At 35.2% G+C, this 141,060-nt stretch overlaps 12 protein-coding genes, 1 long non-coding RNA gene, 6 other non-coding genes and 1 pseudogene across 33 annotated transcripts; 12 read left to right on the top strand and 8 right to left on the bottom strand.

The window, feature by feature from the left end:
* The first annotated feature begins 8,694 nt into the window (after positions 1-8,694).
* LOC121237064 (tobamovirus multiplication protein 2B) lies at positions 8,695-14,713 on the top strand. Of its 4 annotated transcripts, XM_041133626.1 has the most exons (6): positions 8,697-9,010; positions 10,682-10,747; positions 10,882-10,946; positions 11,659-11,749; positions 12,604-12,754; positions 14,581-14,713. In XM_041133626.1, the coding sequence occupies exons 1-5, from the start codon at positions 8,879-8,881 to the stop codon at positions 12,634-12,636; spliced, it is 387 nt and encodes a 128-aa protein (XP_040989560.1). In that variant the 5' UTR covers positions 8,697-8,878; the 3' UTR covers positions 12,637-12,754; positions 14,581-14,713. The 4 variants fall into 4 exon arrangements, with proteins under 4 accessions (XP_040989561.1, XP_040989560.1, XP_040989559.1 ...); XM_041133625.1 differs by lacking the exons at positions 12,604-12,754; positions 14,581-14,713 and adding an exon at positions 11,860-12,137; XM_041133624.1 differs by lacking the exons at positions 12,604-12,754; positions 14,581-14,713 and adding an exon at positions 11,901-12,137 and having other exon boundaries at positions 8,700-9,010.
* Positions 13,472-19,297, top strand: LOC121237063 (annotated as a pseudogene).
* Positions 19,298-20,269: 972 nt separating this feature from the next.
* Positions 20,270-27,763, top strand: LOC121237062. 4 transcript variants are annotated; one of them, XR_005934867.1, is made up of 4 exons: positions 20,313-21,138; positions 21,506-22,453; positions 26,065-26,194; positions 26,562-26,740. It is a non-coding gene; the product is annotated as an uncharacterized LOC121237062 (long non-coding RNA). The 4 variants fall into 4 exon arrangements; XR_005934866.1 differs by lacking the exon at positions 26,562-26,740 and having other exon boundaries at positions 26,065-26,341; XR_005934868.1 differs by lacking the exons at positions 26,065-26,194; positions 26,562-26,740 and adding an exon at positions 27,643-27,763 and having other exon boundaries at positions 20,314-21,138; positions 21,506-21,817.
* On the top strand, positions 20,411-20,502 carry LOC121238026. The gene has a single exon (XR_005935071.1). It is a non-coding gene; the product is annotated as a small nucleolar RNA U61 (small nucleolar RNA).
* LOC121237977 lies at positions 20,607-20,695 on the top strand. Its single transcript, XR_005935025.1, has one exon. It is a non-coding gene; the product is annotated as a small nucleolar RNA snoR14 (small nucleolar RNA).
* Positions 20,865-20,960, top strand: LOC121238020. Its single transcript, XR_005935065.1, has one exon. It is a non-coding gene; the product is annotated as a small nucleolar RNA Z101 (small nucleolar RNA).
* On the top strand, positions 21,674-21,766 carry LOC121238021. The gene has a single exon (XR_005935066.1). It is a non-coding gene; the product is annotated as a small nucleolar RNA Z101 (small nucleolar RNA).
* On the top strand, positions 23,780-23,875 carry LOC121238012. Its single transcript, XR_005935058.1, has one exon. It is a non-coding gene; the product is annotated as a small nucleolar RNA Z103 (small nucleolar RNA).
* LOC121238022 lies at positions 25,949-26,011 on the top strand. Its single transcript, XR_005935067.1, has one exon. It is a non-coding gene; the product is annotated as a small nucleolar RNA Z101 (small nucleolar RNA).
* A 9,028-nt stretch (positions 27,764-36,791) lies between the features above and the next one.
* On the bottom strand, positions 36,792-45,572 carry LOC121237060 (type I inositol polyphosphate 5-phosphatase 2-like). 6 transcript variants are annotated; one of them, XM_041133618.1, is made up of 14 exons: positions 45,558-45,572; positions 45,207-45,274; positions 44,958-45,053; positions 44,562-44,706; positions 44,330-44,429; positions 44,163-44,255; positions 43,549-43,621; positions 43,361-43,465; positions 41,833-42,652; positions 40,995-41,179; positions 40,744-40,852; positions 40,157-40,305; positions 37,624-37,872; positions 36,792-36,873 (listed from the first exon to the last, which is right to left on the bottom strand). In XM_041133618.1, the coding sequence occupies exons 4-13, from the start codon at positions 44,589-44,591 to the stop codon at positions 37,698-37,700; spliced, it is 1,839 nt and encodes a 612-aa protein (XP_040989552.1). In that variant the 5' UTR covers positions 44,592-44,706; positions 44,958-45,053; positions 45,207-45,274; positions 45,558-45,572; the 3' UTR covers positions 36,792-36,873; positions 37,624-37,697. The 6 variants fall into 6 exon arrangements, with proteins under 6 accessions (XP_040989552.1, XP_040989551.1, XP_040989555.1 ...); XM_041133617.1 differs by lacking the exon at positions 45,558-45,572 and having other exon boundaries at positions 45,207-45,487; XM_041133621.1 differs by lacking the exons at positions 44,562-44,706; positions 45,558-45,572 and having other exon boundaries at positions 45,207-45,488.
* A 9,404-nt stretch (positions 45,573-54,976) lies between these two features.
* On the bottom strand, positions 54,977-70,763 carry LOC121237058 (tobamovirus multiplication protein 2A-like). 2 transcript variants are annotated; one of them, XM_041133615.1, is made up of 8 exons: positions 70,736-70,763; positions 61,535-61,783; positions 59,911-60,010; positions 59,579-59,659; positions 59,398-59,502; positions 58,468-58,677; positions 55,115-55,280; positions 54,977-55,066 (listed from the first exon to the last, which is right to left on the bottom strand). In XM_041133615.1, the coding sequence occupies exons 2-7, from the start codon at positions 61,771-61,773 to the stop codon at positions 55,173-55,175; spliced, it is 843 nt and encodes a 280-aa protein (XP_040989549.1). In that variant the 5' UTR covers positions 61,774-61,783; positions 70,736-70,763; the 3' UTR covers positions 54,977-55,066; positions 55,115-55,172. The 2 variants fall into 2 exon arrangements, with proteins under 2 accessions (XP_040989549.1, XP_040989548.1); XM_041133614.1 differs by lacking the exon at positions 70,736-70,763 and adding an exon at positions 62,395-62,546 and having other exon boundaries at positions 61,535-61,898.
* On the bottom strand, positions 65,884-70,736 carry LOC121237059 (tobamovirus multiplication protein 2A-like). 2 transcript variants are annotated; one of them, XR_005934864.1, is made up of 7 exons: positions 70,487-70,736; positions 68,786-68,885; positions 68,454-68,534; positions 68,272-68,376; positions 67,033-67,242; positions 65,996-66,159; positions 65,884-65,944 (listed from the first exon to the last, which is right to left on the bottom strand). XR_005934864.1 is itself a non-coding variant. In XM_041133616.1 (6 exons), the coding sequence occupies exons 1-6, from the start codon at positions 70,723-70,725 to the stop codon at positions 66,052-66,054; spliced, it is 843 nt and encodes a 280-aa protein (XP_040989550.1). In that variant the 5' UTR covers positions 70,726-70,736; the 3' UTR covers positions 65,884-66,051. The 2 variants fall into 2 exon arrangements, 1 of the variants encoding a protein (XP_040989550.1); XM_041133616.1 differs by having other exon boundaries at positions 65,884-66,159.
* A 9,657-nt stretch (positions 70,764-80,420) lies between the features above and the next one.
* LOC121236650 (thioredoxin-like protein Clot) lies at positions 80,421-81,284 on the bottom strand. Its single transcript, XM_041133087.1, has 2 exons — positions 81,132-81,284; positions 80,421-80,845 (listed from the first exon to the last, which is right to left on the bottom strand). Exons 1-2 carry the CDS (start codon positions 81,274-81,276, stop codon positions 80,421-80,423), a joined length of 570 nt encoding a protein of 189 aa, XP_040989021.1. The 5' UTR covers positions 81,277-81,284.
* Positions 81,285-88,170: 6,886 nt separating this feature from the next.
* Positions 88,171-89,344, bottom strand: LOC121237057 (thioredoxin-like protein Clot). The gene is made up of 2 exons (XM_041133612.1): positions 89,200-89,344; positions 88,171-88,593 (listed from the first exon to the last, which is right to left on the bottom strand). Exons 1-2 carry the CDS (start codon positions 89,342-89,344, stop codon positions 88,340-88,342), a joined length of 399 nt encoding a protein of 132 aa, XP_040989546.1. The 3' UTR covers positions 88,171-88,339.
* A 74-nt stretch (positions 89,345-89,418) lies between these two features.
* On the top strand, positions 89,419-98,152 carry LOC121237055 (phosphoacetylglucosamine mutase-like). Of its 2 annotated transcripts, none has more exons than XM_041133609.1 (11): positions 89,419-89,557; positions 90,947-91,034; positions 92,804-92,980; positions 93,085-93,350; positions 93,802-93,921; positions 94,029-94,171; positions 94,259-94,507; positions 95,083-95,504; positions 95,600-95,775; positions 97,342-97,438; positions 97,830-98,152. In XM_041133609.1, exons 3-11 carry the CDS (start codon positions 92,920-92,922, stop codon positions 97,982-97,984), a joined length of 1,689 nt encoding a protein of 562 aa, XP_040989543.1. In that variant the 5' UTR covers positions 89,419-89,557; positions 90,947-91,034; positions 92,804-92,919; the 3' UTR covers positions 97,985-98,152. The 2 variants fall into 2 exon arrangements, with proteins under 2 accessions (XP_040989543.1, XP_040989544.1); XM_041133610.1 differs by having other exon boundaries at positions 90,947-91,035; positions 92,811-92,980.
* A 1,940-nt stretch (positions 98,153-100,092) lies between these two features.
* LOC121237056 (transcription factor MAMYB) lies at positions 100,093-103,773 on the bottom strand. Its single transcript, XM_041133611.1, is given in 3 exon segments — positions 100,093-100,333; positions 102,747-103,704; positions 103,707-103,773. Coding segments are annotated over 2 exon segments (963 nt in total). The 5' UTR covers positions 103,759-103,773; the 3' UTR covers positions 100,093-100,333; positions 102,747-102,793.
* Positions 103,774-116,302: 12,529 nt separating this feature from the next.
* Positions 116,303-118,678, top strand: LOC121237054 (pentatricopeptide repeat-containing protein At3g29230-like). Its single transcript, XM_041133608.1, has one exon. It carries the CDS (start codon positions 116,372-116,374, stop codon positions 118,289-118,291), a length of 1,920 nt encoding a protein of 639 aa, XP_040989542.1. The 5' UTR covers positions 116,303-116,371; the 3' UTR covers positions 118,292-118,678.
* Positions 118,679-120,008: 1,330 nt separating this feature from the next.
* LOC121237053 (expansin-like B1) lies at positions 120,009-122,873 on the bottom strand. The gene is made up of 5 exons (XM_041133607.1): positions 122,653-122,873; positions 122,426-122,532; positions 122,133-122,314; positions 121,248-121,380; positions 120,009-120,458 (listed from the first exon to the last, which is right to left on the bottom strand). The coding sequence occupies exons 1-5, from the start codon at positions 122,798-122,800 to the stop codon at positions 120,258-120,260; spliced, it is 771 nt and encodes a 256-aa protein (XP_040989541.1). The 5' UTR covers positions 122,801-122,873; the 3' UTR covers positions 120,009-120,257.
* An 11,614-nt stretch (positions 122,874-134,487) lies between these two features.
* Positions 134,488-135,554, top strand: LOC121236649 (protein FAR1-RELATED SEQUENCE 5-like). Its single transcript, XM_041133085.1, has one exon. The coding sequence runs from the start codon at positions 134,488-134,490 to the stop codon at positions 135,214-135,216; it is 729 nt and encodes a 242-aa protein (XP_040989019.1). The 3' UTR covers positions 135,217-135,554.
* Positions 135,555-137,392: 1,838 nt separating this feature from the next.
* Positions 137,393-138,109, bottom strand: LOC121237052. Its single transcript, XM_041133605.1, has 2 exons — positions 137,915-138,109; positions 137,393-137,832 (listed from the first exon to the last, which is right to left on the bottom strand). The coding sequence occupies exons 1-2, from the start codon at positions 138,080-138,082 to the stop codon at positions 137,566-137,568; spliced, it is 435 nt and encodes a 144-aa protein (XP_040989539.1). The 5' UTR covers positions 138,083-138,109; the 3' UTR covers positions 137,393-137,565.
* Between the last annotated feature and the right edge of the window lie 2,951 nt (positions 138,110-141,060).

Raw genomic sequence — 141,060 nt, 5'->3', positions numbered from 1 at the left:
AAATTTAAAAAAAAATGTTTAAGAATATAAAAAAAAATACAAAGAATAAAAAAATATATATTTTTATTCTTATGGTCTCGTGCTACTGCCCTTATATATTTCCTGGGAACCTGCTAAGTTTACGTGCATGCAATAGTACCTATAATTATTGCTAAAAATATCCATAAAAGATCATTGCATGCAATAGTACCTACTCTGCCGCCTGAAGTATATGGTTAGAGTTATCCCATTGATGGGTTTGGTGCCACGTAATTTATTAAAAAAAATAAATAATATATCTAAAATAAAATGGAGTCAAAAAATACAAAATTAAAAAAAAAAATTGAAGATTGAAACTCTAAGTCCCATACCCCTTTTATATTTGTGTTTTTAATTTCTTGAAAATAAATAATTTGCCAAAACTCCAATTAACAAATCCCGTGTAAGCTCATTGTAAAAATATGATCCCATTTTGAAAATATATATATATATAATTTTATTTTTTTAATGAAACTCACATTTTTACAAAAGGTATATTCGAAACTTATTTATTTAAAGTTTATACATAACATTATTATATTTTTAATAAGCTACATAATACTACATGATGGTGACACGTCAATGAGACAACTCCAACCATATAGTTCAAGAGACATTGTAGCATTTCTTTATTAAAAATTTAAATAATACGATGAGAGATCATTTGACCATGCGAATTATTCATAACAATAATTGCAACCCAATTCAAATAATCAATTTAACTCTTGATCCACGTCAATGAGACAACTCCAACCATATAGTTCAAGAGACATCGTAGCATTTCTTTATTAAAAATTTAAATAATACGATGAGAGATCATTTGACCATGCGAATTATTCATAACAATAATTGCGACCCAATTCAAATAATCAATTTAACTCTTGATACAAGTTATTTTGAGTCAAAAGTGTTTTTATCATACGGATGTGATCATTTTTCATCTTCGAGCTCGAACACAAATCAAATTAACAAGTAATTGAGTTGTAATTCAATATTTACAATTATTTTTTTTTATTTTTTTAAATACTTTGAATATGAGATTATTTTAATTTGACCAAGAAATATTGTTTATGCCATTGAATTGACTGATTATAGGAGAAATATTCTAGTTACATAGTTTTACAAATTAATATAGTTTGATATGATTTATTAGAATATAAAATCACTCATTATAAAATATATATTTATTATAAAATAGATTGGACGAATGATACGCTAATTTGCAAGATTAATTTGATATAATTCGGCCGTACTCTGCTCAATTTTAATGCATATAAGCTGCCGTGTGTTTTGATTCACCCAAGAAGTATTAAAAAATAATCAATCGATTTCAGCATTTTTTCTTAAATTGAAGTTTCCTTTAGATCCCTGCCACGTACATTGGCATGTCATCCAACGGCCTATAGACACCCATCTCAGACCAATTAACCAGAACCTCGTCCTACGTCACCCACCGGCAAAGTGACACGTGGATAGACAGCACGTGGGCATATTCTCTGTTTCCTTCGAGCATATCGCTTGTCCGTCGGCATATTCACTATTTTCATCCATTTTCCCTCACGAAGCTTTTAAATAAAATTATTCATTATGCAATTTATAAAAAAAAAAAAAAATAACGCAAGGAACAAGCACAAGGAAAAATGAGTTCGTCTATTGACTTACCCTTACTTCTCCAACACCACACAGGGGTGATGTAGCATTTCATTTATTTATTTATTTCAAGTAAAACGAAGGTTTTATTGAATGTCTTCCTCCACACGACTGATTCAAAATTTTTCTCTCCCCACGTTGCTCCTCTACCCTCATTCAGCCAACTATACTTCATTCTTTCCGTCATCGTGTTATGCTGCCGTCGACATCGACCGGCCAAACAAACTCCAATCGTCCGCCACCATCTCTCAGGTGACATTTCTCTCTCTCACTATACACGGTGTTGGGTTATTTTTAGAGTTATTTTACAGATCCTCTCTTTCTACCAAGTGTTTGTATTTGTTTGCATAGAAGTAATGACTGAGTTCTTATTGTATTTATCTGTTCTCTTTGTTTGGGTTTTCCTATGCAAATCACTATAATTTTTTTGGTAGCTATATATATATAATATATAGAAGGATTGGGTGGGGATTTTGTTACTAGATTTTTTTTTCGATTTGCATGTTCATGAACTAATTATTGAGATGGTTTTGGTTCAAAATTGAACTATTTTTATGTCCCCAAAGCTCTACATGTTTTTTAATTGATTTTTTTTTTTTGTTTAATTTGAAGAATTCTTATATGAGCTTATGTTATTCTACCTGATCTTTGATGCGTTTGTTCTAGTCTAACGATATTTAGTGTTGTATTAGTTGTTGGGTACATGACAGATGTATAGAAGAACTATTTCTCTTCATGTAAGAATAAATTTATGGTTCGTTAATAAATTTGTAGGCTTTGGGTTTAAATTTACTAGTGGTGAGATAATCAATTTAAATATTTCTTATTATCTGGGTTTCTAAAACTTCATTATGACGCAGTTGAAATAGCGTGATGGATAAATAGAAAGATGAAAGGCCACCTAGACCTTCTACATCGATCCCACCGACACAGGTATAATACACATTGGTCATTTAGAAATGTCGATGTGTTTGATATTTCCAATTAGTTAATGTATTTTTATTTGTTTATTATAGAGATCTTGTGGTCCAGGAAATTCGTACTACCTGTCATTTATATATACGTATGCATAGGGTAGCCAGGTAGATTTCCTTATAAGCCTTTTAAAAAAATTGAGGACGTGCATTTGAGTCGTTCTAACCTCGTGCCTAATTACAACCCCCATATGGAATTCCACCTTTTGGACCAACAATACTCTACCATCCGTCGAGTAATGTGGAGTTGGGGCGAGTTCAAAATATTATCTTGGTAAATTCATTTCGAACTTTCAAATTTTTTTTTTTCTTACATGCATTTGGCTCGTTCTAATACCGTATCAAATTACAACTTCCATCAATGCCACCTTTTGGATCAACGATGCTCTACCCTCCGTCGAGTAATGTGTCATTTGGATGAGTTTGAGAATAATTTTTTAAAGGATTATCACTTGAGTCTAGTTCAACCAAGGTCAAAGAAAACGTGGCCAAGGACAATGGTAAAAAAATATTAACGTTGTCCGAGGGAAAGGGAGGCCTCCATCAAACAGGAAGGTTCTACCTGTGAAGAAGGCTGCAACCAAAAGAAGAAACAAACATATAGTACATTTTTTTCATATTAATTATACATTTATTGGACTGCATGCATATTTCTTTCTAATAGATGTGTATTTTTTTGTTTGAAATTTAGACTTGCAGAAAAATAATTGATGATGAATCACAACATGGTGAGGTATCGGAAGCTCAACCTAGTGCTAAAGTGGATCAACTTGGTTCTAATGTTGATGATTTTCTTGTTGAAACACAATGTAGTACTGTCACACAACCAACACTATTGGGCAATGAGGAGGTCGCGACTGTGCCTTAGTAATTTGTTGTATCTATGTTTTTGTGATGAAATATTGTGGTGAGAATGTTGTTGTGAAGTTGTAGTTATGTGTATTTTAGGTGTAATGATGAAATATGCTGGATTTTGTGATGATTTGTAAAGAATGTAACAAAGTCGATGGGTTTGTAAAGAATGTTTTGTAAAGAAAGTTTTGTAAATAATGATTTGTAAATAATGGTTTGTAAATAATGTTTTGTAAAGAATGTAATGGGTTTGTAAATAATGTTTTTCGCATAGATTTGTTCTACTTTATGAAAATCTGGATAGATTTGCGATGCCTATTAACACTGGAGTGCATTTTTTCCCTACTTAGGTTTTGAAATTGGACAGATTTTTTTTTTCCAGTTTCTCAGTGGACAAATTTTTTTCACTTGATTGATTTTTTTCCTAGTAAAATGTACAATACCATTCTCACAAATACAAAAAAGTAAACATCCATTACCATACGCAAATTGTTCCACAATTACAAATTATTTATAAAGAATTCTGCAATTATAATAACGATTGATACATCTATCATCCGAACAAACCAAAAATTATTATAATAGAACAAATCCAATATAGACACAATAATATACGACCACATCTATTCTCTACGACCCGCCTTCGAACTTCCTCCTCTTGCTTATTCAGATCATTCTCTCTCCGTATTAGTTTATCTTCTTTTCTCAACACCTCATACTCGCGCAACAATAAATCATCCTCTCTCTTTCGAAGTGCATTATCTCTTGTTATAAAGTTCTCCTCTACTAGCTGAAGTAGATCAACCCATATGAAGAATTGACAACTTGTTTCTCCCTACATACAATGTAAGAATTTCAAACATTAAAATATGACAAACTGTTAATGCAATAAAAATTATTTACAAAATAATAATTTGGCTTATCGTTTTATACTTCGAGCAAGCATAAAATTTTCTTCTAGAGTTTTTGTTAGTTTGGGAGGTCTTTATTGGTGCTTTCAAACTACACCAATAAGTTGGTGATTCCATTTGAAATGCATCCACTATAAATGATGATGATTGACTTGATGTCATAGTTGATATAAATGACAACCTTTGCTAAGCAAATAGAAACAACTACTAAAAAAGCCCAAAACAAGATAGCAGCAAAGGTATCAAAACATAGAAGGCCACATGATTGTACTAACATATTATCTACTTTACAACTTCAACATGATTTCTATCATGTTCTTCCTTTTTTGGCATATAGAAACATAGAAGGCCACATGATTGGAAATGCAATATTTGTAATATCGAGGTTATGGTTGACAAACAATGCATAACCGTAAAGTGTATAATGTCTCTTCTGCTAGGGAGAATAACTGCACAACCACTAGGTTATAAAAATATCCTCAATTTAAAATATGATTATATAAATTAGGACTATAAAAATGGTTATAAGTGTATCCTTACTAAAAATTATGTTATGCGCATTGAATTCGAATTCTATTAGTTTCAGATAGCTTGGCATATAAGATAGAACACCATCATTTTCGATTAAAAAAACACATGGATCCCTCTTTAATATATGCCTCTTATTGCAGGGCCCATCAAGATGTGAAAATCGAATCCGAGCCTAACATGTTGATTATTTGGAGTCTGGTCCACGGCGCTCAAGCGAATACAAGTCAAAGAGCTTCGCTCAAAGATAGCTCGACAGACCGCTCGAGCAAAGGCAAGTCAAAGAGCTTCGCTCGACACCGCTCGACACACAGCTCAAGCAGAGGGAAGTCAGAGAGCTTCGCTTGAGGAGCCGTTCGACAAATGGCTCGAGCAGTTGCGGGAAACAGGTTCACTCAATGCGGGCTCGACACGCCGCTCGAGCGAACATTACTAATTCTGCTAATTTAGGGTTTCCGTCGCATAACATATATAAGTGATATTTTTATGGCTTGTACTGTATCAGAGTGAACAGTAGCCGTCCCACACACATTATATTGTGATTCCTCAAGTAATAAAAATCCTCTGCAGCTCCCGTGGACGTAGGCAATTTGCCGAACCACGTAAATACTGTGTCGCGTGTGATTGCTTGTTTTTCCCCGTGTTTGAATTTACTTTATTATCATCGTTTTTCACAACATAACATGCCAATGAACTCAGTACTTTTGAATGGGAAACAATAACACGAAGATAGACAACCTTGCAATGTTTTGAATACCGTACCGGTCAAGGCACTGGAACGAAATATTTCGGTACCGGTACCGTTTCGGGATAGCGTTTCGGGATAGTCGATATATGAATAAATTATATATATAAATATATATAAAAATTATATTCTAAAATAATAGTCTATATATAAATAAATTATATATAAATACATATATATAAAAATTATAAATAGTCTAATCTAAATTGAGGTTAAAAAATAAGCTTGTAGTTTGAAAAAATGAAAAAAAAAAATACAGGCCGAAATATAGGCTGGTACAGGCCGAAATTCAGGCCGGTACGGAACAGATATAGTACCTGTACCGGCCGGACGACCGAAACGAAAAATTTCGACCGTACCGGCCGGTACGGTACGAAATTTAAAACACTGCAACCTTGGCCTCGCATCCATCTGCATCAAATGGCCGAGACATTATATATAATTTTCCATCAATTTCATTAGAAAAAATACGCACAAGGCCACCCATTATCCTGAAGATGATTTGATGTAGTTGGCGAAAAGGAGCTAGCTACCCCCAGTGCCCACTTGCAGTCCATTATATGCAATATCTTTGTTGAAATGCAATTTACAGTTTGGGCTCAAAGGGAACTATCCACATAATTCCTTAACAAGTATGGCAGAACAGATGCAAATAATTGAACTTCTGATTAATAAATGGGCATTATCAAATTTTTTTTTTTTAAAGAGCCGCAAGTCACATGTCCAATTGTGACCCGTCCCAATTTTATTAATAAGCCCTCACTTGTGACGGAAGAAAACCGTGGTTACAACTGGAGGCCTAGGGTTACAAATATAAAAATAAAACCAAAACCAGGCCTCAAAAACCAAAGAAACTCGACAACAAGACAAAACCAAAAGAAAACAAGACTGAACACAAAGAAAGACCTGCAAGACACAAACCTGCACAAAATATAAAGTCAATAAGAACAAAAACCAAGGCAAGAAAGACATACCTGGAGAGAAGTCCCCTAGCAAACTCTGCGAACTTTCCGAATATAGGGCAAGCCCCCTCTGTCAAGCTGAATGTTGCCTCTAATGTGAGCAGGCAACTCAGATAACGAAGTCCAAGACCCAGTTAATCATTTAGCACCCAGTTTAGCAAAGCCATCAGCAATCGAATTACTTTCTCAATAGCAGTGAACAAAAGAAACATGGAGTCCAGCAAGACGACTTTGTATTTCTTCCCAATAATCTTCCATATACCACATGCCACATATTTGAGATCTCAACCAGTTAATCACTAACATAGAATCCAGTTCAATCTCCACAAATAGAAGACCCATCTTATCCAGTTCAATTATCAAGTTTTACAACTAATCTCTTATCCAATCTTATCTCAAATATAAAAAATTCGAGCTGAGATAATTATAAGAGAATGAAGGAAATGGAGGTGGAGTAACCTATAAAATGTTGAGAAACCGAGAGCGAGAGGGCCAAAGAGGGAAGGAAATGGAGGTGGAACCTGCAAAATGTTGAGAAACCGATAGTGAGAGGACCAGGGAGTGAAGGAAACAAACGGGTGGAACCTGCAAAATGTTGAGAAAGGAACCTGCAAAATGTTCAGAAAGGCAAAATGTTAAGAACATGCAAAATGTTGAGAAATCGCCTAGGGAAATAGAGGCTTGGTGGGTGTGGAGCCTCTCACCAAGCCTCTTCTCGCATGGCGATGCAGCGGATTTGGGCTAGGGAAAAGAGAGGCTTGGTAGGTGCAGGTCGAGAAATCACCTAGGGAAAAGAGAGGCTTGGTGGGTGCATTGCCTTAGAGAGGCTTGGTGGGTGTGGGTCCTTTTCTTGCACGACGATGAAACAAACTCTACGATTTTGGAAATGCGATTTTGGTGGGTTACGGACAGAGGGAAGTGAGGGAGATAGGGAGGAAACTCTCTAAAGGGATGAAGGCTTGGTAGGTGCGGATCTTTTTCTCGCACGACGATGCTATTGAACTTGAGATTTTGGGTGATTTTGGTTATGGATAGAGGGAAGTGAGGGAGACGGGGAGGAATGAATCTGTGAAAGGATGAACCCCATTTGGGTGAGAAGTGTAAAACCGTGACGTGGCGACCAGATAGGGTTCTCCACATCACGGTGTGTGGTGTTGGTAACTTCAACCGGCCTAGGAATAGATTTTTCTAGAAAAAATAAGATGATTTCTTTGCAAAGTAAAATTAAAATTAAAAAAATAAATAAATAACAAGTTTATACAATTCCAAATTCTGTTAAAACTCGAATCATCTTTTAAATGAATCATATTCAACTCGAGTTTGTATCCAATTCAAATATGAAAACAATAGGTTTTGATTATTTGTCATCTTTGAAGTACATGGGCTACAAGCGAGCCTAGTTACCACAAACTTATTTTCAAGTCCCACAGGCCCCAAATCCCAAACTGAACTATTTCATCCATTGATTTGGATGCACGACATATGGAAATCATGTTCAATTTTTTTTTTAGACATAACATGCAAATCCTATATATAAAAATAATTTGTACAAATTTTAAATAGATAAATCTCATATAAATCATTGTAAAAAAGTAAATTTCATCTTAAAAAAGTGTAAAAAAAATTATTTTTTATCAGTGTGACCTACTATTTTATAAAAAGATTGTTATAGATACAAATATATTATATAAAATAAACCTACAAACTAATATAACTTCATAGAAGTTGTGAGATCTATTTTATAATAAAATTAATTTTACAATCTGACGTATCATATCAAATCACGTTAATTTATAAATTTAATTTTATATAATTCTATAGCTAAAATATCTTTCTTGTAAAAAAAAAACTAGGTTTGTCAATTTATAGCCTGTACTGCATTACTGCCCCGTATAATTCTGGTTAAATCAAAGGTCAAAGAAACAGAAACAGGACTGTGACTTCCAGATGATTACAATTAACTTTTATATGTTTTTTCCGTTAAAAGACAGTTTGAAAAAGAGAGAGAAAGCTCGAGACTTTGTTTTGAGTTCAAGCTTAGAGTGGTTTTAAACTTCTACGGTTGTTTTTTTGAGGAGGGGGAACGCATGAAAAAAAAAAAAAAAAATCTGTAAATACAATTTCTGTAAGTGCAAGGGTTTCCTAGGCAGCTGGAGTTAGGCCTGAGAATGGAATTGGTCATTATTAATCCCCAAAAAGAAAGCGTGTTCTGAAATAGAAGCAAAAGAAAGAAAAAAAATGGCAGCCTCGACGACCGGTGGGAGCAGCAAAGAAGGCACGGCCAAAGCTCTGGTGGCCGATCAGATCTCTCAGACCGTTCAGTCCACCTCCAATCTTCTTCACCTCATGCAACAGTCCTCCGCTTCTCAGGTAAATTCTCTACCTCCGCCTCTTTCTCTCGGCACATGTATAAGATGTATTTTTGTGATTGAATTTTCACGTTCTCGAAGGTGGAGTACGTAGTGGCTAAATGGGTTTCTCGTGTTTTCTATAAAAAAAAGCCGTTTTGCATGTCAATTTTTGTTGAACGGATTAGAATGTGAATATAACCATTTAATTTATATTCTAATAGAATGTGTATTCTAATAGAATGTGCTTGAGAAAGAACTTCTGTATTTTGATGAACTTGGGAAACTCTGAGTTCAATCAGCATCGGAGTACAAAAATTTATTCTTCTTTCCTTTTTTTTTTTTTTTTTTTGGGAATTCTGAAAATAGCATTGGAGGACATAAATTGAATTTTAGGATGGGGAATTCCCAATTTTTTTTTTTTTTTGTCAAATTGGTGTGGGTAGGGTAGACTACATTTTCTTTTTTCAAATGAAGTAATTTTGATAGACGCTGAACAGTTGGGTTGTTTCTCTGTGGGTTTTGAGACGCGTGACTAAACATTCATACCTTGTTGACAAGAAGATGAAGCAGCGGCTAGTTAGAGAGATAATGGACATGAACTAAAAAAAAGGCAAGCTTTTATATAATTTTTAATATAAAAATGTGAAATCTGACAATATGGGAACACTTTGATCAACCGTTTTAAAGGTTTAGATAGAATAAATACTATATAAGTGGCAATGAATTCTCCAATTCTATTTGGGATGGTGTGATTGAGAAAGTTGACCACCGGTTGGTTGGTTGGACGAGAATCTATTTGTCTAAAGGTGCAAGATTACTTTAATCAAGAGTATTCTTTCCAATTTTTTCACATGTTTCTTATCCCTGTTTCCTCTCCCCACTAGTGTGGCCAATAGAATAAAGGAGCCTGAACAGAACTTTCTATGGATCAGGTTAGTAAAGAGTTCAAATTTTACATAGTAAACTGGGCCAATACGTGCTCTCCGATTGCCAAGAGAGGTTAAGGAGTTCGAAACTTGCTTCTGTTTAACCAGGCCCTTCTAGAGATCTGGTATTTGCATTACCAACATGGGAGGAGTGCCTTGCGGAGAGCCGTGGTTGATTCTAAGTTGGGATGTGTGTGGGTGGGTTTTGTGGAGAAAAATATCATAAGAGGATGAGAGGTTTTTCCAGTCATAAATTTGAGGTTGAAGACATGATCATCAGGGAAGCTTTCCCAGAGGTTTATGGCATTGGGCATGTACAAAAGGCCTCAATGGTTGATCTGGTAGAGTTCTCCAATAGCTCCCCTTAATGGAATGTTAGTTTCTTTAAAGCAGTCCTTTACTCAGAAGTTGATGCCTTCATTAAAATTGTCAATGTCTTGTATTCTTTATGTCTTGGAGGTGTGGATAAAATTCTTTGGGCCCCCTTCCTAGAAAAGAAAGTTTATTTTTTGATCATCGTATTAAGTACTTAGGCCTCATGATGGTAACCGTTTTCCTTGGAAGTGTATTTGGCAAACTAAGGCGGCTCCAAGAGTATCTTTCTTCATAGCCTCCATAGGAAAGATCCTCACTTTCTTTTTTTCTTGAACCATGTACATAATTGATGTTTCTCAAAAGCATCTTAAATTTTCAAAAACCAACTAATATTCCTTTACAGTCCATTGTGCACCATTACTCTTAAATTATTTTTGTAACATCTGCAGGCCCAACTGATAAAGCTTCCGAAGGACCTTTTGGCAAAAACCTCTGTAATCAAGAATACTGGGCAAGTACGTAGACCCGCTGCACACAATAAGCATGGAGTACCTATGTGTTTATATATACATTATATAGAAGAATAGAATATCTGAAACAAGACCCACAGTTGTGATCTTTCTATTCCTCTCCTATTGTGCTGCTGCAGGTGTTGGAGCAGATGCCTCATGTCATTTCATCCTTGGATGCGCATATGGAGAAAGGATTACAAAGGTTGCATTTATGTTGTACACCATTGTTATTTTAGATTACCATCGATCTTGGCATGGCGTTTAATACACAAGTAACTTTCTGAAGTCGCTCTAGTTTCAAAGGAAACATGTAAATAGGCATGGCTCATCTTTATGTCAGATTATGAACACATTTTGAAATACTTTTGGTCTCTTTCCTTGTTGGAGATGGGGAAGTTTAACACGTTCCATTGCTATTTTAGATCTTGAAACTTTAAACGTAGAAACACATTGTGTTTGCAGAAAGAACTTTTATCTAGAATTAGGTGGAAATTTCCTTCTCAATCATCCAGCTTTACGCACCAGCCATTTCCTTGTTGGCCATTTCTATTTATAGTCTAGGGGTCAAATAGAAACATGTTGACTTCTGCAAACTACAATTGTTCTTGGCAGCAAAATGCAATCTAGATTGTAATTTGTTGACTACAATTCTCTAGTTTTCTTCTTCTTCTTTTTTTAGGGTAATTAAAGGTTTCCTGTTTATACCGTTTGCCCCCCATTTTTTCAGATTTGGATCTAAATTACCAATCTAACACAATCTTCATGCCAATTTCGTGACCATTGCTGTAATAATGCTCTGCATTGCATGCATCCTGCATGAGGACATAAGCCACAATCATTTCACAGAATGAAAGAAAGTCCACTCTATTTGCAACCTGGTTCGCTTGGCTAATATGAGTCATAATTTTTTGCAGTGTTCCTCGTCTGAAAACAGTAATCCAGTTACTTGCAAATATGGAAAGCTGCCAGCTTAATTCCATCTCTCAAGCTCATCTTTCTCCTGAGGTATACTCTCTCTCTGCGCCATACACCACCTTGCACTGACCACTTTTTTTTTTCGGTATTTAAGTGTCTCCACAAAAAGGTCCATTAATGAAAGTACTTATAAACCTAGTTTTCGTTGTTTTCCTTTTTCAACTCTCTGTCTTTCTTCAGGAACATGACTGGGCAACACCTTCGGAGGTGCCATAGCCAAATGAAGTCCTGAACTCCGATCCGAACCTTCTTTGCTGTATGCCTGAAATGGTACATTAGGACTGGTCATGGCAGGCTATGTAATTCTAACTAGGGGTGATCACTTCTTTATGGTGTAACATTCGATCGATCCCTAGTCTCTGTGTAACATTCAACATTACCAGAAAATAGAAATCATGTATGCATTGAAGCATGAGAAGAAACTATGTTCCAGCTTGTGATGTTCTGTATATTTGTCTCCCCTCATTGTAACCAGAAATTTGTCCAATAATGACTTCTCCAAGCGTTTGAAACATGTTTACGGCTTAAAAAGGAAACATGAATGCTTAGTCATGTCATGCTGTGTACTTGTTTGTTCGTTTTCCCACTTAGCGTGGTTCTAATGGAAAATATTTTAGCCACAAAATGATTACACAAAAATAAATCTACAAACTGATATGGCTTGATGTGGTATGTTAAATTATAAAGTTATTTTTATTATAAAACTATATCAGTTTGTGGATTTACTTTGTGTAATTTCTTTGTATCTATAGCAATTCTCGATCCTAATTGAAGGACCCAAAACCAAAAGCAACTCTCTCTCTCTACGAATACCAAGGGGGCAATAATTAAGAGCATGACCAAGACCAGGGCATGGAATTCATTTGTTTCTTTAATCACTATAGATTTCGGAGTATCTGCAAATCCTGATTGCATAATATGGGAAAAGATTGGGCAAGTTCATGACTGATTGGTTGAGAGCTTCTGCTTCTCATGATGAGATTTTCCGAGGCAAAGCATGCTCATTTCCCAGCAGAAACAGATCACGTATTTCCCGTGTGTTTCATATGATTGCTGTCATACTATCATTGTTAAATCATAGCATACGATCTGTCAAAACGTTATTGCCATAGACGTTCTACCCTTTTTTATGGCATGCAAACACAAAAAAGACTGTGGACTGCCGAGCCAAAAATGTCATCCTTCAGAAAAATTTCATCGCAAAAAAAGCTTGTTTATTTACATACTATCGTAATTTTATGTGATATGTTAGATTTATTTTACAATAAAAATAATTTTATAATCTGATGTATGATATCAAAATACATTAATATTTAACTAAAATATTTCTCTTATTTAAATACAAAAATCTGGACCCATGGACAAATAATAACAAAATAGAGGTATTTTTTCCCTTTGATTTCTTAAGTAATAATTTCATTGACTATACATAAGTCTATACTCTCTACACACTTTACGTAGCATCACTTTTTTTTTTTTAACCTACAATGTTAAGCCGCCACACACATAGGTTGCTGTAAATATTTTCTCTTATTAAATATGGATGGATTATGGTCTGCCACGTGGAATGAGGAGAATAAATGGTATTCTCTATTAATGCTATTATTACTATTATTATTATTATTTTAATTTAACTTTTTAGGACAAAAAGACTTTTTTTTTTTTTTGTGGCAGACTTGTTGGCTAGGATTTAGATTTGGAGCATTTGACTGGTAAATCCAAAAAGAGCAGCCCAAGTTGCCAGCCCCGAAACGGCGTCGTATATACTTTCTCTTCACAGTCCCCACCTCCCCTCATCCCTACGTTTTGTGCGAAAATCCGAAACCAGTGGAAAACACAAAGACCCGCCATTATTATTATTAAAGAGCTCCATAGAAAGAACCTCCCTCTTTTCCTCCCTCCTTCTCTCCCTCTCTTCTCAAGGTTTAGCGGAACCCTACCCCTACTTCATAGAAATCCATGGCTGCTGCCTCCCTGACTCTGCCATTTGCTTCTTCTTCTTCTGCCGCTGCCGCTTCTTCTTCTTCTGCTTCGTCTCTATTCTCTCGCTATACTCTCAGCCATAGACGGTTTGTCTCCTCCGAATCTCGCTCTAGAATTCACGCCCATAAAACCTTCGTAATCTCTCTCTCTCTCTCTCTCTGAGTCTCTCTCTCTCTCTAGTAATATATACATGCGAAGTTTTCTTTTTTATTCTTTTTGTTGTTGTTGTCCTTCTTCTTTTTTCATAAATTGTACAGCTTCAAAATGTGAATTATTGGGCTTGCTTTGGTTGGGTTCATCAATTCCAGTGCAATTTCAATAGAAACTAATAAAACAAAAGTATATAATAGAGTTCAACATTTTTCATTGTGTATTCCAATTACTTTTTTTCGACTGTAATATCAATGGTTTTTTTTTAAACGTGTTTGGGTTAGAAGTCTAATTTTTTTTTAAAAGCGAAATGCTTTGGCCACACAAACTGAGGTTGCTTGATGATACATCTTATTATAAAATTATTTTTATTGTAAATTAGATTTAACGTATCATATGAAATCATGTCAATTTAGTTAATTTACTTTTGTGAAATGTTGTTATGGTCGTAACAGTTCTCTTTTTAAAATTCTTTGAAAATGGGATATTGAACTCCAAGTGAATATCTGCAAATCATATTTAATTTACTGTTTGATTCTTTTGCTATGTGCTTATACCAGCAAAGTTTGTGGTTTTCTTTTGAGGTATATGCAAACTAGATCGTTATCAAATATTATTTTTTTTATAGGTAAAAGTAAGTTTTATTGAAATAAGAATAGAAACAGAGTACCCCAGGAGTATACAAACAATCAAATATTATTGATTTGGGTATTCTTTTATGGTATTAGAAATGTGATCTATCCGAGCCGTTCAAAAATATAAATGGGAAGCCCATTGTTCCTATCCTTAACGAGCGGAATCTACCCAACTTTTTGGAAACTGCACGCACGGAGAAGATAGTCAACCGAACTAGTACCAGGCTGAAATTATTTTCTGGCACTGCAAATCCTATCCTTTCTCAGGTAGGACTATTACTTTATTGTTTTTGTTCTTTGGATTAACAAGGTTTTGTTAATGAAGTGCTTTCGGATTAATTAGTGGATTGATAAGTCATTTAAAGAAACTGAATTTGCAGGTTGCGAGTGGTTTATCCTGTGCTTTTTTGTTTTTTCTTCTAATGGTTGTTGCCACCATTCTCTCTGATGATATTGGTCTGAAAATTATCTACAGACCAGGGTTGGGCACTGCTCAATATCTTCAAGTTGTGATTTTTGTAAACATTGGACGATTGATGTTATCTCATTACTTGTCGTTCAGCTTTTCATTGCTAAGTGCCGTACAGCTATACATCTGTGATTAATCTGGCTATGGTTATTTGTTAAAACCTCACTGTCTTCAATGGAATTGGTCTAAACTTTGCCCATCTAAAGAAGTAATCTGTCAGAATTCTTAGGAATTCCTGTGCTTCAGAATCAATATTTTTTCTCTTTAAATTTGCAGGATATTATAGTTTTTTATAGGATTTGAATACTTCAGGGTCAAGGCCAACTGCCTAAATGATTATATGTTTGCTTTTGAACAAATATTTTTCACCCAAAAATGTGTTGGGTATAGTTATTTATTCCCTAGCCAGCAGATAGACATGCTCTCTAGCACACAGACATACACATTTGAACACTCGCACCCAGCCACATATGCACACAACACTCCCACACACAATCATGCACACACGCATGTATATTTTTGGAATGTTGTGCTTATATTGCCAGGCACTTTGTTATTTGCCCCCAGGAAATTGCTTGGTACATGGGCCTGGAGCTCGGAAAGATCAACATAAAGCGATTTGCAGATGGGGAAATATATGTTCAGTTGCAAGAGAGTGTCAGAGGATGTGATGTATACCTAGTACAGCCTACCTGCCCTCCTGCAAATGAGAATCTCATGGAGCTATTAGTAATGATAGATGCTTGTCGTAGAGCTTCGGCCAAAACCATTACTGCAGTGATTCCATATTTTGGATATGCTAGAGCTGACAGAAAGGCAAGTTCTAAATAGCAGTGTACTTTAATGAGAGTTTATGAAATAAATCAGTTGTTGTAGTTTACATAAACATTACATATTGCAAATCTGCCCGACATGGGGATCATTGGGAATCTACTATTCCAATTTTAATGGTCTAGGGCATATCGTCAAACCTATTAGAAAGAAAAATCCTGGATGAACCCTTCTAGTTTTCAACAAGGAGGATAGGATTTGAAATCGAGTGTCATCCTTTTGCTGTAGTACATTTGAATTTGACTGGTCACTGAGATGATTGGTTCTACCAATGCATCTTAAGAAAATCAATGATTCGTAAAATTTTGCACTATATTGTGTTCTATATAGGCTGGCTAACATTGTCTTCTCCATCTATGAACTTTTTTCCCCAGACCCAAGGGCGCGAATCAATTGCAGCCAAACTAGTTGCAAACCTTATCACAGAAGCAGGTGCTAACCGTGTTCTAGCTTGTGACCTTCATTCTGGGCAGTCCATGGGTTACTTCGATATCCCAGTGGATCATGTATATTCTCTGGTAAAGTAGTCCATGCACTTGATTGTTGACTTTCAACATCTTAGTGGTCTCTGATCTCTGATATGTTTGTTATGTGGACTCTAGCCTGTGATTCTTGATTATCTTGCCAGCAAGACAATCAGTTCTCAAGATTTGGTAGTTGTTTCCCTGATGTTGGTGGGGTAGCAAGGGCACGTGCTTTTGCAAAAAAATTATCTGACGCACCTTTAGCCATTGTAGACAAAAGGCGCTATGGACACAATGTTGCTGAGGTAAATTTTGCATCAGTACTCTGTTAATTTTTTTTTTTTTTTTTTCAGCTTACATATGTCTTGGTCAAATTCTTGATTCTCTTATATATTGTACTAGATGTCTGTGAAGACTTGTGCTAAAGCGGTATAGCATGTTTTGTCTTTCACGTCCTAAAAACCGTGGCTAATGTTCATCTTGTAGGTGATGAATCTGATTGGAGATGTAAAAGGAAAAGTTGCAGTGATGATGGATGACATGATTGACACTGCTGGTGAGTCAAGCGCTTTTGAATGCCAAAATCCAACACTGAAACTTCCTTCAATTGAAGAAAAGAGACATTATCGGTTGTATTCATTTCCTTTTAACCCATATAAAGCTTATAACTAGTGAATTGGTTGTGTGCTGTAGGGACCATTGCTAAAGGTGCAGCTCTTTTACATGAAGAGGGGGCCAGAGAGGTCTATGCATGCTGCACTCATGCTGTGTTCAGGTATTGACTTCATTTTCAGCAGTTCTTCTTGTTTGTTTCTCTAGATGCTTAGCACAAACTTGTTAGCTTCTTTATGAGATTACCATACAAATTTTAATGAAGTGGGAGAATATTAACTTTATCAAACCATCTCTGTTTTTGTTTCGTAACTTAAATTAACTCCTTTTTGCTAAGAAGTCTAGATACTAAATACAGAGTGATTCATTCTTATTCAGTCTGATGCTGGGCAGATGCTAAATACTGCCAAACCCTAAAGAAATTTCTGGGTAGATAATCGCCAGAAAAGAGTTATCTTACCTACTCCTACACCATGCTCGAATTATAAAAATACTAGGAAAATTTTCTTTTTATGCTACACTTGTAGTAAGACTCATTTTATTTGGTTAGAGGTAATTATATCCCAATCAGTCTTCTCTGAGTGGTAGTTTTTCTTCCTTGCATAACTATAAAGCTGGGGCCTGTATTTTGACTAGAGCTTATTCTGATTTCAAGATCTTACTGTCAGACCTCTGGGTTAAAAAGTGAGTGTGTTTGAGGTATTAACAACGATTACCCACGGGCCTTTGGGTTAGACGATCTCAATATTGTCAAATTGCTAAGAAACCGAGAATGCTCAGAGAACTTTGTTGGAAAACTTAACCCTGTGAGTTCAGCCCCTTTCATTATTTTGTAAATTCCATCTATACACGGAACTATATGCTAGACACGGAGTCTAACTGATTCCTAATATTCAACATCTATACATGGTAAGATAATTTGTACAGTTAATATTAACAGAGTCCTAAATTGTATAAATTCCTAAAATTGTATACGGTAACACTCCCCTCAAATTGATGCTGGTAAGTCAAACAGCAACAATTTGCCAACAAGAAATTGATGCCGCTGTCGAGTCATAGCTTTGGTGAAGACATTAGCCACTTGGAGATCATAAGAGATGTGAGGAAGAGATATGACCCGACTTTCCAAGGTGTCTCGAATAGAATGACAATCAATTTCAATGTGCTTGGTGCGTTCATGGAAAACGAGATTGGTGGCAATCTGAATAGCACTAGTATTATCAGCGTGAAGAGGGATAGAAGTAGTCTGAGGAAACCCAAACTCCTCAAGAAGACTGCATAGCCATACAATTTCAGAATAAGCAGTAGACATAGAATGATACTCAGTAGAGGATTTAGAAACATGATCTTGTTTCTTACATCTCCAAGAAATTAAGGTATCACCTAAAAACATATACCAACCCGTAGTAGATCGACGTGTATCCGGACACCCAGCCCAATCAACGTCACTATAGGCAACAAGTTGAAGAGAGGAGGAGCCGGTAGGAAAGAACAACCCACGAGTAGGTGAACCTCGAAGATAGCGGATGATGCGTCGAATTGCAGCAAGATGGAGATGCCAAGGAGAAGACATAAACTGACTGACCTGATGAACAGCATAGGAGATATCAGGTCGAGTAGTGGTCAAGTAGATGGCAGGAAAACTATGAACTTGGCTCTGATACCATGTCAAATTACTAAGAAACCGAGAATGCTCAGAGAACTTTGTTTGAAAAACTTAATCCTATGTGTTCAGCCCCTTTCATTATTTTGTAAATTCCATCTATACACGGAAGTATATGCTATACATGGAGTCTAACTGATTCCTAATATTCAACATCTATACATGATAAGATAATCTGAACAACTAATATTAACAGAGTCCTAAATTGTATAAATTCCTAAAATTGTGTACGGTAACAAATATATGACTCTTTTATCGTTAACTTTTTCTTTACAGCCTCCTGCAATTGAGAGGTTGTCAAGCGGCCTGTTGCAAGAGGTGATTGTTACAAACACGATCCCAGTTGCAGAGAAGAACTACTTCCCCCAGTTGACTGTTCTTTCAGTGGCAAACCTGCTGGGTGAAACTATTTGGCGTGTTCATGATGATTGTTCAGTGAGTAGCATTTTCCAATGAAATCATATTGGAGAAGTTGAAGACGTCAATTAGGTTAGCTGGTAAAGTCAATTGAAGCAGCACCAGAGACCCAGATCAAGTCCTGCATTCACCAAGAATGAGAAGGATTTAAGGAATAGTGAGGGTTAACTCTTTATTTAATGGCCCATAAGCCCTGTGAATTTATGGCCGAAGAGGGAAAAAGAAAGGAAAAGAAAATTGATTTACAGAATCAAATGTCAGCCTTTCATTCAATCTACCATTCATGGCTATTTTCTACTGTTTTCTACATTTTTTGGGGCAATTTTTCTTCCAATAAGCGTCCTTTTCGGTTCATGTTCCTTCCATTTTCCTTTAGAACTGGTTGCCTGGTTCTTCATACTGGTTTGTTCACTCAAATGTGGACTTGGCTCGGATTAAGATTTCTTAAAAATTTTTCATCGAAACATATTTTACAATTTAGAGAGGTATGGATGGATATACATGCAGCATTTAATGCTGTGAGGTTTATGGGCTGTTTATCTTTATCTCATCCAATTGTGGATAAAAAAATTGTAAGAAATCTTGATCCAATTTGTTACATTCCAAGGAATATTTGTTGTAGTAATAACAATGATAATGTAAATTGTCTTTATTCATAGGTTCAGTAGGCTGCTAAAGCGATCAAGCATGAGATCAATTTTTATATTGGATCTTCATGCCATTGGTCCGTAATAAGGATCAAGATTAGCTTGCACCTTAAAATCTTAGTAAAATGATCGGTAGATGCAAGATTTTCTCTGAAATTAATTTGATAATCAAATGAGTAGTGCTACATATACTTACAATTTTACTTACAAGATTAATTTTGTTAGTGTTCTTTTGAAATTTAAATTTTATGATTTTTAACATATTAATAACTGAGTAAGTTTTTGTAATTCTTTCCCATTTTAGATGATAAATTTGACATAAAAATCTTTACAATCTTGATTCCTTTGAAATTTATGCACACAACTAAATTGAAATTATTTATGGACAATGGCTAGGATGACTCTATATGTGTATCCCAAACATGCCCAAGTCTAATTGCACTTTTTTTTATTATTATTATTATTATTATAATTTTTTAAATAATTTTAAACATACTTAATTTTTGGGAAAAAAAATTTACAGATTCAAAAATTCACTAATAATCACTTTCTTAAAAAATAAAAATAAAAAAATATACGAGGAGTAACATTTGGACTCACCCAATCATTTTCCATTTTTATTTCTTTGTTCAGCAAGTCGAACCCGACCCGATTCGCCCATAACTGGTCCCTTCGCAGATTAGGGTTTCAGTTGTCCATGCCTATAAATACCCTCTTCGACGCACATCTTTCTCATTCCGCCTCGCCCAACATACTTTCGTTATAAATCTCTCTCTCTCTCTCTCTCTCTCTCTCTCATTATCTTTTTCTTTGAAAGGTGAAGCAGTGATGAAGATCTAGCTGTGTACCGGAGACGGTCTCTAACGATTCCGTCGTTGACGGCAACACAACCCTCTAAGAAGTTCTGAGCTTTACCTTTCACAGTTATATTGTGCTCCTTTTTTCTTCTTCTTGGTTTTTTTAAAGCTGAAATCTTTTGTCTATTGTGGAAATAGTTATGGTGGTGAGGTAAATTGGCGAGGTGATGATAGAAATTCATATCAAGTCTGTCAATCCGCTGAACTATAGTGTGACGACTCCATGAATCCCGACAGGTTCTGATCGCTATTTTATGTCGCCACCGATTTGAATTTCTAGGGCACGGTTATAGGTCTTAGCCATACACTCATACCCAAGTCCTTTCTAACCTAGCAAAACTAGGGTCCTATTGTTGTGATGCTTTTTTGTTTCTCTTTTTAATTGAAGTGCTCTGTTTTTGCTGTGTTTAGAGTTTGGTTGGGCAAGTGATGAATCTCATTGTAATTTAATGGGTAATTTGCGTCTGAGATCTTTCATTGATGCTTTATCACCTTGGAGAACTGATGCCCTCTTTTATTTTGGGTGAGATGCACTTTAAATCTAATACAAAACTTGTTCGGTTGCACAGAGGCACACGTCCTACGTAGTCTGCGAAGTGTACCTAACCCTCTTATTTTGCAACTATATTGCGTGCATTTTGAGGGATGTCACTGAGCAAGATTTGAAAGTCTTGACGGTATATGCAACTGAGTAAGTTCTGGATTTTCACCTTTTTTTGTTTGATCTTTTTAACAATTACTATTTGTTTGCTACTTTTGATGTTTATTGAAGTTAGTGTTCTTGTGCTGTTGAGTGTTGTAGAAATGATGATATACTTTACTGGCATGTTTAGTTAAAGGAGTTGTTAGAAACAATATTGCTCAAATAATTGAATCCACATCACTCTACTCTCTTTGAATGTCTTTATCAACAGCATATGATAGCTTAAGATCGTTGTAACAGGTTTTAAAGGCTTGAATGCTTTTACAATCTGCTAATGATGACTTATGAGATTGTTATAGCATGGTGGTAAAGACATCTGTGGGCTGATTGGGATTTGGGTTCATTTATTTTATAGTGAATTGTTTTGTTACCGTTTGTTTATGTTGGTTGGTTGGTTGGTATCGACCTGAAGATCACCTGAAATACTGCATTGTGGCAGCCGAAATGCATAGGACGTGGGTGAGGAATTGACGGTGCCTAGATAGTGATTATCTGTGATATTAATGTTTTGTTCATCTATTTGGTGGGGCATATGACGAATATAAGTGTTGTAATGGGTAATTTGCGTCTGAGATTTACAGTGATGCCATTTCATCTTAAAGAACTGATGCCCCCCATCTTTACGTCTAAGTATTTTAATCTGATGTTATTTTTGTCTGTCGTTCAGGTGATAGAGCATCAGGCTCTGTTTCTATTTTTTGGAAAATGATTCATCCAACAAAAGATGCGTGTCAGTAAAATCTGTTTTTTACTTAATTGTTAAAGGAAGTTTTTAAATGTTTTTGTGAAATTTTTTAAAATATATAAAGTGATTTAAAAAATATATAAAATAAAAAAAATGTATTTTACATTTCTCGTTAGATTTCTTGAGACTACCTCTTGGTGGCAGTTTTTCAAGTAATTTACTTTTAGAAATGCCACTGCTACATTCATGATGAGTGGATTTTGAGAAAAGTTATCAAAATTTATTTTTTTGTATTAAAGTTTTTTTAAAGTTCTTAAATATTTTTAAAAAATACTTCTTTAATCATTAAGTTAAAAAAAAATTACAATTGAGATATGTTTTTAGGATCTAGTTTTGGTTGGAATGTTATTTTTGTTTGAGAAATGTTGTGTTGTACCATTTATACGAATTATTGTCTCTGCATGTTGTGTTATGTGGTTTATTAAAAAAATAAAAACATATATATAAGAGAGTATTGAGATTTCTAAAGTTTATTCTTATCTATTTTATATTTTTGAATGTAGGTTTTTTTTATTATTTATTTAAATAAGCCATGGTACCAAGTGGTGAGCTCTCAAGGTGGGCAGCACCATACAAGGACTGTGGGGGGCGTATTTATGTATTTTATAGAAGGACGATGCTAAATTGATTATTAAATGTGTAACCAAATACGCAAACTAGTATAAATGAGTTTGTGTTTTTTTTCTTTAAACATTTTTTAAATGAGTCACCAAATATGTCCAAGTAATGGGAGATTCTTGTATTGTCTTTACACAAGACAATACTAGAGTTTCACATTGTTGAAATGTAAGACTTGTATTACATTGATTTCTTATAAAAAAAGTCACATTAATCATTAGGCTACACTATGATTTATACAAAATATGGATTAGGAAATTTAAAATATATGTTATTAGTTTTTAAATTATATTATTCACAAATTTAAGTTTACAATTTGGATCCAAAGGTGTGACTTCAATCACTTTTAATCTCAGAAAATAATTTTTGGATCTATTGTGCCTTAGTCACTATTGAAGTGGGCGTGGGGTAGGATGGATGGGGGTCTATCTGTTACCTCTCGACACCAGTAACCCAACCCCTGCTTCTTGGGAGAAGGTTTGGATAACGGAAAATGATTTTCTTATAATATTTTGTACAATATATTGAATAATAATGTATTAAATAAGAGATATTTTTGTAAAATATTTTATAAAAATAATATAATTTTATAAAAATATCTCTCATTTAACATATTGTTGTATAATGTGTTATACAAAATATTGTGGGTATTTCATTACAATTTACTTATATTTTAAATTGTTTTTAAGTTTTATATTACTTAAAAATAACTAGTGTATTTTCTTCGCTTCTTATATAAAAGTTGACCAAGAAGGTCAAGTCAATTCATTAATTTGAATTCAAGTTTTTAATAAGTTGTATATATTTATATACAATATATATTTATATAAATTATTTATATAAATATAAAAAATAATTTTTTATTATTATGTAGGATGGTGCGGTGCGGTTCAGCCTGCCCCCCGCCCCTGCTATGGGTCCTTGCGGGTAGATGCAGGCCTCTCGCTACCCTGTCCCTATATTTCATAATATATTTCACAATACATATTTTAAAATGATGATATTTTTGTAAAGTGACTTTATTTTTATAAGGTATTTTACTAAAATATCATTTATTTTGAAATATGGTTGTGTAATGTATTGTGAAAAATGATGTGTATTTATTATTTTTCTTTATGTTTTTTCTTCTGTAACAAATGCAGTACCTACATGTGGTTTTTTTTTTTCTTAAATATTATAAAAAACACACTTTTTGCACCGGAGACAGTGTGACACTTTTGGAGATCAATTAATATTTTCTTTTTCTTTATTCTCTTCTTGTCCAAGATGGAAATGATGATTCTTTCCCCAAATGAACGACGCTGATTAAATTGAGCGATTTTTTTCTCTTTTTGAGAAACCAAGCCAAGCGTTCTGATCCATCTCTTCCGACGTCCGTAACTCAACTCTGGGTTTTATTTAAAAATCTATTTAGAAATATTATTTGTAGGAAAATATTTTTTTTTTGAAAAAAAATTATGCTTTCACTGCTTTTCAAACGAAAAAAGAGATACAAGGAGGAAAGTTTTTCAATCAACAAATCATTAACCCCTTTGGTATTTTTTAGCTAAAGCATGAGCTACATTGTTGGCACCAGGAAAATATTGAATAAACCAGCTAATCCGCCATGGAAAGGTTTTTCCTTATATCCTCAATCATCATTCATGTGCTGTTTCACTTGTTCTCGTATGCTTGACTTGCATTAACAACTTGTAATGAGTCTCCTCCCAAAATGATCTTTAATTTCAGTTTCGAGGAGAGTGGCAACTTATAAAGCACTAATAGGTTCTGCAAGGAAAACATTTGGGTATGGGGATCTTCTCATTCTAAGAGTATTCCTCCTTAATCTTTCTAATTACAAACTATAATTTCTATGTCAGTCATACATTTTGTCTTGTTAAGAGTTGTATTCTACTTGAGTTTCATTCTGGAGGAGGTTGCTAATGTTGATCAATGTGGTAGGTATCAACATGTATGACTGGAGGAGTTTCATTTTGTTTTGTCTTGTCAAGACAAAATGTATGACTGGCATAGGAGTTGTAGTTCGTAATTGAGAAGGTTATAGTCCTCAATAATGTCTATTGATTTGTCTAGCTGCTTATAGTCCTCAATAGCTTGGTTTGCTTTGTTCACCAGAATGCATGGATGCAAAAAAGAGACTTAAAAAACAAAAGGTTTTCTTCTCTTCCATATTTATTTTGTGAGCCATTGTTGCAAATTCTACAATTTCATCCCTTGTCAAGAAGCAGAAGATCTTTTTTACTACTTCAATGAGTCATTTTCTAGCTTGCACTTTTGTATCTTCCTTGAGCAAAGTCCCCAAGTTTGGATTATCAACCACTTGCTTTTTGAATAGATGTCTCGTTTGTTTTCAGAGATGAGATGAGATTTAAAAAGTTGAATAAAATATTATTAAAATATATTTTTTAATATTATTTTTGTTTTGAGATTGAAAAACTTGAATTATTTATTTTATTTTGTGTGAGAATTTAAAAAAGTTGTAATGATGAGATGAGAGGTTTTCAAAGTTTTAGATTTTAGTCTTGAAAGCAAACCAGACCTTAGTTTGGTTGGAAAAGATTCATGACATGCTCTCCACAAATAGGATTTACTACATTCCTAGTTCTAATGCTCTAGATATCAGACCATATTTTATCCTTGCTGTTATTCCTCGAGGTCTGACCTTTATTTTTGTCTTGAATTTCTCGTTGAAGATGGTATGCACTCCTTATTGAAAATTTTTCATCTATTGTGCATCTCCAGAATAGCCTATCAGTGCATGTGCTTATAGGGATCTTACTAATTTCTTCTGCTTCTTCCTTTTAAAAAACTCTCCTTAACAAATTCATATTCCATTGTTTTGAATCACTATCATTTAGTTCTTTAATTTTGACATTTTCCTGAAATACGTTTATGGTTGATTGGATCTTGAAAGAGACTGGTCTAGGCAGCAACTTATCATTCCAGATATTGACTGATGCCCCATCTCCAATCCTCCCTAATGGTCCTTTTTCAAGGATTTGGATACCATTAAATTTCTTCATATGAATAAAGGGCTATACCCAAGCTTAGCCTTAAGGAAATTTCTTGTTGGGTAGTATTTTGCTTTTAAAACCCTTGCTGCCAATGAGTTTGTTGGAAAATGTTTGGTTGCCTTCTAAATGTGTTTGTCAAAAGTGTCCTCTAGTGGATATTGCTTTTTTTTTTTTTTTTTTTTTTTTTTTTAATTTAAATGTTTAAAATAGTTGCCCACAAAATGTTTTACCCTTTTTTTTTTTTTTTATAAATGTTAAAAAAACACACAAATTCACTAGTACTATTTTAAACATTTAAATAAAAGAAATAAAAACAAAAACAATATGGGACTTAGCCATACACTCGTACCCAAGTCCTTTCTAACCTAGTGAAACTAGGGTCCTATTGTTGTGATGCTTTTTGTCTCTTTTTGTCTCATTGTAATTTAATGGGTATTTTGCGTCTGAGATCTTTCATTGATGTTTTATCACCTTGGAGAAGTGATGCCCTCTTTTATTTTGTGTGAGATGCACTTCTAATCTACAAAACTTGTTCAGTTGCAGAGGCACACGGCCTACGTAGTCTGCGAAGTGTACCTAACCCTCTTATTTTGCAACTATATTGCGTGCATTTTGAGGGGTATGTCACTGAGAAAGATTTGAAAGTCTTGACGGTATATGCAACTGAGTAAGTTCTGGATTTTCACCTTTTTTTGTTTGATCTGTTTAACAATTACTATTTGTTAGCTACTTTTGGTGTCTAATGATGTTAGTGTTCTTGTGCTGTTGACTGTTGTGGAAATGATGATATACTTTGCTGGTGTGTTTAGTTAAAGGAGTTGTTAGAAACAACATTGCTCAAATAATTGAATCCACATCACTCTACTCTCTTTGAATGTCTTTATCAACAGCATATGATAGCTTAAGATCGTTGTAACAGGTTTTAAAGGCTTGAATGCTTTTACAATCAGCTAATGATGACTTATGAGATTGTTATAGCATGGTGGTAAAGACATCTATGGACTGAGTATGATTTGGATTCATTTATTTTATAGTGAATTGTTTTGTTACCGTTTGATTATGTTGGTTGGTTGGTTGGCTGGTATCGACCTTAAATTCTGCATTGTGGTAGCCGAATTGCATAGGATGTTGGTGAGGAATTGACGGTGCCTAGATAGTGATTATTTGTGCTATTAATGTTTTGTTCATTTATTTGGTGGGGAATCGTGTTACCTAGAAGGAGAAATATTAGGAGCAGTCACTTTTGCACATCTTACGTGGCATCATCCAAATTACACATCTCTCAAATTTGAAAATTATTACCTAACTGAGAGAGATGATGAGAGAGAGCTTGGACTGAGAGAGTTTGGATTGAGAGAGAGACGATGAGAGAGAGCAGGTGAGAGATACGATGAGAGAGTCGATGAGGGATGAGAGGGAGATCTGATGAGAGAGATCTGATGAGAGAGAGTTGAGGAGAGAATGATAGATGAGAAAGAGAGACAATTTGAGAGAGACGATGAGGGATGTGACAAAGAGTCAAGGAGAGAGAGACAATGAGAGAGAGTTAAGGAGAGAGAAAGAGCTGGCGAGAGAGAGATAGCCGTTGATGAGAGAGAGTTGATGAGAGAGACGCTGAGAGATGATGAGAGAGAGGAAGAGAGGGGTAGAAGCTAGAAAGTCTGATGCATTTTGCACCAAAAAAAAAAAAATTATGGGACATGTAACGTGTGCTACGGATTAGTCGTGAATAGTGACTCATCCGTAGCACAGCTGTACACAGAAGCCTCAGACTATGCACAACACTTAAAAATATGTTATTTTATTTTTTTTATCCTCATAATTCATATTTCATATTTCATGAAATAGAGGGTAAAATGATAAAATTATATATTTTTAAGTGGTGTGTAGAGTGTGAGACTTATGTTTAAAATTTTTCTTTAGTGGGGCATATGACGAAGAGAAGTGCTACTCAGAAGCTCTACATTTTGCACATTACTTAAAAATATATGATTTTACTTTTTTATTTATATTTCATATTTCAAATCATATGAAATATGATTTTTAAGTGATGAGTAGGAGTGTGAGACTTATGTCAAAATTTTTTTCATATGAATGTGTTGTAATGGGTAATAGATGTTCGAGCAACAGGCTCTGTTCGTTTTATTTTTGGGAAATGATGCATCCACCAAAAGATGTGTCTCGATAAAATCTATCAATTTTTTTCACTTAATTGTTAAGGAGGAATTGTTTTAAATATTTTTGTGAATTTTTTTAAAAAACATTAAAAAAAATCTATCTCATTAGATCTCTTGGGACCAACTCTTGGTGGCAGGTTTTTTATGTAATTTTTTTAAAGTTATTTTACAGTCTCTGTTCGTTTTTTTTAGAATGCATGAGTCTTCAAAAATGTCTTCAAAAATAAAAGAATTTCTTCTCTTCCATATTGTGTGAGCCACTGTTGCAAATTCTACAATTTCATCCCTTGTCTAGAAACAAAAGATCTTTTTAACTACTCCAAAAAATGAGTCATTTTCTAGCCTGCACTTTTGTATCTTCCTTGAGCAAATTTCCCATACATCTTGTGTTGAACAACTCCTCCGAATGGCATGTTCCGCTCTTTATTCATTATTAAGACATATTGGACAATTTGGATTATCAACCACTTGCTCTTTAAACAGACTCAATTTGGTTGGAAGAGATTCATGACATGCTCTCCATAAAAAAGATTTAACTACATTCTTTGTTCTAATGCACCAGATATCAGACCATATTTTATCCTTATTGTTATTCCTCGAGGTCTGACCTTTATTTCTGTCTTGAATTTCTCCTTGGAGATGTTATGTGCTCCTTACTGAAAATTTCTCATCTGTTGTGCATCTCCAGAATAGCCTATCAGTGTTGTTGCATGTGCTTGTTGGGATCCTACTAATTTATTCTGCTTCTTCCTCTTGAAAAACTCTCCTTAAGAAATTCAATTCACATTCCATTGCGTTGAATCACTATCAATCAGTTCTTTAACTTCGGCTTTGTCCTTGAATAGGATTGTTCATTTGGGTTCTGGCCCGTATACCCGGACCGGAACCCGGGTTTCAAACCCGGTCCAGGTTTTCTTGGGTTAGACCCGGGCCGGAGAAAAATCTGGTTTTTTTTTTTTTTTTTTAACATAAAGGCCTACTTGTTTTGAACATTTTTTCATAAAATAAATGTTGATATAGCATTCAAACTCGTTGTTTAATTTTATAAAATAAATGTTTTCAATAAGTATGTTAACATTGTCCACAATAATAAAAATATATGAAAATGGAAAGCTAATTTTTATGTAAAAAATTAGTAAAGTTAGAAATAACTAATTACCTAAATGCATCTAAGAAAAAGAAATATAATATTTAAAATGCATGCAACACAATGCAATTTACTACATATTACATTATTTGGTATTTATACTGAGAATGTTTTAAAATCACCACATGTTTCATTAGTGAGTCCATTTCAAATATAGACGTAATTACATATTTGTGTATGGAAAGTACATGCATGGAAAGATTACAATTGAATGGAAATAATAAAGAGTTGTTATATTTACGGGTCAATGGATATACAAATGGAAAGCCTTAGATTAAGGCAGAGGATCCCCAGCATGATCCTCAACACCCCCCCACAAGCTGAGCGTCGGATTTGAACAGACTTGGAGCGAAAAAATTGAAAAAGAGGCCGAGGCACACTTTTGGTGAAGATATTAGCAACCTATAAGTGAGAGGGCACATACTGGGTGCGAAGTTTACCAGCAACAACAAGTTCACGAAGAAAGTGGTAGTTTAACTCAACATGCTTGGCCCGTTTGTGAGAGACGGGATTGGAGCTCAAAAAAATTGTACTTTTGATGTCACATGGGAGAAGAGGCTGCTGTGGAAGAGAAATTCTAAGGTCACGAAGGAGATGTGTGAGCCAAAGAAGTTCAGCAGCAGTGAGAGCAAGGGCACGATACTCAGATTCACAGCTTGAGCGAGAAACAGTAGGTTGATTTTTGGCACTCCAGGAAACCAAGTTGTCGCCAAGGTAAATAGAATAACCAGAGGTGGAGCGACGAGTATCAGGGCATCCTGCCCAGTTTGCATCAGAGTAAGCAACTAAAGCACTAGGAGCAGCAGAGGGATGAAAAGTGAGGCCAAAATGCAGTGTGCCCTTAACATAACGAAGAATGCGCTTGACAGCAAGAAAGTGGTCTTCAGTCGGAGAGTGCAGAAATTGACTGACAGAGTTTACAGCATAAGCGATATCAGGACGCGTGATAGTCAAATACTGGAGAGCACCAACAAGAGATCGGTAAAGAATAGGATCTGAAAACAGAGGACCATCAGAAGACAGGTACTGAGAAACAACCATGGGGGTGTGAACAGGCTTGCTGTCAAGTAATTGAGCTCGCAGATGTCCCGTGCATATTTCAACTGACTGATAAAGAGACCATCAGGGGTGGATGTAGCTTCCAAACCCATAAAATAATTGAGAGAACCCAAATCCTTGGTAGCGAACTCAGAATTAAGCTTACGAGTAAAGCTGTCAAGAAGAGATGAGTTGTTGCCGATAATAATGATGTCATCAACATAAAGAAGCAAATAAATAATATTAGACTGCCTGTGAAAGACAAAGAGTGATGTGTTGGCACAACTGCAATAAAAACTAAGTTGAATGAGAAAAGAGCTAAACCGCTGAAACCAGGCACGAGGAGCCTGTTTGAGGCCATAAAGAGCTTTCTTCAACTGATAGACATGATTAGGGAATCGGGGGTCAATATACCCAGGAGGCTGCTCCATATAGACATGGTCAGTAAGATGACTATTGAGAAATGCATTCTTGACATCAAGTTGGCAGAGAGGCCATTTGTTGGTCACAGTAAGAGAGAGGACAGTGGATAGCCTTGATAACAGGGCTAAAAGTGTCAGTGTAGTCGAGACCAGGTACCTGTGTATAGCCTTTGGCAACAAGGCGAGCCTTAAGACGCTCGATAGATCCATCGGGCAAGTATTTGGTCCGAAACATCCATTTGGAACCCACAATGTTGGTGTTGGCAGGTCGAGGAACCAAAGTCCAGGTGCGATTAGTTTGCAGGGCTTGAATTTCTTCATCCATAGCGGCAAGCCAAGCAGGATTCTTAGCAGCAGATTTGAATCCTTTGGGCTTAGTGGATGCAAGTAGAGCAGAGAGAAGACCAGAGGATCCCAAGAGAGCAAGATTCGCTGGGTGACGAGTTTTGAAAATACCAGCTTTGGCTAGTGTAAGCATGGGATGAGAAGCCATTGGAGTAGCCGTAATAGGAGTAGGAGCAGGAGCAGGCAGCTCGGTGGGGAGCTCAAGAGAAGCGGGGCTAGGATCCGAGTGCGGCAGAGATGGACCTGTAAGAGAATCATTGTCCTGCAAAGACTCATCCACTGGATCAGTACATATACCACACGGGTTAGATCTGGATTGTGTAATGTGTCGGGAATGAGGCGCAGGGGAAGATGGTAGCATGTTTGTAGGGGGAAGACTAGGTTCCAGAAAATTGGAGGGAGGATATGGGTTGAGCTTAGGAGGTATCGAGGAAGGGAAAGTAAGTCTCATCACATTGGGCATGACGGGTGATATATAGCCTAGAAGTGGTAGGGTCAAGACAACAGAAACCTTTGTAAGATGAGCTGTAACCCAAAAAAATGCAAGGAATGCTACAAGGGGAAAATTTGTTAGGCATATAATCACGTAAACAAGGATAAACACGACAACCAAATGGATGAAAATTTTCATAATTTGGAATGGAACCATATAGAAGCTCAAAGGGGGACTTACCTCCAAGAAGTGGTATGGGCAATCGGTTGATGATATAAATTGCATTGCTAAAAGCGTCAACCCAGAAGCGAGGAGAAGTATGAGAATGTAAAAGCAAGGCCAAGCTGGTCTCAGTCACATGACGGTATTTTCTTTCTGCGCCACCGTTTTGGGCGGTAGTATATGGACAAGAGAGTTGATGATGGATGCCAGAGATACGAAGATGGGCTTTAAAGCAGTTGCTAGTAAATTCTGCACCGCCGTCACTTTGAAAAATTTTGATACGAGCAGAATGTTGATTTTCCACAAATTTTTGAAAATGAATTGAAAGTATCATAGAAGTCAGATTTTAATTTCAATGGATAAATCCAAGTGAAACGAGAATAATCATCAATGAATAAGACATAGTAGGAAAAAACCAGATTTGATTTTACGGGAGAAGGACCCCAGATGTCACAATGAATAAGATCTAAAACATGGGACGATCTATGTTCATTACGAGAATAAGGCAAACAGTGATTCTTCGCAAGTTGACATGTATCACACAATGTAGGAGATGGCAATAAAGAAGTAAGCTAAAGCTGTTATTTTTTATTTAAAAAAGAAATAACAGAATGATTCACATGTCCAATGTGAGAATGCCATAAATCATAAGAAGCATGAAAAGATTTATTTTTAAGGACAGAAATAAAAGCTGAATTTCCGCGCTCTAGCACATATAAGCCTCCATCTCTCTTATCGGTTGCCACCACCCTTCCCCTTTGGCAATTCTGAACAGTGAAAAAATTATTAGTAAATGTAACGGATAATGGAAAATCATGCGTTAATTGACTAATAGACAGAAGATTTTTAGTGAGGTGAGGAACAACCAAAACACCTAACAGATGAAGATCTGGGGAAGGGGAAATTTTACCAGTGTGGGTGATGGGTAGGGATGCACCATTCCCTACAATTACACAATCCTTACCCGTGTAAATGGTGGACTGGTCCAAAGTGGAGTGGGCTGGAGTCATATGGGCCGAAGCCCCTGTATCTAAGAACCAATCCGAAGCTTCATGCCCAGAGACAGAGCATGAAGCGTTGAAGGCTTCTGCAAGGTGTGCCGAAGGATCATGCTGCTGCCTACACCGATCAGCGTAGTGACCTTCCAAGCAGCAGATCTGGCACCATGGTGGACGGCGACCTTGAGTGGGTTGAGCACGGCCCTGTCTGTGACTGGAGAACTCGTGGCTGGGGCCATTTCCGCGAACACGTCTGGAACGAGAGGAGCCACCCCCGCGTTGAGAAGAGCCACGACTAGCGGTGAACGCTGCAACTGAAGGCGTCAGACTCTCAAGGGACTTTTGAAAGAGTTCAAAACTCTCAGCCTTGGACACCAGATCCGAGAAGCAGGGGAGAGGTGTTTGTGCCATTTGGGCAGTAGAGAAACTGGAGAAATCGGGTCCTAGGCCAAGAAGAAACCAGTGAACTTTGTCGATTCCATCAACAGGGCTATCGATGGCATGAAGTTGATCGCATAAGGCCTTGAAAGCACGAGCAAAGGCAGTGACTGGACGGGTGCCACGCTTCATCAATTGGAGGTCATCTTTGAGACGTATTTCACGGGGTTTGGAGCAGTGGCTGAAGGTGTTTTCAAGGGCAGTCCAGACCTCGCGGGATGTGGAGAGGCGTACAGCTTCAACCATGGCTTCCTCTATGAGAGAGGAGAGGAGAAGGCTGAGTAGGCGCTGATCAGTGGTTTTCCATGCCAGGTGTTTGGTATTTGGCGTCTGAGAGGTGGGAGGATCAAATGGAGGTGGCAGCACAAGGGAACCGTCCACATGACCCAGCAGTCCTTGGCTCTTGAGAAGTGGAAGAAGTTGGCTCTTCCATAAGAGGTAGTTGGAGGAAGAGAGTTTGATGGTAACCATGTGAATCATGGTGTTGAAGGGGAGGAGGGTGGGAGAAGAATCAAAGGCCATGGGGATCGTGGGATGCTTATCCATGTATGCTCTTGATACCATGAGAATGTTTGAAAACCACCATATGTTTCAGTAGTGAGTCCATTTCACATATAGACGTAATTACATATTTGTGTATGGAAAGTACATGCATGGAAAGATTACAATTGAATGGAAATAATAAAGAGCTGCTATATTTAAGGATCAATGGATATGTAAATGGAAAGCCTTAGATTAAGGCAGAGGATCCTCGGCATGATCCTCAACATATACATTACATTACAAAATTACAATAAATGAATTATAAATCAATAACATGTTCTTCCATAAGCAATTTGCGTTCTTGTATTTCAATTGTGGCTCTTTGTTAGGATCCAGATCTGAATACAGAAAAAAAAAAAGTTAAAACCACAAGAGATTGCCACATTCAACATATTTTTACCTGTTGAATCAAACAAACTATGTTGTTTGATAAAATCTAATACCTATTGTGATTCTGTGAATAGATTAACCATCTTATTAGACTGAACAACACTACTTTGTAAATACACATTATAGATGATCAAAAATTTATAACTATAAAGGTAGCTTCTTTAAAGTTTGGCACACAATAGTAGACAGATCTATTCTATTGAGTCTCTGGATATATATGCTATTTCAACCTAAAATCTCATGCATTATTGCATACAATTTGTGCGTCACATAATACAAAGCCTATTACAAGGTAACCAGAGCTTAAAAACAAGCTTATCACATGTCTCTCTTCATTATACATACCAAAAGGCTGAAGTAATAATATAAGAAAACAAACACCATCCAATGACTAAATTTTAAAAAATAAATAAAGCATAAATAGCAGGCACAAAAGAAATGAATCCACTTGTGCGCAAAATACGTTAAAATCAACATTATTATACTCACATCCAAGTCAAGAACACCATTATTTAATCACAAAGCGCATCGCATTAGACAGGACTTTAATGAGAATAACAATGATCAAGAAAAATTAACACTTTTTAATCAGGACCATTGGCTTCCGCTTCAATCCCCTTTGAAATCTGTAAAGCCAACAACCAATACATAGAAATCAGACCAATTTTCAACCCTAACACAAAGGACCCACAAAAATTTCAGAACCATATCCTTAGATCCTTTGCGAAAGTTATAAAATATACCTTCTACATCCAAATCTACAACATCCTTCAACATTCACAATATGCATCAAAATCTATATCTCTACGAGTCTATAAAACTCTATTCACCACCAATCACAACTAACAAAATAATAACAACAAAGAATCTAAGCTAAACAAAAATCTAACAAAACACTACTCACACACTACCACAACATAACAGGTTATAGATATGTGGGCAACGAAATAAAACCCAAAAAGAAAGGAGCGGATTTAGCCAAACGACAACCTCTGCTAGTCACCGACAACGATGGCTAGGGTTTTGGCTTCCCCAACACACTCTAGATACGAAAGAAACCTCCCCCTAAGAGAAGATATCTAAATGCTCAAAACAGAGAGAGAGAGGAACATACTGAGAGCAGTAAAAAGGCTTCTGTCTTCTATGGACGGTGGCCTCTGATAGCACCGGCAGTGATGGTTATGGTTTCGACGCTCGATCGAGAGAGAGAAGGAGATGAAAAGAATAAAGAGAGCAGCGAGAGAGAAGTTAGACAGAAGAGAAGAGAGAAGACTTTGGTTTGGACTTTGGGCAAGAGAGAGAGATCAAGAGCTAGGGTTTCCGTTTAACACTTTGGGCGAGAGAGAGAGAGATGGAGAGCTAGGGAGTCGAGGAAAAGAGTTTGGAGTCTGGACTTTGAGCGATAGAGAGAGAGAGAGAGAGAGAGGAGATCACACGGAAGAATAGGATTTTTCTTTTTAATATATATATAACCCTGGTACCGGATTTTAAATTCGAAACCCGGTTTCATAACCGAATCTGGCCTGGATTAATCCGGGTTTTTGTAATGCGGGTTCCGGCCCGGATCAGATTCGGGCCGGAACCCGGAACCAGAATCTGGTTATCCGGGTTTCGGACCAGGCCGGAAAAAAATTCGGCCCAGATGAATAGTCTTATCCTTGAATACTCATATCGGTGATTGAATCTTTGAAAGAGACTGGTCTAGGCAGCCACTTATCATTCCAGATATTGACTGATGCCCCATCTCCAATCCTCATTAATAGTCATTCTTCAAGGAATGGTTTGGATACCATTAAGCTTCTCCATATGAATGAAGGACTATACCTAAGCTGTAGGAAAACCTTTACTGCCAATGAGTTTGTAGGAAAATGTTTGGTTGTCTTCTATGTGTTTGTCAAAAGTGTCCTCTAGTGTATATTGTTTTATTTTATTTTATTTTATTTTATTTAAATGTTTAAAATAGTTAGAAGACAACCATACACATTTAAATAAAAAAAATAAGAGAAATTCTATTTGCACTCTCCAAATGGGGACGCAAATCCTTTATTAAATGGAAAAAAGTACTATTTTGATAAAGATATTATTGTAATTTTAAAAAAATTTAAAGATAAAATTGACTAAACTTATAATGCAATTCTCAAATAGAGACTGCACGAAGCAATGCTCAAAAAATAAAAACAAAAATATAACACAAAGTGTCTTCAAGAGATTGTTTGGTTTTTTGGTCTACGTAAAGCAGTTGCGGGAATGTTTTGACCTTTAGTGAAAAAATATACAGTTTTTAATTCATACAACATAAAGTGAAAATTTTCGGTAAATTATGATTTTGCTAACAATTAGATTACAATTATGAATAATGCTACAATCTTTTGTAAAAAATTATGGTTTGTCAAGAAAAAGAAAGTTTTTCCTTTCTTTCATTTTTTTTTTGGTGGGATCTACTTTTTGTAAAGTAAGACTACATTTGAGAATTCAAATTGAAACGACAAAACCTACCATTTTAGAATATCACAGTATAGTAATATTGTTTTAAAATTTAATTGCACAGAAATTAAAGTCATTAAATTTTTGATAATATTTCACAGTAGTGAGTTATTTTTTGCCTTGTTTAAAGTCATCTAGAGGTATACATTCGACTTTGAAAGTCATACCGAAAGTATTGCTTTCAAACCCCTTAAGATTTGAACTGTTAAACATGGTGTCAAGAAGATGTTCTTATTGCTATAGAATATAGGGGTTGAGCTGCTATGAGTCTTTTGTTGCAACAAGAGGTATGAAAAGGGTTTGAAGTGGATGATGATGTTCTCCACTTCAACATCTCTGTATACTTGAGGTAAACCAAGCTCAAAATTTGCATGTATTCATCCAATTATTGGTAAAGTTGCTCTGATGAAATTTTTGTTTTTTTTAGCTCCACAAACTCATAAAACGTACAGAAAGAACACACGATGTAAACAAAAAACAGAAAATAAATGTATTAGTCCTTTTGTATGTACTTGCATTCACCTGTTATTCCTATCAACTGTTTTCGGATTGTACAGTCGTATGACCTTACTCGAGTCTTGTCTTGTAATCCAAGCTGCAGTAGTACTCGACCTTGACGACCAATTTCGTGTAAGCTTCTAGTCAGACATGATGATCGATCAGAAGTACCAATCTTGCTACCATTGCCAAAATGATTTGTTTGCAATCCCTGTTCATGGATTAGTTCTAAGAACAACCTCATCACAATTGTTCATAAATAAATAATTGAGGGCAAAGACTACTAATTAACACGTTGCTAAGTTTCCAGATTGTCAAAAAACACGCATTGTTTGTTTTCACAAATGAGATGAGATAAGATGAGTTGAGCTAAAAGTTGAAAGTTGAATAAAATATTATTAAAATATATATTTTTTAATATAATTTTTGTTTTGAGATTTGAAAAAATTGAATTGTTTATTTTATTTTATATGAGAATTTGGAAAAAAAAATTATAATAATAAGAAGAGATAAGAGTGATTCAATTCATTTTTTTAATAAAAATATTTGAATGCGACTCATTGATTATAACTTAACATATTTTCCAAAGAAATGAAAAAAATAAAGAGACATGCTTCTTTACTTTTGTGGCTAAAATATTTTTTTAAAACAAAACATGTTTCTAACAGTCAATGTTGAAAACCATGAAGTGACTAAGATATTGAGATGAGATAAAATAGTTTTAGATGAAAGTTGAAAGTTGAATAAAATATTGATAGAATATTATTTTTTAATAATATTATTATTTTAAGATTTAAAAATTTGAATTGTTTATTATATTTTGTGTGAAGATTTAAAAAGTCGTAATTGTGAGATAAAATGAGATGAAATCGTTTCTGTATCCAAACGAGACCTAATTTCAGCCCTACGAAGGATCAAGTGCCTACAAAGGACATACAAAACTTTGTGATTGGGCACTTACCTTGCCTGGTATCTGCTAAGATCCATGCATTCCAAATCTAATCGTCCAGGAAAATTTTGGGATGCATTCCAAATCTAATCGTCCAGGGCACTGTTGTAATTGAGAGCCCTTCGCAGCTTCCGATGGTCTAGGACTTCGACTTCAACCAAAAAATCTGAACAAACTGGTCGATGATCTGAGAGTCTTATTTCAGCCATTTTGTAGGAAAGTTGTTTTATACCTTTTCCCAACCACAGTATACGATCACACCTGCATAAAATACAAAGTACCCAATTAGCAATTGGTCTATCATTAGTTCACTATACCAAAATTTTTGTGTCTACGTGCGTCTAAGAAAGAAAGCTCCACTACTGTCAAAATTAGGTCAATATTCCCTTGAACATACTCCAGCTAACTAATACGGTCTCAAGCTCTGAGGGAAGTTAATCTGAAATTAAAGAGTTTCCAAGTTGATTAACTGTGCAAACAGACAACCCAAACCGATCATAGTCGAATTAATTGGTTTGACTTGGTTTTTTTAGTTTGGTGGGTTTGGCTATCAAGCAAGCAGATCATGAGGTCAGTTCAGTTTGAGAAGACTTCCTGAACCAAGCCAACCCAGCACATGCACACACCTAATTTATGGAACCATGATGACTGTAAGCTTTAAAGAAAAGATAAATTATATTTGCAGTTTTAGAATGTGCAAATCTTGTATACTTTTTTTAAAAAAAGTAGATAAATCAATGATCCACATGAAGAAATTCTTTTTTTAATAATAGACTTCATTTTTTTCAAAGAAAGTGTGCGAGACTTGCATATCCTAAAATTATATATAGTATTACTCTTAAAGAAAATACATAACAAAATTTAATATATATATAATATATATAAATAGACAAGCCATAAATACTCCAATGCATTAAATTGTCTATCCTCCTAGTGCAATTAAACATAGCAAACTTTTTACAAGAGGACAGTCTCTTATGACGTCTCTCCCCATTAGTCCCTTCTCAAGACAAGGTATGCACTCTTCCCTTAGGGCGACAAATTATATTTTCGGGTTATGTTCGTGTCGTATCAAGTCATAAACATTTAATTATATAAATCAACTCGAACCTAGCCTGTTAAACTAAATATGTCAAACTTCTAAACTCTAACCCGACCCATTTAGATAATATGTCGTGTCGTGTCGTATCGTGTCGTGTCACTCATTTTGACTCATTTAATAATTAATTAGAAATATATTAACACGACACGACTAATTTAAATCCGTTTGTTTCATGTAAATGAGTTGAATTAAAATGCATAAGTCATTTGACTTGATTAACATAATTTTACATAAAAGTTAAAATTGATCACAATATATTAAAAAATATATATCAATATTTTTCAAATTTTAACATATAATAAAACTAATATTACAAACCATATAATAACAAATATGAGCATAGGTCTAAAATTACAATCCCAACAATAAAAAAAATAAAAACATAAACATATTGAGAAATACCAATATTAGAGCATTAACATTAGACTATGCAAATGCAAATGTAAAATTTGCATAATATGACATGATTTTGCATTTGAGATTCCACTCAAAATTTATTCCCACACTGGATTATCCATCTATTAGTCAAAATAATAATAAAATATTATAAATTCAATAATATTTTTTTTTCAACTTTTTTTTTGTTCTATTAATTGAAACCAAACTGCCCACAGATATATTTAGTTACAAACCAAACTAGAGTGCAGAAATCTGCCCACCACAAAAATTAGCAATCAAGTGCAGCAAATACATTAATATAAGTGCAGAGCAATATTTCTAGAGTGCAACAAATACATTCTAAATATTTAATATAACACAATTGAAAACAACACCTGTCTATTACATTTTCACCTAAAAAAATACCATTGAGAAAAACACAAGTCATCACTAATGTTCAACACATTTCACCCTATCACAAAAATATATACACCTCCAAAAGTCAGCCCATCACAAAAATATTTGAGAGATGGCATTATTTGTGCTCATAGAAAGGTCATTATCTGAACCTCGCAATTATTTGAGAGATGGATGCAAGAAGAGTACAACAAGGAACCAGCGTCTGATGTTTATCGAATAAAAATAAGCTTTGGTCATACAGTAGACAATTATATATGACCCACAACCCTAACGCACTGTAGCTAAAAGTCATATATTTTTCCATTTGGATAATCCAATGCAGGTAATTTTTATGTAAAATAAGTCAAATTTTGCATTTGACTAGCATTTGGATAATCCAATGCCAGACTGCCAGTGCTATTACAACTTGACAATAATAAAATATAATTTTGAAATAAATTTTAAACGGGTCAAAACAGGTTGATTTCGTCTCAAGCAGATTGACCCGTTTATAAATATTGTCTTAACGAGTTAACCCGTTTTGACTCGAACCCATTAACATCAAACCCAAATCCGCTAATTTTGTGTCGTGTTCGTGTTGAGTTCATGAGTCGTGTCACATATTTCCACCCCTACAGTTCCCAGTCCTTAGAGAGTTGTACTTACCAGGCCGGAGATCTCTTCTTCTCCCCTTCTTTTGGGTTCTCACCAACATATCTATCGGAATTGATTTCATACTTGTAAGTGGGTGGAAAGTCTATCACCCCTTCTTTCCATCCATCAAATACATGCCCACTCCGAAGTTCTTTGCTTAGCTGCAGCATAACATTATGTTATTAAAATCCTTTTTTTCAATAACATTATGTTATTAAAAAAAAAATTTAATGTCTTGAAATGTTTTCATATTTGAAATACATTAACATCAATCTCAGCCCACAATGTCTCCTTCAGATGAAGAAACGCAAATAAAGATTTTTAGAAAGCAATAATGTTATAATTTTGCTTTTGGTTCAGAATAAACAATATACCAATGTTTTAAGAAAAGTCTAAAATTCTAAAAAGAGTAACAAGCTTCTTTGAAGGTCTAAAGATCAGATCCAACACTCTTAAAAGTCTGAGGTAGATTCACATTTGGGCTGGTGTACGAGATATAAGCTGGCTTGACACAGTATAGGGGCAGAAAGGTTTCCCAATAATAAGACCAGGGCTATCCCTATCACAGTCATGCAAAATTAGAGCATTATGAGTCTCACCTGATCGTTGTTGAGAAGTTCATCCCACCTTCTAAGATCAACCAGTTTCCTAACTTCAGCATCTAACATGTTGATACGATAATTCAAATCCCCAAACCAGAATATCTGACTGTTTACAGTGGGATCCAATCACAAATTCACATTCCATGTAAAAATGATTAAGAAAAAAAAATACAGGAGATTCCAAAATTCAAATGAACATATTTTGCTATGTATGAAGATGGAAATTCCAATTCCAAAATAATGCTTACTCATGAGAAGGAATAGTCAGTGGTTGATCTGTATTGAAGATAGATGAGAAATGGGTACGTCGTATTATTTCATACACATCAGAATTTCGCCTCTGCTCAGCCCCATCCTTCTGACCAGAGGTCAGATGAGAACAAACAAAGCACATCCGTGATTGAAACAATGACATACTTACAGAAACAGAGCCCTACATCAGCAACCACAAGTTGGTTACAAAATCCAGCAACATCAATATTATTAGCAGGTTCAATATTCATCATATATATATATATATATATATATATATATATATAGTGTGTCTTGTCCTCCTACAATTGATGAAATCTCCAGCCTGCCATCAATCACAATATGGAGGTCACTGTTTCCCTTCCATAAAAGTACATAAATCATGTGTACTGACCAAACATTTCTTCCCATTTAGTGGTACGGAGGTGGCAACCCTTCATAGCATGATGCCAAACAATGTAACTCCGAGTTCTGCTACGTACAGTTATTTTTGCATACTTTGTATGCATTCCACTGATGTGATTGACTAAATCAATTATTTTATATTAAAAAAAAGTGACGTAGCAATTACATTTGTGGGGTGCACAAAGAATATGCAAAAGTGACTGCAAATAGAATTTTTGTTTTCGTTTTTGGGTAGCTGTAGCAATCAATATATTTTCGGGACAGGATAATCTCAGCACAGCCATAATGTGTACGCGCGCACTTGTGTTCATGTGTGTGCTTGTGCACTTGTGCGTGTGTGTGCGACGTTGATCTCGCAGTGGAGGAGGAAACTCTACTGCTGCAAAGGTTCTTGAACTTTCTAGCATAAATTTACTGGGAGTACCTTACCTTGTTTCCCATGTAGCCCATTAGACCAACTCCAACGGGAGAAACTTCCAAATTATTAATATGCCTTCTCAGCATCTTGCGCACCCAAACCGATACATATATCCCTACCATCTGCTTGCTGACAACTCTCACATATCTAGTACGTGACTTCACATCATTTTCGCTTACTTCACAATTATGCTGCTCCTCCTCCTCTGGTAATTCAAGAAATTTGTCATCTTCCTCATCAGAAAACGTGTTGGACACATCAGAGAGAGAATCAAGAATTTCAGGCTTCTCTTTCTGCTCCATCCACATCAAGCCTAGATTACCAGAGCTATAGTGCATACGTTTCAATCTACTACCATCTAATGCAAAATTTTTCTCTGTCAAGTTAAAGCCAATTCTACCGGAACTGCTAAAGACTCTTCGCAATTTTGAACTGGAGGAGATAACCTGAGGGGCTGCGTCTAATGAATGCTCAGGCCAGTCTAATCTATTGTCACAATCAAAGCCATATATTCTCCTTAATTGTATGTTCATTCCAATATTAACTCCTTTATCCAGTGCCTCTGGTTCCATGTCATAACATTTTGTTGTCCTGACATATTCCTCGTTCTTCATTGTTACTGAATGAGCATCAGCCTCGGATGCAAGCATGTCAAAAACAGAGGAAGTCCTTAACACGGGGGAGGGTGGGGCACTATAGCTTTTGTGTTTGCTTTCAGGTTCCAAAGACTTGTTGAGAGTTTTTCGTATGATCTCCTCCCATTTTGGAATGGGCCTGGTATCCTCTGCTCCCAGTACATTCCCAGCATTCAAAGGGACTACCTCTTGGAAACTGGAAAAGGCAAATAAATTTATATTGAAATCAGTAGGTAGACTATTAAACCTTCTTAGAAGCCAAAATAACCAACCAAGTGACCATTGGAGAGTGCAGAGACAGACAGACAAAGAAAGAGATAGATACACGAGAAGATTTTAGCACCATGAATGTAATTAAGGCAGCAGTGTCAGTGCTCAATAGACCCAAATCACGAAGGAAGACACAATCACTTTTAGTTTGCGGTGTGGAGATAGCCTTGCTCCAAGATTAAGTTGGAACTAGGAATCCTAAAATCTTAATGAAAGGGGGCTTGGCATGTACGTGATCAAAGGCAGAAACAGCCTCTGTGGCAGGATCTATTGGGTATAATTCAACAGGACCCTAGCCCATCTGGTGGTCCTGAACCGCCATTCAATCCTGAAAAGAGAGCTCAGTCATATGTTCACATTGTCACAGATTCTTTGAGTAACTCTGGTACATAGTCATATGTTCCTATTTGCTTAAGGTATACTTTTTTTAATTAACTCCACTATTCTACCACTCTTCCACATATTCAGGAGATGGCTTTTAATATATACCATTCTAAATTCTTCAAAATACATAGTGAAGGCACTATTAGCTTTGATAATCAATTGCATCTCAACCAATAACGGCAGATGTAGAAGACACATAAATTGACCATATTCTGATAAAACACCAGTCCATGGATGAGGAATCACTCACCCAATAATGTAAATATCTGCTGGCTCTTCTGTACAAAGCCAGTCATCAATCTCAAGATCTTCGTATGGAAGTCTTCCAGCAACATTCCAAGTGCCAATTGTCACCCTATGGTAAATTAAGTTTTAATTATAAAATTCCAGGAGAACCAAAATCCTTTATATAACAGCATAGGCAGGTCAACCCCAAACCTCACAATCTTTGTATTGATGTATTGCACACGCAAAGTTTCTGATTTCCCTCTCCTGTGTCTTGACCGATAACCTGTGGAAGATGTATATAGACAAGTGGAAATCAAAACCACAGAGAATATATGCCAGATGATAAAAGCATTGTAAAAAAAAAAAAAAGGAAATCATTTTATAATTTACTGAGATAATCGCCATATAAAAAATTATAACTGATTAAAAAGTTACTTTGCCTCCATTCAGGTCTCAGAAAGTGTGATGGAACTAATAGAAAGATTCTAAAATTGCTTTAAATTTAGTTCCTGCTTTAACAAAAGTTAATCTTTCCCCTACCTTTACTCTCATACTTTCCACAATCCAAAAAAAAAAAAAAAAAAATGTTTAAGATCCAAGATCACATCAATGGCATCAGTGCATCACTATAGAAAGAAAACCAGAAAGATCAAACAGATGAGACTTCCACAATATGATATAATTCAAATCAAGAGGAGCCGCACCACAATGTTGTAAATGGTAAATATGACACGTATCCATAATTTTAAGCAGAAAAGAGAATTTGAGAAAGCAGGTTTCATCCTAATAGTAAACAGTCACCAAAAGAGAAATCGAAGTACTGCCTGAAGTTTGACTGGGGCGTATGAATTGGTTTTCCTGCGTCCTATGGGCAAGATCCTCAGACACGTGCATTCTTTCATCCTTAAGAGAATACACTGTAAAGATTTTGCAGAAACAATGATCAAGTACAGAAAGTAAAACAGTCAAGGTAAACATGCTAATACCATACCATCATCTTCACTTTCGGTGTCAACCTCATCTGCACTAAAATCATACGCCTTGGGCTTGATATTCAACCACTTTTTCATCACCATCGAAGGCCAAAAGGCCTGCAATCAAATGCAAATGGCGAAATACATAATCAAGAATTATATATAAAAATTATATATATATATATATGCATATATAATCTTGATATATAAAAACTGGTAAAAGAAGTATTAGATGACATTAAAACATACCTCAGAGCGCTTCTCTCGCTTGGTTCTCATTGTCTCGAGATAAAAAGTTTGTATTGAAGGCCAAAAACACTTATATATTTATTAGACTTTCAAGGCACAGGCTCTTAAATATTGAAACAGTCACAAACATGCGATCCCCAGTGTCCTAGGCGATTAAATAGTTAAATAAGAGGTTTTTCAGACCTAAGAAGATGATAAAAGTCAGGGTGTAGGCTTATTTGATGCCAAATAAAAGGAAGATTCATATCAGGACCAAATAGAAAGGACGAAAAAGATATGGACAATTTTAACCGACATCATCAACTTGCGAGAAAAGAGTACACAATGGTCCTTCCACCATGTTGCAATTTCTAATGCATAACATAAACGAATGATATGGTTGAAAATTCACTAAACCTCTAGAAAAGGTAAAACGTCATTGTCAGGACAGGAAGTGATCTATAGCTTTACAATCCGATATGCTGCAGCGATTTCTTTCAGCAAGGTGGTGGGCTGCATAGTTGTTGAAAGAAGATTGGATAGCAGAACATAATCTAATAACATCCATAGAAAAGAACAATTGCATGTTCAAGATACAAACTAATAGGATAATTGCCAACAACTTAACGAACCCAAAAAGCTAATTACACCTAAGCGTTGACACACTGTGATCCGACCACATTAAGGCATCACCCACCACAAATTAGAACTCAGGATATTAGGCCATAATGTTCCTGCCAAACACAAACACCAAGTGAGACTGGCAACTAAAAAGCAGCATACATATATTCTGATAATATAAGTATGTATATATAAAATCACAGCCAAGAACTGCAGTGACCCCACGGAACGGGTTTGGCACTAAAAAACAGAGTTCAACTCAAATGGGTAATCAATCAAGTAGTAGGTGTAACATGAATTATTTCAAGGACAGCCTTAAAACTCACTGGCATGGCGGTCCACCTCAATTTGTTTTTTGTTTTTTTTTTTCTGGAAAAACTATTTTGAAAAATTGACTACAGATATATAAAAATGTCTATTCTTATTGAACCAGCCATGTAAAATCATATAATGATGTGTGAGAAATCGAGCAATGAGCTGAAAGATATAAGTGATCCCAGAAGTGGACCCGGTGCTCAACTATATGTGAATGCTGTCAACCACGTCTTCGCTGGTAAGTGGTAACCACAGAGAGAGGACCAATAGCAACGTGGAAGACTGCCTTTGATAAAAGCAATCAACATTGGAAAAAAGAGAAAAAAATCCTTTTAAGGACGGTTTGGAGGGTTAGTTGGGATGATTTTAGATAAAAATTTAAAATTGAGTAAAAGATTATTAAAAGATTATTTTTTTTGAATTATTAGTATTTTAGGATTTAAAAGAATTGAATTGTTTATTATATTTTATATGAGAATTTAAAAAGATTGTAATAATGAAATGAAATAAAATGAAACTATTTCTGTATCTAAACGAGACTTAATTTCTGATGGATTTCATAAAAAAAAAATGGTGGAGTGGAGTGCGCAAGTGTCGCACATTTTCTATTAAAAAATTGAGTAAATTTGATATCTATATGAAAAAAAAAATTAATTTTTTAACAGTGGACTCTATTTTTAAAAAAAAAAAATTATGTGGCACTTGCGCACCCCACGACTATACGTAACATTACTCTTCATAAAAATAAGTTGATAAATAAATATGATTTGATGCGATACGTCGGATTATAAAATTATTTCTAAAATATTATATAAAATTTTATGAGGTTTTTTTTTTTTATATATATATATATAATTTTAGCACTTCTCGAATAATAATAACAAAATATGAGAAATGACAGAAAAAGGTAAGAAATTTTATAAGCTGAGGTGTGTAGGGCAGCTGTACCAATTGTGGGCGTTTTTTAAAACATTGAAAATTTGAACATTGGAAATCATAACAACTTCCTAAAGGTGATGATAGATATTGGGCCTTAATTTTGAATTGAGAAATGTTTGGTTTATTAAATTCTATGCAAAAATTTTATAAATTAATATATATTAATTTTATTTGTTAAATTATAAAATTCTTTTTATTATAAAGTAGATCAAAAAAATTATATTAAAAATTTATAAATTCTCTGTGTAAAATTTATATGGAGATCTCTTGTGCAAGTTTTAACATAAGGTCCCGTTTGAATATAAAAACACTCTTAACTCATCTTATCTCATCACATCACATCATTACAATTTTATCAAATTTTCATACAAAATATAATAAACAATTTAACTTTTTTAAATTTTAAAATAATAATAATATTAAAAAATAATATTTTAATAATATTTTATTCAATTAATTTAAAACTATCTCTATTCATCTTATCTCACTATTTTAATTGTTCATACAAGACCGAGTTTCATGAAACAAAAATGGTAGGGACACAACTAGCTAGTATATAATCAGGGCAACAAAATAAAAATATTATTTAAAAAAAATTGTTGACTATTATGTTGACTTTGGAGCATTATAATTCAAAATATTATTATTTTATTATAGAGACGTAAAATAGTTTGTGTCAGTAACCTTAGTACGGACGGTCTTGATTAGCCCAGAAAATTTAGAATTTAGGGCCATATAAGGTAGTTTGGAATCGAAAAATGTTTATCTTATTTTATCTTATAATTATATATATTTTTTTTAATTTTTACACAAAATATAATAAATAATTTAACTTTTTTAAATCTTAATTTAACTTTTTTAAATCTTAAAATAATAATAATATTAAAATATAATATTCTAATAATATTTTTTTAACTTTTATCTTTTATTTAAAACCATCTCGTCTCATCTCTAAATCCAAACTAGTATTAGATGTTCTATTTCAAACACTTTTAATTATGACATGCATATACCTGATTGTTGAGCACCCATAATAATCGGTCTATTTTTAACACTCAACTGCATAGGTATTCTAGGGTTTTTGAATACATGCATGAATATGTGAGGGCATATAATATTTTAATAATATTTTTTTCAACTTTCATCTTTTATCTAAAACTATCTCGTCTCGTCTCCAAATCCAAACCATCCCAAATGGACATTCTATTTTGAACACTTTTAATTATGACATGCATATACATGATTGTTGAGCACCCATAATAATTGGTCTATTTTTAACACTCAACTGCATGGGTATTCTAGGGTTTTTGAATGCATGCATGCATATGTGAGGGCATATAATATTCTAATAATATTTTTTTTAACTTTCAACTTTTATCTAAAACCATCTCGTTTCATCTGTAAATCTAAACCAGTCCAAATGGACGTTCTATTTCGAACACTTTTAATTATGACATGCATATACATGATTGTTGAGCACCCATAATAATCGGTCTATTTTTAACACTCAACTGCATGGGTATTCTAGGGTTTTTGAATGCATGCATGCATATGTGAGGGTATATAATATTCTAATAATATTTTTTTCAACTTTTATATTTTATCTAAAACCGTCTCGTCTCATCTCAAAATCTAAACCAGCTCAAATGGATGTTCTATTTCGAACACTTTTAATTATGACATGCATATACATGATTGCTGAGCACCCATAATAATCGGTCTATTTTTAACACTCAACTGCACGGGTATTCTAGGGTTTCTGAATGCATGCATGCATGCATATGTGAGGGCAATCCTGATCCAAATTAAGCCACCCTCTCTAGTAGTACTCAACTTGTTCGACCCACGCACTAAAAGAGCACTATATTGTTAAAGGAAGCTGCCAATGATCAATAATCACAAAATCCAAAGATAAATTATATTATAAGCATGACATGACATATTATATAATGATGAAGAAGAAGAAATATATTTGCACTTTATACTCCTAATTATGGCATAAGATAATATTTATAGTTGGCTTCATAGCCTTACTAGACTTGTCCATTGTTGCTTATGTATATCGCCCCTGGTTTTGTGCCGAATATTTCTCTTTGTTCTTCTTCTCACTTGAATATGTTAGCTTTTTTATCTACTGAGTAAGTTAGCAGTGAGATGAGATGAAATGAGGTGATTTTAAATAAAAGTTAAAATTTAAATAAAATATTATTAGAATATTATTTTTTAATATTATTATTATTTTAAAATTTGAAAAAATTAAATTGTTTATTATATTTTATGTAAAAATTTTAAAAAAATTATAATAATAAATTAGATGAGATGAAACTGTTTTTATATCCAAACAAAACTTTCATATGAATATTGTGGCATACCTTTGAACTCACGGGACGAGCACGATTCAGACCAAACCAAACACATGTAATAAATACCTAGATTTTAAAAAAATATATATATTATTCTCCTCAAAGGATTTACGAAACAGATAGAGTTGAGGGGTGTACGAAATAAAGACAAAGGGAGATACGAGGGATTTATACACCAGTCACAGATTTTTTTTTTTTTTTTTCTTGAATTTCTACGAGTTCAGCAAAAAATGATACTCATTATATACACGAAAGCGATCCAAACACAATCTGTAATACATGTGTAGACGTAAAAATAAAAAAATAAAAAAATCTTCAGACGATTAGACAAATCACACCGATCGAGGCTCGAACAACTCCAGCGAGATTGGGAATGGATATTTCTCCCCTTCCTAACTGTTGCACTACTTTTATGCATTAACAGTTGACTCTGTCTATGGGATTGAGCTACTTTTTATTCCGAAAGAGAGAGAATGACGATTTTTTGGCACGCTAAATAATTTCCAAATGAGTAGATGAAAGTTTTCCAGATAAGTATTATCAGCTTTACAATTTTTATTTTTATCAGCATTTAGCAAAAAAATGACGAGTGGGGCTTTTCTTGCCTAGGCAAAAAGCCATTTTACCTGTCAATTGAATTGCAAATACTCAGTGCACTGTACAAAAGGATGGGATTCACCCACTACACACGAAGGATACATATCTAGGGGTGTACTATGCACTTAAATGCAATGTGCACAGTGCATGTGCAAAACAAGCACCCATGCACAGTCGTGAATGGGAGCACATTACGTTTATTTACTGTTCACCGTCATAAATATACACATGAATATCGTACAATCACAACGAACTATTGCCAGAGATTCCACACCACACCGATTGAGACCCAAACGACTCCAGCAGGACCGGGAATATATATTTCTTGCTTTTAAATTGTTGTCCTATTTTTAGGCGTTTAGAGCATGCATGCAAGATTTCTTTATACTACTATCTAGCCCGTGATCAGGACGTACTAAATTACTATGTAAAGGTACCATAGCTAATGGAAGATGCTATGGCCACCGCTCAGACGTCCCACTCCCACTTCCTGCTTGACGTGGAATGCGACGTTGTAAGTGTTTAGAAATTAAAAAATAAAGCCTTTATTTTGTCTTCAACCTTCGTCTTTAAGTCAGAGAAAAACCCATCCCACCAAAGAGAAATCAGTTCATCTTCAAGCCAGAGAAACTCATCCCACCAAAGAGAAACCAGTTCGCATTTCATCTTCAAGCCTCCATTTCATTTTCAAGCCTTCAGAGAAACCCATTTGGTCATCAAGCCTCCATCCAGTTCGAGAATCCATTCCGTTGCCTCCCCTTCAAGCCAGAGAAACCAATTTGAGAAGAGAAAAGCATCCCTTCAATATCCTTAAATCTAGCGTCTTTTTGGAATTATTTTTTTTTTTTTTTGTGCCCATGGTTTCAATGAGATTGCCATATTGCATCACCTCATGTAAAAGATTTCGTAGAAGGGGCTGAGATGCAAAAGAAACCAATATTGGATGAAATGCTACTGCTACAGCTACACTTCTAAAGAACCCAATATTCCAGCAGAACCTATTTATTGGGTAACACTTTTTTGGCACTATTGACACACTTGTGTCTTTAATAAAGTTAGTTTTAGAACTTAAATGATCCAGACATTCAACCAAGCTTTTGCGCTTTCTCTTTTTCTTAAATGGGTTCTCTATGATGAACATCTGACGGAGGAGTCAGAGGAAATGAAGGCTAGCTTTCATCAGGGGTTAGGGTTTGCTGGTTTTTGAAGAGGAAATGAGGAGGGTGATGTTCGGCGGGAGATAGGATTTGTCTTTTTTTTTTTTTTTTTTTTAATTATAAAACGTGACATGCCACGTAGAGCGGGAAAGAAAAACGGTAAAAAGTAACTGTAAATATAGCATGACCCATAGCTAATATCTAGCAGCTAGCTGCTGACCACAAACCCCTCATGTGGCTCCAAATTAAAGCAACTTAACATTGAGTAGTACTTCTGGAATATTGGTGGTCCTAGCTGCGCGCATGCATGATTTGCATGCTGCTTGCTTTTAATTCATAAAGTTAGTCAATCTCCTAATTAGGTGGCGATGTTTAATTAGCCCCTAAATATTTCTAGGAATTAAGCAGCTAGCAGTAGTTGGATCATATCTCTATTTCTTCTCCTTTTTATTTTTTCCTGTGTTTTGACGCAACTCATGTGGAACGTTCCAACTTGCTGGTGTATGATCATGCCGGCAAAGCTTACACCAAATATTAGCTCTAAGTGATTATCAAGTGCATGGTTGTGGTACTTAGAGATCAAGTATTACGGTCACAAAGAGATCTTATAAAAATAAATTTACAAACTGTCATAATTTCATGATATGATATTACGTTAATATATCTATTTTACATTAATAAAAATAGTTTTACAATCAAATACACTACATCAATTAGTTACGTCAATTTGTAGATTTATTTTTGTAGAATCTATTTGTAACTAAAATATTTTTCAAATAGGCAAATAATTGAAAAATGAGTAAATAATATCAAATAAATTCTCAATTATTTGAGCATGCATGTGTAAACGATCGACGACGAACAGTACTACTTATAATTAATTATATATACATATATACATGCAAGAGAGGTACAATAAGATAAGTCGTTGGCTGGCATGCCAATCGTATACTAGTCTACTATATATAGAAGTCTCCATCGTATCCGAATACATGTTCGATAAGGAAACGACGACTAGTACGTACGTCTCGTATAGTCTCTCCATCCAAATACTCATGTGTGTGTGTGTGTCTATATATATATATATATTAATTATGCTGCTCCAAAGTCTATCACGCGGAGAGGGACAACGGTTATAAAAGCATATATATACATATAATATATGATCATCAACTTGGATTATTAATGATCGTTCATTTTTTTAAAAAAATAAAAAATAATTATGTGCAGTCAAATTAACTAATCACTTGTGCTTGGAAGCCAAAACTCAAGGATAATTAATATATTAAGATAAATATTTTAGCCAACCCCACAAATAGATATAGTTTGATACGATATATTGTTAGATTATAAAGTTATTTTTATTATAAAATAAATTTAACTTATCGTATATATGAAATTATGTCAGAATGTGGATTTACTTGTATAGGATCTTTTCTAATTGTAGCGCTTCTCATATGTAAAATGTGATAGAGAAATTAAAGATGTCACACCACGAGTCAGATAGCCCCTAATATGTTGTAAACAAGTAAAGCCACTATTATAAATGTGCAATATTCATGTCGCTGGCGGCCGGCACAAACGTCAGAAAAATCCAAAAACAAGCACAAGAGTACGTACCTTAAAAGGCCCCATCTTAGCTCTCGTTTTCAACAAAGAGATCAGATAAACCCCATTTGCAACCACTCTGATCTCTACCTTGTGCATGCGTTTGGACCAAAGAGCTTTGTTGTCGTCAAAACAAAAGAAAAAGATATATATATTTTTTAAGGTAGAATAAACTCTATTCATTTATAAAAGACATTACAATTTTGATCTGAGACATATAGAATATAAGCTAATAAGGCTGTAATCGAGCCAAGCCGAGCCGGTCTTTGACTTGTCGAACTCGGCTCTACTCAAAATACTCGAGCTCGAGATTTTTTTTTTTTGAATAAGATTTAATAATTAATAAATTAAATAAAAAAAAATAAAAAATCTAATATTAAATTTATACAATTAACAAGTAGAACTTCTATTGAATTATAAAATTTTAAAAAATTTATAAATAATTAATATCTAATAAGTTGATATTTATCCAAAATAACAATATATTATATGCCTACATATATTATTAATACATACACTTAATATGATAGCATATATGTATTTTATATATAGTTCTCACATACTAGTATATGAAATTATTAAATTTTATTGACCAATTACTATACAAATTATAAAATATACTTATAAAGTATATTCACTATATAGACATAAGTAATTAGATTACATATTATATATTTAATTATAAAAGTAGTATGCTTATATTATTAGTTACTACATATATATGTGTGTGTACATAGGTGTATGTATATATTTATCAATATATGAATCAGTTTTAATAAAGTAGAGCTAACGAGTCGACTCGAGCATAAACGAGCGAGCCTTAACGAGTCTTAGCCGAGTCGAGTCGAGTTTTGTCTGGTATGTGTCATTTACAATTCGAGCAGATATCTGCTTTCACGAACAAGCTTTTTTTTTCACGAGTTGAGTTCAATTCGAGTTTAACTGAGCCAGTACCGAACGGGCTATCGAACAGACTGGTTCATTTACAACCCTATATACCAACTACTACTTTTAAGGCTCCCCAATACACAAATTTTTTTGTGACTGACATGGTCTAATCCATTACTGTAACTCTCTACAGATAAACCGTCTGAAAGACAATACTCTGTCCTAAAACAGATTTAGTAAACCCCAGAGTCTTTCCTAAGACTATACAATATATGACAGTACGTTAATATATATACTTTATATTAATAAAAGTAGTTTTACAATCTAACGCACTACATCAATTAGTCACATCAATTTATAGATTTATTTTTGTGAAATTTATTTGTAATTAAAATATTTCTCAAATAGGCAATTAATTGACAAATGAGTCAATAATTAATAACAAATAAATTATCAATTATTTGATCATGCATGATGTGTAAACGATCGACGACGAACAGTACTACTAATTATACATAGATATATACACGCAAGAGACGTACAATATATATAATTATAACCCTGATAAGACGTTGGCTGGCACGCCAATCGTATACTAGTCCACTGATATAGAAGTCTCCATCCTATCCGAAGATATGTTCGATAAGGAAACGACGAGTCGACTACGTCTCGTATAGTCTCTCCATCCAAATATTGGATATATAATATTCTTGTGTATATGTATATATATATATATATATATATATATATGATCATCAACTTGGATTATTATCAATGGTAGTTCATTTTTTAAAAAAATAAAAAATAATTATGCGAAATCAAATTAACTTATGACTTGTGCTTGGAAGCCAAAACTCAAGGATAATTAATATATTAAGAAAAATACTCCTATAAATAGATATGATTTGATATGATATCTTGTTAAATTATAAAGTTATTTTTATCATAATGCAAATTTAACTTATTATATATATGCATGTGTGCCCTGTGTGAAGTTATGTTAGAACGTGGGTTTACTTATCCTTTTGAACCGTTCAAATTTTGACGGAGAAATTAAGGATGTCACATCACGAGTCAGATAGCCCCTAATATGTTGTAAACAAGTAAAGCCACTATTATAAATGTCCAATATTGATGTCCCTGGCGGCCAGCACAAACAGGAAAATCCAAAAACAAGCACAAGATGAGTACGTATCTTAAAAGCCCCACATCTTAACTCTCGTTTTCAACAAAGAGATCAGCTAAACCCCATTTGCAACCACTCTGATCTCTACTTTGTGCATGCGTTTGGACCAAAGAGCTTTTGGTTGTTGTCAAAACAAAAGAAAAAGATAATTGATGCGGTACAATATGAGCGAATTCATCAAATTAAGGATAAAGCCCAAAAAAAAAAAAAAAAAAAAAAAAAAAAAAAAAAAAAAAAAAAAAAGGGGAATATGAACGACAATGGATCGGACAAGGTGAAGTCCTTTTAACTTTCGCTGTACGAAAATGAAAACTTTTTTCAAGAGAAAGAAAATGAGAGGAAATGTCTGTATATGCCCTTCTTTGAATTGACACTGTGGGCGTCTTATAACCATACTTTTGTTTTAATTGATTGTCGTGTGTGTGACATAACTATGTTATTTTGTGCCAAAATTTAGGAGACAATCTTCTCATGTTTTGTGTATCCTTTTACAATAGCCACTATTCACTATCCCACACCTTATGATTAAAAAAAAAAAAAAACCTGTCAGATTTAGAGTGTGAGGGTGAATACTACTAGTGACTGATGAATAGTAAAACCCTTTATAATATGTTGATTCGAATATGTATTTACTACTTTTATAATTTCCCAAGTCTATATTAATTACTTATACAGCAGTCCTTGCCTAAATCGCACTCAGGGAGACTTCATGAAAATAGTTGAGCCTCAGAATCATTGAAAAAAAAAAAAAAAAAATACATCTGACAAGAAGATCAATTTGTTTTTGAATTACAAAAACGGGTGAGTCTGAGAATGTTGGGGAACAAGAAAAGAACCTCAAACATCACAAAACTCAACAAAAAGAAAAAGATCAGCTTGGGAGAGATTTGGAAGTTACAACATAATTGCCCATGACAGCCGTCTTCAGAGACCAACCCAACAAAATTTATCAAACTCACTACATGATGCTGCAACGGCTCCTTTCTTCGGCTGGCTGCGTGGCAACCTGCTGGAACCTGTGTGACTCGGTCGGGTTGTAGGTAAACTCGGAAGTATCCAGTCCATACTGGTTTATATAGAGTAAGAAAGAAAATCACTGGTATTAGCAATGCAAGAGATTGTCATTCCCAGAGAGTATTAATAAGGGATAAATACATTTTCCACCCTCAAATCACAAGGAATTTTGCAATATTAATGCCAACTATCAAAACTGACAAGTTGCACGTTGAAGGGCCCGTTTTCCTTTCTATTTTTTCTCTCTCTTCCATTCTGTCAATAAGATTTGTACTCTTAAACTACCTTTGCTTTATCCTATCTGCACTACCCTTCCTTTATCCTATCTGCACCACTTGACGATATGTCATACCGTATATATTTGCACAGGAATAGTCCTGATAGGACAGTCATCGTGCAATTTACTTCTAGATGACAGCTGACTCCTACTCAACTAAAATATTCAAATTTCAATATTTAAGAATCAGACTTTATTTAGCAGCCTAGGATTATTCTGCGATGGGTTTAGCGAATCAATCGGGAACATTTATGAGATAATCAGAAAAGAGTAGAATCAGACTTTATTTAGCAGTCTCAATTGTCTTCAAAAAATTTCTCTCCGTACGTAAAACCCTAAGGAAACCGCCGCCAGCCTTGCCGGCGAGTGACCTCTCACCGACGTCACAGACAAAGTCGACGGGCTCCAGTGACTTCCCTGAGGGCCGGCGACATCGGTTTAGAGGAGAGAGAAAACACTACGAAGCGTGAAAACCCTAAGGAACCCGATCTGCCGTCTCCCATCCTTGCCGGTGCAACACATCGCACCGTCGTCACAAATAAAGCCAATGGACCTCGACGACTTCGCTGAGGGCCGTCCGGCGTCGGTCCAACCTCCGGCGTCCTAGATATTGTTGTATTGTCTCTCAGAGTACTCCGGGAATCCTCCCGAAGGCTCCGTTGGTTGTGCCGTCGACTTTGAAGGCTCCGGTGAGTACTCCGGTGTCTCCTGTGAGCACGATTTGCAACTGGAAAGACAACTCTCCAGTGCTTGCAGTGACCACGACCTGGAGTCCAGGCAACAGTGCAGTGCTTGCAGCTCCCAACGGTTTTCTGATCTGTCTTTGAGATGATGAATGGTTGTTGAAGAAGGGGAGTGGGTCAGTATGGGTTCTTCTATGGAGTTGGTCATAGAATCTAAATCCTTTACATTGGTGAAGGAGGGGAGCATGTTGGCCATTACTGAAAGGAGTCGAAAGGTGATATCTAAGTTGGTTCTGGGTTCGACAACAGTACAGTGGCTGGCCAAGGCCATAGAAGAGTGCACTAAGGATAAGAAACAAGATTTTTTCTCCACTGTCAGGGAAGGTCGACGCAGTTTCACAGCGTATCGCTGCTCGAATGCTCGCGAACATTATATGGCGATGGAGGAGTATGGTGGTGGGGGAGGAGGAATTTTATTTTCATTCCTGAAGGGGGCAAGGGGGGGGGGGGGGGGGGGGGGGGGGGGGGGGGGGGGGGGGGGGGGGGGGGAGAGGTGTTGCGTCATTGTTCCTTCGGCAAGAGAGGGAATGACGGCTTGGAAGGACAAGGTGCTGCAGGTGGTGTGGCAAGGAGGGAGAACTTGGAGGTGCATAAAGACCCAAGTACATCCTCGGTGGCGACGCAATCCTATGCAGCAACTCTAAAGACGGGACATGCTTCGGGGGTTCAGAGTGTGGGGGGTCTGCCAATCACCCCTCAGGACCAACTTGTCGAGATGTACAATTCTCTAAAGGAGATGGAAACCCAACTTGTCAAGTTGAAGGCAGCGATAACTTTCTTGTTTACAAAAATAGACCGACTTTCAGCTGGAGGCAACAGGGTGGTAAGAAACATGATAGGCCCGAATCCTTTAAACTTAGAAAACGGAAGATCGAATTCAGCCGTCCCTATAACTAGATCCAGGAGAGTATGGCGAGTCAAAAGGAAATCTAGGTTATTTGAAGCGGGGTCTACATCGGGTATTGGTGTAGAGACATCAGTAATAGAATGTCATTCGCCTCATGTAACATAGGATAGATCGATAGTCGGTATTACACCCTTGGTCTCTGAAGAAACTATGGCTCCCTCGTCAGAGTTGAAAGAAAATGGTGTACTGCTGAGGTCTGAAGGAGATGTAGGATCCGCTATCACCCCAGAGGTGAAGGAACTTACTGTCACCCCAGAATCTCCAATGGGGACCCGATACCATTGGAGAGAACCAATGGAGTTACTGGAGAACCAATAGGTTTAGCGTTGGTGCCTTGTGTAGAGGAATGTCTAGAGTCGGGAGTGCAGTTTGATGAGGATATTGTGGCTCCCCTGGTCTTTCTTCCTCCAATAGCGGATTGGATTCTGCCTAAAGTTAATGAGATTCAGCAGTTCGTGGAAATTTCACATGGAGGATGTGAAGACCAATTTAACGAACTAATTACTGCGATCGAGACAAGCCGCACACTTGAAACCAAATCAAGCTTCAAGAAAAGTAGGGAGTTACAACGTCTTTTTTCGGTTATCAACTACGACGCTAAGGGTGGTAGTTCAACTAGAGGGAAATCTAAAGGGAGGGCATTGTGAAGACGGGAATCAAGGTGTTCGGGTAGAGTTTTAGTTTTAAGGGAAACAAGGGATTGGGGTCGGGTCTAATGTACTTTGGGTTGATTTTTTTATGGGCTTTTTGGGTCATTTGGGGCTTGTTGGGTCATTTTGGCAATGTGTTTTCTTGTATACATTCAGTGTACTTGGTTTCTCCTTTTGATATATACAATATTTTTACTTGTCAAAAAAAAATTAACAGCCTAGGATTATTCTGCAATGGATTTAATTGGGAGCTGCAAATCATCGGGAACATTTATGAGATAATCAGAAAAGAGTACGCTGACAAACATAAATTACACAGCAATTCACAATATATGATAATATCAGAGAAGGAATTTGAAAGGAGGAGCATTTCAGAAAAATAAAATTAATGCTTAAATATGGAGTTATCTGGAAGAAAGCAAAAATTAGAAAGATTGTTAAAATTTCCCACAACCATCATTAAATTCGATAAATAGAGGATGAATAATGGAGGATGAACAAGAGCATCACATAATCCAAAAGTGGCTTGCAATTACTTTATGATAAATCCAGCTATCATTTAAAACTGGTGTATTTTATGATGGTCAATAGTGCCAGATGGACACCCCGCAACATGCTAACAAAAATATTCGAAGGAAATCTTCTGCTAGAATGGATCATACCTTTTCTCTCATGCGTGTACTCCACGCATCACTTCTACCTGGACGCTGGTCGAGGGTGCTGGCAACAGGTACACCTGCAGCTGGCACTGGCGGCCTATTGATCAATGGCTGCCTAATCTGTTGCCTTGGGGCAATGAGCTCATCATCGCTGTCATATTCTACTGGTCTGTTTGCTGCCCTGACCACGAGCGCTAACAAGAATAGGAGTGCCTGCAAATCCATGGAGAATCCTAATAAAGTAGCCAATTGTCCTCACTTATCATTAATCTCGGAGAGAGAGAGAGAGAGAGAGCCACAGACAGATTCACAAATCATGTACAAAGATCACTCCCATCTCAATAATTCCTTGTCAGTTGGTCCCCAGAAATAGTCAAGATGGCATGCCAGCCCACATAGCAACTTCAAACGAGATATTGGGGATTCCAATAACAGGCTCTACCAGCACGTCACCAAGCATCTACTGCTCTAGGCAGTTTGTTAAAGTGCCAGGCATGCTGAAGCGCAAAAGCCTCATGTAGCGGTACATTTGAAAACAGATTTCCACCAACTTGCATGCTGATTTATTTATTTATCATTTATTATGAGTAAAATAAGATTTTATTGATAGAAGCAAATAGGCATAGTCCAAGTACACAGGAGGTATACAAAGAGAACACTTGGTTACAAGTTAGGGACTAGAAATGGATACTGATTTTGTTTCATACAAATAGTAAAATTGCCATTTGCGAAAGGAAAGACTAGAAAAGGTAAATTCCTGAAATTTGGAAAAAGAAATATTGTCATCCCAAAATTCTTTGTGTCTTTATCTCAGTTGTATGTCCACATCATCAAATGGAGTCTATATAGACTAAGCCAATATTGTCAACACATGATTTTTGGCACTATGAAAATCATAATTCAAAGAAAACAAGGCAATCATGTTGTGCTTACCTCCAAAACAACAGCTCCAAGAGCAACCCATTTTACAATTTTCCAGTGCTCTTTCAGAAAGTCATATATCGAGTCAAAATCTCCAGTGCTGTCTGTTGGAATTTCCTACAAATGAACTTGAAACTTATTAGATGACAAAATGCACCATCTTAAATTTCAAACATCAATTAAAAACACTCACTTCTTCCCAGCTTTTGTCAAAAAATATGAAGGCTGCACATCCCAGCTCTACCAAGATCAATAAGATCACCAATACTGAGTACTATCTTGGCCTAAGGAAACCAATAATCACAACAGAAAAATGAGCATTTCGAAAGAGCAGCCTATCAGACATCAGATTTTTTTTATTACATTCCATGATGCATGACATTAGAAGCATGTATGGCTGTGGTGCATACAACGGTTGCATTGCAGTTATTCCTTGATGGACAAACACAGATATAAATCTCTTGCCTTTTTATGAAAAATGAATACTATCAAATATCAAGATAAATGCACGAGTTATTTGGATACACAAGTCAAGCAGCATCCATTGCGTGTCACAGCTCCGATACAACCAAAACAAGAGATGACGAAGAGAATAACTCCTATAGCAATAAATAAGTATATGAACCTGCAAATACATTATGCAAATATTTCAGTCAATTGGTTTGAAGCATAGACATGGTCTTTTTTGTCTGAATAGATTTAAGATACGAATATGCATACATCTAGATATCAGTATGAGAAAAGAAAATGAATCCAAATTTTTTCTTATAAATTAAATTGATAAAATCACAACCTTTCCTACATAGCGAATAGATGCAAGGAAGACAACCAGAGACATGTTCACGTGAAATGATTTTTTACCTCTAAAGAATCGACAGAGATAGTCGACAGTAATATTTTTACTAGTAATAACTTAAGATTGCTTATTTCATTATTATTATTATTATTATTCAATCCAATTTGGCTGTGGGTATTGAGAAATGCATGTTCTACATCACGCGAAATCCAATTCCAATAGAAATTGAATCCAATTCCACACTGTGTCTGCATGTGCTTTTGTGTGTCTGTATGACAAAAGAAAGAGAGTAACTAAAGGTTGTGGGAATAGATATATAAATATATATGAAGAAGTAGGGACATTCCACTCTCCCCCACTAAAATCAAAAGTCCTAGTCAAAGCCCATGTCCCACTAAGTGCCCCATCGCCTCATGGGGTTAGTAGGTTGGCTCCGATACCATTCGTAATGACCGAAGGAAAAACAAAATCACATTGGGATTACACTGCAAAAGTACTTTTCAAGGTTACAATTTGAGCTTTCTACAATCAGTATTATAAGTCCAGTTTCACCGAGTAAGAAATATATATGGGACTTGATATGATGTACTTTTATGATACTCATTCGCCTCTATCATACTTCACCTACCCAAGGTGATATTAGAGAAGCATTACATTTCAGGCAGCTTCAATATCTTTTCACCATCCAGTAAACAAGTAAAAATCCTCAAGCCTATGAAACATTGGTAAAGAGCAGCCTATATGTATTTTGAAAAGGTATTGGCATTACTTATAAAGAGATTGTACCAATATCTAATGGCTCAAGCCAAGATCAATACTTGCTTCCAGAAATTAAATGTTATAAAAAAATTTACAAGGGAAGATGTAACAGTTTAAAGGCCAACATAGCAAAGAAGTTTTAAGCACTTGTGAGGCAGATCTTGCAACAGGTTTTCACTCCACAAAAATGAAAATTAAGACCGAAAAAAGAATATTTCTAATAAATTTTTTAAGACATCAATGATAGGAAGTAAGGATCAAATACTACATTAACAATTATGAAGCAAAATTAAACCCATTTCAGATATATTCTGTTTTTTCAGAATGAGGGAGAAGAAGGGGAATCTCAAACGTGGCTTTTTTTTTCATGTTTCCTTCATTCCCTCAAAAAATGATATGGAACTCAATAAATTTGAGGTATATATTATCTGTTCAATCGAAATCAGGCACAAAAACTCAGTTCTGCATTTTCTATCAAGTCACATTTCAAAATAAACAGATAAGGCAGTTTATTCAATGATTTTAACGAAGCCAAAACTATGAACAAATCAGAAACCCAAAACAAATTTTGGCCAAAATGAGCAGCAGCCATACCAAGCTTTCGACAGGTCATCGAAAATACTACTTGACAGAGAAACACCCATAAGCAGTGGTCGGCCGAGCAGTATCAAGCTTTCATCGCCTCTCACATCTGAGGCCATAAGGGTGTTACTGGTAGATCTTTCGTACTCGACCAGCAAGTAAATCCCATAGCCAACCATGGCCAGACCCACAAGGCTCAACAAGAAGTTAAGAAGCTTCAATAGGCACTCCAAGCACCCTTTGCATGCCATTCTCCACAGCCCTTCGATCAAAATCCAAATGGATCTCCACTATTCAACCCAATTGCCAATATCTTCTACACAAATCCGCCGCTTACCCAACGATCAATTACTTGTACGTATAACTACTACAAAATCTGTAAAAATCACATTAGAAATGAGTAACGAATCAATATATTAGAAATTAAACTCCAATTTCTTTATCAGAAAAGCCAAAGAAAGAAGATTGACTAGATTTCAGTAGTTTCAGATTAATCCAAAAAACAAGCCATATACCAACCATTATTAGGCTTAGTCGAGCTTCAATTGTAACAATAATTTAAAAAAAAAAAAAAAGTTTCAATAGCCAAGAAAAATTCAATTTCAACTTCCAGATTTCCCCCTTTTTTTCGCTTTCTGCAAATATTTCAACGAACATTGTGGAACGAAAATCAAACTTAACCCCCGAGCATCCGGATCACGATGAGATGCATGCAAATACCCATTTACTAAAAAGAAACTATAGAAGAAAAACGAAAAAAAGAAGAAAAATAATAAATAATTAGATCTGAGAACAATATAACTTATATCTTCTTAACCAAAACCAGAAATACGGATAAGGAAAAGAGAAGGCGTATAAAGCTTAGAACTTACGGATAGAACCGCTGCGATTTTCGGGTTGCAAGGAAGCTCCTTTTCTTTTTTTCCTTTTCCTCCCGATGATTCTGAAAACACAGAGAGAGTCTGGAAATTCGAAGGTGGAAGTGGAACATAAGTGGCCCCACATTCTTGTAGCCAGCTGGCACTTGCCTTTAAGCACTTGTATTTTTTACTGCTAGGTAACTATTCGAAATTACATTTATACTCGATTTACAACCTAATTAATATGTATGCTTACTCGTAGAGCTTTCATCTAAACGTATTTCTGTGGCTAATTGTGTCAATTCATATCTTCCAGTTTGTCGGTTTGGGCGGCGCCTGATTGACTTCCTTTGATAGGAAATAACTGGCCATGAGCTAAACGACGGCGTACTAAGTTTTTTTTTTCTGATTTTTTTTTTATAAAATATTTCTGAGTTGAAAGAGAGAAAACATAAGAACCGATAACAGTTTGAGTTAATTGTTAAGATGAAATAAGATGATTTGTAAAAAAAAATGTGTTTGAATAATAAAATGAGATAATTTTAACTTTTTAGAGACTTGATAAAATGATGAGTCTCACCAATTATTGAAAGTATTTTTAATTATTAGGTGGAAAATATTATGAATATATTAAAAATAAGTAATATCTGTTATTAATTTAAAAACTCATAAATATTTTGACTTTCTCAAAATATATTTTTTGTAGTTGAACTTGATTATTTCAATATTCTCAAATATGAACGCATTTCTTTTTTTTGTTAAACGAAATTATTCTAATTATGATTTATTTATTATACTATATTCTATAAAATTTAAAATATATTTTTCTAATTATATATTTCAATAAAATAAAAAAAATTTTAATAAAAAATTATATATATTAAAAATGTGGTAATTAGCATTACTGTAACGGCATTATAGAGGGAGATGAAACTTTGTAGCAAAACAACGGTAACGGTACTATATCGTTATTGTAGTGTTACTACAGCAATATATGAAAAATTAGGGATTAGAATTTTGTATTTTGCTGTTTGGATAGGCAGATTAAAGATGAAGTATAGCTTAAACTATCTTATCTGAACATGCAAACCGGGCTATTTATTTATTATTTATTATGTCGAGTTTTGACTCAATGGTTTTAAAAATACAATTTTTTCTAAAGGGCTATAGCCTCTTGAAATGTGCCTATGCACTGCCTGGAGGCTCTCTGGGATGAAGAGAGCGTATCGAGAGAAAACCGAGAAATTAGTGAAAAGCCGTCTCTAAATTAACTTTGCATTATTTTGATTTCTAGGTTGTTGGATATGACCATGGAGTTGATGTTGTATATATCTTAATGTTTTTGTGTTTGAAAATGAAGTTAATTTGGATTGATAGACGAGTTTTATGTATGAGAAATTATAGTTGTAATTGTGAGTACGCAAACGTCACGTAATTACTTTGAGAAAAGTGAACGGGACCCACATGAAAAAAAAAAATTAATAGCAGATTCAATTCTTTTTCAAAGCGACTGTATAGCGTCTACATACTTTACAATTACATGTAGCATTATTTATTTTATTATTATAGAGAGAGATAGCTAATTTAAAAAAGTCACATTGAGATTTTAGCATGCATACATTTATTATTTTTGAAGTAATGTTTTATACAACTATAGAGTGCGTAAGTTTCTTGTAATATTTTTTAGAAGAAATTAGGTTCATTATTAAAAAATTAATTTTTTTAATATAAGTTTCGTATTTTTTTTTTTAAGAGTTTGTATGAAACTTGTATACTTTATGACTGTAAATATCATTTTTTTATTTTTATTTTTCAGAAAAAGTAGTATATAGCTAAAAAATATAAAGGAGTTTTCACTTTAAAATAAGAGTAATGCTAAATATAAGTCCCAAATAGATAAGTCTCATACAAGCCTTTTGTAAAATAATGGATCCCATTAATAAATAATAGTTTTTTTTACACTTTTCTAAGGTGAGGTCATTTTTTTATAAAGACTTGAATGGAGCTTGTCTATTTAGAACTTCTACAAATCATTTCTCTTGAAATAATAAAAGAAAATTAAATAACTGTTACCATACATTTTTTTTCCACGTAGCTAGAAAGAACTGGGTCCCTCGCGAAAAAAACTGGCGGGAGATAATCCAAAACGGTCCGTAACGGTCGTTCTACGACAACAACCAACGGTCAAGGAGTTCAGGTAAAGAGTATAAAAACCGACCAAAAAAAATAATGGAAGTTGAATTAAAAAAATACCTAATCAAATAAAAATCACAATCCAAAGAATTAAAATAAACCCTTATTATTATATATTCCGACTATGCTATGAGGGGCAGTCAGAGGATTATTACCCTATTACTACTCATGTACTACTTATAGTTAATTTCAAGTTTTTTATATTCATTTTCTTTTAAGTATTTTTTTAACATCCTTAATCATTAAGAAAAAAATTTAAAAAATTATATAATTTTATTAATAATCACTTCTTTAACCACTAAGTAAAATTAAAAATTAAAAAAAAAATCAAATATAAAAATAGTAGTAAATGAATAGAAAGAGAATAGTAACCCTATCATTTTCTTGCTATGAGAGAGCCTATACAAAAGTATGTTATGTAAATAATTGGACGTGCCGTGCACTGCACATGCTTCTCCATGCACATCCGATTTTTTGAGTTTTTTTTTTCCATAAATGGATTATTATTTTTTAATGATATTGGGTGTTCGAGAACGAACTCCCAACTAATCTTGAAGGTGCGTAGACTTTAGACAGAGTTTATTGCAAGTGCACATTGGATAATTTAAGAGGAAGTTCTCCCAGTCTGATGGTCCAGAGAAATTATTTGCACAAGTTGCTACCATAAACCCTGTTATTTCATAAATTAGGTCACCTCTGTAAAAGGAACATCCACAATGAGATGCAGCAGGGAAAAGAAACACCCCCCACCTCCCAAAAAAAACCAAATCATTTTCAGCTCCCTTCCACTATTTGAGCTCTTCCTGCATTGTCCAACTTTTTAGACCATACTTTTCTGTATGGATGCCTTCAAAGGGCCCCTAGGATGTTAATGGAGTATTTGCTTTGTGGCACCAAGCAAAATGAACAATGGAAGAGGCCCCCACAAAGCCGAAGACACCATTCACGTTACAAAACATCAAAATTATGTTTCTTTTTAATTTCTTAGGTTTTGCATCCTATGAAGAAACCTGAGTTTTTTTATGAATAAACAAGCCAGACAGATGTTGGTAACACCTAGGATCCAAATGGATTCAACACCTATACATGCCACTGATACTTTCAGTTGAACAATGCATAAAGCTCTCCTGTAGATAAGAAATCATTTCTTCTCTTTCTTTAAATTAAAGCAACTGTGCAGAACTATTCATAACTCCATCAATCAACTATGCTCATCTGCAACTCCACAAGAAGGACCCTACTATGGCAGATTGGCAGTACAGATTGTACACACCAAATGGTAATACATCTGACAAGAATGTTTGTTTCTGAATTACAAAAACGAGGGAGAATGTTGGGGAACAAGAACAGAACCTCAAACATCACAAAACTCAACAAAAAGAAAAAGATCAGCTTCGGAGAGATTTGGAATTAGTTACAACATAATTGTCCATGACAGCCGTCTTCAAGACCAACCCAACAAAATTTATCAACTCACTACATGATGCTGCAACGGCTCCTTTCTTCGGCTGGCTGCGTGGCAACTTGCTGGAACCTGTGTGACTCGGATGGGTTGTAGGTAAACTCGGAGGTATCCAGTCCATACTGGTTTACATAGAAGTAAAAAAGCAAATCAGTGGAATTATCAATGCAAGAGATTGTCATTCCCAGAAAGTATTAATAAGGGATAAATAGATTTTCCACCCGCATCACAAGGAATTTTGCACTTTAAATGCCAACTATCAAAACTGGCAAGTTGCACGTTGAAGGACCCCTTTTCCTTTTTTTTTTTTTTTTTTCCTCTCTTCCTTTCTGCCAATGAGATTTGGACTCTTAAAAACTACCCTTGTTTTATACACTCTTTACCAGTTGACGATATGTCATACCATATATATTTGCACCAACAATAGTCCTGATAGGACAATTATCATGCAATTTACTTCTAGATGGCAGCTGACTCCTACTCAACTAAAATATACAAATTTAGATATTTAAGAATCAGACTTTATATTTAGCAGCCTAGGATTATTTCGCAAAGGGTTCAATTGGGTGCTGCAAATCAATCAGGAACATTTATAAAATAATCAGCAAAGCTACACTGACAAACATATTACACAGAAATTCAATGAATATAATATTTAATATCAGAGAAGGAATTTGAAAGGAGGAGCATTTCAGGAAACAAAACTAATGCAGAAATATGGAATTATCTGGAAGAATGCAAAAATTAGAAAGATTGTTAAAATTTTCCACAACCATCATTAAATTCAATAACAGAGGATGAATGAGAGCATCACATAAGCCAGAATTGACTCGCGATTACTTGATGATAAATCCAGCTATCATTTAAAACTGGTGTATTTTACGATGGTCAATAGTTGTGCTGCCACAGAAAACCCTCCAAGACTGCCAGATGGACACCCCGCAACATGCTAACGAAAATATTTGAAGAAAATCTTCTGCTAGAACAGATCATACCTTTTCTCTCATGCGTGCACTCCAAGCATCACTTCTTCCCGGACGCTGGTCAAGGGCACTGGAAACAGGTACACCCACAGCTGGAACTGGTGGCCTATTGATCAATGGCTGCCTAATCTGTTGCCGTGGGGCAATGAGCTCATCATCACTGTCATATTCTACTGGTCTGTTTGCTGCCCTGACCACGAGCGCTAACAAGAATATAAGTGCCTGCAATTCCATGGAAAATCCAAATAAAGTAGCCAATTGTCCATCACTTATCACTTATCTCAGAGAGAGAGAGAGAGAGGGAGAGACAGACAGACAGACAGATTCAAATCACGTACAAAGATCACTCCCATCTCAATAATTCCTTGTTAGTTTATTCGCACCAATATAAATACCTTAACTCAAATTTTCTCTTCCAAGTTCTAGAGAGGATGGGTCAAGATGGCATGCCAGCCCACAGGGCAGCTCCAAAGCAGATATAGGTGATTACAGTCACAGGCTCTACCAGCATGTCACCAAGCATCTTCTGCTCTAGGCGGTGTTGTTAAAGTGCCTGGCATGCTTCGTGTAGCCTAGGTGCATTTGAAAACAGATTTCCACTAAGTTGCATGCTGATTTTTGTTTTGATGGGTAAAATAAGATTTTATTGATAGAAGCAAATAGTATAACCCAAGTACACATGAGGTATACAAAGAGAACACCTAGCTACAAGTTAGGGACTAGAAATGGACTACTGATTTTGTTTCATACAATTAGTTAAATTTCCCATTTACAAAAGGAAAGACAAGAAAAGGTAAATTCCTGCAATTTGGAAAAATAAATATGGAAAATGCTATGGGTCTCGACACATTGTTCCGACAATGGGTCCCAATTGTTGTTGTTGTTATCTTTTTTTTTTTTTTTTTTTAACTTCATGATTAAGGAAGTTTTGTTTAATGATGTTGTATTTTTTAAAAATTTTTTAAGGGATTAAAAAAATGCATGAAAAAAAGCAAAAAAAAAAAAAAAAAAAAAAGCAGATAACACTTATCGGGACAATGTGTCGGGACCCCTAGCACTACCCAAGAAATATCATCATCCCAAAATTCTTTGCATCTTTATCTCAGTTGTATTTCCACTTCATCAAATGGAGTCCATATAGACTACGCCAACATTGTCAACGTGCGATTTTTGACATTATGAAAATCATAATTCAAAAAAAAAAAAAAAAAAAAAAAAAAAGAAAAGAAAAGGCAATCATGTCATGCTTACCTCCAAAACAACAGCTCCAAGAGCAACCCATTTTACAATTTTCCATTGCTCTTTCAGGAAGTCATATATCAAGTTAAAATCTCCAGTGCTGTCTGTTGGAATTTCCTACAATTGAACTCGAAACTTATTAGATGACAAAATGCACTATCTTAAATTTCAATTATCAATTAAAAAACACTCACTTCTTCCCAGCTTTTGTCAAAAAATATGAAGGCTGCACATCCCAGCTCTACCAAGATCAACAGGATCACCAATACTGAGTACTATCTTGGCTTAAGGAAACCAATAATCATAACAGAAAAATGAGCATCTCGAAAGAGCAGCCTATCAGGCATCAGATTTTTTTATTACATTCCATGATGCATGACACATTAGAAGCATTTATGGCTGTGGTGCATAAAACAGTTGCATTTGAAATTATTCCTTGATGGACAAACACGGATATAAATATCTTGCCTCTTTTGATAAATGAATACTATCAATATTAAGATAAATGCATGAGTTATTTGGATACACAAGTCAAGCAGCATCCATTCCGTGTCACAGCTCCGATACAACCAAAACAAGATATGACAAAGAGAATAACTCCTATAGCAATAAATAAGTATATGAACCTGCAAATACATTATGCAAATAATTTCAGTCAAGGGGTTTGAATCATAGATATGGTCTTGTTGTCTGAATAGATTTAAGACGTGAATATGCATACATTTAGGTACCAGTACAGGTTTTTCCACAGTGTGTCTACGTGTGCTTTTCTGTGTCTGTGTATGACAAAAGAAAGAGAGTAACTAATGGTTGTGGAAATATATATATAGAGTAGTGCTACATGTACTTATAGTTTTACTTACACTTTTACTTACAAGATTCATTTTGTTAGTTTTCTTTTGAAATTCAAATTTCAAATTTTAAATTTTATGATTTTCAATATATCAATAACTGACATGTGGAGAAGTAAATTTTTTGTAAATTTTTCTTAAGTACATTTAGCATTTTTCATATATATATATATATATATATATATATATATATGAAGACGTAAGGACATTCCACTCTCCCCCACTAAAATCCCAAAACTCCTAGTCAAGGCCCATGTTCTGCTGAGTGCCCCATCGCCACATGGTATCGGTAGTTCAGCTCTGATACCATTCGTAATGACCCATGGAAAAACAAAATCACATTGGGATTATACTCAAAAAGAACTTGTCAAGGTTACAATTTGAGCTTTTGTGGGCAATTGTTATAGACTTTAATGGTCTCAATTTTCATGATTTCCTTATAATTGTTGTTAGTTTCTAACTAGGTGTAATCACATGTATACTACCATCGTACTTGGGCTATGCCTATTCTATATCAATAAAATATCTTATTACTTATAAAAACAAAGGTTACAATTTGAGCTTTCTAAAATCATTATAAGTCCAATTTCACCAAGTAAGAAATAAATGTGGGACTTGACACGATGTACTTCAAAAAAGATATTCACCTCTATCATACTTCACCTACCCAAGGTGAGATTTAGAGAAGCATTATGTTTTGGGCAGCCTCAATATCTTCTCACCATCCAGTAAACAAGGAAAAATTCTGAAGCCTATGAAACAGAGGCAAAGAGTAGCCTATATATATTTTGAAAAGGTATTGGAATTATTTATAGAGAGATTGAAGCCAAGATCAATACTTGCTTCCAGGAATCAAATGCTATAAAAAAATTTACGCATAGGAAAACATAAGTTAAAGGCCAATGTAGCAAAGAAGTTTCAAGCACTTGTGAGGCAGATCTTGCAACAGGTTTTCACTACGCAAAAATGAAAACTAAAACTGAAAAAAGAGTATCTCTAATAAATTTTTTAAGACATCGATGCTAAGATGTAAGGATCAAATATTACGTTAACAATTATGAAGCAAAATTAAACCCATTTCAGATATATTCCTTTGTTCTTTCGAAAGAATGGCAGAAAAGAAGGAGAATCTCAAACGTGACTTTTCACCATGATCCCTTCATTCCCTCAAAAAATCAAATGGAACTCGAGGAGTTTGAGGTATAAAAGATCTGTTCATTCAAAATATGGCACACAAACTCAGTTCTGCATTTTCCATCAAGTCACATTTTGAAATAAACTGATAAGGCAGATATTCAATAAGTTTGACGAAGCCAAAACTTTGAAAAAATCAGAAATCAAAGATAAATTTTCGCCAAAATGAGCAGCAGCCATACCAAGCTTTCGGCAGGTCATCGAAAATACTACTCGACAGAGAAACACCCATGATTAGTGGTCGGCCGAACAGTATCAAGCTTTCATCGCCTCTCACATCTGAGGCCACAAGGGTGTTACTGGTAGATCTTTTGTACTCAACCAGCAAGTAAATCCCATAGCCAACCATGGCCAGACCCACAAGGCTCAGCAAGAAGTTAAGAAGCTTCAATAGGCACTCCAAGCACCCTTTGCATGCCATTCTTCACAACACCTCCAATCCCTTTGATCAAAATCCAATCGGTCTTCACTATTCAATCCAATTGGCAATATCTTCTACACAAGTCCGCCACTACCCAAAGATCAATTGCTTGTACGTAACTGTTACAAAATCTGTAAAAATCAAATTAAAAATGAGTAATGAATCAATATATTATAAATTAAACTCCTATTTCTTTCTCGGAAAAGGCAGAGAAAGAAGATTGACTAGATTTTAGCAGTTTTGGATTAATCCATAAAACAATGAACCAACCATTAGGCTTAGTCGAGCTTCAACTATAACAAGAATTTTTTTTTTTTTTTTTGTGAAAAAAAAAAGTTTCAAGAGCCCAAAAAACATTCAATTCCAACTTCCAGATTGTTCCTTTCTTTACGCTTTCGGCAAATATGTCAACGAACATTGTGGAATGAAAATCTAATTAAGCCCCGAGCATCCGGGTCACGATGCAATGCATGCAAATACCCATTTACCAAAAAGAAACTGAAGGAAAAACGAAAACGAAGAAGAAGAATAAATAATTAGATCTGAGAATACTAGAAGTTATATTTTCTTAACTAAAACCAGAAACACCAGAGAAGGAAAAGAGAATGCGTAGAAATCTTACAACTTACAGATAGAACCGCCGATTCCACAAAGATTTTCGGGCAAGCTCTTTTTTGTTCTCCTTTCCTTCTCCGAATTCTGAAAACACAGAGTGAGTCCAGAAATTCAAAGGTGGAACATAAGGTGGCCCCCCATTCTTGTAGCCAGCTTGGCACTTGTCTTTCCGCACTTCTATTTTTGACTCCCAGGTAGCCGATTCGACATACGAAAATTGAAATGACATTAGGGTTACTAAACTATTCTCAATCTATTATTATAAATTTTTTAAATTTTAATATAAAATATAATAAATAATTCAACTTTTTCAAATTCTAAAATAATAATAATATTAAAAAATAATATTCTAATAATATTTTATTATCTTAACTCAACTCAGTTTAACATCTAAACGTAATCTTATACTCTCTTCAGAGCGTCCTCAGTAGATTAGGATTCATTTGGAAGTCAAATTCATCTTAACTTATTATTATAATTTTTTCAAATTTTAACACAAACTATAATAAACAATTTAACTTTTTCAAATCTTAAAATAATAATAATATTAAAAAATAATATTCTAACAATATTTTATCATCTCAACTCAATTCAACATCCAAATATAGCCATTAAAGGTAAATAACATTTTTTATAAATATAAGAAAATTTTAATCTTTAGCTATTTCATTCACATAAATTTCTACATTAAAATAACTATTTTTTTATTATATAATAATAAAATAATATAAAATAAATTTAATTTTGATTATTCCATCAAATCTCAATATTAGATTATCTATTTATTCATTATATAGTAATGAGTAACTAATAATTTCAACAATATTTAATTTTTTTAATTATTAATTTATTTTATTTTATCATATTTTACTATTCTACATATTATATATTAATTAATAATCATATTCTAATTAAATTAATATATCACTAACTCAAATTAATATATCAATTGTAATAAAATATAAGGGTGTTCAACCGAACCGGATTTTTTCCGAATCTGGTCCGAAACCCGGTTATCCGTAACCGGGTCCTTTAAAATGAAAAAAACCACCCATTCTCTCGTCTTTGCGAATCTGCTTCTCTCTCGATCTCGAATCCGCTTCTCTCTCACTTAGGGTTTGCAACTTTCTCATCTTCTCCAAGTTTTGAAGTGCTTTGCGCATCTAAATGAGACACGCGGAGGCTACTATCAAAGACTCTCTCTCTCTAAGCTCTTAAGGTACTTTTCTTTGTATTTAAGATTTTCTCCAAACTTCGAAGTGCTTTCCTTTGCTTCCGAAGAGCTGTTTTGGACCCAAAAATTAATTGACTACTGGCAGCAACTGCATACATCACGAAAACGATCATCCGAGAACTAAGATTTTGTATCTGTCAAAGTAAGATACGCGTTTAAGTAATCCCTTCATGACTAAGCTGTGTCTCACATGCATATATAATATATATATATATATATATATATAATATGCCCTCTAAACATCGATCATGAACACAAGAGCACCAACAATTTGAAATAGTCATGGCACACATATCGCCACCATAACAATTAAACTTAGTTCCCATGAATTATTTTGCAGTTTGACGATATAGAATATAATGAGAAATAATTAATCTAGTTCCTTAATTTTAAGGTAGAGATCATCATTAACTAGAAATAATTAATCTAGTTCCCATGAATTAATCTAGTTCCTTAATCTACCGGAAATTTTATAATAATTTCAGTGAGGAGAATAAAACAGGAGAAAAAAGAACAATTAGAAAAATAGAAATCTGTTTTATAACTTTCATTAGCCAATGCATGCTCACTGTCAATTCACAAGTTTTATTATTTATTTTTTATATAATTAATTCTCTGCTAACATTGAAACGGGCATGCAGTTTAAAGCTAAACATGCAATCAATCATATTTATTTGTTTCAGTTCTAATTAGGTGGATAGGTTTGAGTCTAAGCACCCATTGATTCGATGTACTTTCTCCGTAGCACGTCGTACAAAACTCAGGACTTTGTTGCACTCATGGCCGAGAGGTCTAGGAGCCTCATTTATGTCTAGTTTGTATTTGCAATTCATTTCAATTCATTTCAATTCATCTCATTATTATTTATTATTATTTATTAATTTTAATTTATAAATTTTATTATTATTCACAATTTATCTTATTACTATTTACAATTCATTTTAACTCATCTTAACTCATCTTTAAATTCAAACGATACCTTACATTAATGGTTTATTTGCGTAGGTTTCACTTTGGTACGTTCATTCTTAGAAAGAGTTCGAGACAGAATAGACAAAATAGTAGTGACTCATGAATTTAATAAGTTTCCAACTGGGAAGATAATGTTATTATTTTGAGCAATTGAGAAGTTATTTACTAGAATGCAAGCTGTACTACTTGATCCGGCCCTCTGATTGTTGGAGCTGAGCTCATGCAAACAGAATGGTAGTAAATATAAATAATTAAATTTATTTTATTTTTTATTTTTAAAATAAATAATAATTTGATGTAAAAATTTGTTGTATATTCAAAAAAAAAAAATTAGATATTCCGAAAATACACGATAATTACTACAGCATGCATGCATCCTACTCATCTGCCCCTATCAGATTTGAATAATTGGCGAGGAAGAAGGCAGCAAAAGCCGCCACGAAATCAGAGTCGACGTTGGTTGGGACTTTGTTCTGTTGCTTGCCTGTGTAGTTATGTATTGGGTCCATGTTGCATTGATTTGTTTTCTGTTGCTTTGTTGCTTTGTTGCTGTGTCTCTCTCCCTTAGGCAAAAATAGAAATCTACACTATATGGTTTTTTTGCATCCCAGTGTTACCATGCACTTTTCTGAAACATTTATATTATTTTCCTTATCTAAGGAGATATTTTAATATGTAGTCGTACTCATTTAGCTATCACGTTAGCTATTGGTTTGATTTTTATTATATTTTTTTTTTCTTATGTTTAAAACAGATGGAAGGTAGTTTTAATAGTAGTGTTGATGGATCAGCGCCTATTTCATTGGACATAGAGGAAAATACTAGTCATTTAGTGCCTTCCTCTATGAATACCCAAAACTCCACACTATCTCTCCCCCTAAAGTCAAAAAGAGCCAAGAAGGGTATGAACCAATTTAATGTATGAGATCATTTTACAAGGATTGAACCTGTTGATCCCATTGCACCTAACGTTCAATGTAATTATTACTTTAAGATTTATGGACGCCATTATAAAAATGGTACTTCATCAATGTCACACCACCTAAGATTTTCTTGTTCGAACTCTCCCATTAGTGGAAATAAAAATCTTGAGAAGAATAAATCACCATCACACACTGGAGTCAAGATGGATGGTAAATGATCTAATCCTCAAGTGTTAGGACAATATGATCGTGAAAAATTAAAGGGGATGATTTCTAATTTGTTTATCCAGTGTGAATTGCCATTCAAGGTTATAAAGCATCCGGCATTTGTTAAACTTTTGGGTTATTTAGAGCCTAGACACACCTTGTCATCCCGAACCATCTTCCAAAAAGAGTGTATTGGTTTATACAAGGAGGAGAAGCAAAGGTTGAAGGCATTGTTGAGCAGTCAAAGAGTTTGTTTGACCACCGATATATGGACATCGGTGCAAAACAAGAATTATATTTGTGTTACATGCCATTATATTGATCAAAATTGGGTATTACACAAGAAAATTATAATGTTTTTCAATATTCCTAATCATAGGGGCGAGACCATTGCTTGGATGTTAGAGTCTTGCTTGGCGGATTGAGAGATTAATCACCTTTGTACGATCACCATGGATAATGCCTCCTCTAATGATGTTGCTATTGATCATTTGAGGAGGAACATAAGAGATAATGAGTTCACAATTTTGGGAGACGAGTTCATACATGTACGATGTGCTGCACATATTTTAAATTTTATTGTATGTGATGGTTTAAAAATTATTCATGATACTGTAAATAAGATTAGAGAAGCATTAAGATTTGTGAGGTCCTCACCAGTAAGGTTTGATATGTTTAAAACATGTACAAATGAGCTGAATATTGTGTGTGGAAAAATGGTATGTCTAGATGTTCCTACAAGATGGAACTCAACATACCTAATGCTTAGTATTGCTGAAAAATACAAAAGAGCTTTTGTACTAATGGGAGTGAAGGAATCACAGCTTTTGGCGCCTCCGTTTAAAGATTGGCAAATGGCTCATATTTTTATCAAGTTTCTAAAAGTTTTTTATGATACCACTTTGAAAATCTCTGGCTCATTGTATGTGACCTCTAATATGTTATTTCAACAAATTTGTACAATTGAGAACACTTTGAACAACATAGGTCAGAGTGAGGATGATATGCTGATGAAAATGGCTTCTACTATGAAACTTAAGTTTGATAAATATTGAGGGAAAATGGATAGGATGAACATGATTGTTTATGTAACTTTTGTCCTTGACCCTCGATATAAGATTACAGCCTTGTCATATTGGTTAAAAAGGTGCAAAGGGAATGAATGCGGAGATAGGTTTGAGGCCAACGTAAGATTGTTCATGAATCGTTTGATTGAGCAATATCACAAGTTTTATGGGCTAGGTAGTGGAAGATCAAATATGGCCCATAGAAGTTCCTCAAGTATTATTGGTGATGACCTGGACTGTGAAGATTTTGATACTGCTATAGAGCAATATCTTGAAAAGCAAAACAGTTCAGTACTTAGCTCGGATATGGATAGGTATTTGTCGGATGTGATTGAACCAAAAGTACCCGAGTTTAATATTTTGGATTGGTGGAAGAAGAACTCATTTATATATCTCATTCTTGCGGAGATCGCACGTGATGTATTGGGCATCCCTATTTTCACCGTTGCATCCGAGTCCGCATTCAGCACCGGTAGACGTGTAATAGATCCATACCGAAGCTCATTAGCGCCGGAGACTGTCCAAGCATTAATTTGCACACAAAATTGGTTGACTTGTGAACCACTTAGTTCTTGGGAGGTGGAGGATCATGTAGAACGCGTTGACATCGAAGGTAAACACTTTTATTTGTTAAATTTGATTTTTTATTATTAATTTATCCATTTTAACTTAACCTCTACATTTTTTTTTTTGCTTAAGGTAACCCTCTTCCTTCAACTTCAGCAACTTGAACAACTCCAACTTCAACTTAATATGCTTGTGATGTTGGAAGTCAGAGAAGGATGACTATTACAAAGAGGTGAGGTAGTGAACTTTTAATTGTGCCCACTCTGGTGTGAGTGTTTCTGATCTGGCTGTCCCACAGGTATAATGCCCACTCAGGTGGAGAACAGAGAACATACTACTGCTGTTACAGAAGATGGAGAGCTATATGGATGGGGCTGGGGCTGATATGGAAACTTGGGCTTGGGTGATAGAAGTGATTGCTTGGTTCCTGAGAAAATTTCTGCCATTGATGTATGTTGAAAATATGGTATCACTTATTTCGTACATATTGTGTCAATGCATCAAACTTCATTATATTTATTCTAGAAAAAAAGTTACTTTTTTTTGTTTGTGCTAGGCTGTACCATTGGCCACTTTTTTTTGTTTATATTTGATGCTTTTATGGGAACATTTGATATTATAAGCTAACTTAGATATGGACTTCGTTTTTGTACTTAAATTCAAGTTGTCTGAAATTTTCTTGGACTGTCTGAAAAAATTGCAAGTTCTCTTGTTCATGAATAGTTGATAGATGATAATAAAAATCACTTTGACATTTTAGGTTGTCAATGGCATATCCTTGCCCATATCACGACATGGGTACAATATTATTACTAATTTTCTCTGTGATGGAAACTTGATGACCATCTATTTTGATTTAAGAGGAGTTTTCAAAGTGATTCTTGCTACAAACAGGATTGAAAGTCAATTTGTTATGACTAAGGATGAATTTTCTAGAGCTAATATAAAGGCAATTTGCACTGAAGCTGGTTTGCTTGCTTTAAGAGAACGTCGTATGAAGCATGTTATACAGATTAAGGTAAATTCTTTAATTTCCAAGATGACTATTCCAAATGGGTTGTTGCTTTCTTTAATTTCAAAACTTGCAGCTATACATACTTCTATCTACAATTTACAGCATAATTTGCTTGTGATGTGGTATATACAGATGTACCTGAAGGCTCTTTTATCATCAGAGTGCACACTCTTCTATCAACGCCTAATAAATTTTGTTTGGAGAGTCATAGCTAAGCAAGTAAGATCATGTTGTTTGGAGTTTCAAGATGTGAAGACTAATAAATTTTGATCTTTGTAAATTTATTTCTTTTGTTCTTTATAAATTTATGTTTTAGTTTAGTTGTGATGTATTATGATTTCTTATGTTCTTTGTAAATTTATGTTATCCTTTAATTAATTGTGATGTATTATTATTTTTTTGTTTTTTGTAAATTTATGTTTTGCATTGTGATGTAACAACAATATTATTTATTTTGCATTTTTATTTATTTTGTTTGTTAATTTATTATCAGAATTTTTTTTTTAAAAAAACTAAGTGCTATAAAAATATTTTTTTAAGTTTTAAAGTCTTTTTTTAACAGAATAAAAATTTAAAACCGAATTTATCTGGTTATAACCCAGATTAAATCTGGTTATAACCCAGATCCGGATTGAATCCGATTATCCGCCCGGATTAAATCCGGATTAATCCGGGCGGATAACAGCCCGGATTTTAGCATCCGGATCCGGATCCAGTTATGGCCGAATATCCGGATCCGGATCCTGTTGAACACCCCTAATAAAACATGTGATAGAAAGAATTGAAGAGATAAATAATTGATAAAATATATATTTGATGTATTCACAGTAACCTTCAAATTTGAAAAAACTTTTGAAAGTCGCTGTGAAATTTAGTTAATCTATTATTAGCATATTTTGCTCTTTAATAACTAAATACTCAATAGATTTAACTTTTAGCTAATCCATTGAGGATGCTTAAATTAATATGTATGCGGAAAACATGCATCTAAACGCATTTCTGTGGATAACTGTGTGAATTCATATCTTCAAGTTTGTCGAGTGGGTTGTGGATTAGGAGCCACCCACCCTATTAATATTTTACAAGGTGACCATGATCCAATTTAGAGACCAGTGTGTGTGCACTGTGTGGTCTCTTCTCTCACTCTCAAAGAGTTGCTAGAGTGGTGGAGTGGGCCTCAACTTTCAACCCCTTCCCATTTGTGCATGTTGTTTGAACACATCACATGAATTCTACTTTTCTATCTTTTGTTATGGATATATGGATTGAAAGACCATTTTATGCATAATGCAAATGGTTAAATTTCAAGGTATGCTGCTTCACTTGTATGACAAAATGATACACAACTATTTTATATTTTTTGCTCAACTCTTTCATTTAATAATGCTATTATTTAATTCAAATCATTCGAAGTCATACAAAATTTAAATAATGTTAAGAAATGTTTATGGAAACCCTTGACAAACAAAATTTGTTAGTGGAATAAATTTCAAATAACAAGTTCAGGTGTGGTTTGGATTGAGAGTAGATGAGTCTTATCTCATCTCACACTGTATGGATAAACTAATTCTTATCCAAATGGTCATCGCATGCTGATTTAAAAATGATTTTTGATGTCTTTGCAAGACGACAAAGTTTTAAATAGTAACTTTTCATAAAGCCAGCAGAAAAATGAGAAAAACGTTTAGCTTTTCTTTCAAATCAGCAACACGAAAAAAACACAACTCATGCCTTCAGCTTCAGCTTCCAACAAATAAATATATTTATAAATAAAATAAAATCATTACAAATACTATACAATCATTTTTAGGATCCACATCTATCTCATTTCCAACAACTTAAAACTATCTCATCTCATTTCCAATCCAAACACACAAAATGTTTAAAAATCATTTCAACTCACAAATTTAATTACTATTAACAAACCATCTATTTTCATCTGATCTCATCTCTTAATCCAAACATGAACAAGGAAAACACACTCGATCAATTAGCTACTGCTGCCGAGCTTAAGGCTTAAGCTCATGATGCGCTGAGCTTAAGCCCAAGGCTCATTCTCGCTCGAGAGCGATCATTCGAAGGAAGAACAAGAAAGTTATGTGCATGTGTCTTCTTCTTGCTCGAGGGTGAACATTAGTACGAAGGACAAGGCAAACGGGTAGTCATTGATATTTTGTCCATCTTCGTGCCCTTGTCTTGAGTTTGTGAAACTGTGAGTTCATTTTATGCATATGTCTTAGTTCATTTATGTTGATCTTAAGTTTTGAAGTGCTAAAGACTTGCCGATGTCCAACAAGAAGAACCTTTCAGCGATATTCATTGGAAGTTGACTCCCTACACTTTCGAAGACTCAAATTTGAGTTACAAAAGTTGGGCCATGTGCAGCACATGGCCTTCATGTACAGAGGGAAGTAAGGATCTAGCTGCTATTGTAAAGTGCAAAACTTTCTAGTACCAAAACATGGTTTGTCTTTTGCCCACTGCATTATGGCATTACAGAAATCAATCTCATTGAATACAGAATGCATCAAACAAAGAAGCTATTGATCCAAAGGCAAAAAGTCGATTTCATGTAAGCTTAGACACGGATTAGACAACCAAATTGAAGTACCAAGACAGGAGTATTTGGCATTCATCTTTCTCAAGCCACCACATGCATGCATCCTTGTTGGTATTTTCCCTACATTGTAAAAGAAATAACATCTCCATTGACTGATTAGCTACATCTATGGCATATATTGCAATTCTATTGACTTGCATCAACTTTCTTTTATTGGCTGCCAAGCTTCAACAGCATTAAATCAGCCTTATGAGAAGGATAGAGAGAAAAAAAAGTAGTATATAGTTTGAAAAGAAAGGACAGAGTCAGAAAAAAGCAAAATGTAAGCCACACTTGAGAAGCAGTAAATAAAGACAATGTGCACACAAGGTGTTTGTAAAAAGTTTTAGTAACCGTGAGAGTTCTGAGAGTCTTCTTATTGTCTATTTTATAGTAGAGTACAATATTACAATATGTATATTGTCGTTAGACACACTGATTTATGCATGGAAAGTGTAAATGCAGGGATATGTGCATTGAACCAAAAAGGAAGTGCCTAGCCGTTGCATGTGGTGGACTTTCCTTCGAGAAGTTGGCTAGCTGTTGCATGAAATGGTAAGTCCTCTGATTGTATGGATTTTGAAGCTGTTGCATGTGCTTCACTTGGTAATTCGTTTGATTGTGTGGATTGAGAAGTTGATTGTTGACTATTGTTAATAGTAAACACTTCAATGCCTGAAACAAGGGCATCAATTTTTTTTTCAATGTGTGCTTCATGGTCTTCAAGCCGACCCTGGACTGCATCATTTTGCCAAAGGACTAGTGTTGGAACTCCTGTGAGCTCAAACCTGGAGTCCACTCTCCATGGGTGCTGGGGATTCCTCCATGTTGGCCTGTCTCCCACAAAAGCCCTCAAAAGTGCAATATCATCTGAGCTAGTCTCTAGTTTCTTGTAGATCACTGCTTCAGCTCTCACACAATCTGCAAAAGAATTTTAATAAATGTAAAAGAAAAGTGACAGAGAGAAAGGCATGGTAATTTTGGAACGCAATTGGAAATAAAAATACAAAATTATCTATAAAGATCAGCTTTTCCAATATGGAAGGGAAACTGACGTTACCGATTACCTTTAAGAAAAATTCTATTCACAAGCTGGTGCACAGAACATAGCAAAAAAGAGAGAGAAACGTAAAGGGATTTTAGGATGCATGAAGAAGGGAGAAGGCTAGTGGAAGGATTAAGAAATAAGAAGGAGAAGAAAACATACCTGGGCACCAGCTGAGAGAGGTAGAAGGGTCATTGTCGGCCAAAAACAGAATGAGATTGGCTTTGTTTTTGGATGCTTCCGATATGAACTTCTGAAAGACAGTATCAAAGGTTGATACTGTGGCGTCCAACACCTTCATCGGCATCTTTTGGGGCTGGGGGTTTATTTGTACTTTGTAGAGAGTGGGTTATAAACTCAGAAGTGTAAAATGCTATAACACAAGACGCTTATAAAACACGAAATGGCACCTTCCACATCAACACATATGAAATGTCTAATTTACCCTCTTTTAAAACACAACCTTAATGTGTTTTCAAACCATCCTCACGGACCTTAACCACGAGCATCAACGACATTTCTCACCTATGAGCATCAGACCCTTCTCGGCCATGACTGCTGCACCCACATTTGCTCTGTTGTTGCACCCACAAAATGAAGCTCTACCTCCCCTACTAGCTCCCCTAATTCTTCAGGTACTTCAATCTTTTCCTTCTTTTGTCCCCTTATGCATTTGTGCATGTATGCATAATCTTCTCATTTTTTGTTCCTCTATTTGATTCTAGAATTTCTTGTGATCTCTATTTGTGTACGTGTACATGTATACATACATGTGATTTCGACAAACATTTTCCTAGAAAATCCAGCGGCCTTGGAGAAATTAGGAAATTTTTTTAGCTTTAACCTAATTTTTATCTAGATGTGAATTGGTAGGGATGTGTAAATAAATAAGTTAATGATAAAATTGATACTACAAATCGATCACATGTTTTTTTTATAGAATTATTTAGATGAGATGTGTATCTTGCTGATTTATTTTGTCTTTTTTGTAAATTTGGCAGGTTGATTTTTTTTCTTACCGTAAGTTTTCCGTTTTAGTCTTTAAATTATTGGGTAGAAAAAGCTTGTTTTTAATGATTGTGAGTTTGAATTTTTTTTTTTTTTTTGTTTTATTGGGACTATGTACAAGTCCATTTGATGTTTGGTTAGTTTTCTACATAATATATCATTGTTGCTACTGTGTTTATTTGCGGTGGCTCTGTTTGGATTCTATCACAATCATAGTTGTCATTGTTCCTGATAATTGAGGTGTGTGCAGCAAAGTGCATGAAATTAAGGAAAACAGTAAGATAAAAGCAAAAATAGACGGATTACAGTTTGTACCAATTTCGATAAATTTCAGAATCTATGACGGCGCATAGGGTCCATGCGTGTCTCTTTACAACCATAACAATCATATTTGAAGGATCTGATAGTGGTAAGTCCATTGATCTGGCGCTTATGGTGAGAAAAGCTTTCGGAAGGGGTGGTGTGTTAGGCTTGCATGCGGTTGTTGGTGGTGCATGAGGCTTATGCGCGGCATTTTTGTGGAACCGCCACTTTTCTTCGAATGATTTGCACCCTATGAGCCTTCTCGTGTCGCATCTCTTGGATGTTATCAGAAATTGCAGATCTGTCTTTTTCAACCTTGGAGGAAACAAAACAACTAAGAAAATAGAACTAACTTTATAAACACAGTTGGTAGGTGGACAATCTACTTGACTTATTTGACATTTATCATAACATGTAAGCAAGATTTTTGTTAGTGAGATAGGATGAAATTTAAGGTATTAATTTAGATGATTCTTGCTCTATTTTTTTATTTTTTTATTCTTGCTCTAAATTAAAAGGCAGAATGCTAATTTTGTATTTAATTAAGAGAAGGATAAATGTCAAAGCATCGGATATGTATTGAGAAAAATACATTAAAAACAAATAAAGAGAAAATAACGGATATGGAACAACTGGTGAATTGAGATACAGTACTAGGACTAGGAGTTAGGACAGTGGGATGCTCATAAAAAAGAAAAAAGAAAAAAGAAAAATACGAGGAGTATGGGATTTGACTATGTGGTGCCGTGGTCCACTACACCGTCCTGTCCAAGGGATTTTTCATTTTCATAGCATCGGATTCGATTATTATTCAATTTGATTATTAGTCAGACAATAATAATTATAGTAATAAAAATTATTCTATTTACAAATCAGCTGGTATAGAGAATATAACATCATTGTCAAGTCATGTTATGTCAATAGTGTGCAATATGTGTCTTTTACATTAGCTTATGAGTATAATTTTTTTTAAACGATAATTACAACAATATATTGGAAAGGGGTAGTAGGGTTACTACCATATTACTACCCACCTACTACTTAAATGCATTTCAAGTTTTTTTTTTATCATTTTTTAAAGTATTTTTTTAACATCCTTAATCACTAAGAAATAATTAAAAAAATATACAACTTTACTAATACTCACTTCCTTAATCATTAAGTAAAATAAAAAATTTAAAAAAATCAAATGCAAAAAGAGTAGTAAATGGGTAGTAGTAGGGTAGTAACCCTATCATTATTCTTTGAAAAAATAATTAATATTTACAATTACAAGGTGTGTAAGCGAAACATATTCCTTTCGAAAAAATGAGTAAATATGAGACTTACACGAAAAAATTAATTTTTTAATGGTAGACCCACTCTCTTTTAAAACAAATGCATGATGCTTGCATGACTCATGACTATATCTAGGGGTGTAATCCGGTCGGTCTTGTCCGGTCCGGCGATGGACCGAATATTTTTAGTCCATTGCTGGATTGGACAGAATACCCACAGGGACCGGACTGGACCAATAGTTATCGGTCCGGTCCGGTCCGAGAAATCTCCACCCTGGGACCAGACTGAAGATCGAAATTTTCCTATTTATTGGACCGGACAGGACCAAGCATTTTTTCGGTCCGGTCCAGTCTGGACCGAACCGGTCGGTTTCTCCGGTCCGGCCCGACCGGATTACACCCCTAACTGTATCTAATATTGTTCTTATGCCCCGTTTAGAACTTGAAGTTCGGTCTAATTTTAAGTTGTGTCTAACATCTAAACTGTTGGGTTTGCTCCTTTGGAGTCCCACATCGGTGGGAGAGAATTGAGGAGCAGGCCTCAAGGCCTATAAATAAGGTGCTTGGCCTCTTAGTTAATTACACAAATTTATAAGCTTAATTAGTAACTTGTGACTATAGTAAAATGCCTCTATTAGCCTTTTCTTGTCAAAAGGAAAGATGTGAGAGTTAAAAGTTTTGCTCTTGGGGAATCTTTGTGGGTGTCATTTGGGGTGAGGAGAAAAATTGTGTGATTGTAATAATTTTTCACGTAGTGTATTTTCTTATCTGGGTCTGGTGGTTTTTCTCCTGTTTGGGAATTTCCATGTAAATTATTGTGTTGTTATTATTTCTCTGTTTTTCTTCATATTTCACCAAAATGTGGATCTTGGGGGGTGAATTTGGGAGATCTAAATTCCCAACAAGTGGTATCAGAGCCACTAGGTTCTTTTTTTTGGTGGGTGGAGCATTGGTGTAGTAGAGTAAATTCGTACTGTCTAAGGAGGTTCTGTCTAGGAGATTGTAAATTTAAAATGTGTCCATTGTGACCCTCCAATTTTTCCTACGAACCTTGAAGTTCTGTTTAGGAAAGAATAATATTTTCTGGGAACTTACTTAGTGAGTACCATTCATTTCTACTGTAAAATTCATCGAGGCAATGTCAGGAAGTAAGGATTCAAATCCTATCAAATATGAGGTGGAAAAATTTTATGGGAGAATCAATTTTGGCTTGTGGCAAATTCAAGTCAATGATGTTTTGATTCAATCAGGATTACACAAGGCGTTGAAGGGCAGACCAACCCCTGAAGTCAGTAATGATACTAGCATGACTGATGAAACAAATAGTAGATCTGTAATGAGCGATGAAGAGTGGGAGGATCTGGATTTGAGAGCAACAAGTGCGATACGTCTGTGCCTGGCCAAAAATGTTCTTACAAATGTACATAGAATATCTACGGCAAATGAACTTTGAAAAAAGCTCAAAGAGTTGTATCAGACGAAGGACGTCTCGAATCGGGTGTACTTGAAAGAGCATTTTCATACATTGCGGATGAGTGAAGGTACAACTATTTCAGATCATTTAAGTGTTCTCAATGGCATTGTCTTTGAGTTAGAATCTATTGAAGTTAAAATTGATGATGAGGATCAAGCCTTAAGGCTCATCTGGTCTCTTTCACCTTCCTATGAGCATATGAAGCCTATTTTGATACATGGGAAGGAGAAAATAATTTTTTCAGAGGTTATCAGTAAACTCTTTTCTAAAGAGAGAAGACTAGGTGGTGGAAGAAATAGTCCACTTGAGAACTTTGCATTGGTAGTAGTTGGTAATGGGGAGAAGAAGAACTCCATGAAGATGAAAGTAGTTTGCTGGGAGTGTGGATAATCTGGGTACGTCAAGAAAAATTGTCCAAGAGCAGAAGCAGGTTTGGCAAGTGGCTTCAAGTCAGTAAATAGATATACTGGTAATTAAACTAACGTTGTGTCTCTCTCTATGAAAGACGATGTCTTTTGAAAATGGACATGTACATACTCATGGCATGCCGCTAATTCCTAAAGTTGCCATGATGGATGATGTGTTAATGTTAGCACACATGCATTGGTTTGACATTAATGCAGGGTGTATGGTGGAAATTCATGTTGATGGTTGACGAACTTCCAGGAAAGCCAAACGTGGAAGTTGCACCATAATTTTTAGCAAGATTATTTTCAACATGGGTCGAAATTGAAATGTTTGGAATTGGTTTATTCTGAGTGTGTATGCTTTTATGGTGGAGCATGATAGTAGAAACTATGAAGATCTTCATTGCGGTGGAGCGTGGCTGTGGGATCAGCCAAAGTCGGAAGGTGGAGATTGTTGGGTTTGCTCCTTTAGAGTCCCACAGCGCTGGGAGAGAATTGAGGAGCAGGCCTCAAGGCCTATAAATAGGGTGATTGACATCTTAGTTAATTACACCAAATCATAAGCTTAATTAGTAACTTGTGACTTAAGAAAATTCCTTTATTAGCCTTTTTCCTGTAAAAAGGAAAGATGTGAGAGTTAAAGTTTTGCTAGTGGGGAAGCTTTGTGGGTGTCATTTGGGGTGAGGAGAAAAAATTGTGTGATTATAATAATTTTTCACTTAGTGTATTTTCTTCTCTGGGTTTGATGGTTTTTCTCCTATTTGGGAGTTTCCACATAAATTTTTGTGTTGTTATTATTTTTCTGTTTTTCTTTATATTTCACCAAAAGGTGAATCCTTAGGTGAATTTGGGAGGTCTAAATTCTTAACAAGATACTCAACTCTTAAATCACTAAACTCATTTCAACTCAAAACCTATTTACATGTAGGACCCACAAATTTTTTCAACCTTATATAAAATACATCTAAACTTATCTTAACATTCAAAGACATCTTAGGTGGGCTCCACAAAATTAACTCCACCATTTCAACATACTACTATTTATAAAAACTCAACTTAACTCAATATCCAAACGAGGCCTTAAAGTTTTTATCCTTTCTTGATAAGAATTTATTTATCAGTTACTAAAAGAGAACTATTATGTATAGTTCCTCAAACTCAGTCCCCGCTAACTCATCTAAGTGTCCCTTGTCTATGTCAGTCTAAGTCGAAAGACCAAAAACCCCAATTCTTATGATGACCAAAAACCCACTGCTGTAATGCTTGATTTTAGATATTCAAGCCTGGTTTGGTTATACAGTTCAAAATATCTCATCTCATCATTACAATTTTCTCAAATTTTTTACAGAAAATATAATGAATAATTTAACTTTTTCAAATCTCAGAACAAAAACTATATTAAAAAAATTATATTTTAACAATATTTTATTTAACTTTTAACTTTTATCTAATCTCATTTCATTTGTGTAACCAAACGAGGCCTTGACGTTGAAATTTGATTTGTTGCTGCCTACCTCACTCCACCCAAATTTTCATCTGCCATTCGAGTTCCACCGTCGGCCGTTAACGTCCACCACCATCAATCTATTTGGCCATTGGGTTATGCTATATATCAGCCACTATTCACCCTCACACTACACACCTGATAATTTTTTATTTGTTTTTTTTATTAGACCTATCACCTTCAACCTCTCTATCTCCAACTTCTCTATCTCTTTAAGTTCTACTCGGCCTCTCTCTCTCTCCTCAAGCTCTTATCGGCCTCTCTCTCTCCGACCTCTTTCTCCTCAAGCTCTTCCCAAAAAAATAGTGACCACATATGATGTGGGGTGTGGAGTAGTGAATAGTAGCTAATGAGAAGATTTATTATTGGCCATTACTCACAAAAAAAAAAAAATTTTATTTGCAGTCCTGAGTGGGGGTTGCACGCACAGTCTTATTGATGAATGAAAGTAAAAGAGCAAACAAATTATTTTAAAAATGATATTATTATAATTTAAAATCTATTTTAAAACATAATTGTATGAGCTTGCATAAGAGGACTGTATGTAGACTAACTCCAAAAAGAAAACGGAAGGGACAAAATAGAAGGAAAAGGCATTACCCATGGCCATGAGTATCAGCTCCAGATCTGGTTTACACTGACTACGATTTTTTTTTATTTTTTTGTTGAAGACCCATGTCATTAGATTTGAATTTTGTTAGAGTTCTCTGTTCTAAGTAGTACTTCAGGACTATGGGCTTCTAGTTCTGCAAGATTTTTGAGTCTTTGAAGCTTTTTGGATCCAAGCTGTTTGGTAATAAAGAAGACAGAACCCGGAAGGAGGAAGGGGATGAAGTTGCGTTTAATTAAACCGAAAATTAAATGGAACGACGCGTTTCATCATCTATGTGGATTGGCGTGCACGGAGACTCCCTTATCTGGGATTACAAACAGAATTTCTCTAAACATGGTTTGTCTTTTGCCCACTGCATTATGGCAATACAGAAATCAATCTCTGTGAATACAGAATGCATCAAACAAAGAAGCTATTGATCCAAAGGCAAAAAGTCGATTTCATAAAAGCTTAGACACAAATTAGACAGCCAAAATGAAGCACCAAGACGAGCATTTGGCATTCATCTTTCTCAAGCCACCACATGCATGCATCCTTCTTAGATATTTAGGAATAATCCCGGGGTACACAGACCCTTGACAAGGAATTTTCTGCATATATTATAATTCTATTGACTTGCATCAAATTTCTTTTATTTTAATTGGCTGCCAAGCTGCAACAGCAAATCAGCCTTGCGAGGAGGATAGAGAGAAAAAACAGAAGAAAAAGTAGTACATAGTTTGAAAAGAAAGGACAGAGTCAGAAAAAGCAAAATGCAAGCAACGCATGAGAAGCAGTAAACACTTCAAATGCCGGAAACAAGGGCATCGATTTTGTTTTCAATGTGTGCTTCGTGGTCTTCAAGTCGACCCTGGACTGCATCATTTTGCCAAAGGACTAGTGTTGGAACTCCCGTGAGCTTAAACCTGGAGTCTACTCTCCATGGGTGCTGGGGATTCCTCCATGTTGGCCTGTCTCCCACAAAAGCCCTCAAAAGTGCAACATCATCTGAGCTGGTCTCCAGTTTCTTGTAGATCACAGGTTCAGCTCTCACACAATCTGCAAAAGAATTTAAATAAATGTAAAAGAAAAGTGACAGAGGAAAAGGCATGGTACTTTTGGAATGCAATTGGAAATAAAAATACAAAATTATCAAGATCAGCTTTCCCAATATCAATATGGAAGGGAAACTGACGTTACCGATTACCTTTAAGAAAAATTCCATTATCAAGCTAGCATACAGAGTATAATTTAATTTAAAAGATAAATTTTAAAATTTAAATATTCCACATCAATATTATGATATTTACATGATGTTATTTTACGACTTGGAAATGAAAAATGCTATGCATTAGTGATTGTTCACTCCCATATCCTACACATATGATGTGTTTCATAAGATGTGGAAGTTTTCATATGGAACGTGGAAAGGTGAATAGTCGTGAAAGAAATTTTCTATCAGATATGAGATACCCAATATAAATCATATCAAGAACGAGTTTCACACAGACACTATTATAGGCGTATCAAAATCAATAATAAATCAAGACCAAAAAACAAGATTCCCCCCAAAAAGGAAAAAAACATAAAGGGATTTTGGGATGCACGAAGAAGGGAGAAGGCTAATGGAAGGATTAAGAAATAAGCAAGGAGAAGAAAACATACCAGGGCACCAGCTGAGAGAGGTAGAAGGGTCTTTATCGGCCAAGAAGAGAATGAGATTGGCTTTGTTTTTGGGTGCTTCCGATATGAACTTCTGAAAGACAGTATCAAAGGTTGATACTGTGGCCTCCGACACCTTCATCGGCATTTTTTAGGGCTAGGGGCTTGTGGATTGGGTTATAAACTCAGAAATATTCCATTTATTTAACACATCCGCCATACCTCCACGATGCTCTTGTGAGTTTCCCATTTTACCCTTGTATATAATATAGCTGCCGAGTATGGAAAGGATTTAAAGCTCGGTTTCTGATTGTGGCACCCGTGACGTTATTCGCCGCAGCTCCCTTTGATACTCCGTGAGGTCCGGCATCTCCTTTCTCTTTCTTTATTTCAGGTTTTTGAAGATCTTATACATAAGAAAGAAATGGAAATCGCACCTGTTGGATTTGAAAATTCAGGCTTATAGATGGAAATCTCAACAGAAACGTCGAAGTGTGCCTTGTATGATCAGCCCCACCGATCCGAGCGAGCTCTCTAATTCCTTCCGAGTGACTTGTTCTCTCTCTTAGGGTTTTTATTCTTGCTTAAGCTATTGGAAAGATCAACTATAAGAAACTTCCTAGGCTTCCAATTTGTTTGACCACTAGGCTTGTCTCAAGTTTTGTTCGGCTGCTAAGAAAATATTAGGGAAACAAATCCGGAAGAGCTGGAACTTGTGAAAGTTCTGTTTTTGAATGTTGGGTTCTGAGAAATATACGAGCTCGTTGTAATCATGGGAGTCTCCGCTATTTTTGTCTTGGCTCCCTTCTTTTTAAATAAATTTGTGTTCTTTTTAATTTATAAAAGCATGATTCCTAAGTAGCCAAACGGGAACACAAATGGTTCGGTTGAAAGGAAAGGAAAAAGAGGAAACTAAAGGGAAGCGAAAAGAGAAAAAAAATTGGAGGTTTACTTGTCAAAGGTATGGGAATTCAGTAGCCGAGGAAGGTTTAGAGGATTCTCGTTGCTCTCTGTCTGTTAATAAACTCTAGTTGGGAATGATGGCTGTGATTATTAAGGCACGTATGAATTGGGGGTATAGGGATGCTCCTGAGTATTAGAGATTATAAAATGCAGGTTCTTGAACAAATAATGCAGGATGTTGATGATCATGATGGACCACCAGGCACCAGGGAAATGGTTTTATGTTGTCTGATATTCTAGTTGTTTAGGTATAAACAAGTCGAGGAGATTGGTGCTCCCATGAGCCACTTGATTGCAAGGAATTTTTTTATGGTTGTAGATTGGTATACTTAGTAATATAATTCGCCACCTTTAGTTCAAGCTCATTATGAATTTCTAAAAGGGAGTTAATATGCATGGGGAATATCTTCATATTCCATATCATTGTTCTAACCGTGTTCAGAGTACTTATCAGGTCTCCCCAAATCATAAACCATCTTCAGCTTGAACAACTGGTCATGTTACCGTATTCCTAGAAACGTGACCAGTAAGTCAGAGGACATTGAGCCTGCCAGTCAGTATAACCAGTTTTCTAGTTAATCCCCTTAACAAACGAGAATTCGAAATGAAAAAAATTATAAAAAAAAGTACACACACATGCATATAGCCGAAGACATGGTAGATATGTGGAACTAAATGACTGTGGGTTCTTTTTCTCGTTGATAGTGCACTCATTTTTAACTGAAATGCACAGGCATATCTGCTTTAGGTGTCTCCTCTGACATTAGGTTTTTTTCCTCGGATGCAGTTTGAACATGGCAGTCAAGTACACTATACCTGCTGTTTTGGGATCATTTGCATGCGACCATTATATTGGTGACAGGAAGATATTTTGAGGCAAGTTTTTCTCCTCCCTTTCTTTCTCCTCCCTGATGAGTAATAGAATTTCCCTGAAAAAGGAACTCCCCTAGTACATGGGTGGTAGATAAGAATGTGATGAAATGGTTAACATTACAATCTAAAAGACTGTAAAATAAAGAAGGGTAACAAAGTGAAATATTTAAGAGGACGAGATCGGATTGAAGAGGGAGCATGACAACAGGAGATTCAGTTTTTTGACGGGAAGCTCCATTGATACAAATGAGAAGCCCTTCATGTGATGCCAAATTTACCATATTAAGTACAACAGGACTACAAGAAGCTGCAGTCCTTCATGTTATAGTTTCTATCCTAAAGCTTTACGGCTCTTGTGGGAGTAATGCTAGATATAGTTTTAGGATATGCAAGACCTGCGCACTCCCTTTGAAAAAAAAGTGGGGTTTACCATTAAAAAAATGATTTTTTTTACGTGGATTCCAGATTTATCTACTTTTTTCAAAAGGGAGTGTGCAGTGCTTGCATATTCTAGGATTGCAAATATCATTTCTTTTAATTCCAAAGCTAATTAAAAATCACAAAAATATGAAAAAAAAACACACACAGTTCTACCTAAAACTCCACAAATTGTTAGACAAAAAAGATCCTATGTTATAAAAAAAGTAAAAAAATGTCTCAAAATTTGATTAATCTAAACATAATAGAATTAAGATTGAAACAAAGGGGAAAAAACTCAAAAACAGTAAATATCCTTGAAACTTCCTACACTCATTACCTCCATGATTTTCGAAGTGATAAAAAAAGAAAGCTAAGCAAAATCAGTACCCAATCCTAGGCTCCTGGTGAAACTATTTCAAGCTTCAAGCCAAACTGTGATTATATCGTTGTACTAGCATTTTGAGAACCACATAATTTGATTTGAAAGATAAATTTTAAAATTTGAATTTTAAAAATCAAATCTTACCATTGAAGTTATGTGGATGGTATGCTCTACACAACGGCTTGAGAATAGAATAACTCCTATAAATACATCAACTGGCCTGTGCTTGATACATTTATGGCTTTTAAATAGAGCAACTAACCCATCCCCAGGCATATAAATTTTGTGGCTTTGAAATATATCAATGGCAAAGTTGTGCAGTGAGATTGTACAAGAAGGCAGTAAAATTTTTTTCTTCAAAAATATGTTAGTTTCGTTAGTTTTCTAACAATATTTTTGAATTGTTTGGTTGAGAGGTTCCCCGACATAAAAAAAAAAAAAAATGAATTGTTTGGTTTTATACTTCTCATGTATCGTTGATTTTTGTTTTATTTTTAATTCTTATATTTCTCTCCCATCTCTTTTTTTTCCTTAGAATTTTTTTTTTTACTATTTTCACTTATACATCCTCGTGTCGTGACACATCAAACTTCAATTAATGCAATGAAGACAATGTGATTGATGGACCTAATTGGAAAAACCGTCACATTTAAAAAACACAATACAATAAATTGAAAAGTCAAGGAGTGAAAGGGACAAATTTTGTTGATCTCAGAAAATGAGTTGTTTTAAATTGAACTATCTAATTCAAAATTAGAGTGAATAATTTTGCATGGTTTTACGTGGGGCTTTTTTTTTTTTTTTTTTCCTGTGAAAACCATAATTAATCCAAATAAAATTACAAGAACGAACATAATAATTGTTTGAAAAACAAATATTCATCAGTATTAAAAATAGTTATTCAGTAATGTTTCAAATAAAATAAAAAAGAAAAAGAAAAAATTGAGTAATAACGTTGCGTTTAATCTTGGCACAGTATCTATTAGACTTCGATGAGTGCCTGGTGAAGTGGATGTTCAGATCAGTGAGGGAGCAAATCCGAGACCACAACCAGCAGTAAGAGGCAGAGTTGCACAGCATCAACCATGAAAGAAGAGCAATGCTCCCTTCTCCTCAGCTCCTCCTCTTGCTTCTCTCCTCCACGAGGTCTCCTTTCCCATCTTTTCCTTTGTCAGTTTTCTTCTTTATTTTCCATGGAAAGAAATGATGATGATGATGATGCATTTGTGTGTATGTGTTTATTGGTCAAGGTGTGAGATTGTCGTACGGTACATCGGGGTTCAGGGCGGATGCAGCATTGCTCCAATCAACGGTGTACAGAGTAGGGATACTGGCTGCCCTGAGAGCTCTGAATATGGAGTCATCAGTTACCGGGATAATGATCACAGCCTCACATAACAAAGTGACCGATAATGGAGTCAAAATCGCTGACCCCAGCGGTGGAATGCTCTCCCAGGATTGGGAGCCATTCGCTGACGCCCTGGCCAATGCCCCCACTCCCCAACATCTCCTCCAAGTCAGTCTCTCTCTCTCTCTCCCCCCCCCCCCCCCCCCCCCCCGCGCACACGTACATGTACTCTTCTTTGTACGCACATATATATAAAGTCTGTCTCCAAAGAGTTTAATATTCTACGAAAGATTTGAGGACACAATAGAATTCAAATGTTCAAATTCTTTATTTTTAGTAGGTTTCATGCCTAAAAAGCTAAATTGTCTCTTACATAAACACGTTCTTTTCTTCCTTTCATTTTTATTTCTCTTTTTGAAATTATTTTGTGAAACAACAGAATGGTACTAATTTAAGGATACCGGTTTTAATAACTTTTCTGGGTAAAAGGTTGAATTGGGTATGATGGGTGAGAGATTTTTTTTTGAGAATATGTGTATGTATTTTTGGTTTTTACTTGGAATGCAGCTATCGAGAAAGTGAATTGTACTCATGTTATTGTTTTTTTTTGGCTCTACAGTTGATAACCGAATTTGTGAAGAAGGAGAGGATCCCACTGGAGGGTGTGAGGCGAGCCGCGATATTGCTCGGGCGAGACACAAGGCCTAGTGGGGAATCTCTACTTGAAGCTGCTAAACAAGTAAATAGCCTTTTCCCCATTAACAATTACAAGTTTTGTTCAAATGTATTAGTCATTATTGATATTACATTTAGTACGATTTGCTTATGTTTTACATTTGGTTGAAGGGAATAAATTCAATTCTGGGGGTGGCTGCAATTGATATGGGAATTGTGACAACTCCACAACTACATTGGATGGTGCGCGCAAGAAATAAGGGCTTGAAAGCACATGAACTTGATTATTTTGAACAGTTAGCAAGCTCATTCAGGTTAGTTTGAGCTAAAGATGAGTATGATTGGCTCGACATAATATTGTCCCTAGAGGCCTTTGCTAAAGAGTTTGTGTTGTTGGTTAGGTGCTTGATTGATTTGATCCCAAGTGAAGGTAGGATGAGTGAGCGGGATCTAACAGTGGTTGTTGATGGGGCTAATGGTGTGGGTGGAGAAAAGCTTGAGGTTTTGAAGACGATGCTGGATAATTTGTTTATTGAGGTTCGTAATTCTGGGAAAGATGAAGGTGTGCTCAATGAAGGGGTGGGTGCTGATTTTGTGCAGAAGGAGAAGGTTGTTCCACATGGCTTTGGTTCCCAAGACATAGGACTGAGGTCTCTGTTGTCTCTTCCTTTTGGTTAATAAAATGATTCTTGATCATCTGCACAACAAAAAATTTGCTGGAGAAAGAGTGGAAGCACCTCATGTATTGACACATTACTTCATGTCTCTTGCATATGGATGTGAATTTAATAGACTAATTAATTGTGATATATGTCCACTGTAACAGTTTTCAGTGCCAAGTTATGTGCTGTTCAAGAACTTGAGTTTTGAACTGGGCAGTTGATAGTTGGAATTGACTCTATTGATGCAATCTTTCTTTTGGCTGCTTGAGATAGGTGTTTTGACAGAAATGATATCCACTATGAAGCCTACTTGGCTGGTTGAGAAAGGAAGTCTGTTAATAGGGATGCAATCAATCACATCCTTCTTTTCCGTTTTCTCTTATTTTCTTTCTGGGATTTTGTTTTTTTTTTGGGGGGAGGGGGGGGGGGGGGGGGGGGGGGGGGGGTGTGGGGGGCATGGATAAAACTCAGTAGTTTAACAATTATTGAAGTTTTGATGCTTAGTGAAAATGTCGACTGATGTGAATTGGTGACTCATTTGGTAGATGGTTCTAGTATTGCAGGTGTGCTAGTTTGGATGGGGATGCTGATCGACTGGTATATTTTTGTGTGCCATCATCACAAGGTTGCAGTAATATTGAGCTTGTTGATGGGGACAAGATATTATCTTTGTTTGTTATCTTCATCAAGGAGCAGCTACACACTCTCAGCAAGGAGATAGGTGAAAATACGGGCAGTAATTATCAGCCTCGTTTGGGTGTTGTGCAGACAGCTTATGCAAATGGAGCCTCCACTGATTTCCTCAAAAAGTTAGAGTTAGAAGTTATTTTTACTCCAACTGGAGTCAAATACTTGCATGAGAAAGCAGCTGAGTTTGATCTTGGGATCTATTTCGAAGCTAATGGCCATGGAACTATCTTATTCTCAGAATCTTTCTTACGTTGGTTAGAGGCCAGACACAAGGAGCTTTCTTCAGTATCTAAAGGTCGCATCTGATATTTTCTTCCTCTCATCATTATACCAGTCCAAATATGATGATTAAGCGATGAGCTTCATGAATTATTTGGTTGTCTGATTCAGGCTCAGAGCAGGAAACAGCTGCTTTGAGACTGTTGGCAGTCAGTAAGTTGATCAATCAAGCGGTCGGTGATGCTCTGAGTGGGTTGCTCTTGGTGGAGGCTATTTTGCAACACATGGGATGGTCAATACATAGATGGAGCGAGCTTTATCAGGATCTACCTAGTAGGCAGCTTAAGGTCAGTTTGCTTAATTAACGTTTATGGAGATAATCTTCTTATCCTAAAATTTGAGGCTGAATGAGCGTTTCCTTATTCTGTACTATACTAGTGCCTCTCATAGGTTTTGTGTATTCTACATTCAAATTAAGCTATTATATCCATCTTCAGTAAAATTGTTTCCAAATATGGGGTTTACCATGAAATGTCATGATCTACTCAAGTGCTAGGTAGGGCTCCTCTACGATATTTATGAGAGCGTAGGATGAAAATAAATATTTGGATTTTGTAGAATCATCAAAGACAACAATTGAAGTCTCAAGCCGCAATTCTTGAGTAACTATAGGTTCCTTTTTCTCACCATGAAGTGTAATTTAATTCTTCTCTAAACAACAGTGCTTGTTGAAAGATTAATTTGATCTTTAATCTTTTTGGTGGCTAGATGAGAATGAGTGAGGGACATCTTAAATAATAACAAGAACAATAACAATAACAAGAGCAACCCACTAGTGAACCACCGCCCAACCAGTAAACCATCAACCACTAGTTATCAATTACCATCCAGCGAACCACCAACCAGAGAGAGAGATATACTGGCTGGGGGTGACGGTGATGCCATAAAACACTAAAACAGAGGCACTGAGAGTCTGAGAGGGGAAAGATATATATATATATATACCGGCTGGGGGTGACGGTGAGAGTGAGAGAGAGAGACCATGATGGCGACTGGATAGGAGAGATGGCGACGGCGTACTAAGAGAGGAAGAGAAGGGGGGGCGGGGGGCGGGGGTGGGGGAAGAGGAGGGGAATGGCATGGCTTGGGTGGGGGGATGGCCTTTTATACGAAGTAACAAAATCCTAAATTACAACGATGTCATTTTGTTAAAGAAAATTGTCTTTTTATAATATATATGTGTGCGCGCGGATGGGCACAGGTGGGGCCCCCGCTGCCCAGCCCTATTGAGAAGGTCGGCTATAGAATGAATGTATGTGCTTGGAAAGATTTTGGCGTTGGATAACCTGAGGAAGCTGAACTTCACTATAATGAATTGGGGTTGTATGTGTAAGAACGGGGGAACCCATTGATCATCATTTTCTTCAATGTGAAGTAGGTTATGGTGTTTGATATTCAGGAGTTTGGTGTTGGTTGTTTCCTGCGGAGAAGGGTGAGAGAGTTGTTGATTAGTTGGAGTGGATAACATGTACATGGTAATGTTTTGGTAGTGTGGAGAGGTTGTCTCCTTTATGCTTTATGTGATGTATTTGGATAAATAGGAATGCCTGGACCTCTGAAGATAAGAAAGCTTTGGTGGTAGAGCTGACAAAGATTGTCCTCAACTCTCTTTACACATGAATAGCAGCTCATGATGCCTTGCCTTTTTCTAGCTTTTTAGACTTTATGAGTTGTTTTCTTTTTCTTCTGAATAGGGGTTCTCTGGTGTACTACCTGTGTGCTAGGGTCGTGCCTTTGCATATTTTAATGAGAGTACATTGCTTATCAAAGAAAAAAAAAACGTGTAATTGTTTCATTATTTTTTTCCTTTAGTTCATAAATTGATGAGTTTGCTACTTTTCCTATTCTGTTAGGTAAATGTTGTGGACCGAACTGCTGTTGTTACAGCAAATGCAGAAACGATCGTTGTGAGGCCTCCTGGCATTCAAGAAGCCATTAATACTGAAACTGGTAACACATGATCAATAATTTCTCAACTAAACCAGCATAGTTTTTCTTGTCTTAGTCCTGTTCATGCATTTTGATTGCCCAACTTGATTATTGGTCCAGATAACCCCAGTGCACTTTGGTAACTAGTTTCATCTGCAGAATACATGACATAATAATTCCACATATATCCCCCAAAATGATGACAATGTGAATAGTTTCATGAATATTTAATATAATCTGAACTTCTTGAACAACATATTTCTCAAATTAGTAAATGGTATTCCTCCGCCATAAATGAAGGATATTAATAAAATTTGGGGTATTACCTCTTTAAAAAAAAATATTTCTCCAATCTTTGGAGGGAACAAGCCATGAATGATTTCAAAAGACTTTTGTTTAACCAATGATGCAGCAAAATACCCTCAAGGTCGATCTTTCATCCGACCATCAGGTACTGAGGACGTGATACGTGTGTATGCAGAAGCATCCACCCAAGAAGCAGCTGACAGCCTTGCCAACTCTGTAGCCATACTTGTGGACAAGTTCCTGGGGTCCGGCAGTTTCTAAAAGTAAACTATCTTTTTTTTTTTCCTGCAACTAAATTGATTCTGATTTTCTATATAGAAAAGAAGGGGGGTCATCGTTTGACCAGCTTGATTTTGATGTTGTGTTGTTGGTTGCAAATGTACCTGATTACTAATACAATGCTACCTCAATAAATCTGGGTTTTGGACATATGAATTGGCATATGCATTGCTTTGTATGTACACGTTGAAAGCTAGATTTGCGGAAACAGTTAACAATTTAAAGTTCAAATGTACTTTATATGGCATTTGAAGGTAATAATTTGGGTATTCTCCATGGCCTTTAAAAGGAGTTGCTGTGAGACCGTGTTCAACCTTTTCACCAACTTGAATGCTAGGTGATGATCCCTCCAATATCCGTGTCGATTGAGATTAATGTGCAACTTCTGAGGAGTCCATTTGATGGTGTTGTAATGTCCAAGTGTCCTGGACTTTAGACCTTTCAGGGAAATGTCCAACAAGTCCCCGTTATAAATATTTACTTTCCACACAAGCTATTTTTTGATTTACCCATTTGAAGAAACTTAATGATCGATTTACCCATGATCATATTAATGTCATTTTCGAATGAAACTTTCTGATCTTGGAGCATACTTATGTCAAATTAATTGCCAACTTCAAGTAGGAGATTTTACCTGTCAAAGCATTGGCATTGGTTTTATTAAATTTATCTCTAAAAGTTGATAAAACGTACATGTTTTTCATAAATCTAAAACCTCCCTAATCAAAACTCCACATTGAATTAGTCAAAATAATAACATAATATTATTTTTTAATAATAATATTTTTAATTTATTTATTTCATATTATACAAATACCCCAAGTATATGTTAATTAATAATTTAATTTGATACTTAAAATTATTGTTTCACAATTTAAATATATTGGGACTCAAAATTGGAAAACAATAATTTAAGTCAATAAAAATAAAATAATGGTTATAGAGTGATTAATTAGTCTTCAAATTTAGAAATGAACTTAAATATACTGTAGCTCAAAGTTAAAGATTTTAGTATATGCTGAATCCAATACTGTGATTTTAAATACAAATTCATCTAATTTTGAAGATGGTACTCATTTGATGAGTCAAATGCCAACGCTCTCGTGAGTCTATGATTCAGGCACAAAACTCAATTAGTTTGTTTTTTTAAACTCTCTTTTGGGAATTGTAGTTGGCTTGAAGAACTTATTGATAGCTAAATTTTTAAGTGATAAGATAAGGAATAATGGTTACTAAATTTAGCGGTACCTGGAGTTAAAATCTGTAGTTTTTTTTTTTGGGTTTGCTACTGGAAAGAGGAGAATTGTGAGTACATTTGGCTCTAAAATGTTGTACATGTACATTTCCTTCACTTCCTTCAAATTGGGTTTGAAAAAAATCTACAACCATATTATTTTTTTTTAGAATTTGACATAACATATTGTTTTGGTAAGTAAAAAGAACTATGAAAAGTTAAAGAGTTAAGAGTTTAGAATTTGTGATAAGTCAGTCTTCCTATTATCTTGTGCTGGTCGACAATAAGATATGAGATGATCTTTTTATGGTTCCTTGAGAAATATGGATGAATTGACCTACAAAATAATGATGTACTTCATGAAAAAACGAACTTCTATAAACAGCCAATTTATGTGGTTTATTTGATTGAAACCATAACCTGCAGTGGTGCATTTATACTTCCATCACATCCAACAGCTACCAATCCCAAAACGAAACTACTAGGAATAATTCAACTCAACTTAGTGGTCATTACAATAGAAAATGGGCAAAATAATTTTTATAAGTAAAACTGTAAGTAAAAGTGCAAATACATGTAACACTACTTATCTATATAATTTTTAAAGACGGAGCTTTGCCCTTTTTATTTTGTTAGTTTTCTTTTGAAATTCAAATTTCATAATTTTCAACATATCAATAACTGAAATGTAAAGACGCAAGTTTTTTGTAAGTTTTTCTCAAGTACATTTAACATTTTTCTCTAAAGATTATAGATGATTATTATAATTATTATTAAGAAGTATTTTTTAATAGAGGGAAACTATTCTCTTTTTATTAAATTAACCGAAGAAATTCGATTCGCATGCATATAACACCAGCTGGTTCTCCACTACCTCTAATACACATAACACCAGCGTATAATCGATATATGCCTCTTTAGGAAGATTATTCACTTTTGGGAGGTCATCCACTATAAAGACTTTCATCTTTGGGGTTTCATGGGGCGGTGCTTCAGAAGGTGAATGACACTGCCCGAGCATTGTTTTGACAACATTACTGCTAATTTCAAGGCAATAATCAACAATTGAATTGGTCTTTAGATAGCAGATGTATTTCCTGTTTGTGTGAATGGGGGTGAGAAACAGTTAAACACAGGAATCTAAATTACAGAGAGCAGAAAATTACCTAAGCAAGGAGCAGATGGTTTCACTTGCCAAAAAACCAATGGAAGGATCTCAAGGACCCAGAGGGTCCCAACAGTAACAAATGACATACTTTCCATAATCGAAAAAGATAACGTAAGGACATATTAATCCTTTACAAGTCATCTAATTTATTATTCATGCCATATATATATATATATATATATAGAGAGAGAGAGAGAGAGACGTTATAGGTGGGACGTGTATTTTCATCATAGGAAGTAAGCAATTTGATAAGAAATCTCCTACAATTAATCTTAGCTTGGCTTTACCTAATCTTCTATACCTATCGATACTTTTACCATTGTTGTGCCAGCACCAAGATCCCAAGTGTGCAGGAACAATCATATGCGTGAAAGACTTCAGATTTGGGCTCAGTTTCTTGTTTATATCTGTATACAACCTTTTTTCTCACAATGAATGTATACCATCACAGTTAGATCTTTTATATCTCAAGATGCAAGGAGAATGAGCAGATGATCTCAACATGGCAGATACGTTTTTTGACATTAATCCCTTTATATTTGGAAATTTGGCAGCAACAAACACTAAAATGTCTTGAACCAATCTACCCAATGACAGCTTTTTTAATTTTGAGAACCAAAGAAAAACTACTGCTTGTTCTATGATTAAATTTTTTTGATCGGTAAATAAGATTTTATTGATTGTAGGAATAGGCAAAAGCCATTGTATATGTAGTTTTGTGGCTGCAAACCATTGCATGGGAAATTTTAAGCTGCAGGCTGCAATTTTGACACTTGAAAAGGTATGTGCTTAATGTTATATAAGGAGATACACATGCCTGCACTCGAGTGCAACCCACACATGGGCACATTAATGTGTTCTTCAACCATTGCAATTCGGATGGTTCACACTACTATGTTTTCTATCTGATCAGCTACAACACAATGCCTAGACTTGAGTAGATTTTTTAATCCTTTTACTGCTAGTGCGAGTGAGATTGTTGACTGGAAAAACAATATACAACACTAGATTCCCACTGCTATTAAGCCACAGGGATGCTATAAAAAGTAATGGGTCATGGTTAATGATTCATACAAGCTTATCTGAGAATATGTATCTCACCAGTTCGTCTCTACTAGTAGATGTCTTATTCTTGCATTCTGCTTGTCTCTTTCAGTTTTTTCATGCATCTCCCTGTTTGGTGCATTTGCTAGACTTCATTGCAAGACAGAACATTTTATGACTTATTACAATGTGCTGGTTTCTAATCCTATCCTTGTCAGACTCTCTATTCTTCCAACTAAATACAGGCACCCTTCTCAGTTCTCTCACACACAGCATGCACAATATGCCACCCATCAACAACAGGAACCATAACCCTCTTTGTTTATGCACCATAAGTCGGCCATAGGAGGCAGTAAACGAGCACTAAAATTTGGTTTCAAAATTAATAAAGACACAAAGGCATATACCTAGTAAACAGGATGTACAACAAGAGATACCAAAAGATATGATAAATTTTTTTTTTATAAGTAAAGATATGAGAAAAAAAAGATCTAAAAAAGTCAATAAAGACAGAAGCAAAACCCCTAATCATCCCATCCAACCGAAAATGGATCTCACTTAGTGACTTCCATCTAAGAAATGATACTTCAATTTCATTGAAAGTGCTAACATTCCTCGCCCTCCAAATACCTTCCAAGCAATTCAAAGAAACGAAGAAGTGGGTGGGTGGTGTTGCTTTCTTTTAATTGACTTTTCTTCCTGTTTGGTGAGGCCAAGGCTTGAAGGTAAGCATACATTTAATATTTCGTTCCTTCCGCAGTCTGTTTTATACACTTGGGTATATCAAATCTTTCTCCTCTTTAAATTTATAGAAAAAAGGCATTGGTTCAAACTACTAGAGTAAAAACCTTCTAAGCAAACCATCAAAATTTTCTTATATTCTGGCGTCCATGTCTCATTCCCTGGGCGAACTACTTTTTTAAGCAATCTTACCCGCTAGCCTCTTGATTGAAAAAGTTAGATCCCCGTGCAGCATGATGACATCAAAGAAATGACAATATCAATGAAGTTTGGGGGCTTGATCTGAAAGATAGGGCCATCTAAGTATCATTTTGCATTGTAGGTCCTTGTCACTCGTATAAGCCCAGCAAAACTAAAAATTATATAACAGATCCGAAAGAACATGTATATTCATTTTCATCAATTTCTGAAAAGCACTAAAACACTAAGATTCATTCTTATTATAAGACGAACAAGTAAAGAAAACAATAACATGTTGAACCCGAATCAAAACATGGGCATTTCTCTGAATATCAAAAGAAAGAAAACAAATTAGAACAATTCCATAAGTAGCTGACCTTTATCTCAAAATCCACATAAACCCCAGAGACTCTTCATTCAATTCTTAGGCAGCAGCCTTCGCACTCCGGAAATCCCTCTTTAACTCAGCAACTCTCTTCATACAAGCCGCCTTCGACTTCCCGGGAACAGCAGCCGCAATCTTTTCCCACCTCATTGCCACATCTTTCGGAAAAGCCTTCAATGCACCAAGCAATGCAATATCTTCACCGGCACTCCACCCCACTCCAGCTTCCCCACCACCACTCTCTTTATTAGCATCACCATTCTCCAACAGCCCGCTATCCAGCACTCCATTCTCGCCCTCAGATCGCTTATCAACCGGCTTCCTCTTCTTCAAAAACTGGGCATACGAATCCCCATCATCCGTTTTCCTCTCCCCCAGCTCTTTCCCCATCTTTATCACACTCTCCACCTTATGCCTCCCCCTGAACGCCGCCGCTATTGCTTCCCACCGCCCCGGCTTCCCTACCGGATGCTTAATCAATTGCTTCCTCAATACACCAATCTCCTCCTCAGTCCACTCCTTCTCTTCCTCCACACAGAAACCACCTTCAGTCCCTCCAGTTTTGCCACCCTCGTTCTCTTCCTTCGCAAACTCACCAAAGTTTTCGACACTCGCCACCGAATTAACGCCGAATTCTTCATTTCTACGTGGTTTCTGTCTCCTTTGGGATACCCTCTTGTTGCTTTCCTCCAAAGTTTCAGTTTCTTGATTGGGGGACAGCTCGAGGATCGGACCTTGACCGACGCGGACGTCACCGCCCGTGAGGGAAACGGGGGCGAAGGGACCGAGGAAGAGGGAGAGGGAGACCCAGAAGAGGAAAGATTTGAAGGGTTCGGATTGGAGGACGAGGATTGAGACAAGGAGGAGAATGGAAGAAAAGGAAATGGTAGCGAAGAGGAATGGCTTACTGGGTTTTTGGTAAGTTTGCGTATTGGGGACTGAAGAAGGGTTGAACGAGATTGGAAGAGGAACCTCGGCCTGCTCTCTTCGTCCAAGAACTCCATCTCCGGTCAGAAGTCTCTCTCTGTCGGTCTCAGATTTCTACTTTCTTTTATAGCAAGAATAAATGAAAATATGAAAGTATAAATATTGTACAGTGATTTTCAAAAAAAAAAATAACTATTTTTAAAAAGTTATTATTATTTTATGTAAATCTCGTATTTATTTATTTTTTTAAAATAATTATACCGCGCTTACGTACTCACAACTGTAACTATTATTTTTCATTTAATAAAGAGTTTTATTACTCACATCTTATAAATTATATATTATACTTATTTTTATTTATTTTTAATTGTTTTGGTTTTATTTCTCTTAAATTAATTGAATTATTTTATTCATTATTCATATACTATATATTTTATAAAATAAAAAATAAATAAAAAATTATTTGTGATTTGTAATGTAGAAATGATGAGCAGAATTTTTTTTTATTAATATTGTGACATGTATATTTTTTAAGAGTGCAGTTATACATTAGCCGCACTCTCCGTACACTACGGATATGATATTTTTTTTTTTCAACTTAACACATGGGTGTACTGCGGCTTCAGGCTAATGTGAATAATTTCTCATTTTTTAGAGGGATATTACTCATAATCATATATCATATATTTTATATATATATATATATTTAATTTATTCTTATTAAACTAATTGAGTTCATTCATACATCACATATTTATTATGAAAAAAAATTAAAAGAATTATGTAGTAGAAGATGATAAATAGAATTTTTTTTATTTTATTTTCTATCAATAGAAAAATAGAAGGTAATCTCCCGTCTCACACACACTCTCTCTCTCCTCAAGACGATTGAAGAAATTGTCTCTCTCTCCTCATGCCGTGTATTTTTGTCCCTCTCTCTCTTCGGGCTCTCACTCTCTCTCACCATTTAAGTTGTGATTCTCGTCGTTGTGAATCTGATATTGTGATTGTCGTTATTGTGAATTTGATATTATTATTCTCGTTTGCTATATCTCACGGTAACTAAACTGATTTACAAAAGAAAAAAATCACAATAATTAAGGAATTTTGGTTATATAAATAAAAATTGAAAGTTGAATAAAATATTATTAGAATATAATTTTTATTTTTTAATTTAAAATATTTAAAATATTTATTATATTTTATGTAATAATTTTAAAAAATTATAATAATTATATAAGGTGAAATCATTTCATCTAACAAACCAAACTAGGAAAATATCGGACACCTCATCAGAAAGGCACTAGTTGGACACAGATGCCATGTCCAGTCAACAAACCTAAGTTCAAGCTTCAGCAGCCAACAGAATAAAGAAATCTTGGCCACATTGTAAGATCATGTGAAAGAATGCAAGTTTACGAAGGAAAGATTTCACTAAGCCCTTACCTGAGGAGAGAGAAAGAGGGTGGGGTGAAAATTCATACCTGTCACAAATCTATTGGAGGGTGTAAATTCTATTTTAGCACTGCATCCGGTCCCTAGTCTCTCTCATTAGTTATATATATAGACCTGCTCAAAATGTGCGTTTAGTGCAAATTATATTTTTTTCTTTTCTTTTAATAATTTTTTAAACATCTTTAAAAATTAAAAAAAATTCACAAATTCATTAATAGTCACTTCTTTAACCATTAACTAAAAAAATTAAAATATACAAGTGGTCAAAATGAGATGACAAAACCATGGAAAAAGTTAGCATTTTCATATAAATATATATTAAAAAAAAAGGGTTACCATGCCCTATAGTTATTCATGTGATTAAGGTACATTTGGATCATCAACCCATCTCAACTCATCATTACAACTTTTTCAAATTCTAGTATAAAATATAATAAACAATTCAAAATTTTCAAATTCTAAATAATAATAATATTAAAAAATAATATTCTAATAATATTTTATCATCTTAACTCAACTCAACTCAGTTCAACATCCAAACGCAACCTAATTAATCCAAATTACCACTATATAGATTCCATTATAGACTGAAATATCATACTATAACTACTGATTTGACTAGAGTGCCTCTGCTATAGTTCACGGTTGGGTTAAAGTAGCCGTATTATACATCCAAACTGACTAAAACACACATACAACAAATTAAATTAGACAAAAATAGCTTCAATCCAAATCAAATTAGCCGATGGCAAGCAGGAATCTCTAGAACAATTCATCTTCATCTTCTCTTGAACTCCCTACTCTCCATCTACCAGTTTCTTATTTTTCATTCTTCTGTTCTTTCTCTTATCTTGAGAAATTACAGAGCTATGTTTATTCAAAGACCATGGCATGAGCTACGATAGAAATGCAAGACTGCGTCGATGTGACCAGATTTGACCATGATGCGACTTATGATGGAAATAACCAGAAAGACCTTCACTTTTGCACTAAACATCCATGGCATTGTCATTGTCGTTTGTTGAAGATGGAGATTTCTAATGGGTATTCCTGCCATTAGCTTGATGGTTTTGAGATTGAGATTTTTTTTATGGAATTTATGCAAGGGACTTGATCAGATATTGCATAATTTACATGCTTGGGAGTCGAGATCCCATGTAATCTGACCAATTGGATTAGGACCTCACATCCAAGCAAAATGCATTCCCCGAGCAAAATGCTTGATGTTGTTGCTCGTCCTGGGGTTTGAGATATCTTGCCCCGTGGGAAGGAACTCTCATGTGATCCGAGCAACTTGAATGGGGATCTGATATCCTTTTGTCTGAGTGCAAGTTGTTGTTGCTATCTGAGCAAAGTGCTCGGTGTTCGAGTATGGTGCTCACCTGTGGTTCGAGCAATGCTCAGGAACATGCTCCCAAGTGATCCAATCAATTTTTTTGGATCGGATCACATACTCGGGAGTCGAGCTCCCACATGAACCGAGCTCCCTTATTGAGCTGATCGCATGCTTAGGTGTTAATATATCACATAATCAGAACAATTTGATTGGGGTCAAATCACATGGTCGGGAGCCAAGTAAAGTGCTCTCATCAGTTTTCACGAATTCATTTTTTTGTCCTACCTTTATTTTTTCCGTATGAGCTTCATGTTTCCATCTTACCTTTCATTTTCCATCCTTCCATCACTTTTATGCCCTAGGTTCATTTTTATGTCCTACTTTCATTTTTTCCTCTGAGCTTTCATTTTCTGTCCTACCTTTATTTTTCGTCAATCCACATTGTTCTACCCAATGTTCATTCCTCCGTTCTACGTTGTTTTTTCCATCCTAACTTCATTTTTTGTCTTAGCATCATTTCTTTGTACTCTCATCATTGTTTTGTCCTACCTTCATTTTTCCGTTCAACCTTGTTTTTGTTTCTAGGCTTTTTTGCCTTCTAAACTTCGTTTTATGTCCTCTTATCATTTTTCTGTACAAGCATTCTTTTCTGGCTCCAAGTCCAAGCATTGTTTGCTCACCTCTATGTTTGAGCACTTGCCTCTCGTGGTGTTTTGAAAATATCACTTTCTTGTTTTATTTATTTATTTTTCAAATTTCAATAATTTTTATAAGAGTACCCTCCTACTCTCCCCGTGGTGTAAGTTGTTGTTTCTCGTCCAAGTAGACTTGAGCATTTTTGCTCAGTTAGGTTCGAGCACTTTTGCTAAGCACAGAGTTGAAGAATTTTGCTCAAACTTCAAGTTGCAAGCATTTTTTGCTCACCTGGAGTGCAAGCATACCTTTAGTGCTATAACTCACCCTGCTAGAAGTGAGGACTTTAGCTCTTGCACGAGCAAGGTGATCTTGAATCTCGGAGCAAGCAATAAATATTGCCCCTTTGAAGAGAAACATTACTCGGAACTTAATTGAGCGAAATTGTTCATACTCCTGAGCAAAGTGCTCCCCATGGGATGAATAATAAATCATATATCGGAGTGCCGATTCGAAAAACTTGAGCGCTATCATATAGCTTTGGATCGACTAAGTTCATGAGTTGGAGATAAGCGAACTTGAACTGACCACATTTTCCATGGAGCCCTCTTATATGGTCCTTGTGTACCAACCACACATTATAATCCCTATAAATTGGAGGTATCAATAAATGAGCCCTAAGGAAGCAAGGGCAGCCATAGCTGCTAAATCTTCTACCAGTACATGGGCAATTGTGTGGACCCATGGGCATACTAGTCTTGTCTTGGTAAGATATTGCCTCACCAACTAAGCTAATTAGACGCATAACTATAATGAAATATACAATCAATCAACATTTATCAACTTTAAAAAATAGCCATCAAGAGTTGGTCAATGATGGTCGAACATGTACTTGTTGCGAGTCTAAATGAAACTCAAAGGAATTCACATACCCCAAAACATAAAATTGTGCAATATATGAACATTTTTTTAAAAAAATTGTCAATATAATGTGGTATGAGATAAGATGAGATGAGATAAAAATTTTGTGAATAGTAATAAAATGATTTGAGTTAAGATATTTGATTAGGTTTTGGAAAATTAAAGATAAAAAATTGAATAAAAATATTATAAAGTTATAATATTATTTGAATATAATTTTTATTTTAAAATTTTGAAAAAGTTGTATTATTTTTTGTACTTTGTTTAGAAGTTTATGAAAGCTGTAATGATTAGATAATGATTAAATGAAAAAAAAATTAAAAATTTGAAATTGAGATGTATTTTGTGTTGGAGTGGTATTTGAAAAAGAAATTATACAAAATGTTTAGATAATCATTTCATCTCATCTAAGTGTCGAAACATGGCCTAAAGAACTGATGACGGGTTGTTGGATAAGCCATTAATATAATATGCTACAATGGAACTTTTTGCTTTCCTAAAATAGTATCCCCAATAGCCCAAAGTAAACCAACCAGATGCAAATGGTGTTTTAATAATGAGAGGCGTTTCAGGCCGGATGGTTGCCAAAAATACTTTCACACCAACCAATAAATAAGTGCCACGTAGATACTCCAAAAAGATCAGAAATGAGCTCGCATCCATCCGATTGTCTCCCTCTCCTTCTTGGAATGCATCTCCCTCCCCCATCTGCATAAATTTTCTGAAAACCCTATCTCTCTTTCTCTTTCTCTCCCTTCGTCCCCGATTTGGCCTCAACGCTAAGAAGCCCATAAGTGAACAATATTCAAAATCTACCACGAAAAATATACCTAAACTTCCACTCTACACCATGGAGATTCCTTGCGATAAGTTCCTGAGCTGGTGGCTGTTGCGAGAAAATCCTATAGGACCAAAAGAAAGGGAAAATACAACAATTGTTTTTCCTCTTTTTTCTTGTTTTTTTTTTAGGAGGAAGTAATGGACACTACAAATGGAGGGAAAACTTTCTCAGCAGCACGACTCCATAGGTACTAATGTCATTCGCTATCAATATCTTGCAAAAGTAATTGGTGGGCTGCTTGCTTTAAATCCCCAATTCCAGATGTAGGAACGTATCCTTTTGCTCTTCGTACGTGATGTTATGAGGCCATGGAGAGAGAGCGGTATTGCAGGAGGTTAGGGTTACATGGCACGAAGACAGCTGAGGAGATCAGGTAGAAGAGAAGTGAAGTGAAGTGAGTCGATGGAAGTCAAGTGAAGTAAAGTACCTGGGAATAAAACGCACAGCAGCAGCCAAGAAGCGCACCGTTTCGTTATGTCCAAGGCGCACCGTTTTGTGGGAGATTAAAACTCACCGTTTGCTTTAGTCCGGATTATGCATTTCATATTTGTATTTCTTTTAAGTGTTCTAGAATGTGGTATTTCATTTTCTGCTTTATTTCTGTTATGAGTCAGGACACGTGTCCATATGTTAGTGCTTGGGTTAGTTACTTCTGCGTGGGTATTAGGAGGAGTCCGTGGCACAAGAAAGGCATCTGACAATTATTTTGAAGAATATTGAATCAAGCTTTTGGGAGGTTAAGGGGCCCTCGAAGAACACTATATCCAATTCGTCTTCATTTCCAGTTTTCCTGAACATTCTTACAAACACATCTTCTGCATGCATTTTTCCACCAATTTATCAACCCAGATCACTAGCTTCACCATCCATTTACAACCAGTATAACACAGGATCCTTACAAGTGGTATCTAGAGCCTAACGTCCTAATAGCTGAAAATATCCGCACCAAGCAGCAACAGCAAGATATGCTACTTCAACATGATCAAGCTATTCATAATATGAGCGAACAGATGCACCAAATTTCTGAGATGCTAAGAACAGTTTTAGCAAATCAGGCCCAGACCACCAACCATGATCATCAAGAGAGACATGAGGCAACCCATGAGGTAGAAATTGAGGGGGAGCAACGTCGGCAAGTGCCCAGGGGAGTCAAGTTAGATTTTCCCCATTTTCGGGGAGAAGACCCAGCAGGATGGGTTTTCAAGATGAACCACTACTTTACATTTTATCAAACACCCACTGCTCAAAAGCTTTTAATGGCTTCATACCACATGGAGGGGGAGGCTCTCACGTGATACCAAGATGCGATTGATACGGGGCAGTTTACGGACTGGCAAACCTTCACTGAAGCACTTCAACTACGATTTGGCCCGACGGCGTATGATGATCCAATGGAGTCCCTCACCAGGCTGAAACAAACGTCGACGGTGGTTGTGTATAAGGCTCAGTTTGAGTCTCTCAAACCGACTTAAAGGGCTCTCAGACAACCATAAGTTGAGCTGCTTCCTCAGCGGCCTCAAAGATGAAATCTGTCTTCCTCTTCGTTTGCTCAAACCAGCGAACCTCAACATAGCATTTAGCCTCACAAAAATACAAGAAGAATTTTGGGTTAGTACAAGAAGAAATGTTAAACCATGGGGAGACCGAAATACTGCTCAGCACACCACGGGAAATCAGTGGTCACCTTCTAACACAAGTATCACTCAAACTCCAAAGTCACCAGCCCCCATGAGGAGGGTGTTACCAAGCCATATGGATGATAAACGGAAGCGTGGATTATGTTTTCGTTGTGAAGAAAAATGGCATTTGGGTCATGTGTGTAAATCTCCAAAGATTTACTTTCTACAAGCTGCTGACCAGACCAGTGAGGAGAAGGGTGATGAAGTGTTTTATGACTCCACGGATATGACAGAAACAGTACCACCAACTACAACAGATGGCCCAACAATTACACTGAATGCATTGACAGGTACTCCTTGCCCTAAAACTATGAGATTACATGGCCGTATTGGTACTGTATCTATGCTCATTTTAGTGGATACTGGAAGTACTCATAACTTCCTAGACCCATCTATTGTTACAAAAGCTAACCTGCCAGTTAATGGTGAAGTGGTAGAAACCTTGGGATCTTGTGATGAAATAGCTACGAGAATTCAAGGGGCTTGTTTTCACCCCTCTTATTTTGTATTATCTCTAGCTGGTTGTGATGGAGTCTTGGGAATTCAGTGGCTCGAGTCCCTTGGTTCCATTAATTGGAATTTTTCTGCCCTACAAATGCAGTTTCAGTGGGGGGGGGGGGGTAAACCAGTTATGTTTAAGGGCCTTCAACTACAACAAACTTCATTATCTAATTGTCACAAAATGTTTCTGAACTAATGTTATAAAGGGAAGGGGTTGATTCTACAGTTACAAGCCACACCTGCATTGTTGGATAATGAGGTGAACCAACCAGAAATCAAGCAAGTGTTATCAGATTTTGCCCAGATTTTTGATGAACCTACGGGGTTGCCACCCATTAGGTCTCATGACCATTGTACTGTACTCAAGGAGGGTACTAGTCCCATTTCTACACGGCCTTATCGCTACCCTTTCTACCAGAAGTCAGAAATCGAGAAAATAGTGGCTGAATTACTCAAAACAGGTGTCATTAGACCAAGCTCTAGTCCCTTTTCTTCACCTGTTTTATTGGTCCGTAAAGCTGATGGGAGTTGGCGTCTATGTGTCGACTATACACTAAACCAGGAAACGGTTAAGGACAAGTTTCCCATCCCAGTGATTGATGAACTCCTAGACGAACTACATGGGGCAGCAGTGTTCTCAAAGCTGGATCTTCGATCCGGCTATCATCAAATAAGGGTAGTACCAGAGGATATCCCAAAAACGGCTTTCCGAACTCATGATGGGCATTATGAGTTCTTAGTCATACCCTTTGGACTTACCAATGCGCCCTCCACTTTTCAAGGGCTCATGAACACAATTTTTAGGCCATATTTACGAAGATTTGTCTTAGTATTTTTGACGATATATTGGTGTACAACCACACCCTGGAACAACACATTGGGCATCTCAAAGTGGTCTTACAAACCTTATCTACACACTGCCTATTTGCTAAATTATCCAAGTGTCAATTTGGAGTGGCCGAGGTGGAGTATTTGGGGCATATAGTTTCTGGTAAGGGTGTTAAAGCTGACCCAAAGAAAGTACAAGCAATGGTGGAGTGGCCAACTCCAGTAAACACTAAAGCTTTAAGAGGCTTCCTAGGCTTGACGGGGTATTATAGGAAATTTATAAGGAGTTATGGCCTTATTGCAGCCCCACTTACTGCTCTGCTGCGAAAGAACTCTTTTCATTGGGATGATGCGGCTAATGAGGCCTTTTTGAAACTTAAGGCAGCAGTCTCAACTCCACCCGTGTTAAGGTTGCCTGACTTTTCACAAAAATTCGTTATTGAATGTGATGCAAGTGGATGTGGGGTGGGGGCTGTATTAATGCAAGACGGCCAGCCTATTGCCTATTTAAGCAAGGCATTGAAAGGGAAGGCGTTGACCCTGTCTACTCATGAAAAAGAGCTCCTAGCTCTAGTCACTACAGTTCACAAATGGAGACCCTATTTATTGGGTCAGACCTTCATTGTTAAAACTGATCAACAGTCACTTAAGTACCTCTTGGAACAAAAGGTGGGCACGGTTAAACAGCAAAAATGGATCACAAAATTACTGGGCTATGATTTTACAATTCAGTACAAGCAAGGGAAGGAAAACAAAGTGGCCGATGCCCTCTCTCGAAGGCATGAACCAGATCTGATTCAAGGGGGATTCCTAGGTCTCCTTACATTTCCCACTCCCATGTGGATTGATGAACTAAAAACTACCTATGCAGCCTCGCCTGAGTTAAATAAGATTATACAACTGCTTACTACAGGTCAGCAAGGGCCCAAAGGTTATGTTCTGAAGCAAGGGTTACTCTTCAAAAATGGTAGGTTGGTAATTGACCCTCAGTCTTTGTTTAAGGCTAAGGTCCTCAATTATATTCACTCAGATCCACAAGCAGGCCACTCGGGCTACTTGAAGACATACCAGAGAGCGAAAAGAGACTTTTATTGGCAAGAGATGAAGAAGGACATCAAGCGTATGGTACGAGAATGTGACACATGCCAGGTAAATAAATGTGAGACCATTTTACCCCCTGGTCTGCTCCAACCCCTCCCAATTCCCTCACAAGCTTGGGAGGAAATCTCACTAGACTTTGTGGAAGGTTTACCTAAATCCCAAGGGTTCAATGTCATCTTGGTAGTCATTGATAGACTGACCAAATATGGCCATTTTGTAGCTTTGGCACACCCATATACAGCCGTTGGGGTTGCACAAGCATTCTTTAAGGAAATTTTTAAACTACATGGGTTGCCAAAGGTTATCCTCTCGGATCGTGATCCTATTTTTTTGAGTACTTTTTGGAAGACATTATTTCAGTTGCAAGGAACAGTGTTACACTACAGCTCAGCCTACCACCCACAGACCGATGGTCATACTGAAGCCCTCAATAAGTCCTTGGAAGGTTACTTACGTCGCTATGCTGGTGATAAACCTAGGAGCTGGGCACAATGGTTACCGATGGCTGAATGGTGGTATAATTCATCATACCACACTTCGACCAAAATTTCCCCATTTGAGGCTTTATATGGGTACTGTCCACCTCGGCTCAACTCTTATATTCCCGAGACAGCCCTTACGGACGCAGTGGATCAACATCTGATGACCAGAGACCAGATCAGAATTCTACTCCAACACAATTTACAGCAAGCCCAACAAAGAATGAAATACTATGCGGATAAAAAAAGATCAGATTGTGAGTTTAAGGAGGGAGATTGGGTTTACCTCCGCTTGCAGCCCTATCGACAGAGTTCCATTGCAACACGCCACAATCTCAAGCTATCTCCTCGGTTTTATGGCCCTTTCCAAGTGCTGCACAGGGTGGGAAAAGTGGCTTACAAACTGGATTTACCCGAGACCTCGCGAATCCACCCCGTGTTCCACGTTTCTTGCTTGAAACCCAAGTTAGGGAACCAGATCTGTCATCTTCCCAAACTTCCTCCAGTAAATAATGAGGGGGAAATACAGCCAAAGCCCGAGAAAGTCATCGAGCGCCGTCTCAAACGGCAAGGCAACCGAGCCATCACGGAGATCCTCATCAAATGGGTTGGGGCTTCCTCGGAAAACAACACATGGGAGCCACTGTCAAAGATGATGGACCTCTACCCGCACCTTGTGGGCAAGGTCTTTTAACAGGGGAGGATTGTTATGAGGCCATGGAGAGAGAGCGGTATTGCAGGAGGTTAGGGTTACATGGCACGAAGACAGCTGAGGAGATCAGGTAGAAGAGAAGTGAAGTGAAGTGAGTCGATGGAAGTCAAGTGAAGTAAAGTACCTGGGAATAAAACGCACAGCAGCAGCCAAGAAGCGCACCGTTTCGTTATGTCCAAGGCGCACCGTTTTGTGGGAGATTAAAACTCACCGTTTGCTTTAGTCCGGATTATGCATTTCATATTTGTATTTCTTTTAAGTGTTCTAGAATGTGGTATTTCATTTTCTGCTTTATTTCTGTTATGAGTCAGGACACGTGTCCATATGTTAGTGCTTGGGTTAGTTACTCCTGCGTGGGTATTAGGAGGAGTCCGTGGCACAAGAAAGGCATCTGACAATTATTTTGAAGAATATTGAATCAAGCTTTTGGGAGGTTAAGGGGCCCTCGAAGAACCCTATATCCAATTCGTCTTCATTTCCAGTTTTCCTGAACATTCTTACAAACACATCTTCTGCATGCACTTTTCCACCAATATATCAACCCAGATCACTAGCTTCACCATCCATTTACAACCGGTATAACACAGGATCCTTACACGTGATCTAACGAGAAATAACTTTGCAATTCTGAAATGGTGCAGATGGGGGAGGGAGATGTGCATTCGAAGAAGGAGAGGGAGATAATCGGGTGGATGCGGGTTCATTTTTAATCTTTTTGGAGTGTTTACATGGTATTTATTTATAAGAGCTGCTACAGGAAAACCCATTTTATTACATGAAACGCACGAATTTGCCAAGTGGATAAGTAAAGAAAAAATAAAATAAAAAATATAACAAAATAATAAAAAGTCAAATCAGAATCTTCTTTTTACTTTTTACTTTTTCTCCCTCATCGTCTTTCATCCTCCGCCCAGTCTATGAAACGTTGAAAACGAATAAATATTTTTCTCCTTCACTGACGATTCGTTCATCAGTGAAAACCAGATCTTAGTCGGGAAGCTTTTCCACTGCTTTGTAATATAAGGAGAGCACGGAAAGGAGACTGGAGAGAGTAACAGAAAATGAATCTCATTAGGTTCTGTTGTAAAGAAGGATAAATTAGATATTTCATATTTCGTGCCTTTAGTGTTTTATAATTGTCGTGCGATATAGTATTTTTCTTTATTTATTGGCTGATGTGAAAGTATTTTTGGCACCCATCCGCCTGAATAATGATTTGAGTTGAGATAAAAGTTAAAATTTGACATATCAATACTCTAACGTCTCATTTAAAGTAATAATCGCAATTCGCATATAAATTGGTGCTTATTAACTAACTAACTAACTGGCGGTGACTTTTTTCGTTACTATAATTTTTTTAGATTGAAACTCATCTTCTCTCATTATTATAATTTTTTTAAATCTCAAAACAATAATAATATTAAAAAATAATATTCTGACAATATTTTATTTTACTATTCACAAACCATCTCAACTAATCTCTAACTTCAAGTTGCTCCCATGTTAATATCTAGCTTATAAGTGTAACTAAAGTGCCATTTGAATAATGATTTGAGTTGAGATAAAAGTTAAAATTTGAAAGTTGAACAAAATATTATTATAATATTATTTTTTAATATTATTATTATTTTAAGATTTAAAAAGATTAAATTATTTATTATATTTTATATAAAAATTTAAAAAAATTATAATGATGATATGAGATGAGATGAAACATTTATTGTATCCAAACGAGTAAGTGTCTATCTATCCTTAGCTTTCTTGGTCAATTGTTCAATCGCAACTTGATTGTCTATCTCTAAATCGAGTATGATATTTATAAATATCAATTTTAGTAGTAAAAGAATATAATATATATAAAATTAAATTCATAAATTGATATTATAGTTTTATGTGATCTGTTATATCTATTTTATAATAGAAGTGATTTTATTTAGACATATCGCATCAAATTATATCAATTTATGAGTTTATTTTTATGTAATTTTTTATAACTAAAATATTTCTCTAATTTTAATTATTCGGAGCATAAAATATAAAACTGACAAGTTGAGGAAAAAAGTGCTTGGAATGTGATTTTTTTTAACAAAAGAGTTTGTATGATTTTTTTTTTTTTTTTTTTGGAAAAAAAATCACAGGAGTTGGTCGTCTAAACACTGTCTCAAGAAACCAATAACCAAGCCGCCAAATTACAAGTTGGAAATATGGCCGTTGGGTTCGAACCCTCCAAAGTAAGAGGCCCCCTATCCTCACTCTCCATTGACAAGTTGCTCAAATCCAAGAAAAACTTCCCAAGAACCCCACCAAGGCTCTGGCTTGATGGCCAAGACGATCCTATCGAGACAGACAATCAAGGCCTCCCCATCTTGAAGCTAAGCCATCCCATCTTGCACGCCTTGGAATCATGCACTAACATTAGGCAGTTCAAGCATGTCCACACCCAGCTTGTTGTCTCTGGTCTCTTTCAACACTCTCTTGCGGCTAGCCGAGTCGTAAAGAAGCTTTGCTTGTCTTCGGTTATGTTTCCACATGCTGTTTACGTATTCGATTGCCTCGAGGAACCCGATGCTTTTATGTGCAATACTATCATGAGAACCTACGTAAATTTCAATGACCCATTTGGTGCTTTAAGGTTTTACCATGAGAGGATGGTTGGGAAGTGGATCATGCCGAATCATTATACTTTTCCGCTTCTGGTGAAGTTGTGTGTGGAAATTGGGTCGGTGAGAGAAGGAGAAAAGGCTCATGCCCAGGTAGTGAAACTCGGGATTGAATCTGATTTATTTGTGCAGAACTCATTGATTCATATGTATTCGGTTTGTGGAAGGATAGGGGACGCTCGGATGATGTTTGATACGGGGCCTGAATTAGATTTGGTGAGTTGGAATACGATGATTGATGGGTATGTGAAGAATGGAGAGGTTGGTGTTGCACGTGAACTTTTTGACGAGATGTACGAGAGAGATCTTTTTAGTTGGAATTCTATGATTACTGGTTATGTGGGCACTGGGGATATGGAGGCAGCAAAAGGGTTGTTTGAGAGAATGACTTGTAGAGATGTTGTTTCGTGGAATTGTATGATTGATGGGTATGCAAGGATTGGAAATGTTTTGGTGGCTCGGGAGTTTTTTGATAGGATGCCTTTGCGAAATGTGGTTTCTTGGAATACCATGTTGGCTCTTTATGTGCGGTATAAGCATTACCGTGAATGTTTAACATTGTTTGACAGGATGATTGATGGAGGAGATGTTAGACCAAATGAGGCTACTCTTGTAAGTGTCCTGACTGCGTGTGCAGACTTGGGAAGGCTTGATCAAGGCAGTTGGGTTCATTCTTATTTAAAACATAATATGATTAAATCTGATGTGTTACTTTCAACAGCTCTTCTGACAATGTATGCAAAGTGTGGGGCTGTGGGCTTGGCTAGGGATGTTTTTGACGAGATGCCCAACAGAACTGTTGTGTCATGGAATTCTATGATCATGGGATATGGTATGAATGGGAATGCAGAAAAAGCTCTAGAAATGTTCATGCATATGCAGAAAAGAGGGCCGACACCAAATGATGCTACATTCATATGTGTCTTATCAGCATGTACCCATGCAGGAATGGTTTTTGAGGGTTGGTGGTGCTTTGATCTAATGAGTCGAGTTTACAAAATTGAACCAAAGGTGGAGCACTATGGTTGCATGGTTGATCTCCTTGCTCGGGCTGGTTTGATGAAAGATTCAGAGAAGCTTATAAGTAACTTGCCAATGGAGTCAGGACCTGTCTTAAGGGGAGCTCTACTGTCTGCCTGTAGTACACATTCTAATTCAGAGCTTGGAGAGATTGTGGCAAAACGGTTAATTGAGTTGGAACCTGGGGATCTTGGGCCCTATGTGTTGTTATCAAATATATACGCTGCAGAAGGGAGATGGGGTGACGTCGAGCATGTGAGAAAGATGATGAAGGAAAATGGATTACAAAAAGAATCTGGTTCTAGCCTGGTTCACCTTCATGAGTTTAAATTTGAATCTTTTGCAGAACAAGGTTCAGTCCATAGGAGAAGCATGTTGTACTCAATGTTGAGTGAGATGGGAGCTCATGTGAAACTGTCTTGTACAGATTCTAATATGGTGTGACATTGGGAGCAAAATGAAGGCAAGACACCATTTATTCAAGTGGACACGTCCCAATGTGACAAAACTATCCGCAAAGGAACTATCATGTACAGCTTAAAAAAATTAAGACTCTGAAAGGAAAAGAGTATCTTGGGAAATCAATGGACCGACGAGTAGGTCTATACAGAAACTATTGCCTTATATAGGACATGGTTAAGTGATTGGATTGTCTTGTTGCATATCATTGGCGAGAAGGAAATTGTGAGTACATTTTTCAGCTTCGTTTTTACTTTTTGGATCCATAAGATATAACTGCCTGCATCAGTATTGTATTTTTTCGTTTAATTATGGCAATATATTAAAGTTGATGCGGTTTTTCATAAATCCTATTATTAGCTTGTTCTGCTATATTTAGATTATAATGTTAATTAGCTTATCTTGAAAGTTGTTCTTTTATTAATGCTGTGATGTTTACAATGTGACTATATAAGTTGTATTCTGAGATTGACAGAACAGCAAGAATCAATTCAACTATTTTCGTTGATTGAAGTTTGTTTTCTTTGCAAGTTCTCTGTTTTTCAATTTGTATTTTCCATCAGTACAATAAGAATGAAGATATATAGAAGTTAGTAATTTTATCGACTCAGTTACACATTTCTCTTATCTAATTCAGCTGAGGATCATGTTCTACTTTGATCTGCCATTATTTTTGGAACTCCTTGGGTCAAAAAGATTGGAGCGTTTATCATAAAGGATGTAGTTTCTGTCTCACTAATTTTAGTCCCTTTTTTCTTCGTTGAAATATTAGCATCAAAGAACTTAGTTAGGAAAATTCTATCAAGTGGAGAGGGCATGCCTTTTACACCATTGACATAGCATTATTTAATTTGTAAAGAAATTAAAATTTTTAAATTTTATAAATCAAATCTTATTATATAAGAGATTTGATAGAAAAAACACCCTATATATATAATAATTAGACATGTTGATGTTTGTTTCTGAATCTCCATTCATGTTTGACTCACATTTGATTTATAAAATTTATGCCTCTCTCACATTATATGCCTGCCCAAACACCATGAATGTGAACATGGGGGGCAATGGGTTTTGCTATAGCCACTATTCACTTCCACACCCTACACCTGACAGCTTTTTTATAAGATGTGAGATGTGAGGATAAATAATGACTGATGTATAACAAAACCCAAGTGGCAATTATTTTGGTCTCAATCTTATAAAAATTTCTATTTTAAATTTTGCCATTCTCCATCACCATTATTAGTATAGCATATTTTTTAAAACTTCAACAGATAATAAACAGAATACTAAGGATAATTTATAAAGGTAACTAATTTTATTTTATTTTTAATAAAAATACAATAGTTTATGTTATTATTATTATTAATAAATAATAATAATAACTTCCGGTACTGCTTTCGGTGTGTTGTTGACCCGGCTTTGTTCACAGCTAATTAGCAGATAGGACTCATTTATTTTTCAGATGAAATAAATTGAGATTAAAGTTAAAAAATTGAATATAATTGTTAAAATATATTTTTTTAATATTATTTTTATTTTGAGATTAAAAAAATTGAATTATATATTTTATTTTATTTTATGTGAAAATTTAAAAAAATTATAATAATGAGATAAAATAAAATAAAATAAAATAAGTTGAAGTGCGAAAACAAACGAGGTTGAAAACTGCGGTACTCTAAAGTAGTGACGGCTTTAATCAGAGGTCAAGTCACATGGAATTTCATTAATCAACATTAATAGTGATGGATTACATTCAAGAATTTTTCCTAATTCTCAGATCATGATGAGTACACGTACATATCCCCATCCATCGTCTAGAAATTAAATAATCAATAAAAAAAAATTGGTTCGGAGAGAACTTATTATTTCATATTATTGTAAAACATTATATATATATATATATAGAAATATAGAATTAATATTGCATATAAAATAATATATTAAATAATTAAGTTTGTACTCCAGTGTCATATGTTTCTCCAGCTTTCCAGTCTTGAGGTATGCTATTAATAGGAACGACCCAAGAATCATCATCTCCGTTCTCGTCGCTGAACAACATTCTCAGTGACAATGCCCCGCTTGGGGGCGAGGTTGTCGTCCATACTGCTCCATGACTACGATCCAATAGCTTGCACACCAAATTCTCAGTCTGCATGCACATCATAATTTAAAAGCCCATGATTCATTCACTACATAGTATTCCATCATTATTAAAAAAAAATTTATATACATTACATTATCATTTCACTTTCATCACATTATATAAGATATTAATATATCACATTTATCACCATGTCGGATTGTGAGCTATCAATCTGCATAGAGCTTTGCTACTCATCATCTACACACACCACACACCACACACTACACTTATTTATATTCTTTTTTTTTTTTCAATTTTTTGTTTTATAAAATTGAATTCTTATACTCATCATCAATATATCATACATTTAGTAAGAGAAAAAAAAAATAGTGTGTTGTATGTGGAAATGATGAATAAAATTTTTCATCTGCGATACCAAAAATTAATTGATATTAAGAAAGATACACGTGCTTGCTAGCTACTGTTGACACGCGCCAACATTTATAGGTTTTTTTTTTCCCCCCTTCTCACATCTCTTTTTGGCCATAGGTGAATCATGACATATATACTTGAATATTGTAACCCTTTTTTCTTAAGTAATGATTAACGTGGAGCAGGTACTCTTAACTTTGCTCTTTTCTTCCCATTTCAAGTAGCTACTATATATATAGCAGCCTTTCCTAACACCATCTTTAATTATTTAGTTGATGGCATGATTATTGTGTGGAAAATACAATTAATATTGTTTGAAGAGATCGAGCAGTCAAGTTAACTGGTTAGTTTCAAAGAAGGGATCATTAATTAAAGCTAAAGGGGAAATTAATATATATTAAATAAATAAGCAACTGCATGTACCTCACAGAGCTGTACAGCAGTGATATCCTTCTTGCCTTGCTGATACCATAGCACAAAACCCAAATAATGAGGGTAGTTGCTGCTCTCATCTATCTTTATTGTTATGTTTTTGTTCGGGTAGCTGCATGAGACACTGTTTTGAGAGAGAGAGACAGAGAGAGAGAGAGAGAGTTAGTCTGCATGTAAAAAGCAAAAGAACATATATATATATATATATATATATATATATATATATACATGTTGCTAAATAAAGGAATAGCAGTACTAGTACTGATTATCCATCGAAACAAATCCATGGAATTATTTGTCTTTCATGTAGTACAACTTCCTGTATCATGTTCATTAATCTTCACTCTTATCTAAAAGCGAAACCCACCTCCTCTATGGATATTCTTTCAAGGTTTAAGAAAGAGTATATATCTCTCTTTCCCTTCTATCTATTGCTAATAGAGAAATATTCCAACTACAAAAAAATTATATAAAAATAATTTTATAAATTGATGTGATTTGATATTGTTTGTCAAATTATAAAGTTAATTTTATTGTAAATAGATCTAACAGATGAATCTATTTCAATTTGTTGAATTGTTTTGTGTAATTTTTTTATAGATGTAACAGTACTCTTACTAATAAAACTGCAATAAAAGGAAAACTATTTTTTTTTTTTTAAATTTTGTTCGAATTTGAAGGCTTTAAATCGAAGAGAGACATATATATGAATTAATGAGTTCTATATTATTTATTGTTTTTTTTACTGTATAACTATTTTGGACATTAATGGCAATGAATGTTTTATGAGTTTGTCTTTCCACGTCCTTTGAGTTTGGACAGATTAAAATTTAAGAGGACCTCGATAATTAGCGCCAAAACTACGTATAATCGTACCGTCTATACTCAATATCCACCACACCAAAGGCAAGCAGAGAAGCAGCTGCATCAGTGGTTTGAGCCATCCGACCGAAGGCTCGTCTGCTCAGAATAAAGTCAGTCCGATCACTTGAACCCTGGTCCGTTATAGCCACCGTTACTCCATTGTCCGAGCAGTATGCTGCGTTGGTGCACCTTACCTAGTGAAGTGATCAATTAGTGAGCAATTAATACATTTTCCATGGCTGTGCTGAAAAAACGTCATAGCAAAAATCTGTCATATCATGTTTCGATATTCAAAGCATATATACCTGGTAGCAAGCCCCACAGCCAACGCCATTTCTGTAGAGGTCAGATGCAGCCGAGACATCCCCACCATTGATTGTAGCTCCAAAGGAACCAAACCCACATGCGCCGCCTGCAGTTCAATCAAAAGGATGGATAAGAACATTGAAGTTTTAGTTATTATATATGTACCACATGAACATATATCCCAACGCATGTCGACTTTTCTATTTTCTGTAGTAAATTGTCTTACTATCTGTTCCTTGTTCGTCAGAATTTGGATAATAAGCTGCTCGAGAATGAATGAAAGGGTCGCTGCTTGTTTGAGCTTCTGCCAGAGTATGCATAAGAAGCAAAGTTGCAAAAAGCAGGGACAGAGGATAGCGTAGAGAGAGAGCCATTGCGGGAGAAAAGAACAGAAGGAATAAAAGCAAAGAAGACAAAAAAAAAGGTGGTAGTGCATAAAGAGAGAGAGGTTTGCAGTATTTATAATCAACAGAAGTCCAATATCCTTTCGCTTGGTAAATCCTACCAACTTTGACATTCTTCTTAAAAGTAGTTCGATTTAATTTAGTGGGATTTGGTGAGAGATCATCAGGAATTCTGTGGATTGTTTCTGATCAGCTACCTTTCTTAGACTTGGTATGGCTTATTTCTTTGAATAATGCAGAAATTAAACTGCTTTCTGACCTTCCAATATTAATTTAGTTTGAACTCTAACTTCCTTCCCTAGAAGAAACCCTTTTCTAAGTATTGGAGTGTGAAACATTTTACTCAACTAAACACACACACAAAGCGATGAATAAATCAATACTCTGCATGCAGGGTGATCATAATAAATTCTGCAAGCGGTAGCCATCAATATTGTTCATGTTATGGACATGTTTCACCGTCACCACCTCACGACCACCTGCAACCAAAGAGTAAGACGACTTGTGGGTTCGAGTAAACGCATCCGATGCCTCAATCAGTAATTGAGAAGTAACCCTTTAAAACCAAAGAATCAGATGGAGTTTACGTACTTGAATTCTCCTCTTATATAGAGCTTTTGAACCGTTCTCATTTTTTGGACGATAATGGTTATCCATTATTCAAATTTAAATCTAGATATAAAGATTCATTCTTTAATAAATTCAAATGATAATCATTCTTATCTTCTACCGTCGTTGGGTAATTATCCAGTCGGTATTGACAATGGGCTAGACCCTTTCGATATTGATTAGACTTTTCGGTAATAGGACAAGTTTCAGGCTTTAAGTAAAAGCCTAAACCTATATAGGACTAACCGGTCAGGATGTCATCTCCAGTTCACATCATGAGAAACGAATTGTAGGATAAGTTTGTATAAAGTGGAGAACTTTGGAATCTCTAAGGCATGCAACTTGTAAATATTCGACCGTGACAGGCGCGATCGATTGACCATGACTAATTAACGCAAGAAACAAGCTAGCTAGTTAGGTGAAGATCGATCAAGGGCGTTGAAATTAGAGTTTGAGTATTTTGAATGGAAAATAAGGATGCATGGTTTTTGTTGAGAAGAAATCAGGGGAGGCTAGCTAGGGTCAGTTTGGTGCTTAGCACTACAAGAGAACCTGTATCTGTTAGGCATCTCTTGATGTTCCCATTAGAGATTAGCCTTTATACATCTCCTCGTGGACGGCGCCAAGAAAATATCTGCACGTACATTCTCTTTATTCGTACTGCAATAAAAATTTATGCGATCCCAACTACTTTATTATTTTTACTCAACTCTTTAATAAAATATTAGTGTTCTTTAATTTTTTTCAACTTTGTTCGATTTTTATAGAAATATTTGGCTTTTATTTTATCATTATAATTTTTTTAAATTTTTTTATAAAATATAATAAATAATTTAATTTTTTTAAATTTTAAAATAATAATAATATTAAAAAATAACATTCTAATAATATGTTATTTTCAAATAATATTTTATTATTATTAAAAAATAATAATATATTGTATTGAATAGTTGCATAAAAGTTGTAAATCGTTCTGAGCTATCATTTTTCTTAGAATAATCTCTAATTCCTATGTATCATGTCCTACTGCATGTTGCTTGATTTTTTTTTTCAATTCTAAATAAATTAATAAACAGAAACGTCTTTTTAAAAACAATGAAATATTTATCTATTCGAGATCTATTATATAATCATTATTAAATTCAAAACTAAGGTAATATTTATTGAACTGATCATGATCGCTGAAGTCTTTTAATATTAAAGGGAATATATATATATATATATATTTTTTTTTCAGCTTCAAAGTATTCAAGTTTTAAACTTTGTACTTCATATTATTAAATTAAATAACTTTGCTACTTATTATCTCTAAATATCACATACCATATTTAATTATTTTTATTTATTTTGATTTTATTCTTCTTAAATTAATTCAATTTTTCAACTGATCATCATCTGTATATGGTGAGGAATTTTAGCTGAGGTTGACTGTAGTTTAGTTGACAGGCACAATAAGACATCGGATACAGATCAATGCCGACTAAAGAAAGTCCATTGAACCATGACATGGAAACCATTAATGGGGTTTGGACCCACACCAATGACACACCTGCATGTTTATCTCTGCACTGGCCTAGCTAGCTTTGTTTCGTTGGGGAAAGAGGCATGATCAATAGACACAAGGGAGTAGAGATTGTTCATTTTTCTTATAGATTTATCATTAAAAACAAATAAAATAGGTTTTTAAACCAGTACAAATTTCGTATTTAATTTGAAAAAAAAAAGATTTATCATTAAAAAATTTAAAATAGGTTTTTTCTTATAGATTTCGGATTTGTTCTTTTTTTTGTTTTTTTTAAAGAGTGGACATCATTTGCACACTTTAAAATTGAATAAATTATTTCCCTTAATGAAATTTAAGAAACTAAACCTAGCTAGCATTATTCATAAAGGATGGAAGGAATATTTTTTGGAAAATGATAGGTCCAGCTCCAATATTTTATTTTATTTTTTAGTTAGTGATTAAAAAAATATTTTTTAATAATATTGTGAATTTTTTTCTCTTTTTAAAAATATTTAAAGTGTTAAAAATGACGTGAAAAAAAAAGTTTTAAATTTTTTTTACATCATTTTTTAACACTGTTAAATATTAAAAAAAATTACAATATTATTGAATAATATTTTCTTAATCACTAAGTAAAAAAAACTTAAAAAATAAAAAATTAGAGTGGTACCTTGGAGCGGGATTCCCAGCAAAATTCCTAGCATTACTTATATTTTTTTAGCCTCACCCAAAAAGAAGGATTAATTCTTGAAGTTGCTTTCAGGGACATTGATATAATATCTTAGGCCCGTTTGTTTTCGTATATGAGTTGAGAGAAATTGAAATAAAGGTTAAAAGTTAAATAAAATATTGTTAAAATATATTTTTTTAATATTATTTTTATTTTAAAATTTAAAAAAGTTGAAATATTGTTTATATTATTTTATGTGAGAATTTAAAAAAATTATAATAATAAGATAAGATAAAATAAGATGAGATAAATTATAAAAACGAACTAGGCTTTCAGACTTGTAGGTTTCATGAAAATCTAATGCAAGTTGGAAGCCATGTGTGTAGGATTATTTTTCTGTCTTCGTCTATCATCAAACAACTAATAATAATTAACTATATATAGCAATACTAAAAAAGCTTTTGGAAATCAAGCAGCTAGCTCACGAGTTGATATATAACAGACAGAGCCCTACATGAAAATGAAATTATATATGAAACTGACTAGAGATCGGTTCCCTCCATTTTGGATTAATTTATCCTGTATTTGTTGAGGCTGACATATCGATTTTTCTAAACCAAATAACATGTTTAGTGGAATTAAAATATCTTCTTTTTAAAAAAAAAAAAAAAAAAAACAACAAAGAAAGAAATAAAAATGGACTAGGTAGCCTATACATATACCAATGGATTTTTTTTTTTTTTCTAAAAGATTAAAAAAAAAAATCAAGGGGATCTTTCTTTTACAAACCAACCTAACCTAAACTTTAAATAAATGGTGGAAGTGTGAGGATTTTTTTAGTGCAGGGGAGGAAGGGACAAGGAAATTGTTGAGAACATCGATCATGAGAAGAACCTTGCTAGGGTTAATTGATTATATCTTCTAGCTAGCTAGGGTTTGTTTGGTGGAGGTCACTACTTGCATGTTGCAACTATCATGATTGTGTTTGCAGCATGTCATGATCATGTCATGTGCAGTCATCATCATCATGCAAGATATATATATATATATACACACACACATATGTGTACGTATATATGTGGTCCAAATGCATGCAAGATACATAGGATCAGGCATATTCTTAAATTTCAGGGTTCAAAACCTATCGTTGTAATGTTGGCTTACCTCCCAAAGTTACAAGATTTGCATGCAATAGCAGCCTCTTAGTACTGTTCTCTCGCGGTTTTTCTACCTTAAGCATGCACCTAGCTAGCTAAAACTTATACATAATACTGGAAACCTGGCTAGATGCATGCATGCACTAATTATTAATTAATCTCTTTTCAGTTGAATGATCATGACGCCTACCATCAAGCGAGCCCAGCCAAACTTCTGCCTAGTTGAAAAGTTTTGTTGAAGGTCAAGCCCAATATAAATTGAATTAAAATAGGGGTGGGCTCCGACTTAGATAGAGCCGAAATGCCCAGTTGTCTTAATGAGAAAATGGGTTTCGATCGATCTAATATCAATTCCTGTTTAATAATATAAAAAAATAATTAAAGAATTATAAAAATTGTAAAAAAAAAAAAGTTAAAAAGTTAAAATTTAAATACAATAACTAAATCAAACTACAAATCGCAATAAGCATCAAAATATTGAATAATATCATAAATCTCATTCAAATATAGAATAACCATAATGCCCCGCATCAGTCTTGGACAGTTCATGCATTTAACTCGATGACTCGATAGTGATTTTCAATTTTCCTACATGAAATTTTAACTTTTATTGATCAGATGCACTATCTTTTCTTTAGTCATTTAACTATAGACTTTTAAACCATCCGCCAAGTGATGTTATGAACTCACCTCCACCTCTAACTCTGACGAGTTTTGCATGATGGTAATCACCCCACGATGCGTCGGTCTCAAACTCACAGTCATCTACAATTAGTCTGAGGTTCACAGCTAGGTCTACAAAATCATATAAATTATAAATTAAATAATTAAATTATTTAAAATCATAAAGTTACCCGATTCAAGCCTATAGCTATCGCATCAATGGTATCTACTCCAATGGGCATTGAACTTAACCAGTTCTGTGTGTAAACGAGGGTCTCAACAGTAGTCGGAGAGAATGAACTCCGATAAGCATATAAGACATGACCTCCGGTGTTAAATGCCAACTCAGAGGCAACCGTAGTGATATGAATGGTTAGTACATCCCTGACTATTCGGGAAAGGATTGGAAACTTGCCAGAATTCACCTTCCACTAAGCTAATATCTGGAGTGTATCACTAGATGCCTCGACATCTTCCATAAAGTAATGCTCAACTACAGACCTACATTGCATAATATTCCTCAATGCACAATTTTGATGATATCGTTGTAGGTACAATAAATTTGAACATTGTGCATGTGTGTCATCCCAAGAAGATATCGAGCCTGTCGGGTGAGAGGAGCAACCACCTTCTATTAAAGATTGGCCACTGTTGTTGTAATAGCTATATAAATCATCAATATCACATTTAAGCAATTTAATAAACTTTTTAACGTCTTTATCACCGAGGACGTTCATAATCCAATCTTCTACAATCGTCAACTTATATTGGGAATCAAGCATCGCAGCCACAAATAATAATTTATTTATTTTCTCCACATCCCCTCAATATTTATTATATTTTAATTTTATCCTCATAGCCATTGCATTTAACAAGCCCACACTATCAACACAACTCACTTACAAGTGGTCATAAAGCCCCAAGAGCTCCTCGAAGTATAAGTTTATAATAGGATATTTTGTCCCAAATATCTGCATAGTTATGTCATAAAATAATTTCAAAAATTAAACAAAAGACCTTACATTGGCCCAATCAACTGTGTCCGGCGCACCGAAGTCCCTTCTCCTCCCAACTGACTCCAGCAAAGCATACATCATGCCCCCATCTTCGACCTCCATCCGCTCAAACATTATTTGGTACTTCTACGCTACATTCAACATCATGTATGTAGAGTTCTATCGAGTCGGAACGTCATGTTGCAATGTACTGGAAAATGGAATCTCAAGTTGTTCGATTATTGCCTTAAACTAGCGGAGCCATTAGGGGGAAGCCCTCATATATCTCACTAGGTTTCGGACTTTAATAATAGATTCATAAACCTCCTTGAACTCCTTAAAAACTATAAGGTTGATGATAATAAACTGGTTATCACAAATGATTCCTCATTTACCGTCATATTCTACTTGAACCAATCAATGGCAATGTCATTCGTACTGACATTGTTAACTGTGATATAAAGTACTTTTCTAATCCCTCAATCCTTTATACAGTTATCCATCTCCTTGCCAATGGATAAACTCTTGTGATCAACAATTTCTTTGAAACCAATAATCTTCTTCTGCAGCATCCACTCACTATCAATAAAGTGGGATGTGATGCACATGTAGCCCACATTATGTATGGAGGTCCATGTATCAGTCATAAATGACACTCACTGGCCAATGACAACAAACATTTCCTCCATCGCTACCTTCTCCTTGGCATGCCTCTTCAAACAGTTATGCATCACAGTATACCGTGAAGGCATAGAAAATCGTGGCTCTAAAGTGTGCACAATTTGCAGAAGCCTACATTGTCAACCCTGGTAAAAAGCATCTCATTAGTGATGATCATCTCCACAAGAACATCCATAAACATATTCTCACTATATTGAGGGATTGATAGCTTCTTAATCAGTTTCCTATCAGTGGCCGTAAAAGTCTCATAATGCAGATTTGTTTGATCAGTTGCTACTAGTCCTTTGTGTATCTTATACCGCTGGCAGCCCGTAAGATGTGCTATTAATATTGTCATGCTATTAATACTGACATGATTTGCTTCTTTAAATGACAACAACATCGTTGCACACAATAGTGACATCAAGCTTACGGGTTCTTACGATCACCATGAACTTTGGTGAAATGTTCCCATGTCCAAGACCTAGGTCGTGCTGGTGGGTTGGCCTTAACATTCATAAACTCATCCTCCTCATTAAGCATATCAAAGTCTTTTAAATCTATTGGGACTCGTCTACTTGCATAGGAGGTAGCTGCTCTAAATGGGGGTCTACGGCCTGAAGTACTAGTTGGTGACGCCAATGGCTGTGCGTCATCCTCTTGTGGAGAATCGTGGTGAGAATAAAATGGTGTATCATCCATAATTTGAGCAAATAATCTGAAACAATAAACTAACAACCGTCATTTTAAATATTATGATAATTATCTACGAATTGAAAACACATTGAAAAAGAAAAAACATATGTGTCTAGTCGTGTTTGTAGTTTTAAAAATAAATAAAACACAAAAAATGAGTGTCCGTTGAAGCCACACTCAAGCGAAGGCTCGAGCTCACATATTTGTGTAATATTCGCTCGAGCCAACAATCTATGTGATATCGTTAGAGCCACACTCGAGCGAAGGCTTAAGCAAACAATCTGTGTGATGTTCGCTCGAGCCATACTCAAGCGCCACTCAAGCGAACGTCATCTGGAACAAAAAATATGATTTTTACAAAACCTAAATCCCTCAATTTTTAAATTTAACAGCCTAGAAACTGAAATCATTGAAATGAAAACAATAAATAAGTTGAAATGAACAACAAATCATACACATTTTAAAAAGGAAGTTACAAATCACATTTCACATTTTATAATTACATAGAGGAACAATAAATCTATTGGAGGAAGTTTGAAATCATTCTTACAATTACTCCAGTGACGATAGAGTCACAGACGGTGGCCTTAGGTGACGGCAAACGGCATTTGGAGCTCAACTGAGTTGTGTGAAAGTGAGGACTAAGGAGCAGTCTGTTGTGCGAAAGTGAGGGGAGAAGAAGGGCATCCTATGTTTTGGACTCCCTTCCTTCACGAAACAACATCGTTCCACTTCAAGCGAAACGACATCGTTCCTCTTGAAATGGAACGACATTATTTTGATCATATGTATTTTTTTTTTTTTAAAAAAAGTCAGAATTCGGAGCCGGCATGGGCCCCGACTCCGAATTCCGCAAACTTGACTCCATTAGAGTCAGAGTCGGAGCCTCGTTCGAACTTGAATAGAGGTTAGAAATTTTGCCCACCCCTACCAATATTGCTAATGCCTTTTGTTGGCCAACCTCAGGACATTACACATTTAATTGCGTAGCATATAATACTTTTTTAAGTTCTCCTTTTATTTCTTTTGAGAGTTGGAAGCCTGCCCAAATTATGGCTTCGATCACTTTTGAGTTCATTATAATGAGGCTATTTGAGGTGGAAAAAGATTTCAAATGGATTGGGGTCTTATATTTCCTTATAGTTTGATAATCGACACCCACTTGATATTAGTAGAGCCAAAAGATTATTCCAATGTATCATTTCTGAGTTTAATGAAATTCATAGGTATAGGAAGAAGTCCTGTCAAATAGGTCTTTATATTATTTATTGCTATTTATATAAAAAATTTTAAACAGTATGAAATGCTTAATAATTATCACAAGATCCACTTCATATATATATATATATATATATATATATATATATTTCATTTGACATCAAAGATCAGATGTTGATCAGTTAGATATAATGTAATTCTTTTTGCTTGTGATCTTTTGAGTTATACATGAGCAGAAGATCTAGTGGTTTGGATTTAGAGATGAGTTGAGATAGTTTGTGAATAGTAAAATAAAAGTTAAATTATTTATTATATTTTGTGTAGAAATTTGAAAAAAATTGTTTTAGAATTTAAAAAAGTTAAATTGTTTATTATATTTTATGTGAGAATTTAAAAAAAAATTATAATGATGAAATGAGATAAGTTAAGGTGAGTTTTAAATGCAAACGAGTAAATCTCTTTAATTATCATATGTCAAGCTTAGACAATTAGATTGACTCCTAGCATGCATGCACCACGACCTTCTTTACTCTCCCTTCTTGTTATGCTACAATGCCTAATTTTAAAACTTGTTGCAAAATGAGCATAAGGAGCTGAAGTAGTTGACAACAAGCTGCCTAGCTTTAAATTAATCCCATAGCCAATGATCATGGCAATGGCCAGTAGTGACGTTTCTGAATATTGAAACCTGTGCGCTCTCTCTCTCTCGACTTCTCAACTTATATATAGTGAAACTAACGACGTCATGATTAGGAGAGTAAAAAAAATTCAGTCAATCGGTAAACTGGATCAGACTGGATACCGTTCGGTCCTATATTATTTTTTACTTTTTAAAACAATTCTGCTAGGTACAAGCCATTCTGCGTACCACTTGTGCACCGAGAGATGACATGGCAGATGGAGGGGCATTTAAGTAAATTTAAAAAATAAAAAGAAAATGAAAACCAGTCTCATCTCCCTCTGTTTCCCTCCCAGCCCGTGTCTCTGTTCCCTCCCAGCCCGCATCTTCCTTCCCAGTTCCCAGCTCACTTCCCTCCCTTCCCACTTCGTACAGTCGCTCCCCTCTGTCTCTCCAAATCTCTTTCTCAACAAAACCTTCCCCAAATCTCTTCAGCTGCACGCGATGGTGAGATTGATCTGAAGTAAGTGTACACATTTATTTATTATATTTTTGCAACTAAAATTTTTTAGAGGGAAAAATGTGAGCTATCTGAATGTACAAAAAAAAAAAGGCATGATTCAGTGTTAAAACCCTCGTAAAAATGGGTTAAATATAAGCCATGATGAGTGAAAAAGAGATGAGCTTTTCCTCTAAAAGAGTCGCCCACCGTGGAATGAACTAGTATGTGTTAGATGGGCTGGTGAATTCATATTTTTCTATGTGATGCGCACTTGTTATGCCCGCATGCTTATGGATGTCATGCCTTTTGCTTCTTTGAATAATGTTTCATATTTTCTCTGCCATGCCTCATGCTTCTGCTATTATCCTGTTTTGTTTCCCAGCTATGGGCTACTCACTGCCAATGTTTCTTTTAGAGGGAAGATTACATCAAGCTTAAATTAGGTAAATGATTTCCTTGAATGAGAGAATAATGCTTATTATTGCCCATAATCTCACTTTGATATGCCTTTTAATTGTGCTATAGGCTATTGGGAAAATCACTTCTATAAGAGTCTTGATTCCTCAATACCTCCTTACCAATGAACTTTCATTTCATTATGGATCTCATAATTGAGTTGGAAATCATATTATGGCAACGTTTTGTACAATATATCTTGGTTGAAGGGTTAAAACGATTGAAGAACATAAAAACATCACATGACTGGTGGGAAAGGGGAAGTAGAGCTGTCATTGAAAAATTAGTTGTTTAAAGTTCTATCTATGTTTAGCATTTCTAGAATTTAGAATATCAACTTGTTATGAACTTAGTTTGAGATTTTTAAGAAGTTTTAAATATTTGAAGTTTTTTTTTGCATTGCTTGGATTTGGAATCCAAAGTATGTTAAAAGTTTTGTCTTGTCTATTTAGTGATTGTATTGGATTAATTTCCAGTTTACACTCTTATTCTTGTGCAGGACATTGAAGCACTTATCAACAAAATTATTAAGTCTATAGTGGCTCCTCTTCAAGCAAAGTATTCTGATAAAGAAAGGGAAAGAGCACGCATCTCCTATCACACCTCCTACCACAAATCCATCAACAAATCCATCAAATCAGATGATATCAAGACCATTTTATACATATTTTTCAATACCTCATTGCATAGATACATCTATCAATCCTGCAAATCAGGTATTATGAATTTAAAAAATTTTGAGCATGCCAGCCAATAGATTTAATTTTGATTTTTATCTATCTTTAGACCATTTTAGTTTGAATTGTTATATATATATATATATATATATATATATATATATATATATATATATATATATATATGAATTGATTGGAAAAATAACATTAGATGCTTTCTTTTTGAGACAAGAAAGTAGTAGTGGTGTAGGTACTGCTTGTAATTGCCTTATATTTTATATATATATATATATATATATATATATATATATTTATATAATTGGTTGAACTAGTACGTGTGTATATAGTACTGCAGTAATCTATTGGTTGAACTAGTACGTGTATATAATTAGATGCCTTATATTATATATATATATATATATATATATATATTTATATAATTGGTTAAACTAGTACGTGTATATATATATATGAAAGTAGTAGTGGTAGGTACTGCTTGTACTGCTTATAATATATATGAACAATCTTTAAGAGAATCTTAGCTAATGAAATAGATTTTTAATTTTATTTGATTATAATTAATTATTACCTATATATCATGTTTTGTAAGGATCGATCGGTCGATCGCGCGCAATAGGTGATTGAATTAATGTATATATAACTTGTTTTATATTAATGTCTATATTTATTACTATATCTTTGATTAATTGTCATTATTGATCTACATGTTAGGTGATACCAATGTCTTTTTATCCGGATTTCTCAAGCTATATGTATGAGGGTCATACACCAATGCCACATGCTTGGTTCCCACCATTCTTACCTCGTCCTTGTGCCAACCCAACTCTATGGACTTGTCAGGTGATGAGTTAAATTTTTAAGTAGCGTGTGTATTTTTCAAAATGCTTAAATTAATCCAAAATATTGTTGTCAACTGAATGCAATCTTTTTTTGGGATTTCAGTCATCAACCTCCTCTCCGATTGGTTTAAACACTGCAAGCTCAAGCCATGTAGAAGAAATTCAAGAGCCAACACCTGACTCGAGGGAGGTTGAAACTTTGTCTACGCCCTCTGAATCCAAAGATGACAATGAGACCGAGACAGAATTTACAGTGCATACTGAGGGGGGGTCGATATCATTGAGGAGCCGAAATTGGGATGGTGTTTAACTCTGAAGAAGAGTTAATTTCTTACTATAAAAGCTATGGAAAACAATGCGGTTTTGGGATAATGACACAAATGAGTCATATGTTTGAGGATGGGAGGCTCAGATATATCACATTGAGTTGTGCTCGTGGTGGGAAGGCACGGAATCGGACCACAAATGCCGCTCGACCACGTCCGACATCAAAGACAGGCTGTAATGCAAGGATAAACGCTACGTTTTTTGAAGGGGTGTTGAAGTTGTTGACTGTTCACAATACCCACAATCACGGCCTAAGTCCACAAAAATCGAGGTTCTTCCGCTGCAATAGAGAAGTGAGTTTGTTTGTTAAGAGAATGCTAGATACAAATGATCAAGCTGGTATCCGAATGAACAAGAGTTTCGCCACTCTTGTGCAAGAAGCAGGTGGGTTTGAGAACTTGCCATTCAATGAAAAAGACTGTCGTAACTACATTGACAAGGCACGCCACCTTCGACTTGGGAAAGGTGGTGCTGGAGCCCTTCATGAATATTTTGCTAGGATGCAATACAAGAATAATGGATTCTTTTCACTACTAGATATGGATGATAATGGGAGGTTGAAAAATATCTTCTGGGCAGATGCACGGAGTAGGGCATCATACAAATATTTTGGTGAAGTTGTCACGTTTGACACTACCTATTTGACAAATAGGTATGGGATGCCGTTTGCACCATTTGTTGGTGTAAACCACCATGGACAGTCAATCCTTTTGGGGGCAGGATTGATTTCTAATGAGGATACAGAAACGTTCACATGGTTGTTTCAGAGTTGATTGAACTGTATGGATGGTGAAGCTCCAAAGGCTATTATCACAGATCAAGATAGAGCCATGAAAAATGCAATTGCGCTTGTCTTTCCGAATACCCGACACCGATTTTGCTTATGGCACATACTGAAGAAAGTACCTGAAAAACTGGGTTCACATGGTGCATACAAAGATGGGTTGAAAAGTCAGTTGCTTAAGTGTGTGTATGACTCTCAAACAATAGAGGAGTTTGAGAAATGTTGGGAAGTGATGATTACAACATACAACTTGCAGGAGAATGCTTGGTTGTAGAATTTATATGCTGAGCGTACCTATTGGGCACCGGTATTTTTGAAAGAAGTTTTTTGGGCTGGAATGAGTGCAACCCAACGAAGTGAGAGCATGAATGCATTCTTTGACGGGTATGTTCATGCAAGGATAAAGTTAAAAGAGTTTGTTGATCAATTCGATAATACATTGAGGAAGAAGATTGAAAATGAAAATGCGGCGGATTTTCACTCATTCAACGTCACAATTCCTGCAGTCTCTATTTCTACACTTGAGAAGATATTTCAAGTCACATACACCAACTCTAAATTTAGAGAAGTTCAAAAAGAAGTAATAGGAATGGTTGGTGTTCTTCCAACTCTACACCGGAAGGATGATGTAATTGCAACATACCATGTAGAAGATGAGGTTTGTGTTGATGATTTCATCAAGGAGGTGACCCAAACGGTGTATTTTAATGAGGCTGAAGTTGATGTGAAGTGTTCATGTGCACTGTTCGAAATGAGAGGGATATTGTGTAGACATGCATTAGCCATTATGAGAGTTAACAAAGTGAAAAATGTGCCAGAAAAGTATATATTAGATCGATGGAGGAAGGACATTAAAAGAACATACACTTTTATACGAAGTACTTATGACTCAGTTGATGCAAGGCCAGAAGTGAGCAGGTATTCACGTATATTGAAGGTATGTCATTTTCTTCTTTTCACTTTGGGACATTCACGTTGATTTTGTTGGTTGTGATTTGTTACGTGGTGGGATTTTGACATTTTTTTTTTCTTCTGAACTTATAAAAAAAATATATTAAAGGTATGCTATGACGTTGCCACAAATGCAGCGTCATGTGATGAGCATGCTAATGATATGATAGACAAGTTACATGCAATGAACATCGTCTATCGCACGAAGAAGTCGCCCCAACGACCCTTGGAACATGTTGCAGATACAATTGTCGATGCACCTACAGCTGGGAATTCAAAGAAAGTCCTGAGTCCCCTTGTAATTAGAGATAAAGGGAGACCGCCATGCCTCAGGAAAAAATCAATGATTGAGAGAGTCAAACCCACAACCAAGAAGGCTACTCAAAAGAAAAAATGTAAACAGGTGAACTCAGTATTCCATTATGAATATTTGATATTTTTATCTCTTCAATATTTGTTTGTTAGACTTCATTTGGTTTTTTATTGATCTGTAGCCACATGGAAGAGATATCGACAGGGATGACACGTGCAGAAATTTATTTGGGCAAACAAATGTTGGGACACAAGAGAGTGTTGTCTTTGAGGTAGTTCATGATTCTATTGTCTTACTTTTTTATTCTAACTTTTTTTTATTGTTTTGAAGTTCACAATATGATTCTAACCCATACACTTTTATATCTATTTTTAGCCTCTTCAAAACATTACCGAAGTGTTGGACTTTGGTGAAACCCAACTTGGGGATGACACATATGAAGCTCTAGATGGGACTGAAGATCATGGACATGTGCAAGGATGAAGATGTTGAAATACTTTCATCTCTTTCTAATTATGTGTTGGGACTTGTTTATGTTATGACTCGGTTGGTATAATGATGGGAGGTTGGGATTTTGAGTTGTAAGTGTTGAGTCATACTTGTGAAGTAGGGAGTATGCTATTGGTATATGCAATAGAATCTTGTATATAATGAAATTATATTTTGTTGAGTGAAATCAGGGACACCAATGAAGTTATATTTTGTTAAAGTGAAATCAGAGACTTGAAGTTATGTTACTGTTTTGTAGAATTTTTCATGTAATCTGTGGATGGTTTCTTTTTTCCAAGAATTTGTCATGATCTGTTTAACTGTTTAAAGTACTTTCATGAGGAAAAATAATGCCTGGATCATTATTTTTCATGTTAGAATAATCAATTTATGACACTCATGACCAAGGTATAAATAATAAATTGTCTCATAAAAATCACATTTCAAGCTTCATACATTGAAATTATATACAATACTATTGATGCACATGCATCATTTACAACTAAATTTCTCAACTAGTTGCTTAAAGTTATACACAACAAAAGCCACAAAAGTATATACAAATTTCTCTCGAGTAATATGGTTTCATTGTTTACAGATGCAATACAATGAAATTAATATAAAAATAATCCATGGGATTTTAAGTAGTGTGCGTTCACGCCGGATCTCTGCTTGTTGCCTTTGAATATCAAGTTGGTCGTTGTGGATTCCCAACTTATACTTCACAATCTCTTCATCTCTTCTTCGAAGCTCTTCCTCATTCCTTAACAACTCAAGTTCTATCTTCATAAGATCTTTTTCTCTTTCTTCACTGCGATTTGCCCATTTGAAATAGTTGCAGTGTAGTAATCCCTGATTATAAAGAAACAAACGTAAAATATTAAACTTTCGTAGAAACTAACATGCACGTCAAAGTTCAAAAAAAAAAAATTACCTCTGTATTGTAATTTGGACACCCAAAAAATGATCGGCCTAGATTTCTTAGCGTATTCGATGTTCTAAGTTTTGCGGGCTTCCCACAGGTGCACATTGGGTTGTTCGCCGAAGTCCATGAAGAAGCTGACGATGACATCCTAATGAAGAAGCGGGCTTCCACAAACATGTTCCCAACAAACTTTGAATATTACTTCGCATATTATCAAAACTTTACAAATTACAAAAACTTAGCAAAACTTTAAATATTAGCTCAGTTCTATATTACAATCACTTTGCAAATTATCGTAACTTTGCAATAAAACCAGCTAGAAGAAGATTGTCAGGACTAGTTGGTGAACCAGCTGACCCTTTCAACTGAAACAATGAAATTGTCAGGACTAGTTGGTCGACATAAACAATAAAATGAAACGGGTCGGAGAAGAAGATTTAACATGCTTGTAGAATGTAGATTCCAATCTCCAAGCATGGTGCTCAATACCATGAGCTGGGTGCCCTTTTGAAGCACATATCGACTTCAAAAGCTAGAAGAAGCACCAACAAATTAGGCTACATCATATGAGAATCTCAGATGAGCGATTCACAGCAAATTTACACTCTTATTGTTCTTTTCCTCCTCCTTATTCATTACCAACAAAACCCAAAACTAAACAAGCAACTAGAAAAACAGAGTAGGGATACAAAAGCTGAACATCACTAGCTATAAACACATATGCATTAGAGAATCAAAAGATATTTGAAGTTTCAAGTTGTTTGTAGAAATTGAACTGAGAAAACTTAAGTAGTACTTTAGAATCTTTGATTTCTACACACAATAGTTAATGGAAATGGCATGCATATGGAGATATGTCAAAGGCTCAGCAGCTCTACACGCATGTTATGTGAAGTTCTACTAACAATATATGTGTGACAGTATGCACACTTAAGCAACCCAGAATGTTGAAATGTTGAAGTTCTACTAAACTTCAACCTCTCTTCTTGACTTGAATTACTTGCCAAAGTAACCCAGAATGCTGATTTTCAATATATTCAGCCTCATTAGAAGAAAATTGTGGGGAAAAAAAAATTCCAATAATAGTATCACTTCTCATAAGAAACAATTTCCAAAAATGTCATGATTGTCTCCATTGTATAGGTTTTAAACTCATCCGCTTGTCTCCAAGTCACATTTTTTATGATAAATATGTCATGATTTCTCTAATTTCGCCACCAATCCAACATATAATCAGTTCAAATTCATTGACTATCAGCAAAACACTGTATGACACTCTAAGACAAAAACAAGCATAAATAAATCTTATGACTTCTATTGTGTTCTTATGTGCAGGGGTCATTGGTTTAATGGACTAAATGTCCATGATTTTCGAATTTTAGTTCTAAAATTCTTGATTACCTCTGCCATGACTTCTATTGTGTATTTTGCAATCCCATTCAAAATTCCACACTAAATTGGAAGATCAGTTCAACACAATTTGGAAGATTAAGGCCAAGCTCATTAAATGTTTATTTCACAGCCCATTCAAAAGTTAGCAGTTCATGTCCGATGCAAATACTGAAGGCTCACATGTAAAGTGGGTAATAGAGCAAAAACAGATGATTCTGCAGTTCTTCATATGCCCACAAGCTTCTTACCATGACAAATATCTCTTAATTTAATCTCATCTAAACCACATTGACAGACAGGATGCGAATGGCCATGTTTCAAACCTAAATTCAATACCTAAATTCGAAATCTAACTTCAAAAAATCACAAAATCAACATATATACACATCACAAAATTAATCAAGAGAGAGAGAGAGAGAACCGGTGGCCGCAGCTGTATTCGCAGGGAAGAGGCGCTCGATGGCTTGAAGAGAAGAGATTGCTCGACGGCTTGAAGAGAACAGATTAGGCAAGAGAAATGGGACCAAAATTTAGGGTTAAACTAGAGAAGAGATTAGGTAAGAGAAAGGGAAGGTTTCGACGACTTGAAGAGAAGTGTGCATCGGGGCAAACGAGGGGCTCGTCTCCTTCACTTCGCTGGGGCAAAACCAGAGAAGAACCAAGTCTCGTCTCCTTCACTTGGTTCAAAACTGTGCATTTTGAATTCATATTTTGATTTAATTCATAGTCCCGCTCAAACGAAGTCAGCCGTGTAATTAGATGCCTTTCCAAACGGTTCGTTTCGAGCTGTTCATTAAAACTAGTGACATGTCAGCGCTTCGGTGCGCATCAGTGCGCATAAGTGCTTGCCTCCAGAGTTTTCCAAATCGATTAAAATCCATCCAGTTCTAATTTTTTTTTTAAATCGGATCAAATCAGATTATTTAACGTATATATTATAATTTTTTTTATATTGTATATAACTTTTATATATAATATATAATTATATGATAAATTATTAATTAATATAATATTAAATTTTAAAATCTTATATTACTATAGCCTTTTATATTAATAGTTATACTAATACTATATTATTATACTATAATATATTATATTAAAATCGGAAAATTAAATTGAACTAGATCGAAATTGATAAAATTAGAAATATCGACTTAGAGAAATAGTCGGTGCAGAATCGACCCCTGAAATAATAAAACCGATAGATTCGATTTCAAATTCATTTTGTCTAAAAATGAATTTTCCCAGAAACAGGAGAGAAGCATGAAATTTGGAATTTGGACTAAGAAGAGGAAAAGGCCAACTTGAATTCTAACTTAACACGTGGTACCATGATTTTTATCATACAATAAAGAAGGGAATAATAAACGTGTAAGAGCATTCATATTAAATTAGTCAAATATATTTTTATTTTTAAATTTAATAAATATTATTCATATTTACTCTATATTAAATTAATTAAATTATTTTTATTCAAACTATAAGTTACAATAAATCTATTTTTTTTTAAATATAAAAAAAACTATAGCAAGTCTAAAAGTATTTTTTAAAATTATTATATTATAGATATAATATTTTTATTCATATGAGATTTTATCATCTATATACATATGAGATTATTATATTATAGGTTGTTAGATTATAAAAATAAAAATAAATATGATTTGTTGGAGGTTATTGAAGATTATGAAAATAAAATAAAATAAATATAAATAATAAAAATAATAATATTTTATTATTATAGAGAATTTGATGACTAATCT

The sequence above is a fragment of the Juglans microcarpa x Juglans regia genome, chromosome 6S (genome assembly GCF_004785595.1).
Source record: "Juglans microcarpa x Juglans regia isolate MS1-56 chromosome 6S, Jm3101_v1.0, whole genome shotgun sequence".
Lineage (NCBI taxonomy): Eukaryota > Viridiplantae > Streptophyta > Magnoliopsida > Fagales > Juglandaceae > Juglans > Juglans microcarpa x Juglans regia.
The sequence above is the reverse complement of the archived record's forward strand: the minus strand, read 5'-3'. Positions and strand labels throughout refer to the sequence as shown.

Excerpts from the sequence above, each read along its gene's own strand:
- LOC121237064 (XM_041133624.1), top strand. The coding sequence starts at position 8,879 with ATGGCAGCCTCGACGACCGGTGGGAGCAGCAAAGAAGGCACGGCCAAA. Across the intron at positions 9,011-10,681 it reads AACAGTCCTCCGCTTCTCAG|GCCCAACTGATAAAGCTTCC; the intron begins GTAAATTCTCTA and ends TAACATCTGCAG. Across the intron at positions 10,748-10,881 it reads TAATCAAGAATACTGGGCAA|GTGTTGGAGCAGATGCCTCA; the intron begins GTACGTAGACCC and ends GTGCTGCTGCAG.
- LOC121237060 (XM_041133618.1), bottom strand. The coding sequence starts at position 44,591 with ATGAGAACCAAGCGAGAGAAGCGCTCTGAG. Across the intron at positions 44,256-44,329 it reads CACCGAAAGTGAAGATGATG|TGTATTCTCTTAAGGATGAA; the intron begins GTATGGTATTAG and ends AAATCTTTACAG. Across the intron at positions 40,306-40,743 it reads AACTTCTCAACAACGATCAG|CTAAGCAAAGAACTTCGGAG; the intron begins GTGAGACTCATA and ends GTTATGCTGCAG.
- LOC121237058 (XM_041133615.1), bottom strand. The coding sequence starts at position 61,773 with ATGGCATGCAAAGGGTGCTTGGAGTGCCTATTGAAGCTTCTTAACTTC. Across the intron at positions 59,503-59,578 it reads TTGACAAAAGCTGGGAAGAA|GAAATTCCAACAGACAGCAC; the intron begins GTGAGTGTTTTT and ends GTTCATTTGTAG. Across the intron at positions 55,281-58,467 it reads GTACACGCATGAGAGAAAAG|TATGGACTGGATACTTCCGA; the intron begins GTATGATCCATT and ends TATATAAACCAG.
- LOC121237059 (XM_041133616.1), bottom strand. The coding sequence starts at position 70,725 with ATGGCATGCAAAGGGTGCTTGGAGTGCCTATTGAAGCTTCTTAACTTC. Across the intron at positions 67,243-68,271 it reads TTGGAGCTGTTGTTTTGGAG|GCACTTATATTCTTGTTAGC; the intron begins GTAAGCATGACA and ends ATGGAATTGCAG. Across the intron at positions 66,160-67,032 it reads GTGCACGCATGAGAGAAAAG|TATGGACTGGATACCTCCGA; the intron begins GTATGATCTGTT and ends TATGTAAACCAG.
- LOC121236650 (XM_041133087.1), bottom strand. The coding sequence starts at position 81,276 with ATGCCGATGAAGGTGTTGGACGCCACAGTATCAACCTTTGATACTGTC. Across the intron at positions 80,846-81,131 it reads CTCTCTCAGCTGGTGCCCAG|ATTGTGTGAGAGCTGAAGCA; the intron begins GTATGTTTTCTT and ends ATTCTTTTGCAG.
- LOC121237057 (XM_041133612.1), bottom strand. The coding sequence starts at position 89,344 with ATGCCGATGAAGGTGTCGGAGGCCACAGTATCAACCTTTGATACTGTC. Across the intron at positions 88,594-89,199 it reads CTCTCTCAGCTGGTGCCCTG|ATTGTGTGAGAGCTGAACCT; the intron begins GTATGTTTTCTT and ends ATTCTTTTGCAG.
- LOC121237055 (XM_041133609.1), top strand. The coding sequence starts at position 92,920 with ATGAAAGAAGAGCAATGCTCCCTTCTCCTCAGCTCCTCCTCTTGCTTC. Across the intron at positions 92,981-93,084 it reads TTGCTTCTCTCCTCCACGAG|GTGTGAGATTGTCGTACGGT; the intron begins GTCTCCTTTCCC and ends TTATTGGTCAAG. Across the intron at positions 95,505-95,599 it reads GCTTTCTTCAGTATCTAAAG|GCTCAGAGCAGGAAACAGCT; the intron begins GTCGCATCTGAT and ends TGTCTGATTCAG.
- LOC121237054 (XM_041133608.1), top strand. The coding sequence starts at position 116,372 with ATGGCCGTTGGGTTCGAACCCTCCAAAGTAAGAGGCCCCCTATCCTCA.
- LOC121237053 (XM_041133607.1), bottom strand. The coding sequence starts at position 122,800 with ATGGCTCTCTCTCTACGCTATCCTCTGTCCCTGCTTTTTGCAACTTTG. Across the intron at positions 122,533-122,652 it reads TGACGAACAAGGAACAGATA|GCGGCGCATGTGGGTTTGGT; the intron begins GTAAGACAATTT and ends ATTGAACTGCAG. Across the intron at positions 121,381-122,132 it reads GTGGATATTGAGTATAGACG|TGTCTCATGCAGCTACCCGA; the intron begins GTACGATTATAC and ends CTCTCAAAACAG.
- LOC121236649 (XM_041133085.1), top strand. The coding sequence starts at position 134,488 with ATGACACAAATGAGTCATATGTTTGAGGATGGGAGGCTCAGATATATC.
- LOC121237052 (XM_041133605.1), bottom strand. The coding sequence starts at position 138,082 with ATGTTTGTGGAAGCCCGCTTCTTCATTAGGATGTCATCGTCAGCTTCT. Across the intron at positions 137,833-137,914 it reads GTCCAAATTACAATACAGAG|GGATTACTACACTGCAACTA; the intron begins GTAATTTTTTTT and ends CTTTATAATCAG.